The sequence below is a fragment of the Acipenser ruthenus genome, unplaced genomic scaffold (assembly GCF_902713425.1).
Source record: "Acipenser ruthenus unplaced genomic scaffold, fAciRut3.2 maternal haplotype, whole genome shotgun sequence".
In the NCBI taxonomy this organism is placed as follows: Eukaryota; Metazoa; Chordata; class Actinopteri; order Acipenseriformes; family Acipenseridae; genus Acipenser; species Acipenser ruthenus.
The window spans coordinates 1-140688 of record NW_026708138.1 but is presented as its reverse complement, the minus strand read 5'-3'; the positions used below and the strand labels follow the sequence as shown (position 1 = coordinate 140688).

General features: G+C 45.1%; 8 protein-coding genes and 7 non-coding genes across 22 annotated transcripts; 11 read left to right on the top strand and 4 right to left on the bottom strand.

Annotated features, from left to right (window-relative positions):
* The first annotated feature begins 1055 nt into the window (after positions 1 to 1055).
* On the top strand, positions 1056 to 6956 carry LOC131729762 (galactosylgalactosylxylosylprotein 3-beta-glucuronosyltransferase 3-like). Its single transcript, XM_059019975.1, has 6 exons — positions 1056 to 1244; positions 1610 to 1716; positions 3765 to 3942; positions 4402 to 4732; positions 5299 to 5589; positions 6254 to 6956. Exons 2-6 carry the CDS (start codon positions 1617 to 1619, stop codon positions 6350 to 6352), a joined length of 999 nt encoding a protein of 332 aa, XP_058875958.1. The 5' UTR covers positions 1056 to 1244; positions 1610 to 1616; the 3' UTR covers positions 6353 to 6956.
* A 41944-nt stretch (positions 6957 to 48900) lies between these two features.
* LOC117968518 (peripherin-2-like) lies at positions 48901 to 52012 on the bottom strand. The gene is made up of 3 exons (XM_059019969.1): positions 51205 to 52012; positions 50052 to 50298; positions 48901 to 49718 (listed from the first exon to the last, which is right to left on the bottom strand). The coding sequence occupies exons 1-3, from the start codon at positions 51783 to 51785 to the stop codon at positions 49506 to 49508; spliced, it is 1041 nt and encodes a 346-aa protein (XP_058875952.1). The 5' UTR covers positions 51786 to 52012; the 3' UTR covers positions 48901 to 49505.
* Positions 52013 to 53048: 1036 nt separating this feature from the next.
* LOC117398606 (neutral alpha-glucosidase AB) lies at positions 53049 to 74388 on the bottom strand. Of its 3 annotated transcripts, none has more exons than XM_059019966.1 (25): positions 74277 to 74388; positions 72434 to 72538; positions 71442 to 71550; positions 70793 to 70920; positions 69772 to 69951; positions 68572 to 68637; positions 67299 to 67386; positions 66674 to 66773; positions 66090 to 66186; positions 65122 to 65302; positions 64470 to 64623; positions 63598 to 63833; positions 62705 to 62831; positions 62135 to 62214; positions 61849 to 61992; positions 60835 to 60931; positions 59931 to 60032; positions 58869 to 59112; positions 58566 to 58630; positions 58185 to 58261; positions 57912 to 57986; positions 57434 to 57547; positions 56690 to 56802; positions 55646 to 55746; positions 53049 to 55165 (listed from the first exon to the last, which is right to left on the bottom strand). In XM_059019966.1, the coding sequence occupies exons 1-25, from the start codon at positions 74294 to 74296 to the stop codon at positions 55056 to 55058; spliced, it is 2913 nt and encodes a 970-aa protein (XP_058875949.1). In that variant the 5' UTR covers positions 74297 to 74388; the 3' UTR covers positions 53049 to 55055. The 3 variants fall into 3 exon arrangements, with proteins under 3 accessions (XP_058875949.1, XP_058875950.1, XP_058875951.1); XM_059019967.1 differs by having other exon boundaries at positions 71451 to 71550; XM_059019968.1 differs by lacking the exon at positions 68572 to 68637.
* A 3318-nt stretch (positions 74389 to 77706) lies between these two features.
* On the bottom strand, positions 77707 to 83997 carry LOC117398605 (integrator complex subunit 5). The gene is made up of 2 exons (XM_033997585.3): positions 83694 to 83997; positions 77707 to 80990 (listed from the first exon to the last, which is right to left on the bottom strand). Exons 1-2 carry the CDS (start codon positions 83753 to 83755, stop codon positions 77993 to 77995), a joined length of 3060 nt encoding a protein of 1019 aa, XP_033853476.3. The 5' UTR covers positions 83756 to 83997; the 3' UTR covers positions 77707 to 77992.
* Positions 83998 to 85428: 1431 nt separating this feature from the next.
* LOC117398631 (piggyBac transposable element-derived protein 4-like) lies at positions 85429 to 95728 on the top strand. 3 transcript variants are annotated; one of them, XM_059019971.1, is made up of 9 exons: positions 85429 to 85486; positions 86793 to 86824; positions 87444 to 87485; positions 88601 to 88632; positions 89250 to 89291; positions 90583 to 90614; positions 91232 to 91273; positions 92932 to 93353; positions 93847 to 95728. In XM_059019971.1, the coding sequence occupies exons 8-9, from the start codon at positions 93181 to 93183 to the stop codon at positions 95501 to 95503; spliced, it is 1830 nt and encodes a 609-aa protein (XP_058875954.1). In that variant the 5' UTR covers positions 85429 to 85486; positions 86793 to 86824; positions 87444 to 87485; positions 88601 to 88632; positions 89250 to 89291; positions 90583 to 90614; positions 91232 to 91273; positions 92932 to 93180; the 3' UTR covers positions 95504 to 95728. The 3 variants fall into 3 exon arrangements, with proteins under 3 accessions (XP_058875954.1, XP_058875955.1, XP_058875953.1); XM_059019970.1 differs by having other exon boundaries at positions 85459 to 85691; XM_059019972.1 differs by lacking the exon at positions 92932 to 93353 and having other exon boundaries at positions 85458 to 85691.
* Positions 86443 to 86583, top strand: LOC117398748 (small nucleolar RNA SNORA57). Its single transcript, XR_004543981.3, has one exon. It is a non-coding gene; the product is annotated as a small nucleolar RNA SNORA57 (small nucleolar RNA).
* Positions 87065 to 87205, top strand: LOC117968525 (small nucleolar RNA SNORA57). The gene has a single exon (XR_004662335.2). It is a non-coding gene; the product is annotated as a small nucleolar RNA SNORA57 (small nucleolar RNA).
* On the top strand, positions 88253 to 88393 carry LOC117968527 (small nucleolar RNA SNORA57). Its single transcript, XR_004662337.2, has one exon. It is a non-coding gene; the product is annotated as a small nucleolar RNA SNORA57 (small nucleolar RNA).
* Positions 88871 to 89011, top strand: LOC131729766 (small nucleolar RNA SNORA57). The gene has a single exon (XR_009323701.1). It is a non-coding gene; the product is annotated as a small nucleolar RNA SNORA57 (small nucleolar RNA).
* LOC131729764 (small nucleolar RNA SNORA57) lies at positions 90235 to 90375 on the top strand. The gene has a single exon (XR_009323699.1). It is a non-coding gene; the product is annotated as a small nucleolar RNA SNORA57 (small nucleolar RNA).
* Positions 90853 to 90993, top strand: LOC117398747 (small nucleolar RNA SNORA57). The gene has a single exon (XR_004543980.3). It is a non-coding gene; the product is annotated as a small nucleolar RNA SNORA57 (small nucleolar RNA).
* On the top strand, positions 92431 to 92572 carry LOC131729765 (small nucleolar RNA SNORA57). Its single transcript, XR_009323700.1, has one exon. It is a non-coding gene; the product is annotated as a small nucleolar RNA SNORA57 (small nucleolar RNA).
* A 2843-nt stretch (positions 95729 to 98571) lies between the features above and the next one.
* Positions 98572 to 101603, top strand: LOC131729761 (phospholipase A and acyltransferase 3-like). Of its 2 annotated transcripts, XM_059019974.1 has the most exons (4): positions 98595 to 98737; positions 99525 to 99639; positions 100657 to 100925; positions 101346 to 101600. In XM_059019974.1, the coding sequence occupies exons 1-4, from the start codon at positions 98723 to 98725 to the stop codon at positions 101451 to 101453; spliced, it is 507 nt and encodes a 168-aa protein (XP_058875957.1). In that variant the 5' UTR covers positions 98595 to 98722; the 3' UTR covers positions 101454 to 101600. The 2 variants fall into 2 exon arrangements, with proteins under 2 accessions (XP_058875956.1, XP_058875957.1); XM_059019973.1 differs by lacking the exon at positions 99525 to 99639 and having other exon boundaries at positions 98572 to 98737; positions 100622 to 100925; positions 101346 to 101603.
* Positions 101604 to 103449: 1846 nt separating this feature from the next.
* On the top strand, positions 103450 to 105502 carry LOC131729763 (phospholipase A and acyltransferase 2-like). Its single transcript, XM_059019979.1, has 4 exons — positions 103450 to 103618; positions 104116 to 104212; positions 104316 to 104568; positions 105381 to 105502. The coding sequence occupies exons 1-4, from the start codon at positions 103610 to 103612 to the stop codon at positions 105388 to 105390; spliced, it is 369 nt and encodes a 122-aa protein (XP_058875962.1). The 5' UTR covers positions 103450 to 103609; the 3' UTR covers positions 105391 to 105502.
* Positions 105503 to 107336: 1834 nt separating this feature from the next.
* LOC117398604 (N-terminal kinase-like protein) lies at positions 107337 to 121861 on the bottom strand. 3 transcript variants are annotated; one of them, XM_059019976.1, is made up of 18 exons: positions 121644 to 121861; positions 120443 to 120583; positions 119040 to 119162; positions 117891 to 118114; positions 117502 to 117592; positions 116703 to 116858; positions 116251 to 116409; positions 115491 to 115598; positions 115057 to 115170; positions 114603 to 114758; positions 113675 to 113863; positions 112416 to 112491; positions 111965 to 112150; positions 111503 to 111651; positions 111211 to 111309; positions 109673 to 110170; positions 109222 to 109303; positions 107337 to 108949 (listed from the first exon to the last, which is right to left on the bottom strand). In XM_059019976.1, the coding sequence occupies exons 1-18, from the start codon at positions 121749 to 121751 to the stop codon at positions 108825 to 108827; spliced, it is 2784 nt and encodes a 927-aa protein (XP_058875959.1). In that variant the 5' UTR covers positions 121752 to 121861; the 3' UTR covers positions 107337 to 108824. The 3 variants fall into 3 exon arrangements, with proteins under 3 accessions (XP_058875959.1, XP_058875960.1, XP_058875961.1); XM_059019977.1 differs by having other exon boundaries at positions 109673 to 110167; XM_059019978.1 differs by having other exon boundaries at positions 109949 to 110170; positions 121644 to 121860.
* Between the last annotated feature and the right edge of the window lie 18827 nt (positions 121862 to 140688).

The window sequence follows — 140688 nt, the reverse complement described above, 5'->3', positions numbered from 1 at the left end:
ATCCATTCTGTGAGCTTCATATTATAATAAGACTCCTATTCCATAACAGTTTGAGCCAGTCCAGGTTTTACATTCATTCTGTGAGCTTAGTAATAATACTACAACTCCCATTCCAGAACAGTTTGAGCCAGTCCAGGTTTTTCATCCATTCTGTGATCTTCATATTATAAGACTCTCATTCCAGAACAGTTTGAGACAGTCCAGGTTTTACATCCATTCTGTGATCTTCATATTATAATAAGACTCCTATTCCATAACAGTTTGAGCCAGTCCAGGTTTTACATTCATTCTGTGAGCTTAGTAATAATACTACAACTCCCATTCCAGAACAGTTTGAGCCAGTCCAGGTTTTTCATCCATTCTGTGATCTTCATATTATAAGACTCTCATTCCAGAACAGTTTGAGACAGTCCAGGTTTTACATCCATTCTGTGATCTTCATATTATAATAAGACTCCTATTCCATAACAGTTTGAGCCAGTCCAGGTTTTACATTCATTCTGTGAGCTTAGTAATAATACTACAACTCCCATTCCAGAACAGTTTGAGCCAGTCCAGGTTTTTCATCCATTCTGTGATCTTCATATTATAAGACTCCCATTCCAGAACAGTTTGAGCCAGTCCAGGTTTTTCATCCATTCTGTGATCTTCATATTATAATACAACTCCCATTCCAGAACAGTTTGAGCCAGTCCAGGTTTTTCATCCATTCTGTGATCTTCATATTATAATACAACTCCCATTCCAGAACAGTTTGAGACAGTCCAGGTTTTACATCCATTCTGTGATCTTCATTATTATTATTTATTTCTTAGCAGAATGTAATACTTGGTACAAAGTTAAGATTAGAAAAGCACATTAATTAAAGGACATTACCTGAAACTTAAAAAGATAATAAAAAAATAAAATACACCTTTAATAAAAATGGTGTTCGAAGAGACGGATGCCAACACGCTGAAGGAAACCGGAAATTACGTTAGGTGACGTAATCATGCAACTGCTCTATTGCTGCTCATGAGAGGAACGAAAGGAATCCGGAACTGAAAAAAATATATACTTCGTGTTTCCGGGGGGTGTGGGTTCTGCAGGGATAGTTGCCGGATGTGAACCCTACCGAGGCAGAATGAATGGCTCTGATTGTTTATTGACTTAAAATTAAATAATAATAATGATTTTGCAATGGACGGTTTCACTGCGGCTTGAATGTTTTGTTGTTTTATAATATTTGTTGCGTCTTAGTGCAGGTAAGTATATTTATTTATTTATTTATATATTTTTTATGCATTACGTAGGTTTTCTTTAACAAAATAATAATAATTTTTGGAAGCTACCGGTTAGCCTTAGAAAATGTTTTCTAAATGATTTAACATGTTTAACACGTTTTGCAGGCTGCGGTAATTCAATGCATTTCGGAACCTACGCGTCTTATATCATATTAATGACACTCCGCATATTGTGTGTGTGTGTGTGTGTGTGTGTGTGTGTGTGTGTGTGTGTGTGTGTGTGTGTGTGTGTGTGTGTGTGTGTGTGTGTGTGAGTGAGTGTCTGTGTGTGTGTGTGTTTTTAACCAGTTCATTCCTGTGGTTGAGCGGAGTCTCTTTTGTTGCAGGTAGTTAATGACGATGAAGATGAAGATGAAGCTGAAGCTGAAGAACGTGTTCATGTTGTATTTCCTGGTCTCAATATGCGGGCTGATGTACGCGCTCATGCAGCTGGGTAAGTCACACTGTGCCTCCATGAATCCGGGTGCTGTCTGCACACGATGCATTGCAGTGTGAAGCAGGGCTGGACCGAGTCACACTGTGCCTCCATGAATCCGGATGCTGTCTGCACACGATGCATTGCAGTCTGAAGCAGGGCTGGACCGAGTCACACTGTGTCTCCATGAATCCGGATGCTGTCTGCACACGATGCATTGCAGTGTGAAGCAGGGCTGGACCGAGTCACACTGTGCCTCCATGAATCCGGGTGCTGTCTGCACACGATGCATTGCAGTCTGAAGCAGGGCTGGACCGAGTCACACTGTGTCTCCATGAATCACGATGCTGTCTGCACACGATGCATTGCAGTGTGAAGCAGGGCTGGACCGAGTCACGCTGTGTCTCCATGAATCCGGATGCTGTCTGCACACGATGCATTGCAGTGTGAAGCAGGGCTGGACCGAGTCACACTGTGCCTCCATGAATCCGGATGCTGTCTGCACACGATGCATTGCAGTCTGAAGCAGGGCTGGACCGAGTCACACTGTGTCTCCATGAATCCGGATGCTGTCTGCACACGATGCATTGCAGTGTGAAGCAGGGCTGGACCGAGTCACACTGTGCCTCCATGAATCCGGGTGCTGTCTGCACACGATGCATTGCAGTCTGAAGCAGGGCTGGACCGAGTCACACTGTGTCTCCATGAATCACGATGCTGTCTGCACACGATGCATTGCAGTGTGAAGCAGGGCTGGACCGAGTCACGCTGTGTCTCCATGAATCCGGATGCTGTCTGCACACGATGCATTGCAGTGTGAAGCAGGGCTGGACCGAGTCACGCTGTGTCTCCATGAATCCGGATGCTGTCTGCACACGATGCATTGCAGTGTGAAGCAGGGCTGGACCGAGTCACACTGTGTCTCCATGAATCCGGATGCTGTCTGCACACGATGCATTGCAGTGTGAAGCAGGGCTGGACCGAGTCACACTGTGTCTCCATGAATCCGGGTGCTGTCTGCACACGATGCATTGCAGTGTGAAGCAGGGCTGGACCGAGTCACACTGTGTCTCCATGAATCCGGATGCTGTCTGCACACGATGCATTGCAGTGTGAAGCAGGGCTGGACCGAGTCACACTGTGTCTCCATGAATCACGATGCTGTCTGCACACGATGCATTGCAGTGTGAAGCAGGGCTGGACCGAGTCACACTGTGTCTCCATGAATCCGGGTGCTGTCTGCACACGATGCATTGCAGTGTGAAGCAGGGCTGGACCGAGTCACACTGTGTCTCCATGAATCCGGATGCTGTCTGCACACGGTGCATTGCAGTGTGAAGCAGGGCTGGACCGAGTCACACTGTGCCTCCATGAATCCGGATGCTGTCTGCACACGATGCATTGCAGTGTGAAGCAGGGCTGGACCGAGTCACACTGTGTCTCCATGAATCACGATGCTGTCTGCACACGATGCATTGCAGTGTGAAGCAGGGCTGGACCGAGTCACGCTGTGTCTCCATGAATCCGGATGCTGTCTGCACACGATGCATTGCAGTGTGAAGCAGGGCTGGACCGAGTCACGCTGTGTCTCCATGAATCACGATGCTGTCTGCACACGATGCATTGCAGTGTGAAGCAGGGCTGGACCGAGTCACACTGTGTCTCCATGAATCACGATGCTGTCTGCACACGATGCATTGCAGTGTGAAGCAGGGCTGGACCGAGTCACACTGTGTCTCCATGAATCCGGATGCTGTCTGCACACGATGCATTGCAGTGTGAAGCAGGGCTGGACCGAGTCACACTGTGTCTCCGTGAATCCGGATGCTGTCTGCACACGATGCATTGCAGTGTGAAGCAGGGCTGGACCGAGTCACACTGTGTCTCCATGAATCGTGTCACTTATTAAAAATGTGTTTTACAGTTTGTATGATGAATACATATTCTCCCTGTCCCTATTTCATTCTTGTGCTTTAAAAAAGTCATTAAAATTTTCCAGCTCTTTTTTTAAATTAAAATATTTTGTGCATTTAAAGGACTAATAGTTTTTTGTTCGCTCGTTGCAGGGCAGCCCTGTGACTGCACCCTTCACTCCAGGCAGAGCAGTGATCTGGTGCACTCTCGGGACAGAACCATCTCCAGACTGCAGGGGGAGCTCAAGAGACTGCAGGCGAGGGGGAACCCGGAGGGGCCCCCCAAACCAGCCCTGCCCACCATCTATACCATCACCCCCACCTATACCAGGTCAGGCGGGTCACCGTACACCTGGCATTGTGACGAAGCTGGCCCCTTCAAAATGTTTTAACTAAACCAATTACATTAAATAACCCCCTACCCAGACCCCTGGAGTAGTTCACTGGGGCTAATCAAGATCGCATTAAAACCTGGAATTGGTTCAAACCGCTGTGCAATAGGAGGCTGGTTTCCATCCCTGTGTGTAGATTCAAACGCATCCTAATGTGCTTGACAAATACAGAGAGAGCAAGGGCTGGGAATCAGACTCCTATTGCACAGCAGTGTGATCCAGTCCAGGTTTTACTGCTACCAGCTTGATCAGCCCCCCAGTGTGCCTAGCTAACAAGCTCAGGTGTGTCTGATTATTAAACTCCTAGCGAAACTAGTGGACGAAACTGCTGTGCGATTTCCGATCCCTGTAATACAGTACCCCCCTCCCTAACCCTGCCTCTTGCCCCCCTGCCCCAGGCTGGTGCAGAAAGCTGAGCTGACCCGCTTATCCCAGACCCTGCTTCACGTGCCCAGCCTGCACTGGGTGGTGGTGGAGGACTCTCCGGTGAAGACCAGTCTGGTCTCGGAGCTGCTGAAGCGGAGCGGGCTGCCCTACACGCACCTCTGCACGCAGACCCCCAAAGACTTCAAGCTGCAAGAGGGGGACCCCAACTGGTTGAAGCCACGGGGGGTGGAGCAGAGGAACCTCGCCCTGCAGTGGCTCCGGGAGAATCGGGGTCCCTCCGATGAAGGGGTGGTCTACTTTGCAGACGACGACAATACCTACAGCCTGAGGCTCTTCGAGGAGGTGAGGGGAGGACAGCGTGAAATGCAAGCCCAGCATTCATGTCTGGGATGGGGAATCAGACTCCTATTGCACAGCAGTGTGATCCAGTCCTGGTTTTACTGCTTCCAGCTTGATCAGCCCCCAGTGTGTCTAGCTAACAAGCTCAGGTGTGTCTGATTATTAAACTCCCAGTGAAACCAGGACCGGATCACACTGCTGTGCAGCGGGAGCCTGATTCCCATCCCATGTATTTTTTATTATTGTTTATTACTCATGATTACCAGTACAGTCTCACAGCTATATTTTCCTCTCTCTTTCTTTCTCTCTCTCTCTTTCTCTCTCTTTTTCTCTCTCTGCCTCTCTCTCGCTCTCTGCCTCTCTCTCGCTCTCTCTCTGTCCCTCTCTCTCCTCTCCCTCCCTCTCTCTCTCTCTCTCTCTCTCTCTCTCTCTCACACTCGCTCTCTCTCCCTCTCACACTCCCTCTCTCTCTCTCTCTCCCTCTCACACTCTCCCTCTCTCTCTCTCTCTCTCTCTCTCTCTCTCTCTCTCTCTCTCTCTCTCTCTCTCTCTCTCTCTCTCTCTCTCAGATGCGTTTCACGAAGCGGGTGTCTGTCTGGCCGGTGGGGCTGGTCGGGGGGGTGCGTTTCGAGCGCCCCCTGGTGGAGAGGGGGAAGGTGACCGGGTTCTACACGGCCTGGAAACCGAACCGGCCCTTCCCGATGGACATGGCGGGATTCGCGGTCTCCCTGCCCCTGCTCCTGGCAAACCCGGCCGCGCGCTTCCACCTCTCTGCCCAGCGAGGGAACCTGGAGAGCAGCCTGCTGCAGACGCTGGTGTCCATCGAGGAGCTGGAGCCCAGGGCTAGCAACTGCACCAAGGTGAGGGGAGAGGAGAAACAAGACTCCCGTTCCACAGCAGTGTGATCCGGTCCTGGTTTCACTGGGAGTTTAATAATCAGACACACCTGAGCTTGTTAGCTAGACACACTGGGGGGCTGATCAAGCTGGTAGCAGTAAAACCTGGACTGGATCACACTGCTGTGCAACAGGAGTCTGATTCCCATCCCTGGAAAAAGAAATGTGGAAACTTGAGAATTTTTTTTGGTGGTAAAAAGTGATGTCATTTTTAAAAATGTTTTTATTTATTTCTTTATTTATTTATTTTAACCAAAGCGCCTTGAACACAGACTTTTTATAAATTTATTGAATCGTATTTTGTCATATTCTTGTACTTGCTAGAACCAAAGTCATTGTATTTATCTTGCTCTTAATTGTATTGATACTTATACTGTGATTCTTGAAATGTATTTTTTGTTTACGACTGTAAGTCGCCCTGGATAAGGGCGTCTGCTAAGAAATAAATAATAATAATAATAATAATAATAATAATAATAATAATAATAATAATAATATAAATACATCAGACAGAGTGCAGTGTTTAAGTAATGCATGTAAACTGAAAGACTGAATGGCCGATTTGGCTTCGATCCCAACGCCGGCTGTGCTTGAAACGAACACACAGACTCCTCTTCTTCTCCTGCAGGTGCTGGTCTGGCACACCAGGACAGAGAAACCCAAAATGAAACAGGAAGACGCTCTGATTCTGCAGGGTCTGGGCTCCGACCCCTCTATAGAGGTGTGACCCCCCCCTCCCCCTCTCCCCCAGGGAGAAAGAGAGGGGGAGAGAGAGCTGAGATCGTATACAGAGTCCTACCCACAGGTCCGCTGGACTGCGTTCAGCTTGTTCTGTTTTCTTAGATAATTTCTGTGTTTAGCATTGTTTCAAAGACATGCCTGAGTCAAAAAGAAAATAATTTGAGGTATATATGTGTGAAGACGCAGTAAGAGCTGTAGAGACACGTCCTGGGGGGGGGGGGGGGTGCATGTCCCTGGCAGTGGGGACGGGGACGGGGACGGGGACGGGGACAGAGTCCGTCCTCACATCCAACAGCTTCGTGTCCAGCTCTTAAGATCTGCTTCTGCGATTGAAATGAGGTCAGGAATAGTATTCAAGTCAACTCTGACCTTTTTATTTATTTTAGTGTAAATAAAAAAAGGAATTTTAATTATTATTATTAATATTTTGTGCAAAATGTTAAACTTTTGTTTAAATTATTGTGTGTTTTTTTTTTTTTTTTTTAATTTTTAATATGCCAAGTCGGGCTGAGGAGGCGCGATATCCGAACGCATCTTGTTGGAAAAGACGTCCCTAAGAGTAGAGAAAATAAACTTTTAGAACAGGCTGAGCACAGCGAGTCTCCGTGTGTGTGTTGTGTGTTGTTGTGTGGTGTGTGCGTCTCATCCTTCTAAACAGAATTGGGGTCAGTTCTTGTTTTTCAAATCCATTTCCGACTCAGTCAGTCGTTCTTGACTGAGTCGGCACGCTGATGCAGGTGTAAGAGGGGCAGTTAGTCACACTGCTGTGTAATTATTAATCATTGTTATTAATTAATTAGTCATTTAGCAGAGGCTTTTTATCCAAAGCAACTTGCAGAGACTAAGGGGGTGAACTCTGCTTCATCAACAACTGCTGCTGCTGCTGCAGAGTCACTTCCAATAGGAGCTCGTTTGTTTTACGTCTCATCCGAAGAACGGAGCACAAGGAGGTGAAGTGACTTGCTCAGGGTCACACACACACACACGCACACACACACACACACACAGGGAGTCAGTGGCTGAGCCGGGATTTGAACCTCCTGGTATCGAGACCCCCTTTTTCTCTAGCCGCTCGACCTCCTTGTGAGCTCTCGGTTCTTGTTTCAGAAGTGAATGCTGATTCGCTGTTGGTTTGTGTCCGTCACGTTTCAGTCTGTACAGAATTGCGATGCCTTCGTTTCCCGCTTGCTCCTCCCCTTTTTGCGTGTCCTCGGCTCACCAGCGCCCCCTGTGGTCTGTCCGGGCGTCTGCGGGCTTGCCTGTAAGCTGCGTTGTCCTCCGACGCTGTAGCTCCGAGGCGGCTGCACGGTGAGTCTGCAGCGTGTAAAGAAGCAGGCGGCTGACGGCACACGCTTCGGAGGACAGCGTGGGTCCATCTTGGCCCCTCCCGAGTCAGCGCTTGGGGGGGGGGGGGGGGTGGCTGCGGTGAACCGAGCTTTAAATAATTGGATATTCTAACTTGGGAGAAAAATCATAAAAAAAAAATAACTGGCGACTACTAAATTTTATAAAATAAAAAAAATGGTACGACATTTTCTGCTGTGGGGCGACATTAGGAAAAAGCCTATTGCCCAATCCTAGTTTACTTATTTTTAATTTTAAAACCATGCAGATTAGGTTTGTATCCTGGCTGTGCTCAGAGTTGCCAGTTATTTTCCGGACATTTGGCACAGCGTTATTATTATTATTTATTTCTTAGCATTCCTTATCCTGGGCGACTTACAATTGTTACAAGATATCACATTATTTTTACATACAATTCCCCATTTATACAGTTGGGGTTTTACTGGAGCAATCTAGGTAAAGTACCTTGCTCAAGGGTACAGCAGCAGTGTCCCCCCCACCTGGGATTGAACCCACGACCCTCCGGTCAAGAGTCCAGAGCCCTGACCACTACTCCACAGTATAATCCTAACCCTTTTCTGATTGTATGCTTACATATAGACTTTACATTGAGCGTCTCTGATTACTGTGTATTCACTTAGTAAATGCACGTTGCATCAGATTGATTGTGCAAGCGAACGATTCTCCTCGCCGTGCAACAGCGGCCCCTACTGGCCAGCTCAAACACCGTCAGGGCTTGTCCTCCAGGGGGCAGTAGCTCACCTCCGCTGCGGAGCTCCAGGGTGCAAAGAGGAGATCGGTTTGGGGATCGGAGATCGCCCGTTGACCTTCAGCTCTCCTGAGCTGTTGTGAGGAGTCGCTGGCTGTAGAGGTTAGTAATTCAATTCATCAGAGGTGTATGTATATATATATAATGTTGGGAAGAATTTCCAAAAGAGAAAGGAACAACAGTACAATTCAAAATAAAATACAAACATCTAATTCAGGGATTTAAAAAAAATATATCATTTATTTATTTATTTTATTTTTTATTTTTAAATTCTCAGGATCACGTCTCTGTCCAGACTGATAGGGTCTGGACAGTGTATAGGGTTACACATAAAAAAATAAAAAAAAAACATTGAAACAAAAATGTCTTGGCCCACACAACATACCAGAATATTACTGTTTTTGAACCTAGTACTGAGTTCTCTATACTAGACTGTATTGAATTAGCTGGCTCTCAGATCCACAGCACTGAGTTCTCTATACTAGACTGTATTGAATTAGCTGGCTCTCAGATCCCCAGTACAGCACTGAGTTCTCTACACTAGACTGTATTGAATTAGCTGGCTCTCAGATCTCCAGTACAGCACTGAGTTCTCTATACTAGACGGTATTGAATTAGCTGGCTCTCAGATCTCCAGTACAGCACTGAGTTCTCTATACTAGACTGTATTGAATTAGCTGGCTCTCAGATCCCCAGTACAGCACTGAGTTCTCTATACTAGACTGTATTGAATTAGCTGCTCTCAGATCCCCAGTACAGCACTGAGTTCTCTATACTAGACTGTATTGAATTAGCTGCTCTCAGATCTCCAGTACAGCACTGAGTTCTCTATACTAGACTGTATTGAATTAGCTGGCTCTCAGATCCACAGCACTGAGTTCTCTATACTAGACTGTATTGAATTAGCTGGCTCTCAGATCCCCAGTACAGCACTGAGTTCTCTATACTAGACTGTATTGAATTAGCTGCTCTCAGATCTCCAGTACAGCACTGAGTTCTCTATACTAGACTGTATTGAATTAGCTGCTCTCAGATCCACAGCACTGAGTTCTCTATACTAGACTGTATTGAATTAGCTGGCTCTCAGATCTCCAGTACAGCAGTGAGTTCTCTATACTAGACTGTATTGAATTAGCTGCTCTCAGATCCCCAGCACTGAGTTCTCTACACTAGACTGTATTGAATTAGCTGCTCTCAGATCCACAGCACTGAGTTCTCTATACTAGACTGTATTGAATTAGCTGGCTCTCAGATCCCCAGTACAGCACTGAGTTCTCTATACTAGACTGTATTGAATTAGCTGCTCTCAGATCTCCAGTACAGCACTGAGTTCTCTATACTAGACTGTATTGAATTAGCTGGCTCTCAGATCCACAGCACTGAGTTCTCTATACTAGACTGTATTGAATTAGCTGGCTCTCAGATCTCCAGTACAGCAGTGAGTTCTCTATACTAGACTGTATTGAATTAGCTGCTCTCAGATCCCCAGCACTGAGTTCTCTACACTAGACTGTATTGAATTAGCTGCTCTCAGATCCACAGCACTGAGTTCTCTATACTAGACTGTATTGAATTAGCTGGCTCTCAGATCCCCAGTACAGCACTGAGTTCTCTATACTAGACTGTATTGAATTAGCTGCTCTCAGATCCCCAGCACTGAGTTCTCTACACTAGACTGTATTGAATTAGCTGCTCTCAGATCCCCAGTACAGCACTGAGTTCTCTATACTAGACTGTATTGAATTAGCTGCTCTCAGATCTCCAGTACAGCACTGAGTTCTCTATACTAGACTGTATTGAATTAGCTGGCTCTCAGATCCACAGCACTGAGTTCTCTATACTAGACTGTATTGAATTAGCTGGCTCTCAGATCCCCAGTACAGCACTGAGTTCTCTATACTAGACTGTATTGAATTAGCTGCTCTCAGATCTCCAGTACAGCACTGAGTTCTCTATACTAGACTGTATTGAATTAGCTGCTCTCAGATCCACAGCACTGAGTTCTCTATACTAGACTGTATTGAATTAGCTGGCTCTCAGATCTCCAGTACAGCAGTGAGTTCTCTATACTAGACTGTATTGAATTAGCTGCTCTCAGATCCCCAGCACTGAGTTCTCTACACTAGACTGTATTGAATTAGCTGCTCTCAGATCCACAGCACTGAGTTCTCTATACTAGACTGTATTGAATTAGCTGGCTCTCAGATCCCCAGTACAGCACTGAGTTCTCTATACTAGACTGTATTGAATTAGCTGCTCTCAGATCTCCAGTACAGCACTGAGTTCTCTATACTAGACTGTATTGAATTAGCTGGCTCTCAGATCCACAGCACTGAGTTCTCTATACTAGACTGTATTGAATTAGCTGGCTCTCAGATCTCCAGTACAGCAGTGAGTTCTCTATACTAGACTGTATTGAATTAGCTGCTCTCAGATCCCCAGCACTGAGTTCTCTACACTAGACTGTATTGAATTAGCTGCTCTCAGATCCACAGCACTGAGTTCTCTATACTAGACTGTATTGAATTAGCTGGCTCTCAGATCCCCAGTACAGCACTGAGTTCTCTATACTAGACTGTATTGAATTAGCTGCTCTCAGATCCCCAGCACTGAGTTCTCTACACTAGACTGTATTGAATTAGCTGCTCTCAGATCCACAGCACTGAGTTCTCTATACTAGACTGTATTGAATTAGCTGGCTCTCAGATCTCCAGTACAGCACTGAGTTCTCTATACTAGACTGTATTGAATTAGCTGCTCTCAGATCTCCAGTACATCACTGAGTTCTCTATACTAGACTGTATTGAATTAGCTGGCTCTCAGATCCACAGCACTGAGTTCTCTATGCTAGACTGTATTGAATTAGCTGGCTCTCAGATCCCCGGCACTGAGTTCTCTATACTAGACTGTATTGAATTAGCTGCTCTCAGATCTCCAGTACAGCACTGAGTTATCTATACTAGACTGTATTGAATTAGCTGGCTCTCAGATCTCCAGTACAGCACTGAGTTCTCTATACTAGACTGTATTGAATTAGCTGCTCTCAGATCCACAGCACTGAGTTCTCTATACTAGACTGTATTGAATTAGCTGCTCTCAGATCTCCAGTACAGCACTGAGTTCTCTATACTAGACTGTATTGAATTAGCTGCTCTCAGATCTCCAGTACAGCACTGAGTTCTCTATACTAGACTGTATTGAATTAGCTGCTCTCAGATCCACAGCACTGAGTTCTCTACACTAGACTGTATTGAATTAGCTGCTCTCAGGTCTCCAGTACAGCACTGAGTTCTCTACACTAGACTGTATTGAATTAGCTGGCTCTCAGATCTCCAGTACAGCACTGAGTTCTCTATACTAGACTGTATTGAATTAGCTGCTCTCAGGTCCCCAGTACAGCACTGAGTTCTCTATACTAGACTGTATTGAATTAGCTGCTCTCAGATCTCCAGTACAGCACTGAGTTCTCTATACTAGACTGTATTGAATTAGCTGCTCTCAGGTCCCCAGTACAGCACTGAGTTCTCTATACTAGACTGTATTGAATTAGCTGCTCTCAGGTCCCCAGTACAGCACTGAGTTCTCTATACTAGACTGTATTGAATTAGCTGCTCTCAGGTCCCCAGTACAGCACTGAGTTCTCTATACTAGACTGTATTGAATTAGCTGCTCTCAGATCCCCAGTACAGCACTGAGTTCTCTACACTAGACTGTATTGAATTAGCTGCTCTCAGATCCACAGCACTGAGTTCTCTATACTAGACTGTATTGAATTAGCTGGCTCTCAGATCTCCAGTACAGCACTGAGTTCTCTACACTAGACTGTATTGAATTAGCTGCTCTCAGATCCACAGCACTGAGTTCTCTACACTAGACTGTATTGAATTAGCTGCTCTCAGATCTAGCACTGGTAAGTTAGAATGTAAGTATTAGTCCATATATATATATATATATATATATATATATATATATATATATATATATATATATATATATATATATATATATATATATATATATATATAATATATTAATAAAGCTGCGTTTACAAATTAAGTAAAATATAAATCTCAGTTTCATGTAACTGTACCCCACCTCCTCATTTTCACTGTAAAGAGAATGCTAACAATGCTACAGTTTTGTTTTAAGCAAAAGTGTTCAATAGTTTGCTTGTTTTTTGGTTTTGGTTTTGTTTTTTGTAAAAGCCAAATAGTTAATGCATGTACGGAACTAGATAAAAAAAAAATAAAAAAATACAACAGCATAAAAACCCCGCCATAACACTGTCAACAAGCCAGGATTATATACACACACACACACACACACACTGCTGTGCAAAAGTCTTAGTCCTGCTGTCAATTCAAGGCTTGTCTTCTTGCTATTCCTGAAGGAGATTCATCTTCAAGTGTCGCTCGTCCTTGTTAGACAGCTTGTTGGGTCTTCCAGTCCTGGGTTTGTCGATGACAGGTGATGTTTCTCTGTGCTTGTTGCTTCTGCTTGAAAATCGAGCGACGCGAGCGATTTCACTCAACGAGTTTCCTTCTGTATGCGAGTCAAGGCTGTTATAATAGCAGAAATGAGCGGAGGCTTTGAGGAAAGAAAAGAAGATATGAAGCTGTCACATTTGTATCTCAGAGAAACGGATAACGACGCTGAACGTCTGTACAGCGCTGAAACACGACGTTTAAAAAAAAAACTGTACTGCTGAACCTCGTCTTCTTGAATATCAGCATCACAGGGGTATCCGTGGATTATGAAAAATAAGAGACGGGCCTCTTCAGCGAGTCGCAGGAAAACAATTCCATCTCGGGGTTCTGTGACAGTTTAGAAACTCCGCCTTCGCTCTCGTAGTTTATGACGTCACAGAAACCCTTGATGGAATTATTATCCTGTAACTCACTGAAGCCCATCTATTATTATTATATATATATATATATATATATATATATATATATATATATATATATATATATATATATATATATATATATATATATATTATGCACCTTTACACAATAGAAAAAATAATCATATCTTCAAGTATTGCTCATCCTTGTTAGACATTAAAAAAGAATTTTTTTTTTATATAAAAATACATTGATGCCGCATTTGTATAAATTTAGCGGTTTTGAAAAAAAAAAGGCACATGCTGCATATTTTCAAAATATCTTTTAACACTCCTATTTTTTTAAAAGTTACACAGTAATGGTTAGACTTGGTCTAGTGGAAACGTTTCCCTTGGGGTTCAGAAAATTACAGCGGGACGCGTCCCCCGCGTGTGGCTACACCTGTTTAAATAACGCACCTGTCGTTTTTTCTTTTCATTCTTCACTTCCTGACAGCTTTTTACGCTTATAACCTTAAAGTCTGTTTCAAAGCTCTTTTCAAAATGTCCGCTCTGGTGCACTGGGGTTTGAGATCTGTCCTCGAAATCGCTGCAGGTAGAAAACCAAAACCAAAAGCCCATAACAGGAAGTGCTCTTTTCTGTTCTGCACCGCATCGTGGATCATTATCGAGGTGTTATCTGTTTGACAGGGTGAGCAATAATCCTGACTCTATCAGTGCACCGGAGCGGACATTTTAAAAAGAGCTTTGAAACAGACTTTAAAGTTATAAGATGTCAGGACGTTAACAGTGAAAAGAGAAACTACGGGCACAGTTGTAGCAACGCGTGGGGACGCGTCGCGCTATATTTTTTCAGAACCCTGTGACTTTTTTGTAAGCTGCTGTCAATATTTGCCCCCAGTCCTGGCTCGCAGGAAGGCGTTGGCGTTTGGCGTTGGCTCCCCTAGCGTTGCCCTCCTCGCCCGCCATGAGTTTGGGGGGGGCAGGCTGGTACAGGTCAAGGGGTCGGCCCACCCAGGTCAAAAGACTCCAGGACCTCCCGGCTGTCCCACAGGGTGGAGTAGAGAGCCAGGGGGCCAGCCGCCCGGCCCAGGAAGGACTCGACGGTGGGGATGCTGGGGATGCTGGGAACGCTGCTGTCTCCCGCTCGCTCTCTCCAGTCCTCCTGCTGGCGGTGGATCTTCATGTGGGCGTTTCGGCTCTTGATCTTGTAGAACATCCTGAGAGAGGAGGAGGAGATCCCAGATTATTATTATTATTATTATTATTATTATTATTATTATTATTATTAAGAAAAGGGCTTGTAACCAGGAGGTCCCCGGTTCAAATCCCACCTCAGCCACTGACTCATTGTGAGACCCTGAGCAAGTCACTTCACCTCCTTGTGCTCCGTCTTTCGGTTGAGACGTAGTTGTAAGTGACTCTGCAGCTGATGCATAGTTCACACACCCTAGTCTCTGTAAGTCGCCTTGGATAAAGGCGTCTGCTAAATAAACTAATAATAATAATAATAAATAATAAAGAGGGGTGTGTTGCCTTGCTTCTGTCTCAAACTGCTCATCCTTATTGTGATGAAACTTGGTGAGGACATTCTTTAACCTCTGTATTTCCAGCAGTGTTGGGAGTTTCATATGCGTTGCTAGTCTGTGGAGAGATCGCTCAAGCCGCTGGTTAGTCTCATCTGCACTCACTTGCCACACTGCTTGCAGGGGAAGTTGCTGGCCACTGGGGGGCTAGGCTCCACCCCTTCCACCGCAGGCTGGATTTTCATTGGCTGAGAGCAGGGGAACACCTGGAAAGACATACCAATCGCACGCGTTCAAAAAAAGGAAAAAAAATTCTAGCGTGTGTGAGTGTGTGTGTCTCAGTGTGTGTCTCAGTGTGTGTCTGTGTGTGTGTGTCTCAGTGTGTGTCTCAGTGTGTGTGTTTGTGTCTCTCTGTGCGACTGTGTGTGTGTCTCAGTGTGTGTTTGTATCTGTTTGTCTGCACCCGTGTGTATCTCAATGTGTCTGTGTCTGTCTTGTGAATTTCTCAACAGCGATTGTGTCTGCGTCTCTCTCTCTCTCTCTCTCACCATGCTCTCCCCAGCCTCCTGTTTGAACCCCTGTCCGCTCCACCCCTCCTCTCTCTCCAGCGTTCCTCTCAGTTTCTTCTGGTGCTCCAGCCCTTTCCTGGAGAGATAATAAAACTCCACGCACTGCGACACTCGCTTTGACTTCACCTGCAGGGGAGAGAAACCGAACCACGTCTAAAACAAAGCAGAGCCCAGAACAGGAATGTATTTATACAGAGGAAACACTGAATCCACTGAGCAAACATGAGGACAAAGGCATTACAAATACAACAAGGGGAGATGTCTGTATAATATACAGCGCTAGACCCTGATAGTGATACGATCCAGCCCTCTGAAATGTCTTTATAATATACAGCGCTAGACCCTGATATTGATGCGATCCAGCCCTCTGAAATGTCTTTATAATATACAGCGCTAGACCCTGATAGTGATACGATCCAGCCCTCTGAAATGTCTTTATAATATACAGCGCTAGACCCTGATATTGATGCGATCCAGCCCTCTGAAATGTCTTTATAATATACAGCGCTAGACCCTGATAGTGATACGATCCAGCCCTCTGAAATGTCTTTATAATATACAGTGCTAGACCCTGATATTGATGCGATCCAGCCCTCTGAAATGTCTTTATAATATACAGCGCTAGACCCTGATATTGATGCGATCCAGCCTTCTGAAATGTCTTTATAATATACAGCACTAGACCCTGATATTGATGCGATCCAGCCCTCTGAAATGTCTTTATAATATACAGCACTAGACCCTGATAGTGGTGCGATCCAGCCCTCTGAAATGTCTTTATAATATACAGCACTAGACCCTGATATTGATGCGATCCAGCCCTCTGAAATGTCTTTCTAATATACAGCGCTAGACCCTGATATTGATGCGATCCAGCCCTCTGAAATGTCTTTATAATATACAGCGCTAGACCCTGATATTGATGCGATCCAGCCCTCTGAAATGTCTTTATAATATACAACGCTAGACCCTGATATTGATGCGATCCAGCCCTCTGAAATGTCTTTCTAATATACAGCGCTAGACCCTGATATTGATGCGATCCAGCCCTCTGAAATGTCTTTATAATATACAGCACTAGACCCTGATATTGATGCAATCCAGCCCTCTGAAATGTCTTTATAATGTACAGCATTAGACCCTGATATTGATGTGATCCAGCCCTCTGAAATGTCTTTATAATATACAGCGCTAGACCCTGATATTGATGCGATCCAGCCCTCTGAAATGTCTTTATAATATACAGCGCTAGACCCTGATATTGATGCGATCCAGCCCTCTGAAATGTCTTTATAATATACAGCGCTAGACCCTGATATTGATGCGATCCAGCCCTCTGAAATGTCTTTATAATATACAGCACTAGACCCTGATATTGATGCGATCCAGCCCTCTGAAATGTCTTTATAATATACAGCACTAGACACTGATATTGATGCGATCCAGCCCGCTGAAATGTCTTTATAATATACAGCGCTAGACCCTGATATTGATGCGATCCAGCCCTCTGAAATGTCTTTATAATATACAGCGCTAGACCCTGATATTGATGCGATCCAGCCCTCTGAAATGTCTTTCTAATATACAGCACTAGACCCTGATATTGATGCGATCCAGCCCTCTGAAATGTCTTTATAATATACAGCGCTAGACCCTGATATTGATGCGATCCAGCCCTCTGAAATGTCTTTCTAATATAATGCATTACTGTTTTCTGGATCATGCTGAAGTTCTTGCTGTGTGTTGAGAAAGCCTTGTTGAAAAGCCGGCGCTCGTTCGCTGTCCAAACATCACTGCCTGCAGAAGGAAAAAGAAAAGGATCCATTGAAGAACAATTACATTATATATAAACAGAGGACCTGATAATGATACAACCGCATTACATTTCCTCTCTCTCCCCTCTCCCATGGTAAAAGCACAGCAACGTGTAATACAGCACAGAGGTGTCTGGTGAAGCATAGGGAAGCACAGAGAGGTCTGGTAAAGCATAGGGAAGCATTGTAAAGCACAGAGAGGTCTGGTAAAGCATAGGGAAGCATTGTAAAGCACAGAGAGGTCTGGTAAAGCATAGGGAAGCATTGTAAAGCACAGAGAGGTCTGGTAAAGCATAGGGAAGCATTGTAAAGCACAGAGAGGTCTGGTAAAGCATAGGGAAGCATTGTAAAGCACAGAGAGGTCTGGTAAAGCATAGGGAAGCATTGTAAAGCACAGAGAGGTCTGGTAAAGCATAGGGAAGCATTGTAAAGCACAGAGAGGTCTGGTAAAGCATAGGGAAGCATTGTAAAGCACAGAGAGGTCTGGTAAAGCATAGGGAAGCATTGTAAAGCACAGAGAGGTCTGGTAAAGCATAGGGAAGCATTGTAAAGCACAGAGAGGTCTGGTAAAGCATAGGGAAGCATTGTAAAGCACAGAGAGGTCTGGTAAAGCATAGGGAAGCATTGTAAAGCACAGAGAGGTCTGGTAAAGCATAGGGAAGCATTGTAAAGCACAGAGAGGTCTGGTAAAGCATAGGGAAGCATTGTAAAGCACAGAGAGGTGTGGTAAAGCATAGGGAAGCATTGTAAAGCACAGAGAGGTCTGGTAAAGCATAGGGAAGCATTGTAAAGCACAGAGAGGTCTGGTAAAGCATAGGGAAGCATTGTAAAGCACAGAGAGGTCTGGTAAAGCATGGGGAAGCATTGTAAAGCACAGAGAGGTCTGATAAAGCATGGGGAAGCATTGTAAAGCACAGAGAGGTCTGGTAAAGCATAGGGAAGCATTGTAAAGCACAGAGAGGTCTGATAAAGCATAGGGAAGCATTGTAAAGCACAGAGAGGTCTGGGAAAGCATAGGGAAGCATTGTAAAGCACAGAGAGGTCTGATAAAGCATAGGGAAGCATTGTAAAGCACAGAGAGGTCTGTTAAAAGTGCAACAATACCTTGCACCCCCCCCTCCTCTCCCCCCCTCACCTGTGTAATGATAGTCCGTCAGCGAGGGTGGTCTCTGTGTGAAAGGGGTCCCCAGGAGGATCACCTCCAGTGCAGCCTGGGAGGAGTTCAGAGAGAGAAGCATGGAGACCAGATTGAGACAGCGCAGGAGAACACTGGGAGCTCCCAACAGGTCTGAGATATAGATACATACATATGTATATATACACTAATCTTGGACTATATAATGATACCAGCTGCTCCTGGACAAGGAAATAACCCCTTCAATTATTATTATTATTATTATTATTATTATTATTATTATTATTATTATTATTTATGTCTTTGGCAGACGTCTGCTTTATCCCAGGCGACTCACACAGATGTTACAGGGCAGCGCAGGGTTACAATGGGGGGAGGGGGGAGGGGAGAGGGGGAGGGGGGTCTTGCACTCACCAGGACGTCCCCCCTGGTTTGGGACAGGCAGTGCAGGGCTAGCTCTCGGTTCGTCCCCCCTCCAGGCAGACAGCCGGAGCAGGCGAGATTGAGGAGGTCTTCAACTGCGGAGGAATCAAAATTAAAAAATTTAAGAAAATAAAACGCAGAATCGTTCGCTTGCACAATCAATCCGATAGACTGAAGCCGTCACTTTGGAGTTATGCAACGTGCATTTACTAAGTGAATACACAGTAATCAGAGACGCTCAATGTAAAGTCTATATGTAAGCATACAATCAGAAAAGGGTTAGGATTATACTGTGGAGTAGTGGTCAGGGCTCTGGACTCTTGACCGGAGGGTCGTGGGTTCAATCCCAGGTGGGGGGACACTGCTGCTGTACCCTTGAGCAAGGTACTTTACCTAGATTGCTCCAGTAAAAACCCAACTGTATAAATGGGTAATTGTATGTGAAAATAATGTGATATCTTGTAACAATTGTAAGTCGCCCTGGATAAGGGCGTCTGCTAAGAAATAAATAATAATAATAATAATAATAATAATACTGTGCAAAAATATTTCAAAGGCCTGTGGACTCGCACATAACTCCACAGTTATCATGCATAGTTACAGTGAAGCACAGGCGTGTGCTGGTCAGTGGTCAGGAGAGGACTGGCCTGCTTCTCTGACGCGCCTCTGAGCGCCTGCTGTCTTATACAGTCGCTTCACCCCTTTGCAAAGCTTAGCCGCTGGCTTATCGTGTGACCTGCTTCTACCAGGTCAGCTTGTGGTCAGTCCTGTCCATTTTACAATCCTTTTTCCCAGGCAATAAAACCTTGTCCACTGCCCACATAGAAGCAACGCAGCCGCATCTCAGTCATAGTCCTTTGTCCTACCTCGTGTCTGCTCCCTGGCGCTGTCCTGCAGCTCTGTCCAGGGCTGCCACACCAGCTCCGCCCTGTCTGGCTCCGCCTCCTCCTCCTCGTGCCACGCCTGCTCCGCCCTGTCTGGCTCCTCCTCCTCGTGCCACGCCCACTCTGCCCTGTCTGGCTCCGCCTCCTCCCCTCTCAAGGATCCCTGACCCTCCCTCAGCTCCGGGAGAGAGGCTTGGAACTGTGGACCAATGTTGATCTGCCTGCGGAACACAAACACCCAACCCTTACAAAAGTTAACGAGCAAATTTAGCAGTTTTTTTCAGTTTTCCCCCCATGCTATCATAGTTTACCCTGGTTTGCCATGTTTATTGAAATGCTTTACCAGACCTCTCTGTGCTTTACAATGCTTCCCTATGCTTTACCAGACCTCTCTGTGCTTTACAATGCTTCCCTATGCTTTACCAGACCTCTCTGTGCTTTACAATGCTTGCCTATGCTTTACCAGACCTCCCTGTGCTTTACAATGCTTCCCTATGCTTTACCAGACCTCTCTGTGCTTTACAATGCTTCCCTATGCTTTACCAGACCTCTCTGTGCTTTACAATGCTTCCCTATGCTTTACCAGACCTCTTTGTGCTTTACATTTACATACGTGGTTGTAGAAATAATAATTGCCCAAATCCAAACCTCTACGCAACAGCTTGATCTGAGAGCAGTACTCACGGGAGCCTGATGGGGGCAGTGTGGAGAGAGGGGTCCTCATCAAACATGCAGTCCTGGGGATCTGGAACAAACCAAAGGGAAAATCGGGCAGAAAATCAGTCCATTTAGACATCAGGTTTGGCTGTTAACCCATTCACTCCTCTATGAAGGAAAACTACAGGAAACGTAGGGTTTGAGTTGATCAGCCAGCAACCTGATCATTCACATCTGAGTCAAGCAGACCAGCGTTTGGGCTCCAGTGCCTTCATCAGTGTGATTATTGAAACTAGAAGAGACCGAGTCAAGCAGACCAGCGTTTGGGTTCCAGTGCCTTCATCAGTGTTATTATTGAAACTAGAAGAGACCGAGTCAAGCAGACCAGCGTTTGGGCTCCAGTGCCTTCATCAGTGTGATTATTGAAACTAGAAGAGACCGAGTCAAGCAGACCAGCGTTTGGGCTCCAGTGCCTTCATCAGTGTGATTATTGAAACTAGAAGAGACCGAGTCAAGCAGACCAGCGTTTGGGCTCCAGTGCCTTCATCAGTGTGATTATTGAAAACTAGAAGAGACCGAGTCAAGCAGACCAGCGTTTGGGCTCCAGTGCCTTCATCAGTGTGATTATTGAAACTAGAAGAGACCGAGTCAAGCAGACCAGCGTTTGGGCTCCAGTGCCTTCATCAGTGTGATTATTGAAACTAGAAGAGACCGAGTCAAGCAGACCAGCGTTTGGGCTCCAGTGCCTTCATCAGTGTGATTATTGAAACTAGAAGAGACCGAGTCAAGCAGACCAGCGTTTGGGCATTGTGTACTCACGATATGGGTTCAGAGGGTCCTGCCTCGTGGAGGGGAGTGGCGCGAGGTTCGCAAACAGCCCGGTCCCTCTGCGCAGGGGGTTGAGCATGGGGGGAGGTGTGTAATGGGAGGACTGGGAGGCACTGGGAGCGAACCGGTCCTCCAGAACGGCCGTGTCCTGACGGAGGTGACTGGGGTACGGGGCGCCGTTGTAGACGGGGGTCTGGGGGCTGCCGGTGGATTCCTGGAGGGAGAGTAAGAACAGGATCCAGCATGATTTTATTCATAGATTTTATTGTTCAGTGGAATGGGTGATTGAGTCGCTCCCACCTCCTGTTTGATCTCCAGTCCCAGGGGTGTCTGGACGGACGCACGGCCGGTCTGGCTGCCCTGCCTGGGGGGCCCCTGAGCCAGCCTGTAGGGTCCCAGGAAGGGGCTGAAGGGGGCAGGATGCAGGTAGGAGGCCGTGGCAGTCCTCTCTCCATCCTCCTGAGAGAGAGAGAGAGAGAGAGAGAGAGAGAAGAGAAGAGAAGAGATTCTGAGAGTCTTACCCTTTTTTTTACCCATGGGAGTTTTATTTGCAGTCTCATGCCCACAGCAGTGCATTGTTGTGCAAGTCTGCCCCCTATCTGTCAGCATCAGTATTGCACCCACCTGTTGCCAATACAGACCCTGGCTGCAGGGGTCGCCCGGGTCGGAAGGGAGGAGCTCCTCTTCAGTCTCGAAGGAGGTCTGGTGCCCGACCACACAGGATCGTGGGTAATGGATGGAGGAGGAGCCAGTGATGGACTGAAGACAGTGTTGATCTACTGTATATTATAAAGACATTTCAGAGGGCTGGATCGCATCAATATCAGGGTCTAGTGCTGTATATTATAAAGACATTTCAGAGGGCTGGATCGCATCAATATCAGGGTCTAGTGCTATATATTATAAAGACATTTCAGAGGGCTGGATCTCATCAATACCAGGGTCTAGCGCTGTATATTATAAAGACATTTCAGAGGGCTGGATCGCATCAATATCAGGGTCTAGTGCTGTATATTATAAAGACATTTCAGAGGGCTGGATCGCATCAATATCAGGGTCTAGTGCTGTATATTATAAAGACATTTCAGAGGGCTGGATCGCATCAATATCAGGGTCTAGCGCTGTATATTATAAAGACATTTCAGAGGGCTGGATCGCATCAATATCAGGGTCTAGTGCTGTATATTAGAAAGACATTTACTTTTAAATTGCATTGAAGTCAACCCCCCCACCAATCAGATATCAAATAAAGTGATCGATTTATATAACGAAACAGCGATACTAATGAGAACGTCGCCCCGTCGCTCCTCCTCCTCCTCCAAGGCGGTACCTGTGGTCCTGAAGCCCTCATGCTCCGCTCTCTCCCTCCTCGTCTCCTGCTGGGGATAGCCGGGCTCCTGGGAGTACAGGAGCTGCCCGGCTGCAGCACTGCCTGCCCCGGGGCTGCAGTAGACCGCAGACACCTTCCCTTGAATCTGGGCTGGATAGACAGTCCTGCAGCCCTGCTCCCCTGCGTGGCCATGGGAGGCTTGCGTGGCTCTCCCGCAGTAATGTGACCACTGCTCCTGCAGCTGGTAATGCACGGCTGCAGGCTGCGGGAATGCGCGGGGCTGCGTCTGGTGCAGGACTGGCTGTTGCAGGTAGCTGTACTGCATCCCCTGTGCTTGCTGCTGCTGCTGCTGCTGCTGCTGCTGCTGCTGCTGGGGGGGGTACGCCAATGCTTGTTGCCCCCCGAACTGCCCCCTCTTCTGAACGCAACCCGGTTGCCTCAAGCCGCAGTTCCCCGCTAAGCCTGCGGGGGGCGACGCCAGCTGGGCGGCCAAACGGCTGCCGGCGAACGCCTCGGAAAAGGAGTCCAGTTTCTGAAAGCCCCCGGAACCGAACCCGTTCCGGGACCCCGTCGCTGGATCCTCCTCTCCCGCCGGGCTGGTGCTCAAGGAGAGGCCCCAGGAGAACGGCCTGTCTTTGGCGCCGGGGCTGCTGGTTTCCAGCGTGTACTGGGAGGAAGGGGAGCTGGCCCCGGGGTCCCGCTCCAGGCCCGTTCCCAGTTGCCCGTAGCCCTGGTTGGGAAGCCCGCTGGGCGCGCCGCCGTGCTGGTAGTAAAAAGAGAAAGAGTTCGGGGTGTGCCCGATCCCGGAGTCGGGTCTTGCCAGGGCGGCTTGGTCCCCCATTGCCGGATCGGAGCGCAGAGACAACGCCGGCCCGAGCTAAGGGCCTGGGAGCTGGGGCATCGGCCGTCCGAGCTGGGGAGAGAACCACAGAGACACTCTTACAAGAGATTCCCATCGGAAAAGCACTGCACAGTGTGATACAGCACAGTGTAAGCATGGTAAAGCATAGGGAAGCATTGTAAAGCACAGAGAGGTCTGGTAAAGCATAGGGAAGCATTGTAAAGCACAGAGAGGTCTGGTAAAGCATAGGGAAGCATTGTAAAGCACAGAGAGGTCTGGTAAAGCATAGGGAAGCATTGTAAAGCACAGAGAGGTCTGGTAAAGCACAGGGAAGCATTGTAAAGCACAGAGAGGTCTGGTAAAGCATAGGGAAGCATTGTAAAGCACAGAGAGGTCTGGTAAAGCATAGGGAAGCATTGTAAAGCACAGAGAGGTCTGGTAAAGCATAGGGAAGCATTGTAAAGCACAGAGAGGTCTGGTAAAGCATAGGGAAGCATTGTAAAGCACAGAGAGGTCTGGTAAAGCATAGGGAAGCATTGTAAAGCACAGAGAAGTCTGATAAAGCATAGGGAAGCATTGTAAAGCACAGATAGGTGTGGTAAAGCACAGGGAAGCATTGTAAAGCACAGAGAGGTCTGGTAAAGCACAGGGAAGCATTGTAAAGCACAGAGAGGTCTGGTAAAGCATAGGGAAGCATTGTAAAGCACAGAGAAGTCTGATAAAGCATAGGGAAGCATTGTAAAGCACAGATAGGTGTGGTAAAGCACAGGGAAGCATTGTAAAGCACAGATAGGTGTGGTAAAGCACAGGGAAGCATTGTAAAGCACAGATAGGTGTGGTAAAGCACAGGGAAGCATTGTAAAGCACAGAGAGGTCTGGTAAAGCATAGGGAAGCATTGTAAAGCACAGAGAGGTCTGGTAAAGCATAGGGAAGCATTCTAAAGCACAGAGAGGTCTGGTAAAGCATAGGGAAGCATTGTAAAGCTCAGAGAGGTCTGGTAAAGCATAGGGAAGCATTGTAAAGCACAGAGAGGTCTGGTAAAGCATAGGCAAGCATTGTAAAGCACAGAGAGGTCTGGTAAAGCATAGGGAAGCATTGTAAAGCACAGAGAGGTCTGGTAAAGCATAGGGAAGCATTGTAAAGCACAGAGAGGTCTGGTAAAGCATATTTAAAAACAGGATAAACTAACCCTGAAAAAAAGCACAGCAAAGTGTAATAAAGTATGGTGTTGTGTTCATTGTAGATAAAGGTGTCTTGCCACTACTACTAATAATAATATTAGAGATACCAGGGAAGACGTTGCAGTGTAAAACTGAAGTTGGGATCCTGTTACAGTAAGGGAATGCAAAGGGTTAACATGTATATTCTGTACGATTAAGGAGAAGAAAAAAAAAACTTGATAAAGGTGAAGGCGTGACCCCAAAGCAACAGCTGACACCTGGTGTATACCACACACACACACACACACACACACACACACACACACTGAGACACACACACACACCCACGCGCACACACACACACACTGAGACACACACACACACACACCCACGCGCACACACACACACACCCACGCGCACACACCCACGCACACACACACACACACACCCATGCGCACACACACACACTGAGACACACACACACCCACGCGCACACACCCACGCACACACACACACACACACACACACACACACACCCACACACATACACAGGCACACACACTCACACATATAGACATATACACAGGCAAACGCACACATACACACACACACAGACACATACACAGACAAACGCACACATACACACACACACACACAGACACATACACAGACAAACGAACACACACACACACAGACACACACACACACACACAGACGCAGAGACACACACAGACATACGCACATACATGTTTGACTTCAATATAGTGTAGATTTCCAATTCTAAACTCTATATAAATATATCCACTCACTCACACTTTGCATACAGTACATAACAAGTGCCTCTATATATATATAGAGAGAGAGAGAGAGAGTTAACTATCCAGCCCTGATATATAAACTGGTACAGCCCTTGCAATAACGCAATAATACATACATACCAAACACACTTCACTTGAACTATTGCAAATGACTGTAATTATAATCATAACCAGCTTCACAATACCTGCTGCTGCCCTACATGCTTCCCCAGTCCAGTCCCAGTAAACACCAGTACCAATTCACTCCCGCTGTCTCTCGAATCCCAGTCAGCCGTGCCTGTGCTATCGGCTTTACCACTTCATTCCAGTAGCCTTCCAGTCCGGCACGGGCACACCAAAACCAGTTTGCCCAGCAAGAAGAACCAGTCAGAGTTATTTTGTTTGTTTGTACCTCTCTCTCTCTCTCTCTCTCTCTCTCTCTCTCTCTCTCTCTCTCTCTCTCTCTCTCTCTCTCTCTCTCTCTCTCTCTCTTTTTTATCAGTTTAATTTTTTTCTTACTTCTTCTGTCGCCATTTGAGAAGCTTGTGAACTCAGGAAGGCGTTTTTATGTCATCGCTGCTCAGTGTTTGGCTTTGATGTTTTTCACCCTAACAAGATGTTTTTTGAAGTGCTAGTGTGTGAACTGGGTGCTTTTTAACAGTTTGTTTGCTGGTTTTAAGAACATAAGAACATAAGAAAGTTTCCAAACAAGGAGGAGGCTCCATTCAGCCCATCTTGCTCGTTTGGTTGTTAGTAGCTTATTGATCCCAGAATCTCATCAAGCAGCTTCTTGAAGGATCCCAGGGTGTCAGCTTCAACAACATTACTGGGGAGTTGGTTCTAGACCCTCACAATTCTCTGTGTAAAAAAGCGCCTCCTATTTTCTGTTCTGAGCCCCTTTATCTCCATTTGTGACCCCTGGTCCTTGTTTCTTTTTTCAGGTCCCCTGGGTTGTCTATACCTTTTAGGATTTTGAATGCTTGAATCAGATCGCCGCGTAGTCTTCTTTGTTCAAGACTGAATAGATTCAATTCTTTTAGCCTGTCTGCATACGACTTTTAAACCCGGGATAATTCTGGTCGCTCTTCTTTGCACTCTTTCTAGAGCAGCAATATCCTTTTTGTAACCAGAACTGAACACAATATTCTAGGTGAGGTCTTACTAATGCATTGTAAAGTTTTAACATTACTTCCTTTGATTTAAATTCAACACTTCTCACAATATATCCGAGCATCTTGTTGGCCTTTTTCATAGCTTCCCCACATTGTCTAGATGAAGACATTTCTGAGTCAACATAAACCCCTAGATCTTTATCATAGATTCCTTCTTCAATTTCAGTATCTCCCATATGATATTTATAAAGCACATTTTTATTGCCTGCATGCAGTACTTTACACTTTTCTCTGTTAAATGTAATTTGGCACGTGTCTGTCCAGTTTTTTGGCGGCATGTCTTAGCAAACGCACCAGTGCAAAAACACAGCTCATTAAACTCAATGTCAAAACGTTTCCTCTAGAAGTCTGACCCCACCCTGGCCACGGGGTCAATTGTAAAAAAGGACGCCTTACATTTCAAGCGCTCTTGCAATATGCATATCAGCTCTTAAAACGGGATAACTATGGGGATTGATAGAGGACAGATACAAGTCGTTTGTAGCAAAATCTGGTCTGACTAGCTCAGATCATCCGTGCGCAACGGAGAGAAAGGTTTTAAAAAAACGTTACAACTCTCCCCGGTCTTTTTTGTTTTTGCCAAACTCAATCTAACACCTACAGTTCACTTTATCTCGCTCGGAGGAGGTGAAAGATAACAAATTTTACAACGACGCCTGTGCCGAGTGATCGTTTACTAAGAAACTTGAAAAAAAAAAGCCCATTGAACGTGTTTTTTTTTTTGTTTTGCGGCGTTAACATGAAATAATTTGAAGACGCTAAGAAAGAAAAAAAAACGTTTGTTAGAGACGGTCCGTGGGAAAAAAAAAATAAGACTTTGCAACTCTTCGTTTCTGAGTGTTTAATTAACACGCAATTAACCATTCGCTGGCGTTTAGATCCTTGTAATTGTCTGAGCAGAAGTAGCATGTTTGTGTGTGTGTGTCTTTCATTAACATTTTCCATTGTGTGTCTCTATAGACTGTGTATTTACATTGTAGTTAGTGAATGCTTACACACAATCGCAACGTTATTCTGCACAGTAACAGTGTATTGAAATTGTTAGTATTATTTGTTTATTTAGCAGACGCTTTTATCCAAGGCTTACAGAGACTAGGGTGTGTGAACTATGCATCAGCTGCAGAGTCACTTACAACTATGTCTCACCCGAAAGACGGAGCACAAGGAGGTGAAGTGACTTGCTCAGGGTCAATGAGTCAGTGGCTGAGGTGAACCGGGGACCTCCTGATTACAAGCCCTTTTCTTTAACCACTGGACCACACACCCTCCTTAATCTTTATGCACCCCTAACCCTAACCCGGACCCTTTGCTGATACAATTCTGCGCTTACATATATCATGCAAAACATATTTCTACATACAGTACAGTGTAACTATGCAGAACAACGCTGTGATTGTGTGTAAGCCAACAGAGGCTCCTAGAGCATGCAACTTTTCAAAAAAAATAAATAAATAGCGTTACAATATAATAATGTGCTATAAAATAAAATAAAACTATTGGCTAAAACGTAAGAAAAAAAAAAATATATTGTATTAAAATTCCTAAAGCAACTCCGGCTGCTGAGAGGCACGCGCTTACTGCAGCAGGAGCGGCGTTCTTTTTCGCGTCAGCGCTGGCAGACCGCGTGATCTGAGCGCGGGTTTTAATTGGAGGAGCGATCCACATCTTCCCGCCCACCGCCTTTAAATGTACGAGCGAGGATTTGAAATGGCTTCGTTTCGCTTTTCATTCGTGGTAAGAAACACAGTACGTGTTTTTATTTGATTTCGCATTTCATTTGAGGTGACATGTTTGAAGGGAAAAATTGTGAAAATTTAAATTGTCACGCACGCGTACAGGGCAAGGGGGTCTTGTTTTGTTTTAAAAAATAATGACGTTGCTGGCTGTTGCTATGGTAACATTTAACGGCTGTGTTTATTTTTTGTTCACTCGCTAATGCAGTAACAGGATTTTACACAACGAAAAAAAAAATCCTCAGTTAAAAAGGATTTTAAATTAAAAACTAAGTTTAAAGTTCCAAATAAGTCAGTTAGTTAACTGTTGTATTTTATTTATTATTATTATTATTTTTTTTTTACTGACGACGAATACCAAGAAACACAAATAAATAAATAAATAAATAAATAAATAAACAAACCAAAAAATATATATTTGTTTTGTTGGAGTGGAAAACCGAATGGGGAAAAAAAATAGTAGCCTGAGGATTCACGGTTTTGTGTTTCTCGCTGCGCCAGCGGTGAACAAACGTTCAATTAAAACGAGCGAATTACCGAATTAAAACGGTAAAAAAAACTGACATCAGAAAATAATAAAAACCGATTTCATAGGGCCCTAAATGTAATTTCTGAACCTTTTTTTTTAAACTTTAACTCACTGTCAATGTTAACGTGTGATGTAAAAGCTGAAAACCATGTTAGAAATCGCGTTTAAAAAAAAAAATCCTGTTTCTGTAATGCTAATAATACTGAAAAAAATACTGTGTTTAAATGCTCGATATTATTGGTTACTGATAGGGTTACTGATGACCTTAGAAAGCTATGGATAAGGCAACCCCCCAAAAATACAGATATTAAATGAGTCAAAGGTCAGCAGACGCCACTGGTCAGCGCCCACGCATTTACTAAGTAACTACAATGTAAATACACAGTTATGACAGACGCTTCACGTAAAGTGTTTGTGATTTGATTGCCACTGGAGTTCACATTTCATATGTATGTTGAGTGTTTGTTTTTTTTGAGACTTGCTAGTTTCCTCCCCCAGTAAACCAAGGAGACAGAGACTGGTAGGCAGCGTGGCTGGTAATCTTCTAGAAGAGACACCACGTGACTGCCATTCACACTCGTGTTTTCAGATTGCGAGGATCGCGTGAATTGGGTATGGGTAGCTTTGCGTGGGATTACAGTATAGTGGAGCTTTCAGCTTTCATTTTCTCTCTCTGTTCTTTTTTTTCGTGTGTTTTCGGTAAACTGATCCCCCGACCACTGAGGTGTTAATTTTCCCCTCTGTCACCCACATCCCCGCCCCCCCCCCCCTCCCTTAACCCTGATCGGAAAGCAGGTGCATTGTGAAGTGGCAATTCTTTAAAACTCCCAGTCCCGGCTCATTTTGACTGTTTCAAAGAACGCACCCTGTCCTGGGAGAAGGGATAGGCTGGGGGGTCCCAGTGGTTAAAGAGAAGGGGTCTCGATAGCAGGAGGTTCAAATCCCGGCTCAACCAGTGACTCCCTGTGTGTGTGTGTGTGTGTGTGTAGCCCTGTGAGTGTGTGTGTGAGTGTGTAGCCCTGTGAGTGTGTGTGTGAGTGTGTATGTGTGTGCCTGTGGGTGTGAGTGTCACTGTGTGTGTGTAGCCCTGTGAGTGTGTGTGAGTGTGTATGGGTGTGAGTGTCACTGTGTGTGTGTGTGTGTGTGTGTGAGAGAGAGAGCTATCTGACGTGCTGTGTGATCACACGGGGGGGGTAGGTTCTGTTTTACGAGAGCGAGAGCCTCGCCACTTCCTGCTGGTAGCCGGGCCTGACAATGGGAGGCAGGAAGTGAGGCGGTCGGGGGAAACCTCCAGCAGCTTCTCTTTCACGCCTGGAAGCCGAGACACACCCCCTCCAAACCCTGCAAACCGACACACACCCCCAAACCCTCCAACCCGAGACACACCCCCAAACCCTGCAACCCAAGACATACCCCCAAACCTGAGACACACCCCCAAACCCTCCAACCCGTGACACACCCCCAAACCCTGCAACCCGAGTCACACTGCCAGTCCCACCAGCGCTCCCAAAACTATTGGGGTTCCAAGCATAAAACAATGATACAAACGCGACACCCCTGTTTGTCAAACTCATACATCCCATAATAATAAGAGGGCCCTGGTATACCAGCAGAACATCACGCACACACACACGCGCACACACACGCGCGCACACACTACTGCAGCCCCAGCTAACCAGAGATTTCCGTTGTCGTGTTTTTTTTTTTTTTTGATAGTGTTTGGCTTCCTGACGTCTGTTATGTATTCTGTATTCTCTATCAGCAGCACACAATACCGGGGGAGATTTCAGCCAGCCACAGCCTGAGCGAGCGAGCGAGCGAGCGAGCGACACGAACAGCCCAGAGGAAGAGATCGGTCTGCGTCACACTGTGGTGAGATTGTGAGTTTCTCAACAACGACTGTGTCTGTGCCTGCGTCTCTCTCTCTCTCTGTCTCCACTCCTCTCTCTCTCGCTCTCCCCCTCCTCTCTCTCTCACACTCTCCACCTCCTCTTTATCTCCTCTCTCCCCCTCCTCTCTATCTCCTCTCTCCCCTTCTCTCTCTTTCTCTCACACTCTCCCCCTCCTCTCTTTCCCCTCCTCCCTCTCGCTCTCCCCCTCCTCCCTCTCTTCTCTCACTCTCCCCCTCCTCTCTCTATCTTCTCTCTCTCTCTCCCCCTCCTCTCTCTCTCCCCCCTCTCTCTCTCTCCCCCTCTCTCTCTCCCTCCCCTCCCTCTCTCTCCCCCCTCTCGCCCTCCTCTCTCTCTCCCCCTCTCTCTCTCTCTCCCCCTCCTCTCTCTCTCTCTCCCTCCCTCTCTCTCTCTCTCTCCCCCTCCTCTCTCTATCTTCTCTCTCTCTCTCCCCCTCCTCTCTCTCTCCCCCCTCTCTCTCTCTCCCCCTCTCTCTCTCTCTCCCCCTCTCTCTCTTCCCCTCCTCTCTCTCTCTCTCCGCCTCTCTCTCTCTCTCTCTCCCCTCCTCTCTCTCTCTCTCTCTCCCCCTCCTCTCTCTCTCCCCCTCTCTCTCTCTCTCCCCCTCCTCCCTCTCTCTCTCCCCCCTCTCTCCCTCCTCTCTCTCTCCCCCTCTCTCTCTCTCTCCCCCTCCTCTCTCTCTCTCTCTCTCTCTCTCTCTCTCCCTCCTCTCTCTCTCTCTCTCTCTCCCCCTCCTCTCTCTCTCCCCCTCTCTCTCTCTCTCCCCCTCCTCCCTCTCTCTCTCCCCCCTCTCTCCCTCCTCTCTCTCTCCCCCTCTCTCTCTCCCCCTCTCCCCCTCCTCTCTCTCTCCCCCTCCTCTCTCTCTCTCTCTCTCTCTCTCTCTCCCCCTCCTCTCTCTCTCCCCCTCTCTCTCTCTCTCTCTCTCTTAAGTAAACGATATCCGGATGGCACGGCCGCAAAGAACCAAACCCACAGACGGTCTTTTTTTTTTTTTGTTTCATTTCATTTTTCATTTACATTTTTTTGTTTTTGTTAAATGAACGAGGTGTGTTCTCAGAAACTCCCGCTGCTGCTAACCCCGGAATTTGCATGTACAGTTAATGTGAGCGCTCGGTTTCGTTAGAGATTACTGTACGAGAGCCAGCAGGCAGCTTCAATAACACCGAGGCAGCTTCACCGGGGTTTCATTCCAGTTAGAGAAAATCGCTGGAGTGCAGTGCGGAGGGCAGTGGCTCAGTGGTTAGAGCACACAGGGCTGCAGTGTGGAGGGCTGTGGCTCAGCGGTCAGAGCACACAGGGCTGCAGTGCGGAGGGCTGTGGCTCAGCGGTTAGAGCACACAGGGCTGCAGTGCGGAGGGCAGTGGCTTAGCGGTCAGAGCACACAGGGCTGCAGTGCGGAGGGCAGTGGCTCAGCGGTCAGAGCACACAGGGCTGCAGTGCGGAGGGCAGTGGCTCAGCGGTTAGAGCACACAGGGCTGCAGTGCGGAGGGCAGTGGCTCAGCGGTTAGAGCACACAGGGCTGCAGTGCGGAGGGCAGCGGCTCAGCGGTCAGAGCACACAGGACTCACTCCCATCCTCCTCTCACTCCCCTCCTGTCACTCCCCTGCCCCTCTCACTCCCCTCCCCTCACTCCCATCCTCCTCTCACTCCCTGCCCCTCCTCACTCCCCTCCCCTCACTCCTCCCCTCCTCTCTCCTGCTTCCTCAGATTAGTCACATTTCCATGAGAGAGGCGCTCGCCTTTAACCCACATGCTTTTGAAGCTGCTGAGCCGAAGCCAGCGCGGTTTCACTGTGACTGTCCCGGGCTGCTGAGGAGCTGGGGGGGGGAGAGGGACGGGGGGGGCGGGGGGGGGGAGGGACGGGGGGTGGGGGGGTGGAGCTTGGCTGTGGATTTTGAGCATACTTTATTAATAGTCAAATATACTTTTTTAACAGGATACTATAATTTAATAACACAGTTTAATCTAGTATGCTATGCTAACAGTGTACTATACTGTACTCACAGAATACTCTTTTATATTGATAGTCTATTAATGGTATATTTTATTAAAAGTATACTATTAAATACCTGCGTACTACAACACAGCGATGGTCAGAGAAACTACAAAATGATCTCGCAGAAGTCTGCCGGCAGCCCGAACAGTCGTACAGTAGTATTTCATGTTAGATTTTGACATGTCACGTTTTTACAATTTTCTATTTATTGTCAGTTATCTAGAAAACTACAAAGCGCTGGGTGTGTAATTCAATATGTTAACAAGGGAACATTATTCAGCAGCTTTCATTGGACTCTATGAAGCTGAGGGAGTTCATTCTATATAGAGGGTGTGGAATTCAATATGTTAACAAGGGAAACATTAAAGCTGCTGAATAATGTTCCCTTGTTAACATATTGAATTCCACACCCTCTATATAGAATGAACTCCCTCAGCTTCATAGAGTCCAATGAAAGCTGCTGAATAATGTTCCCTTGTTAACATATTGAATTCCACCCCCTCTATATAGAATGAACTCCCTCAGCTTCATAGAGTCCAATGAAAGCTGCTGAATAATGTTCCCTTGTTAACATATTGAATTCCACCCCCTCTATATAGAATGAACTCCCTCAGCTTCATAGAGTCCAGTGAAAGCTGCTGAATAATGTTCCCTTGTTAACATATTGAATTCCACCCCCTCTATATAGAATGAACTCCCTCAGCTTCATAGAGTCCAGTGAAAGCTGCTGAATAATGTTCCCTTGTTAACATATTGAATTCCACACCCAGCGCTTTGTAGTTTTCCCTGTATAACTGAAAAACTGAATTGAAAAATGTGACATTCTCTAAGTTGACTGAGTCAGCTATTTTATTGCAGGTCATGGTTATGCAAATCCACACAAACCCAAGCAGCTCCAATAACTAAAAACACAAACGTGAATACCTTCTCCTCTTCTCAATCTAGCTGTAATGTAAAAACTGACATCCTGAAGCTTACACTTTCTCTGCAAAAGGATCTCAGCTGGCTTTGTGTTACTGTCTGTCTGCCTTGTGACTTTCGTTACAGAAAAGCGAAACTAATCCGACCTGTTATCGTTTTACTGTTTCAATTAAAACACCAAACGCAGACAGAGCGGTGATATTTAAAGAACAGTTCTATAATAATTTATATCCCCCATAATAACCCATTCACAGCCCCCCCCCCTGCTTGTATATAAGACCAAAGTTTGTGTTACAAAAACCAAACCTGTAAACTCAACTGCTAAAGACCTCAATACAGTAAGACTCGACACTAACAACGTATAAAGACGACCTCCTATATTACAGTCTCGATTTTGTTCCTGTTGATGGGAATTTACTGTAAAACCAGCTTTAATATTAAGCCTGCCCCTGGCTGTCTTTAGCATCAAGGCCTTCGTCCGCAGCCCTCAAACTCGGATCCACGAACAAGCTGTGAAACTACCAACGCTCATTAAAAAAATAAATACAAAATGTAATCTTAAAACTGAAACCGTTTTTCTCTTAGAAAACTCACGTAGCGGGTAAAGTAATTGTTCGATTGACCTCGATTGATCATATGTTTTTTTATAGGCCATTGCTGCACTATCTGCTGTCATTGTTATAGTTCCACCTTAAGCTGTTTTTAACTGCAGGAGTTTTGAAAAATTCCCAAAATTTCCACGAGATCCAATATGGCTGTCGAACCATGTGACTTTTTCATTCGGGACGCCAGTCTGGTTGTCCAGCCATAGGCATCTACTTACGTATGAGTTTTCATAACTCTGCGATGATGTTTGGGAATAATAATAATAATAATAATAATAATAATAATAATAATAATAATAATAATAATAATAATAATAATAAACTCAGCAATAACAATAGGCTTCCGCAGCCTTTGGCTTGGAAGCCTAATAATAATAATAATAATATAAATATTATATATATATTATTATATATAGAAATATTGTATAAATATACGCACACACAGATATGACCAAAAGTTTTGTGTTACCCTAAAGTTGAATGAAAGCTGCTGAATAATGTTCCCTTGTTAACATATTGAATTCCACCCCCTCTATATAGAATGAACTCCCTCAGCTTCATAGAGTCCAGTGAAAGCTGCTGAATAATGTTCCCTTGTTAACATATTGAATTCCACCCCCTCTATATAGAATGAACTCCCTCAGCTTCATAGAGTCCAATGAAAGCTGCTGAATAATGTTCCCTTGTTAACATATTGAATTCCACCCCCTCTATATAGAATGAACTCCCTCAGCTTCATAGAGTCCAATGAAAGCTGCTGAATAATGTTCCCTTGTTAACATATTGAATTCCACCCCCTCTATATAGAATGAACTCCCTCAGCTTCATAGAGTCCAGTGAAAGCTGCTGAATAATGTTCCCTTGTTAACATATTGAATTCCACACCCAGCGCTTTGTAGTTTTCCCAGATACTTTTTAACTGCTAAAGTGACAAATTAAAAAATGTGACAGTTTCAAAATCTAACATGAAATACTTACCGGATTACCATTATGGCTTCCGGTAGACTTTTGCGATATTATTTCGTAGTTTATTTGATTGCATGATGTTTGTCTCAATCCTAAAATTCTAGGTGATGCAACACTTTTGAACATAACTGTATAAATCTGTGTAATAATTGAAATATAAGTGAGTGTGGTTGCCATGGCATCAAAAGCCAATAATAAGTGCATCCAGTGTTTGTTTTCTTTTGAGCAAAAAAGCTTTTTAGCAAACTGAGATGAACCACATCTCGGATGCTTAGATGGTTTTATAAATAAAGCTAAATAAATAAGAAAAAACAAAAAACCTTAGATCGTGAATATCCTATTTGTTACAAAATGTAAATAAATAATGAAATAAATTACTCTACTTAAAATATCAAGTTTTTTAAAATAGTTCTTATAAAAATGTCCCACAGTAAAAGCACAACACAGTGTAATAAAGCACAGGGAAGCATTGTAAAGCACAGAGAGGTGTGGTAAAGCACAGGGAAGCATTGTAAAGCACAGAGAGGTGTGGTAAAGCATAGGGAAGCATTGAAAAGCACAGAGAGGTCTGGTAAAGCATAGGGAAGCATTGTAAAGCACAGAGAGGTGTGGTAAAGCATAGGGAAGCATTGTAAAGCACAGAGAGGTCTGGTAAAGCATAGGGAAGCATTGTAAAGCACAGAGAGGTCTGGTAAAGCATAGGGAAGCATTGTAAAGCACAGAGAGGTCTGGGAAAGCATAGGGAAGCATTGTAAAGCACAGAGAGGTCTGGTAAAGCATAGGGAAGCATTGTAAAGCACAGAGAGGTGTGGTAAAGCATAGGGAAGCATTGTAAAGCACAGAGAGGTGTGGTAAAGCATATTAAAAAAACAGGGCAAACTAACCCTTATAAAAATGTCCCACAAGCACAGTGTTATAAAACCTGGTACAGCACAGCTGAGTTTACAACAAAACGGTGTTTGATTGAAGCCTGGGTATAGCTGGGAGGCATCCTGTCTCAAACGGCCAGTTGCTCTCCACTCTGCACTCCCCCTGTGCGAGAGTGAGGATGGGGGGTGAAGCGTCTGAACTGCCCTTTCGTTTGAACGGCCCTGTCTGTGTTTGTTAATTGGTATCCCTACAGCATGCGGGACGCTGGGACGTGTTTCCTGGTTCTAGACCAGCGGGAGTTTTCGGAAACTTTTCTGGAAAAAAAAAAAGGGGGCCCCCGGGTTTTGCGAAGGTAATTTTTTCCATGAAAACAAAACAAAAAAAACCCGCCATCGAACAAGCGTGAAATAAATCCACCTCGGATCCGCCACATTTCGGCGCCTCCTTAAGACTCACCTCTTCAGACAGCACCTGTAGAACTCCTCTGTTTGTATCCTGGGACACTATCACCCTTCATTTAAATGTGCTTTATTTTGCTCTTATCTGCCCCCTATTTTACTGCATTTAATCCTGTACTTCAGAATACTGTAATCTGCCAAGTGTTTAACCTGTAGTACTTTGTATTTAATCACATCCTGATGTAACTATCACTATTTAATCATATCCTGATGTAACTATCACTATTACCTGCTGTATTATTGAATTGTGGTTTGTCACACTTGTACTTTGCTTGAACAAAAGTTATTGTATTTCTTGCTCTTATTGTATTACTTGTATTGTAACACTTGAAATGTATTTGCTTACGATTGTAAGTCGCCCTGGATAAGGGCGTCTGCTAAGAAATAAATAATAATAATAATAATAATAATAATAATAATAATAATAATAATAATAATAATAATCATTACGTTTAAAAAAATAAAATAAAACAAAAGATTTTACTGTGAAAACGCTGCTTTTTTTGCAATGCATCGTTTCCATACGTTTGTTAAGGCTTTAGGGTGAGGAGATACTCTTTTAAAAAGCAGCGCCAGGCTGTAAAAAAAAAAAAAAAAAAAAAAGAAAACCCGATTTACAAATCTTCCTCCGCAGGTCCCACCCCAGTTTATATAACTTTGATGAATAGCCGTGTTAACTGGTTTAACATCCCTAACGATGGCAGTATCCTAATCTTGAACTTCTGTGCTTTAATGATAACGACACGGCTGCAGTAATTCTATCGCCGTTGTGATAATTTTCACATTAATCTACTTTAATTATAATCGGCTCTTTAAATAATACTGACACTGCTAGAATAGTTATCGCATGTGTAATAATACCCTGTTTAATAATCTAAATTGAATTGTGCAGCAGTGTGGAGTAGCGGTCAGGGCTCTGGACTCTTGTCCGGAGGGTCGTGGGTTCAATCCCAGGTGGGGGACACTGCTGCTGTACCCTTGAGCAAGGAACTTTACCTAGATTGCTCCAGTAAAAACCTGTATAAATGGGTAAAATAATGTGTAAAAAATAATGTAATTGTATGTAAAAATAATGTGATATATTGTAACAATTGTAAGTCGCCCTGGATAAGGGTGTCTGCTAAGAAATAAATAATTATTATTTTCCCTGCATAATCTAAGCTTTGAAAGCTTTTTATGGGTCCGTGTATGATTTCCTATAACCCTCTCTTGGTTTATGCCATCTAATCCCCCTTGATGGAATTACAGCCTTATTATATATTCTGGGCTAACTGATTAATGTATAATATATAATATAACATGAATATTCAAGCCTGCCTATCTCCACGGGGAGCATAATTCCAACCACTCAATAATAATAGTTTATTAAATAGCTTATAGTAATAAACTATAATAAACAGTTTTATTGATGTATTTAATACGAGAGCGGGATACTGGTAGAGGCAGACAGACAGGCAGAAGGCGGCGAAAAATAATATGATAAAAATCATCCTTAAATAAAATCATACAAACACTTAAAACAATGCTAAAAAAAAAAATACAAAAATAAAGACAGTTTTTTGCTGCTCTCGCAGACAGGATTTGCAAGCCTGTGTCAGAGTTCAGATATTTCGGAGAGAGATTTTTAAAAAAGTTTTGTGAAGAAGAGTTTTTAAATCGGGAGGCCAGGAGTTCCTAAGATGAGATGTTTGGTGACACACAGAGGCACGCTGGCCTGGATGAGATCTCGATTTAGGGATTTTAAAAGCAGGCACTTTGTTTGATGTTTGTTGCACGGGTCGATTTTCACATCTCTGACAGAGATATAAGGTAACGTGGAGCATTTGTAAAATACACCTTCGCGCAATCTGCATGTTAGATCTTTTATTTAACATCGTGCAATCGACAGAAACGAAATGATATCGCAAAAAAAGTCTTCCGGAAGCCTGACTGTAGTACAGTAAGTATTTCATGTTGGATTTCATAGACAAAGAGAAGGCAAGGTGATGCCTTTTATTGAACTAACCAAAACACAAATTCATCACAAGCTTTCAAGACTCTTCTTCGGGTGAAAGTAGGGACGAGAGATCGCCGTTACATTCCGAAAATGATTTTCAAGTCAGACTTGCAGTTCAGTATCTGGAAAACTACAAAGCGCTGGTTTGTGCAATTCAGTACGTTCGCTTAACATTGTCCCGCGGCTTTCGTTCGACTTTATGAAGCAAAAATTAGCTCATTCTCTATAGAGATCTTCAGCCACAGCTGTGTAGAGCTGAACCGATCACACAGATTCATCCTCGGGCTTCAGAAAACAGAAACAAGAGTTTGTTGAAAGCGTTGAACCAATAAAAAAAAAATACTTGCACACACGGCTTTCACAGATTTTCTTTTCACATGTTTTTTTTAATAAAGTGTAATTAAACACGTTGCCTTACCTTTGCTGTTTGCTTTTGGCAGAGTGGGTGGCCGGGGAGTGCTGCTGCAGCTGCTGTTAACGGTATGGCGCTGTCTAGAGAACACATCCTAGTTAAATCTTAAAACACCCAGTGAGCTTGTAAAAGGTCGCGTGGCTTATTGCTATGACTGTGCAGCTGAGCTGATCAGAAACTGCTGGTTTATTTCTCTCCCGTTCAGAGCTACACCGAGGCGTACGCGTCTTTCAGTTTTACAAGCGGGCGAACATCTCTGAATTTTTTTTTTTTTGACACCTTATCTGTCTGGCAAACTGAATTCTTTTTTTTTTTGAAGATGAAATAGTTTATAACAGAACTGTCCCGTCCCCTTCTCTCCCACTCTCTTGTGGGATCAAAATGAACATCGTGGCCCAGATTTGTTTTTTTTTTTGTTTTGTTTTTCTAAAATGATTTCGATGTTGGCCAGTGGCTGTGATGTGACTCGAGCAATGCAAAGATGAGGGAGCAGCACGACTGCAAACAGCCTACCACTGTCGCAATGCTTATACAAGATCACCATGGTTATACTCTGCATTTACCAGAGTTATAGCCTGGTTTGCCATGTTTATTGATATGCCTTACTCTGCCCTTCTGTGCTTTACAATACTTCCCTATGCTTTACCAGACCTCTCTGTGCTTTACAATGCTTCCCTATGCTTTACCAGACCTCTCTGTGCTTTACAATGCTTCCCTATGCTTTACCAGACCTCTCTGTGCTTTACAATGCTTCCCTATGCTTTACCAGACCTCTCTGTGCTTTACAATGCTTCCCTATGCTTTACCAGACCTCTCTGTGCTTTACAATGCTTCCCTATGCTTTACCACACCTCTCTGTGCTTTACCAGACCTCTCTGCGCTTTACAATGCTTCCCTGTGCTTTACCAGACCTCTCTGTGCTTTACAATGCTTCCCTATGCTTTACCAGACTTCTCTGTGCTTTACAATGCTTGCCTATGCTTTACCAGACCTCTCTGTGCTTTACAATGCTTCCCTATGCTTTACCAGACTTCTCTGTGCTTTACAATGCTTCCCTATGCTTTACCACACCTCTCTGTGCTTTACAATGCTTCCCTATGCTTTACCAGACCACTCTGTGCTTTACAATGCTTCCCTATGCTTTACCAGACCTCTCTGTGCTTTACAATGCTTCCCTGTGCTTTACCAGACCTCTCTGTGCTTTACAATGCTTCCCTATGCTTTACCAGACCTCTCTGTGCTTTACAATGCTTCCCTATGCTTTACCAGACTTCTCTGTGCTTTACAATGCTTGCCTATGCTTTACCAGACCTCTGTGCTGTATATATTAAGGATTGCATACCATAGTATGTATGTATTAATGATTCAATGGGTTCCTACACTCCTAACACCTTGTGGAGTCTGTACCGCGTCAAAGCTGTGATCAGGTCAAAAAGGCGGCCTAATCTGATATTATTATTATTATTATTATTATTTATTTCTTAGCAGACGCCCTTATCCAGGGCGACTTACAGTCGTAAACAAAAATACATTTCAAGAATCACAGTATAAGTATCAATACAATTAAGAGCAAGATAAATACAGTGACTTTGGTTCTGGCGAGTACAAGTATGACAAAATCCGATTCAATAACGGAGCAGATAACAGTGATAGTACAGTATATACTGTAACTGTTACGCAAGAACTGGAGTTGGGTTTTTTTTAGATAGTTTTTTTTTACACTCAGCCTATGAGTTCGTACAGTAATACCGAACTCAAGGCTTGATAACCCGATGAAGCGGGTTCGGTAAATCGAGGCGGTGGGTTAGATCGAATTTACTCATCAAAATTGACAGGCTTGTCAGATCAAGCAGTAAGTTCAGGGAAAGGGTTATCGAGGGACAGCGAGCCACGCTGTCGAGGCTGAATCACTGGGATCCTTTCAGAACCGACATGACAGAGTTCAGAGGTCAGTCAGCTGCTGAATCACTGGGATCCTTTCAGAACCGACATGACAGAGTTCAGAGGTCAGTCAGCTGCTGAATCACTGGGATCCTTTCAGAACCGACATGACAGAGTTCAGAGGTCAGTCAGCTGCTGAATCACTGGGATCCTTTCAGAACCGACATGACAGAGTTCAGAGGTCAGTCAGCTGCTGAATCACTGGGATCCTTTCAGAACCGACATGACAGAGTTCAGAGGTCAGTCAGCTGCTGAATCACTGGGATCCTTTCAGAACCGACATGACAGAGTTCAGAGGTCAGTCAGCTGCTGAATCACTGGGATCCTTTCAGAACCGACATGACAGAGTTCAGAGGTCAGTCAGCTGCTGAATCACTGGGATCCTTTCAGAACCGACATGACAGAGTTCAGAGGTCAGTCAGCTGCTCGGAACCGGACCAGCTCCGAGGTGTGAACGGGCCTCCTCTCCTTCGACATCTCAAAATATTTTCAAATAGACAGCAATACCATTCTTTCCCATGACACAGTTAAAAAAAGGTTTATTTATATATATATATATATATATAAAAACCCCGAAATATTCCATGAAGGCGGTGTTTTGTCCGACTGTTCAGCCTACCAGCAGGGCTAAGGAGAGGAGGGGAGTTTTTGTGTGTGTGTGTGTGTGTTAAAACCGAGAGAGAGAGTGAGACGGGACCTAAAACTGCACAAACATGACTGATTTCTTGACAAAGGTAGGTTGCAAGGCGGCGTTTTAACGACGTTAGAATACTAATTTTTTTAAAAAAAATACGTTAAACAGAAAACAACGCAGACGCAGCCACGCAGACGTAAACGCAGACACACGCACGAAAAAACAAACAAACGAATATAGCCAAGGGGGTTCAGTTTCAGTTTGAAATACTCTAGAAGCCGTTTTTAATTGTCTTTCAAGCGTTTCAAAGGACAAAAAAAAAAAAAATGAACCGCAAATTTGCTGTATCATTTCTCCAAAGCACGACACAATCACCTACGGAGGGAAATTCATACTGAAACTTCACCTTCGACCCTCGCTTGAAACGCCACCGAGCACCGTAATACCGAGACTGCTTATGCAAATTATACATTGAACGTATAACTTCAGGCTATTGAATATCGGCGCTGGGTTTTTCAATGTGTGTGTGTTTTTTTTAACTCCTTCATAATGACCCATAATAATGTGTGCGTGTGTGTGTGTGATTTATTTATTAATTTATTTATTTATTTATTTATTTATTTATTTATTTATTTATTTATTTTTTTTACCATGGGGATAAATCGTCGCATTGTGATTCAGGTATGTTTTTTCTACGTTTTTATAATTCTATGTATTTAATATATGTTAATATGTATATATCTACTCGCAAAACGCATGCAGAAAACGAAGCGGACAAACGTTTTGCACACTGCGGGGACGGCGCTAGCTGAAACGTTTCTCTGCTCGACTCAATTTAATTTTAATTTTGATTCCGTTTTGAAGTTGTGGAATAACCCATCGAAGATAAACGAACAATATTTATAATTTTGAGGTCCTAATTATTATTATTATTATTATTATTATTATTATTATTATTATTATTATTATTATTATTATTATTATGTTGATGCATTAATTATCAGCGGTTATCAAATACTTTCCTAACAAGTTAACCCACATTGCAAATTCCTGGGTGATAGTTTAGTTAACCCTTTCATGCACGAATTATTCAAAATAGCTGCTGGGCAGCATCGTAAGTGTATTTTATTGACGTTTTCTATTGCTTTATAAAGTGGATTGCATCCTCCCGGCTCACACAAGGCTGTCATGTGTTTTCCACATGTCCCCCGATATCTAGAAAGACTAGAAGCGAGAGTTGTTTTTTTTCTTAACCCGGCCCCATATGAGGTCTCCGTGCAGGAAAGGGTTAATACAGGCTCCCCTCGTTACCCCAGGATTTCTTATTAAATGATCCCCGGTATATCAATTTTATAGCCCGGTGTTGCTATCAGGTGTTTGTTTTCCTGGCTGTGAGGCCGGTAGCTGCACAGCATTGTATCTCTCAATCACAATCACAGCGATTCACAGCGATTCCAGTTCCAACCCTATTCAATTCAGTGCCAGTCAAATTAATTTCAATCATATAAATCAACATGAAGCAGCTGTGCAGGTTAAGATTTTCACTCTTGTTTATTCTGAATAACTCGCAGGTACCAATACAGAAACAGCCTTTTTTTTTGTTTCAATCAAAGGGGGTAGGGGGTAGGGGGTAGGGGGTAGGGGGTAGGGGGTAGGGGGGGGGGGGGGCTCACCAAAAGTGATTGATAATTCAAAGACTAACGATCGAATGACACACACACAAAAAAAAAGTGGAACCCGAACTGTAGTGGATCAATCACAGGGCTAGGATCACAGCGTCAATTCTGCAGGGTCAACTGTAATCAATCAATCAATCAATATTTATTTATTATTATTATTATTTATTTCTTAGCGGACGCCCTTATCCAGGGCGACTTATAATCGCAAGCAAATACATTTCAAGTGTTACAATACAAGTAATACAATAAGAGCAAGAAATACAATATTTATTTATTTTATATATTATTATTAATTTCTTAGCAGACGCACTTATCCAGGGCGACTTACAATTGTTACAAGATATCACATTATTTTTACATACAATTCCCCATTTATACAGTTGGGTTTTTACTGGAGCAATCTAGGTAAAGTACCTTGCTCAAGGGTACAGCAGCCGTGTCCCCCCACCTGAGATTGAACCCACGACCCTCCGGTCAAGAGTCCAGAGCCCTCACCGCAGATACATTAAATACAGGGATATTACAATACAGATACATTAAATACAGGGATATGACAATGCAGATACATTAAATACAGGGATATTACAATGCAGATACATTAAATACAGGGATATTACAATACAGATACATTAAATACAGGGATATTACAATGCAGATACATTAAATACAGGGATATTACAATGCAGATACATTAAATACAGGGATATGACAATGCAGATACATTAAATACAGGGATATGACAATGCAGATACATTAAATACAGGGATATTACAATGCAGATACATTAAATACAGGGATATTACAATACAGATACATTAAATACAGGGATATTACAATGCAGATACATTAAATACAGGCATATGACAATGCAGATACATTAAATACAGGGATATTACAATGCAGATACATTAAATACAGGGATATTACAATGCAGATACATTAAATACAGGGATATTACAATGCAGATACATTAAATACAGGGATATGACAATGCAGATACATTAAATACAGGGATATTACAATGCAGATACATTAAATACAGGGATATGACAATGCAGATACATTAAATACAGGGATATTACAATGCAGATACATTAAATACAGGGATATGACAATGCAGATACATTAAATACAGGGATATTACAATGCAGATACATTAAATACAGGCATATTACAATGCAGATACATTAAATACAGGGATATGACAATGCAGATACATTAAATACAGGGATATGACAATGCAGATACATTAAATACAGGGATATTACAATGCAGATACATTAAATACAGGGATATTACAATACAGATACATTAAATACAGGGATATTACAATGCAGATACATTAAATACAGGCATATGACAATGCAGATACATTAAATACAGGGATATTACAATGCAGATACATTAAATACAGGGATATTACAATGCAGATACATTAAATACAGGGATATTACAATGCAGATACATTAAATACAGGGATATGACAATGCAGATACATTAAATACAGGGATATTACAATGCAGATACATTAAATACAGGGATATGACAATGCAGATACATTAAATACAGGGATATTACAATACAGATACATTAAATACAGGCATATTACAATGCAGATACATTAAATACAGGGATATTACAATACAGATACATTAAATACAGGGATATTACAATGCAGATACATTAAATACATTCATATTACATTAAATACAGGCTAGGATGTGAATCCTAAACATTGTGGATGCGTGTGTCACACAGAATCACATGAATAAGACCCTGAAATAGCAGCTAATTACAGAGATCAGGCTTGAAGAAGCATGAAGAGCGAGAGAGAACAAGCGGGTCTTGAGAGTGGATTTGAAGCAAGCGATGGGGGAGCTGTAATTTCAAATTCCAGTTGTTAGCGTACCCGTGTCCCCTCTCTCTCGCTCATCGCCAAACAACTGGCTGCGTCTTTTTGTTTTTGGAGGGGGGGGGGAGTTCGTACTGGTAATAGAGTTTATACTGGTACCCCCCCCCCCACCCCAGTTTTTCATTTAATGCTTACCCTTTATTTAAACTGCAAAGTGTCGCTGAATCTACAGCTGTGGCCAGACGTTTAGCGTCACCTAGAATTTTAGGATTGAGACATAATTAAAAAAATAAAATAAAAAATGATATATGTTTTAGTTAACATCATGTAATCAAAGAAACTACAAAATGATCTTGCAAATAAAGTCTACCGGAAGCCATAACAGTCGTACAGTAAGTATTTCATGTTAGATTTCTGAAATGACACATTTTTCAATTCAGTTTTACAGTTAATTATACAGGGGAAAACTATACAAAGCGCTGGGTGTGTAATTCAATATATTAACATTTTTTCAGCAGGTTTCATTCGAATCTGTGCAGCAAAATGAATTCATGCTATATAGAGGGAGGTGCAACACTTTTGGCCAGAGCTGTAGACTGCAAACTTCAGATCTCTGCTTCGAGATTATCCACTTCCTAAAGTTTATCAAGACCATTTAACTGCACAACGGTACCAATTAGAGTTTTGTTTCCCAGCGAATTTAAAATGACAGACTTTCGCATCCCAGGCTTGCCCCAGCATTAGAATGGGTTCATGTTTAGTAACAAGGTCAAAGATGGAAGTCAAGTTTTGCAAATGAAGTCGGCTGTTTTGTAACGAGACCTTTATGTCATTCTGTGAGTCGGTTATTAATTTGAATAAAACCAACAAACATTTATTATCATGTTAGTTAACTCACTGTTATCAGTTTTAAAAACTATCAAATTAAACCTGACTTTTAATAAACTGTAGTTTACTGAAGCTAAAAAGATGATTACAATACTCCCTGGTCGGTCACACATTTTTAAATTAAATTATTAGACGTTTAAATATTGTGTAAATTCTGTGGGAACTGAGAAGTAAGCAAAACTGTATGCATTATAAAATAGGAAACTTAACATGGTCCGATTATACACACAGTGACTGAATGGGAAATCGGAGAAAATATTCATTTTAATAAAAAGATGATGTTTTTGGATAATCGGTTTTTAAAGCTGTTCAAAATTGATCAATTAGAAAAATAGATTCAGGTTTTTTTTTTTTTTTTTTTTTAATAACAGTTCTTCGGTGAAATCTAATGTATTTTTTATAATTCAGCAGCTTTTAGATTTATATAATGAACAAGAATTGATAAAGTAAAAAAAAAACCTCGCTATTTTAATAGTTGGGGGCAGCGTTTTGGGTCGACGGTTTTCAGATGTTCTCTCCAGTCTGAAATGTACAGCCCTTGTTGAATTATATTACGTAGAGTTTTTTTGTTTTTCGTTTTTGTTCTAAGTTTGAAAAATGTTTTGAATTGTTTTCTGCCTCTTGTAAACGCAAAGATCAAAACAATGTCGTTTGTTTTTTGTGGGCTCCTACAGTATCAGTTCATCTCTCTACCTGTCTCGTTCTTTTTCTTTCTCTCTCTCTCTTCATCTATCTCTCCATCGAAAGGAAATCCATGTATTTTCTGAGAAAGAATTATTTGTTTTTTCCCCACCCAGAAAAGGGGTCAAACGCATTCAGATTTTCCTTCTGTCAAACTGAGAAAAACAAAAAACAAAAAAACATTTTTAAAAAGATGCAGAGGTTCAAAGGGCAATTTCTATCAGGGTTTGGTTCCAGACCCTTTTCAACCTGTTAATAGTACCCTGCATCCCACATCAGGGCTGGGAATCAGACTCCTATTGCACAGCAGTGTGATCCAGTCCAGGTTTTACTGCTACCAGCTTGATCAGCCCCCCAGTGTGTCTAGCTAACAAGCTCAGGTGTGTCTGATTATTAAACTCCCAGTGAAACCAGGACTGGATCACACTGCTGTGCAGCGGGAGTCTCATTCCCATCCCTGACATGACTAGTTCAGAACTCTGGCGCCTCGTCGCCACGGCATCTGGTCGCCGGGGGTGACGGAACAGGAAGCGGGAGCTGACTCCGCCCACGCGTCCGAGCTGGGAAACTTTCTGAAGCTCTGGTTGAGTCACCAGCCAGCCAGGCAGCGTTCAGACTCCAGCACAGCCACGTCAGAACAGGTGTGTGTGTGTGTGTGTGGAGGGGGCCAGGTCGGGCCACAGAAACCACGCTAACTATTGTCATGCAAATTTGATTTTTTTTTTTAATTTACAGTTTATCTAAGAACCCCCAACACCTTGAAACAGACAAATCAAAAGTCAATTAACTACCTCCCCCCCATCCCAGGACAATGCGTGTCTGTGAAAAAGAAAACAGCATGAGAAAAACAAAGCGAGGTAAAACCGTGGTAAACTACGGTAAATGCAGAGTATTGCTGTTGGTAAAGCATGGAGAGGAAAACTACAAAAGGAGCTGTAGTGTAATGTTTATATCGGGGGGAGTCTCGGGTGTAACGTGCCCCTGTTACTGGAGAATGTTTTTTTTTTTTTCTAATCTGGTGTGACTGTGAGACGGGTTGGATAATGCATCCGAACACACTGCTGATCCTGTGAACTCAACGTAAACTACTTACTGCTAATCCAGGGTCTCTTAACCTGGAAACAGAGAACCCCCTATGCTTTACCAGACCTCTCTGTGCTTTACAATGCTTCCCTATGCTTTACCAGACCTCTCTGTGCTTTACAATGCTTCCCTATGCTTTACCAGACCTCTCTGTGCTTTACAATGCTTCCCTATGCTTTACCAGACCTCTCTGTGCTTTACAATGCTTCCCTATGCTTTACCAGACCTCTCTGTGCTTTGCAATGCTTTACCATGCTTTCACTGTGCTGTGCTTTGACTATGGGGGACACTTTTGTAAGGGAAAGGTGTGATTTGCTGTGTTTTGTGAGTCTCCCCATTGAAGTGCATTGTAAACCGCAGCTGTGACGGATCAGGTCCCGAAACTGGGCCAATCCCAGCTGAGAATCTGTTGCGCTGGGGCAGCGCTGAGGGCATTAGCATCAGGACAGAGACCCAGGACACCCAGGCAGAGAGCTATAATGAGATCACAGCGTAATCCCCCATCATCGCATCATTACCAGCTCACACAGCAGAGCGCAGGGCTGGGCTGGGCTGCACTTCAGTGAAGGAGCCCAGATCAGATCTGTGTGTTTGTTGCCTGTTGGATGTTGCTCTATGTATATAAAAATGTATGAATGTATGTTTGTGTGTACATATTGCGTGCGTGCGTGCGTGCGTGTGTGTGTGTGCAGAAAACGAACAAACAAAACAAAATTAAATGACAAAAATGTGTCTCCAAAAAGTCTGCATTGATGAGTCTCATAGTTTCTTTCAGCATTGCTAAATTTAGTGTCTGTCTGTCTGTCATCAACACTGATAATCAGACCCTCTGCAAAGACACAGGATAAATAAATTGAAGCCCAAAGCAGATTTATACATGCAAAACTGATCAAAGAGATTATCCAAACTAATCGACTTTTTAAAAACGTACTTCTATCAGTTATAATAATAACAATAATAATAATAATAATTCTCTAATTCAGGGCAGCAGTGTGGAGTAGTGGTCAGGGCTCTGGACTCTTGAGCGGAGGGTTGTGGGTTGAATCCCAGGTGGGGGACACTGCTGCTGTACCCTTGAGCAAGGCACTTTACCTAGATTGCTCCAGTAAAAACCCAACTGTATAAATGGGGAATTGTATGTGAAAATAATAATCTGTAAAAAAATAAAAATAATGTGATATCTTGTATGATAATAATGTGATATCTTGCAAGTCGCCCTAATAATAATAATTAATACCAGGTGCCAAAGAATGAACAAAAAGCAAACAGAACGACAAGAGTCTCGGAAGCAGTTCAAAACTTTCCGACTTTAATACAGTGTTCTCTGTGTCTGTTTTATTTTAACATGTGCGTATATACCGTGCAACAGCGCCCAACTTTTAAACACGCAATTTCTAGACAGCACTCAGCGAAAAAAAGCCAGCAGGAGAAAAAGCAGGTTGGGGCGCAACGCCAGCGGGACGCGACGTGGAACAGGAGACGCGGACTCGACATGCCAGTGAACGATCGAGACGCGAGCCCCTGGGATTTGTGAAGCAATTCCACCGAGGGTCTCTGCGCTGTGATGATCTAAGAGAGCCTGATGGGGGATGGTCCGAAATGTTTCCCATTCGTACCAGCGACAGCCTCATGTTTAATACCTGCGTTCGCTACCCCCCCCAGGCTGTTGAGATGAAAGGTATTTTTTTGGGGGGGTGGGGGGCTCACTCAGGCAGTAAAGCGTTCAAGCGTGGATCTGCCACACCAGACAGAGGAGAAGCAGAGGCTGGAGATGGGGGGTCAGAGCTGAGGGGAGTCAGGGGTCAGGGGTGAAGGAGTTGTGAGACGGTCAAGAGTGGGTCATCGTTGGTGTCGAGGGTTTGGGTTCCTGTCGGGGGCTCGGGGGGGTGGGGTTAGGGGGTGACAGCAGCGTCTCCCCCCTCTCCGCCCCCCGCCTCCACCTGGTTGACTCGGAACACCTGGGCCAGGCTCTCGAAGCTGCTCTTCAGGGTCTCCTTCACTCCCTTCTCCAGCAGGTACCCCTCCGTCTCGCACGCCGCGTCCTCCTGCCCCACAGCGCCCTCCGCGGCCGTCTGGAGGTAGCGCAGGCTGACGAGCACCAGCACCTGAGAGAGAGAGAGAGAGCTCATTACCTAGACACACTGGGGCTAATCAAGCTCAGGGATGGAAATGAGACCCGTTGCACAGCAGTGTGATCCAGTCCTGGATTCACTGGGAGTTTAATAATCAGACACACCTGAGCTTGTTAGCTAGACACACTGGGGGCTGATCAAGCTGGTTGCAGTAAAACCTGGAATGGGCAACACTGCTGTGCAACGGGAGTCTTATTTCCAGTCCTGGTTTCACTGGGAGTTTAATAATAACACACCTGAGCTTGTGAGCTAGACACACTGCCAGTAAAACCTGGATCTGGGCTCTCGATGCGTAGGGTGTCTGACCTGCAGCAGGAAGACGAGCAGCACTCCGACCCCGATCGTGTTCATGAGCCCCATGTAGTAGCTCACTAGCGCCGCCCTGCAGCCGCGGGTGAAGAGGTTCAGCTCCTCGGTCTGGTAGTCGTAGCTGTAGTGCGCGGAGTTGTTGCTGATCTGCTGCTGGATGCAGGGCCGAGGGGAGGTGGGGTTACAGCAGCTGAAGGGGACCCCGTCCACCAGGTACCGTCCGTCCACGTTGCTCTTGATGCGGCTGGAGAAGGAAACGAAGAGAGGGGGCTTTGAACAGTCAAATTATTAAAAAAAACCACTGCATGAGGCGCTCCAGTAAAGGCGCTCTGCGTGGAGTGCAGGAGGCTCCCTATAGCCTGGAGATCGCAGGTTCGAATCTAGGCTATGTCACTAGCCGCCCGTGACCTGGGGTTCCTTGGGGGGGGTAGGGGGTAGGGAGGGCACACCAGCGACCCCTGTGGCTGACAGAGAGCCTGCTGGTCTGCAGTGGAGCCATTCAGATCTGTGTTGTCCTCCGGCACTGTAGGTCTGGTGGCTTCGCTGTGGATCCGCAGTGCGAAAAAATGACGGATTGCCAGGAGCACGTTTTTGAGGACGTGGGCCCCCCCCCCATTGGGCATTCCAAATTGGGGAGAAAACTGGGGTAACCATCAGGGTTAGGGTGATTTAAATCTTAAAGACTCTGTGTTTGAATTCTCTCAGCTGACCTCGTCTTTCAGTCGCTCACCTTGTACTGTACAGCTGTGGCCAAAGGTTTTCCCTCTAGAGTGAACTCATTTAGTTTCGCCGCTGCTTTCTAGTTTTTCCCCCCCATATACTGAACTGAAAAACTGACAATTGTGAAATCTAACAAAATACTACTGTTATGGCTTCCAGGTAAGACTTTGTGCGATATCATTTTTTTTCGTTTGTTTGTAGTTAAATACTCCGTTACCTTACCTCTGTCAGAGACACGTAACCCAAACTGTGAGCTTTTTTATTTATTTTTTTATCATTTTACGATGTTAAATAAAATCTTAAAAAAAAAAACAAACCGATGTTTTATTTCCCGTCTCAATCCTCTAATTCTAGACGGCTATGCAAATCTTTTTTTTTTTTTTTTTAGCCACAGCAATACAAAAGCTACCCAGTCCTGGTCGATACTCACTCCTTCACCTCCTTGGAGCTGAAGTCCAGGTAGCGGTTGCTGATCCACTGCACCTCAAACCAGTCCTTGAAGTTGCTGTTCCCGCAGCACTTGAACTCGATCTGCAGGAGATCGATGGTCTGCTTCTGGAAGCAGCGCCCGGGCGTATCCGTATCCTTGTAGAAACGGATTCCGTTCTTCAGCCCGATCTTCAGGGACTCCTCCAGGTTCCCTTTCATGGCGTAACTCATAATCACGGCTACCAGCAGGAGGAAGCAGAAGAAACCGGAGCCCACGAAGTAAGGGGTCACGAAACCTTTCCAGCGGGGGAAGCGAGCCACGTCCAGGGAGTCCTGGCAGATCCGTCCGGCAAAGAAGTTCACCCCCAGGGAGGCCAGGCCCACCAGGATGAGGGTGTTGGGCACGGCGTGGATCTCCGTGTTGTCCATCACCTCGCTCCTCTTTCGGAGCTCCGTCTTCAGGAAGATGCCCACGGAGAAGGTGAGGGCACCGGCGATGGTGGCCAGCCAGGAGAGGAGCCACAGCCCCTGGGCGAGTTTCACCCTTTTCTCCAAGGGGAACTGCATCTTAAACAAGACCATTATAATTTTTTTTTCAGACGGTTCTACCTAAAATGATCAGCAGTGAAATCCTTTTGGTGTAAACTGGCAACCGGTTTCTCATACAAGACACTAAAACAAAACAAAAAAAAGTGTATATATATATATATATATTTATTTATATGTTGTAGTATGCTGACACTTCCTTCCACAGACTCCCTATACTCCCTGGTCCGTCCTGGACGTACCTCACTTCTTCCAAGGCAGAGTCTCTCCCCCCCCCCCCACCCCCACCCCCACCCCCGTAGAGCTCCTCAGCACTAATCCAGCAGCCTCATTATCCTATTAAACCAACCCGCGTCCCTCCAATAGGAAAGGGGGCCAGGTGTCCGAGTCAACAGGCTTTTATTTTAAGTCAAGGAGGAAAAGGGATCGGACGCGATTTAAAGTGACGGGGGGGGGGGAAGGCAGTTAGAGTGACCCCCCCAAATCAATCATCTACATATTCGACAGCAGCATTTCTTTAAGCGTCACTTAAACGTGAATGCAAAAGCAGTCTCACTTCAATATTACGACTTTGCTGTCTTAGTAAATACAGCAGGGGCTGGATTTTTATAAGAGCTCCTCAAGATGTGTCATCGATGTTCTTCATAGACCTGCCTGCATGAAAACACCTCTGGGTGTGAGAATTTCCGCTCAGTAATCTCTAGAAACAACAGCCGCTCCTGTGTGAAAATGCGTCAGACCGCTTTGTCCTTTTAAATTAGGTAAACAGCTTCTGAAAAGTCTCCTGCGTTTCATCGGGTGTGGCTCTGTGTTCCTTTTCTCGGTTTTAAATGAACTGCATTTGTGTGTCCTATTAAAGTCATCAATTAAATTACACAATCAGTACTTTGACAATGATCCAAGATCTTCAGTTGCAGTGGTTTGGATTTCATCGGCACATCATCAAAACTACAGCAGCAGGGAGTTTTATAGATTTGCACGCTGCTGTAGTTCCAGTATCTCTTTCCATTCTGCAGCTCCTGAAACTGGGTTTAAAACCAAGTACTTGCAGAGTTCAAGTCACTTCTAAAATGTTTTAGCTAACTTGAAATCTGCAGCTGTTTTAAGCGCTGAAAACTATTTAAAAAAAAAGGCCTAATTAAACCAGCGATCAGTTCTGTGAAGAGTGATTCAGTTGAGAGATCAGTTGGAATGGAAACCAGCAGACACAGCAGAGGGGGCACGGGACCGGGTCTGGGAAGCGGTTCTGTAGCCCCCAGGAATAATAATAATAATAAAAAAAAAAAGACACTTGTACACTTAATGTTTTATTTTTTATTTTATTAGTTTCATTTTATTGGATAGTCTCTTGCTTTATTTATCAAAAGGTCCCAAAATTTGACTTTAAATTGATCCAAAAAAAAAAAAATTAAATCCAGTACACTTTTCCAAGTTTTTTTTTTTTTTTAAATTGCAATTATAAAATCAGGACACACATTTTTTCAAAAGAGGGGGCATGTACTCTGGACACTGAGTTTCAAAGTCATTATCATACAAACAGACCATCAGAACCATGGCAGGTATCGTGACATTAGTGCAATGCGACACCCCTAAGAACAAACACTAAAAACTTGTTTTTTTTTAGCTCAGAGTGCGTGACTGTTTTGGCCAGAAGGGGGCAGTGAAGGTCTATCACATAAACCACAATACAGCAACCATTGGAATGTACATTACATGAAGGGGAAACAAACATATTTTGTAAGTGCTAGATACCAACCCTCAGCTGCACGTTAAATACAAGTTATAAAATGTATTCAAAAACAAACATTACTATTAGAAGTATTAAAAAAAAAACACACATTTGTCACTGAATTTAATTCTTTTGGGATATCTATTGATGCTGAGAAAGACTTCTAGTGGAAACGTTTGCCATTGAATTTACACTGAAGACGCTGAGAGAGACTTCTAGTGGAAACGCTTGCCATTGAATTTACACTGAAGACACAGAGAGACTTCTAGTGGAAACGTTTGCCATTGAATTTACACTGAAGACACAGAGAGACTTCTAGTGGAAACGTTTGCCATTGAATTTACACTGAAGACGCTGAAAGAGACTTCTAGTGGAAACGTTTGCCATTGAATTTACACTGAAGATGCTGAGAAAGACTTCTAGTGGAAACGTTTGCCATTGAATTTACACTGAAGACGCTGAGAAAGACTTCTAGTGGAAACGTTTGCCATTGAATTTACACTGAAGATGCTGAGAAAGGTTTCTAATTAGTGTCCAGAGTACAATAACAGAAGAAACATGCCTCTCCGAACAGGTAAAAATTACAGGACAAGACAAAAAACAAACAAAATGGTCTAAGTTAGAAAAAAACAATCAAATCGCCATGAAGGATGGAAAAATAAACAAAAACCGTTTGGGCTTCACAGTCATTAATATGCAACAACGTAAACTGACTAATTTTATCCATGATGTAAAAAAAAAAAAAGAAATCTGACATTTTTTAAAACACACAACTGTAGAACGCATCGACAGGGTTTATCGTCCAATTATTTATTTATTTATCTTTTAAACAAAATGTTACTTAAAAAAAAAAATCTAATCCCAAACCATCTGGAACACAAATCAGAACTGCAATAGAAACTCAACCCGCCCCGTTCTGAATATTTTAAAACATTCAGAAAACGAGAGATCTGTCTTTCACAGCCACCTGGAAATCATTGTGAAGAGAGAAGCTGCTGTGAGAGAGTTCTCTCTGCCTCTCAAAGGTCGCTGGAAGTGCATATTCAAATCCTGACAAACTATTCATCCCGATTTTCATGCAGCTCCTGTTCCCTCCCCTCCGCGGAAAACAGCCCAGTGCTGGAGTCAGGAAACAAGACTCCTATTGCACAGCAGTGTCGCCACTACCAGCTTGATCAGTCCCCAGTGTGTCTAGCTAACAAGCTCAGGTGTGTCTGATTATTAAACTCCCAGTGAAACCAGGACTGGATCACACTGCTGTGCAACAGGAGTCTTGATTAATGCTGGCTAACCACTGTGTCAACTAATAACCCTTTTGCAAGCGGAGATCAATGATACATTTATTTAAATTTATTTATTAAAAAGCACCTGCCTCAGGATTGCCAGTTTTTATTTTGGTTATTATTATTATTATCATAGTTTAGTTTCTCTCTCTCAGTTCTGATTTGTTCCAGCGCTCAAGCGGATGTGCTCAGGCTTTCCTCCTCCTCCTCCTCCTCCTCCCTGCTCGTTGCTCCCCAGACTCCTCCCCTCGGTCAGCGCCCCGCCCAGCCACAGCGGAGAGGGGAGGGGCTTCATTACCGCAGGACCAGGCTCCAGTCCGAGCCCACGCTGACCGCCGGCTTGCGAAGGGTTAACACAGACGTCTCCGAGTCGAACTCAAACTCCAGATCCGTCTGGCTGCCCTCTGGGGAGGGGGGGGAAAGAGAGAGAGAGAGAGAGAGAGCATGAATAAAAACAGGAGGAGGTGGTGAAAACTACAAGGAGTGAGAGTTTGGGCTCCAGTGCCTTCATCAGTTATTATTGAGGTGAAACTCAGAGCCCAAACGCTGGTCTGCTTGACTCGGTCTCTTCTAGTTTCAATAATCACACTGATGAAGGCACTGGAGCCCAAACGCTGGTCTGCTTGACTCGGTCTCTTCTAGTTTCAATAATCACACTGATGAAGGCACTGGAGCCCAAACGCTGGTCTGCTTGACTCGGTCTCTTCTAGTTTCAATAATAACACTGATGAAGGCACTGGAGCCCAAACGCTGGTCTGCTTGACTCGGTCTCTTCTAGTTTCCCCTCAGTCAGGTGGATGAAGGAGAGTGTGAGGTTCCTCTGTATCCTGCAGTAGTTTTTTAAAGACTCTAGATGTATGGAGTCAGCTGTGTGTTTCTCTCACCTGGTCCCTGGAGCTGCACGCCGCTGGGTCTCTGTGCCCCCATGATCACCACACGCTCAATCCAGGCTGCACTTGTGAACTCACCCCTGGGGTCTGCGTTGCTGTGGGAGGGGGAGAGAGACAGAGAGAGGGGAGGGGGAGGGTGAGGGATCTGCTTGAGCTGGCCTGGTCAAGCATGAAATACTGAAAACAGCTGAATAAATGTCTGTCACACACACACACACAGCTTTACTGCTACCAGCTTGATCAGCCCCAGTGTGTCTAGGCAACAAGCTCAGGTGTGTCTTGTGTCTTAGAATTGCCCTGTAGTGTTATTATTATACATAGCATCCTAGTTCATATTGGATTCTAGTAGTGTTATTATTATACACAGCATCCTAGTTCATATTGGATTCTAGTAGTGTTATTATTATACACAGCATCCTAGTTCATATTGGATTCTAGTAGTGTTATTATTATACACAGCATCCTAGTTCATATTGGATTCTAGTAGTGTTATTATTATACATAGCATCCTAGTTCATATTGGATTCTAGTAGTGTTATTATTATACACAGCATCCTAGTTCATATTGGATTCTAGTAGTGTTATTATTATACACAGCATCCTAGTTCATATTGGATTCTAGTAGTGTTATTATTATACACAGCATCCTAGTTCATATTGGATTCTAGTAGTGTTATTATTATACACAGCATCCTAGTTCATATTGGATTCTAGTAGTGTTATTATTATACATAGCATCCTAGTTCATATTGGATTCTAGTAGTGTTATTATTATACATAGCATCCTAGTTCATATTGGATTCTAGTAGTGTTATTATTATACACAGCATCCTAGTTCATATTGGATTCTAGTAGTGTTATTATTATACAGAGCATCCTAGTTCATATTGGATTCTAGTAGTGTTATTATTTGCACTTGCTGTAAACTACACTGTGTTTCAATATGAAGCTTGCATTGTAACCCTGCGCTGCCCTGTAACACCTGTGTGAGTCGCCTGGGATAAAGGAGTCTGCCACATACATAATGAATAATATTACCTGGAAGTCAGGGAGTTGTTTGCGAAGGTGAACTTGCGGTGGATGTATTGATTCTTGGTCTTGAAGCTGAACGTGTGTCCGTCGTCCACAAACAGCTCCCCGCTGGCAGCGTTCTGGAAAACAAAACAGGATTTCAATTAATAAAGATCCCAAAAACAAGGAGGCTCGCTGGTCCAGCGGTTAGAGAAAAGGGGGTCTCGATACCAGGAGGTTCAAATCCCAGCTCAGCCACTGACTCCCTGTGTCTGTGTGTGTGTGTGTGTGTGTGTGTGTGTGTGTGTGTGTGGGACCCTGAGCAAGTCACTTCACCTCCTTGTGCTCCGTCCTTCGGATGAGACGTCACACAAACGAGCTCCTATTGGAAGTGACTCTGCAGCAGCAGCAGCAGCAGCAGTTGTTGATGATGCAGAGTTCACCCCCCCTAGTCTCTGCGAGTCGCTTTGGATAAAAGCATCTGCTGAACGATAATAACCTGAAGCAAATATTTCACTCAGGGTCCACCGAACAGGAAAGCTATTTGATGCCAGATCACAAAACCTTTTCCAGATCTCCTTCCTTCGGACGTGATTTATTTTTTTAATTTTATTTTTTTAAAAATCAGAAGTTCAAGTTTTTGAGAAAAAAAAATCAGGAACACCTACATGCGTTCTAAAATAGATACAGATATAAACTTAACCTGGTACAATCTCACACACACACACACAGTGGAGTTAAGGGGGTCTAAACACGATCTCCGGTGTGTACCTGCGGGCTCAGAGCCACGTAGAGAGTGTAGGGGTCTCCTGCCATGCACTCGGAGGAGCGGCGGACTCGATCCTTGCGTGGGATAATTGTGCCGCCACGCTGGAACACAGGGATCTGGAAGAAAAATAAATACACACACACTTGTTTTTATCTATTGAACTGCGTAAACATTTTTCTAAATTAAAAACATCCAACGTCGCGATTTATTTTAACAAGGTAGAAGTTAAAATCGGAGAGGATTGATACTCAATTGCAAAGGCGAGGGAAGGACGGCTTTTCTCGTTTTTGAAAGCCACGGTTGGCACAGATTTATTGAATACCCGTCGATAAAGTACGAGTTTCTGCACACCCCTATTAGATACAGAGCCCTATACGGGGGTGTGTGTTAGGAGCACAGGGCTGGTTTAGATACAGAGCCCTATACGGGGGTATGTGTTAGGAGGACAGGGCTGGTTTATAAAAGGATCGCTTTACTCACTGAGCTCATGGTGACTGGGATGTAGAGATTCTGGGGAGCAGTGTGCTTCTGGTAAGTGTGGACATCGTACCAGACCTGAGAGAGAGAGAGAGAGAGAGTATAAAGTGTCTGCATCTGAAAACACACCTGTGCCCATCATCATCACCACCACCACCACCACCACCATCATCATCATCATCCATTCTAGAATTGCCAAAGACTCTCTGCTTGACGATGCAGACCCGACTCCACTGTGCTCCGCTGCCCCCCTCCCCCGGGGAGACAGACACTCACCTCTCCTTTCCCAGGCAGGTAGGCTGTGACCCCCCTGGCTCCCTCCTCAGTGACTGGATGCACCAGCAACGCTCCCCCTGCAGGGATCCGGAGAGACAGACACAGAGAGGCAGGGCATTACACCCACAACCAATTCTGAATAACATGCCATTGTATGTATTTGCTCTCTGTCCACCGCGGCGACTTCGCGAGACGGCAGCAGGCACACGCGTCCCCCGAAACGCGTCCCTGCTTCGCACTGAAGGTCCACAGCGAAGCCATCAGACTGCCGGATCTGAATGGCTCCACAGCTGACCAGCAGGGGTCGCTGGTGAACCGAGGGACTACCCTACCCTACCCGGGCAGCGCTCAGCCAATTGGTGAGAGTCTTTCAATACATACCCAGCATGTACTCGTCATCGATGGCAAACGTGGAGACGTCCGTTGGGTACTCCACCCAGAGGGGTCTGGAAAACAGGAGGAGGAGTCTGAATCATTTCACAAGCTCACAAAAATAAAATTCTAAGCAGACAAGGTACAGCGTGCTTATGGACAAGTGAGCCAGACAGACCGACACAAACAAACAGTGCTTAGAGATGGGGAACAAGCCAGACACACAGTGTCTATCGTTAGTGAGCCACGCCCCCACCCCACCCTCCAGCCACGCCCCCACCCCCTCCAGCCACGCCCCCCCACCCCCCTCACCTCATGACGGGCTCCCCGGTGCGGTAGGCCTGGTAGAACAGGGTATACCAGAAGGGAAGCAGCGCGTATCTCTGGCGCACGGCCTCGCGGATCAGCCGGGTGTTCTCGTCCCCGAACAGCCAGGGCTCGCGCCGGGGCGTGTCCAGGTGGGCGTGGCTGCGGAAGAAAGGCTGGTAGGCGCCGGTCTGGAACCAGCGGACCAGGAGCGACGCGTCGGGGGACTTGAAGAAACCACCCACGTCCGCTGAGGAGCCACGAGAACAGAACATCAAAAAATAATAATAATTCAATGAAACCGTGTTCAAAAATAATTCGTAATGTGTCACGTTAAATATTCTTGGTTTTTAAACTCATGCGTTTGCGTCTTCCAGATTATAAACAGGGCTTCCAGTTTTCTGGTTTTATTTTCCGTCTCTCTCTCCCTCCCTTGATTAACAGTTGTTAAGCCTTCACTCGGTGCCAGACTGTTTAAATTATCGACACGCTGCTAGAAACCAACGCCGTGGAAATTACTAAGATGAATTCGGCGATTAGAGCCAGAACGAAATACAGGTTTGAACAGAATCAAGTGGAGATCAAGGCAAGTCGTTTGTGAACTCAGTCAAGATATGAGGGTAAAACGAAACAAACTTCCTTTGGGAATTAGTGTTTGATTAAGAAAGTGAATCGTCTCAGAATGTGTTTAAAAAGGGACATCAAGTGATCACAAATAAAAACCCGAACACTAGAAGCCCTAATTACATATAAAGACTAGAGTTTTTTTTTTTTTTTTAGCTGTCCCTATTTGAATTTGTTTAAAAACTATTACAAAATGCAATATTAGAGCCGCACAAAAAACGTATTTCGATTTGGGTCAAGCTCAGCAGAAACACGCACACTAAAAAATAAGAAATCAAATAAAAAATGATTTCGCATTCAGAATGAAGCAACAGCTGCTGAGGGGTTTGCGTGGATCGCGTGGACCGCTGTTCTCCACAGAGTCCAGTAAATAATATGAGGGGAGGGTCGCTGCTGTTGATCGGGCCGATCCCCCATTGAGGAGTGAAAGCAGGTGACACTCACCCCCAGTGAAGGAGATCCCAGCCAGACCCAGGCTCAGGCACATCGGGATGGAGATCCGCAGATGGTCCCACTCCGCTGCGTTGTCTCCTGTCCACACCGCGCCTGGGGGGGGGGGCAAGAGAATTAAAAACCTGCCGAGCCACGCAAGGCAGTGCGGCACAGCCAGGGGAAAGCAGCACAGAGATGAGGGGCAGCCCTGCCCTTCATTCAAATGCTTCACTTAAACCAATTATCCTCAGCGTGCAAACACAGCTCTGCATCCCCCTCTATATAGAATGAACTCCCTCAGCTTCATAGAGTCCAATGAAAGCTGCTGAATAATGTTCCCTTGTTAACATATTGAATTCCACCCCCTCTATATAGAATGAACTCCCTCAGCTTCATAGAGTCCAATGAAAGCTGCTGAATAATGTTCCCTTGTTAACATATTGAATTCCACACCCAGCGCTTTGTAGTTTCCCCCCCCCCACAGTGAGCTGAAAAACTGACCAATTCAAAATGTGACATTTCAAAATCCAACATGAAATACTACTGTACTACAATTATGACCTTATTTTGTAGCGTTTTCACACTTAGTGAAATGCAAACTTGCATGGCTTTGCATACAACCACAGGGCTGGGAATCAGACTCCTGTTGCACAGCAGTGTGATCCAGTCCTGGTTTCACTGGGAGTTTAATAATCAGACACACCTGAGCTTGTTAGCTAGACACACTGGGGGCTGATCAAGCTGGTAGCAGTAAAACCTGGACTGGATCACACTGCTGTGCAATAGGAGTCTGATTCCCAGCCCTGGAGTTACTACAGTCACCGCTGCACCACAAATAAAAATCATGCAAAAAAAAAAAAATCTACAGAACGCCTGCGTTTCCGCCGCGTGTTTAACGGCAGAGCGCGGTGCTCACCGTATCGCTGCGACCCCGCAAAAAACGCTCTGGTCAACACGAAGGGACGCTCCGTGCCTCCAGACCGATGAACCTGCCCTTCCGCGGTGGCCATTTGCTGCATTGAAAAAAAGAAAACACGTAAAACAGCAACCACAAGTCATGAACGACGCAGAATTAATACAAAACAAGACTTCAGTGGTGGAGTGTTTTGATGCTGGATGTTGGACCGTGTCTTAATTTGTGTGCAGAAACAAGCCCTCCGTTGCACAGCAGTGTGATCCAGTCCTGGTTTCACTGGGAGTTTAATAATCAGACACACCCTGAGCTTGTTAGCTAGACACACTGGGGGCTGATCAAGCTGGTAGCAGTAAAACCTGGACTGGATCACACTGCTGTGCAATAGGAGTCTTGCTTCCATCCCTATTATCGGTTCTCAGTTATTTATCCCATTCATTTTAAAAATGCAGCTTTGGTTTGTTTTCCTTGTCACCTCTCCTCAGACATTTGATCCAGGCTGCAGCGTCACTTTAAGAAGGAGCCTCTTCTTTAAAACACAACCCCCACCCCTCCTCTCCCCTCTCCATACACCCTGCTCTCCCCACCCCCCACCAGACACCCCCTCTCCCACCCCCACCCCCCCACCCCTCCAGTCTCCCCCTCTCTTCCCCCCACCCCTCCAGTCTCCCCCTCTCCCCCCCTCTTCCCCCCACCTCACCACGTAGAAGCCATAGAGGTTGTGCAGGTCGCGGTTCTCCCCCCCCCCACCTCTCCCCACCCCCTCCTCACCACGTAGAAGCCGTAGAGGTTGTGCAGGTCGCGGTTCTCCCCCCCCCCCCCCCCACCTCTCCCCACCCCCTCCTCACCACGTAGAAGCCGTAGAGGTTGTGCAGGTCGCGGTTCTCCCCCCTCCTCCTCCTCCTCCTCCCCCCCCCCACCTCTCCCCACCCCCTCCTCACCACGTAGAAGCCGTAGAGGTTGTGCAGGTCGCGGTTCTCCCCCCCCCCCCCCCACCTCTCCCCACCCCCTCCTCACCACGTAGAAGCCGTAGAGGTTGTGCAGGTCTCGGTTCTCCCAGCCCCCCTTGTGCACGGCGTCTTTGTGCATGGTCACCTCCGGCCCGTTGAACACGGACGGTTCGTTCATGTCGTTCCAGATGTAGAGGTTCTCCGTCGAGCCCTGAGGAGCAGGAGGAGAGCGAATGCACACACACACAGGCAGGGTCAGGTGCGACCTACGCAGCGGAGTCTCCAAAATCACATCAAACCAATCAAGGACTAGCCCACCCCTCCACCCCCCACCTCCCTGGGGGTCCCCTCACCTCGTACTGATCGTAGGAGAACATGCTGGCCCACCAGGAGCGCATCTCGGGGTCCGTGAAGTCGGGGTACCCTGCGGTCCCTGGGGAAAGGAAAACAAAAACACACACACAGGAAGCAAAATAAATTCAGTTAGCTCCTCAAAATATGAGATCTTCATAGTTTTTGTATATGGAGTCAATGTTTGAGGTTTGGAACGGGAGAGAGAGAGAGAGAGAGAGAGAGAGAGAGAAGACACCATGCACACAGACAGACAGGAGAGACAGAGAGGAGAGAGAGATACAGAGACAGACAATTACACACACAGAGAAAGAAAGGAGACACACACACAGAGGAGAGACAGATATACAGACAGAGAAACCGACAGTTACACACAGAGAGACAGAGAAAGTAAGAAAGAAAGAAAGAAAGAAAGAAAGAAAGAAAGAAAGAGACAGACAGACACATGCACAGACCGAGAAAGACAAACAGTTACAGAGAGAGAGAGAAAGAGAGAGAGAGAGAGAGAGAGAGAGAGACAGACAGAGCACTGTCTCTGTGCTCGGTGGAGGAGCAGTGAAAGCGTGCCGTACCTGGCCAGCACCAGCCCTCGTAGTCGCTGCCGTCTTTGGTCTTGGTGTAGTAGCCGTGGGAGCGGACTTCCTTGTGGATTTTGTAGTCGCTGTCCACCTTGATGTGGGGGTCCACGATAGTGACCATCTGAAGAGAGACGGGGGGCAGAGATTAGGGAGCTGGAAATTAAAGTCAGAAGCTTCAAAACAAATTATTTGAATGCATCGTTCAGCAGTGCTGGAATTTCTCAAGACTAAAAAGAAACTAACGAAATTAAAACGACAAAACGTTGAGCAGAAGTCTTTGGTGACGTCCCTTTAACTTCAGCTCTCTCAGACCCCCCTCTCCCAGCCCCCTGCTCTCTCAGACCCCCCTCTCCCAGCCCCCTGCTCTCTCGGACCCCCCTCTCCCAGCCCCCTGCTCTCTCGGACCCCCCTCTCTCAGCCCCCTGCTCTCAGACCCCCCTCTCCCAGCCCCCTGCTCTCTCCGACACCCCCTCTCCCAGCCCCCTGCTCCCAGCCCCCTGCTCTCTCAGACCCCCCTCTCCCAGCCCCCTGCTCTCTCGGACCCCCCTATCCCAGCCCCCTGCTCTCTTGGGCCCCCCTCTCCCAGCCCCCTGCTCCCAGCCCCCTGCTCTCTCAGACCCCCCTCTCCCAGCCCCCTGCTCTCTCCGACACCCCCTCTCCCAGCCCCCTGCTCTCTCGGGCCCCCTCTCTCTCAGACCCCCCTCTCCCAGCCCCCTGCTCTCTCAGACCCCTCTCCCAGCCCCCTGCTCTCTCGGACCCCCCTATCCCAGCCCCCTGCTCTCTTGGGCCCCCTCTCTCTCAGACCCCCCTCTCCCAGCCCCCTGCTCTCTCAGACCCCCCTCTCCCAGCCCCCTGCTCTCTCTCGGACCCCTCTCCCAGCCCCAGACCTTGCGTTTCTTGGCCTGCAGCCCCTGCAGCATGTCCCGGGGCGAGGGGAACTTGTTGGGGTCCCAGGTGAAGTATCGCTTGCCGTCTGTGTGCTCGATGTCCAGCCAGATCACGTCGCAGGGGATGTCGTGCAGGTCGAACCCGGAGTCCACCGAGCGGACGTCCTCCTCGTCGTTGTAGTTCCAGCGGCACTGGTGATAGGCCAGAGAGAAGAGGGGCGGGAACGCCTGCGTGCCTGAGAGGGCGGAGGAACGATGGAATTAGGAGAGGCAGCAAAAAGAAAAAAAAAAAAAAAACAGACCCATTGTTCGATTAGCCGGATTGAGCTCCTTGCACAAGGGGCTGATGCTGCTGAGGAGGAGTTAGTGGTGGAGTAGTGGTTAGGGCTCTGGACTCTTGACCGGAGGGTCGTGGGTTCAATCCCAGGTGGGGGGGACACTGCTGCTGTACCCTTGAGCAAGGTACTTTACCTAGATTGCTCCAGTAAAAACCCAACTGTATAAATGGGGAATTGTATGTAAAAATAATGTGTAAAAAATAATGTAATTGTATGTAAAAATAATGTGATATCTTGTAACAATTGTAAGTCGCCCTGGATAAGGGCGTCTAAGAAAAATAATAATAATAATAATAATAATAATAATAATAATAATAATAATAATAATAATAATAATAATAATAATAATAACAATAAATAATAATAATAATTAATATATTTCATAGCATTTATACTAGGAAATATAACTACCAAAAAGTTCAGCATTTCGCTGGTCTCAAGGCGCGACTCGGAGCAGAAAGGGGTTCCAACACGAAGGGCCAAAACCTGGCCAGGTCCTGTTTCAATGCGACTCGCTGCGATGCTAGACAGTACCTGTGAGGGAGGCGTACTGGTGGAAGATGTCGGTGGGTCTGGGTCCCAGCAGAATGAAGGCGTCGATGATCCCGCTCTCCGAGATCCAGCGCACGTCTGTCTGCGGCTCCTCGCTGGAGCCCTGCACGTAATCCAGCACCTTACCCAGCACCGTCTGAGAAAACAGGGAGGAGAGAGAGAGGGAGAAAGAGAGAGAGCACAGCTAGCTATTAACAGCTCAAATTCATGGCTCCTGATCATTGCAATATTAATAATCATCCTAGACTTCATTGAGGGGAGCTCTGAACCCCAGGACTGGGTGCAGCAGCAGCAGCAGCAGGGCTAGTGTGAGTTTCTAACCCTGCTCAAACTCCTGGCTCCTGATCATTTCAATAATAATAATAATAATAATAATAATATTAGACTTCATTGACGGGAGCTCTGAACCCCAGGACTGGGTGCAGCAGCAGCAGCAGCAGCAGGGCTAGTGTGAGTTTCTAACCCTGCTCAAACTCCTGGCTCCTGATCATTTCAATAATAATAATAATAATAATAATAATAATAATAATACTAGACTTCATTGAGGGGAGCTCTGAACCCCAGGACTGGGTGCAGCAGCAGCAGCAGCAGGGTTAGTGTGAGTTTCTAACCCCTCTCCCCCTCCCAGCCTCACCTTGCCAGCTGTATTGGAGCTGATATCCACCCAGGTCTCGGCTGCGTTCAGCCAGAAGATGCCCAGGGTGCGGCGAGGGCTGTGGGCCAGCAGGAGAGGCACGGCCCCATACAGAGCCATGGGGTTGTGGAGCTCATACTGAAACACATCCAGATTGAAGAGTCGGTACGGATCCCCGCTGCTGCAGAGGGAGACAGCGGGAGCGCGGGTTAAACACTGAACAAGCCACCAGCAGCGCAACAACACAGCGTGCTGTAATCCGAACTTATTGCATCCTAGTTCATATTGTATTCTAGTAGTGTTATTATTATACAGAGCATCCTAGTTCATATTGGATTCTAGTAGTGTTATTATTATACATAGCATCCTAGTTCATATTGGATTCTAGTAGTGTTATTATTATACATAGCATCCTAGTTCATATTGTATTCTAGTAGTGTTATTATTATACAGAGCATCCTAGTTCATATTGGATTCTAGTAGTGTTATTATTATACACAGCATCCTAGTTCATATTGTATTCTAGTAGTGTTATTATTATACAGAGCATCCTAGTTCATATTGGATTCTAGTAGTGTTATTATTATACATAGCATCCTAGTTCATATTGGATTCTAGTAGTGTTATTATTATACATAGCATCCTAGTTCATATTGGATTCTAGTAGTGTTATTATTTGCACTTGCTGTAAACTACACTGTGTTTAAATCTGAAGCTTGCATTGTAACCCTGCGCTGCCCTGTAACACCTGTGTGAGTCGCCTGGGATAAAGCAGGAGTCTGCCAAATAAATATTCTTATCAATGTAATTACGAGACAAAACCTTAAACAGTTAAGATTTTAAAAAAGTACAACTTATTTTAAAGAATTAAGCTATTTTCATGAAACATCCTTTTTAAAAATGATGCCAATAATAAACACTCTCTCTCTCTCTCTGCGCTGGGGTAAGCCACGCTCAGCTACGCTTACTCTGTGGTCTTGAGTTTGAGGGAGTCTGCATGTTCGGGGATCCCGTAGACGTTCTCAACTCCAGGCAGCGAGAAATCCAGACTGATGGAGGTGGGACCTGAGACACAGAGAGAGAGAGAGAGAGAGAGAGAGAGAATTCAACAATCTGGGAAAATCAGACAGGGACCTGCGGGCTAATCTCACACCTCATACGAGATAAAAAAATAAATAAATACACAAAAAAGATGCTTATATTAAAAACACTTCGAGATCTTTATTGGAAACCAACAAAATGGCTAATCTAGTAAATTTATAACCCCCTTAGGGATAAACTGTATGTCTCTGTGAGGATTATTGCTGGGTTATTTAGAAGACAGTAAAATATAATTAATTACTGCAGCATAATCCTATCTAATTGTAATTGATAGCATTGTAATTGAGAATGTAATTGAACAGCATTGTAATTGAGATTGTAATTAAACAGCATTGTAATTGAGATTATAATTAAATAGCATTGTAATTGAGAATGTAATTGAGATTGTAATTGAATAGCACTGTAATTGAATAGCATTGTAATTGTAATTGAGCCCAGCTCCGGGGCGTACCGTTGGGCTTGCTGTCCGTGTGCGTCTTGAATGTCTCCTCCCACATCCCTTCTTCATTCTCCTCCTCCTCCTTCACTTTCTCAGCCTCTCCATCCTCTGCCTGTGAAGACAGAACACCAGGGATGGAAATAAGCTCAGGTGTGTCTTATTATTAAACTCACAGAGGAATGGGAATCAGACTCCTATCGCACAGCAGTGTGATCCAGTCCAGGTTTTACTGCTACCAGCTTGATCAGCCCCCAGTGTGTCTAGCTAACAAGCTCAGGTGTGTCTGATTATTAAACTCCCAGTGAAACCAGGACTGGATCACACTGCTGTGCAGCGGGAGTCTTCAGCAGTTCGTCGCACAGCAGTTTCACCCGTTCCAGGTGGCGTGTGAATTGTATGAAATTTATGAATACTGTGTGTGTGTGTGTGTGTGTGTGTGTGTGTGTGTGTGTGTGTGTGTGTGTGTGTGTGTGTGTAGGGGGTCTCTTGTTGTATAAGAGGGGTCATCTCTTGCAGTTTGAGGGGGGCGGGGGGGAGAGGAATTCAAAGCAGAGTCGAGCAACCGTTTACTAAAAACTATACAAGCACCCCCCCCTCCCCACGGACTGCAGCGAAAACTGGCCCGTCACAAAGTTACCTTGTTGTCGTCCGTTTGCTCTGCTGTGGGGTCGGTATCGTCTGCCTTCTCCTCTCCCTCTTCCGAGGACTCTTCTTTTTTGCTCGCGCTGGTTTTAAAAACAAAAAAGAAACAAATTAAAATAAATAACTAATCTTTTTTTTAAAATAACACACACTAAACAAAGGAATTAAAAAGGAGCAGATCCGACTGAAAGCGTTCAAGTCCCTATAGGTGGCTGATTAGCTTCGAAAGGAGGGGGTGTCCGTTCTAAACCAGCGGTGTCAGACCCCCCCCCGCCCCGCCCCGGGGTCACCGCGGGGTCTGCTGGTTTCCATCCCAGCTTGAGCTCCTCAGTTAAACATCATCGATCGCATCATTTGTTCAATTGGACGTGTTTCAAGATCTTTTACAGCTGATGAGGATTTTTAAAAAAGCGCTTGATTCGAGGCGTCTGTGAAACATTGCGAGGACCGGAGAGAAGCGTTGAGTCCCAATTAATCAAATAATTAGAGCAGGTAAGCGATTGAGAGCTCGGAGGGGGGGGGGGGGATGGAAGCCACAAGACCCTGCGGGGGGCCCCCCCCCCCTCCGGGAGCTGAGCTTGACCCCCCCGTTAAACTATTAAAAGTAAAACAAAAAATAGTCACTACAGCTGTAATGCAGCACGGAGCTCGGCTTCTATACAATCTGATGAAGTACTAGAAAGCTCAAAGCCAACGAATCTTATTTATTAAGAAGGAAAAAAAAAGATTTGCACCAGAAGCCGTCTACAGTAGACAGCAGGGTTAGAAACACAGCCGACACATTGGCGAGTATTTGAACTAAGAACAGGGCTAACAAGTGGAATAAACCGTGTATCTGACCAGGTCTGTTTATCGGTTTTAAATACAGTGCATTCATACGGTATCTATATCATGCACTGTCCTTTTTTTTCAACTGTCTGGGGCAGAACTTTCTTTCCACAGCAGAGAGAGAGAGAAAGCAGCAAGCTGGGACAGCCGTAGCGGTTCCTTTGAGTTTCATGCAGGTTTCCTTGCTTAAGGAGAGCCAATAACTCCTCTATGTTAAATCTCTAGCTAGACTATCGCTAAAGGGTGGGGGGGGGAGCAATCAAAAAAGTTCACTGGGTTGCAACAATATATGTATTCGTACGCCACCCAAACAGAATTAAATACAATTTTTTTTTTTTTTTTAATTTTATTAAAAACAGATACTGTTGCAACTCCGCCAAGCTATTCATTATAACTTTAAAAATTCACAAACAGAACCAGAACGCAGCCAGCAAATTTACCTAGAGAACACGTTCCTGATTGTGTCCCACATGCTACCCACTGCGCTACTAACTTTAGCCGTGAAACTGAAGATAGGGAGGGAGGGAGAAAGGAGGGGGGAGGGGAGGGGGGAGAGGGAGGGTGCAGGGGCACAAACGAAACAAAAAAAAACACATGAGAGAGATGAGCATCAGTCTGCATTTCAGGAGACAATGAGATTTAGAGACAGCAAGTTACAGGGCGTGTTGGGTCCGTCTCCTGGCACAGCTGCTGTGTGGAAGGAGAGAAAGGCCAACAGAAGCACTGTAGTGTTTACACAAGGCACAGCTGTTTCAAAGGATCAGCTACCGCCAATGTAATTACACAACTAAACAAAACTAGACACACCCATTTCAAACAATCCTGGACTAGGGGGAACTTGCATTTAAAAACAGGCAGAGTGTGGACTTTTTTCTTCTTTTGTCTGTAAACCAGGGAATAGCAGTGTGATCCAGTCCTGGTTTTACTGGGAGTTTAATAATCAGACACACCCTGAGCTTGTTAGCTAGACACACTGGGGGCTGATCAAGCTGGTAGCAGTAAAACCTGGACTGGATCACACTGCTGTGGGAATTGATTTTGAAATGGAATTATATAAATAGAATGTGACCCCCCCCCCCCCAACCCTGAGGGTGTCACTTTTGGGGGTGGAGGGGTGCAGTTTTATCAAACAAGAGAACTTCGGGGAGCATTTGAAAGCAGTTCCGAGCCTCAACTCCCTGGTGCGTGTGTGGTTGTATCTGTGTCTGTATCTTTGTGCATCAGTGTGTGTATTTGTGTGTGTGTGTCAGTGTGCACGTGGTTGTATCCGTGTGTGTCTATGCATCGGTGTGTGTGTGTGTGTCAGTGTGCACGTGGTTGTATTTGTGTGTGTCTGTGCATCTGTGTGTGTATCTGTGTGTGTGTATCACTGTGCACGTGCTTGTATCTGTGTGTGTATCACTGTGTGTGTGCGTGCGTGTATCACTGTGCACATCACTGTATCTGTTTGTGCATCAGCGTGCGCCCGTGTGTACGTGGTTGTATCTGCGTGTGTAACAGTGCGTGTATCAGTGTGTGTGCGTGTGTATCGCTGCGTGTATTAGTGTATCTGTGCGTGTGTCAGTGCGTGTGCGTGTGTATCGCTGCGTGTATTAGTGTATCCGTGTGCGTGTGTCAGTGCGTGTGCGTGCTGCACTCACGTGTCCTTGCGTTGCCTCAGATGCTCGAAGACCAGCAGCCCGCGGGAGTTGACGCTCAGGATCAGCTCCCTCCCCGCCAGCACGTCCAGACGGAAGGGCTCGGCTGTCAGGACCAGCCGGTGATCCGGGCTGCTGAGAGACACCTCCACACTGCCCTCGTCCCGGGACACCACCGCCAGGCTGCAGGGACAGACACAGCCAGCACGAGTGAGCACACAGCACGAGGGAGCACACAGCACGAGGGAGCACACAGCACGAGGGAGCACACAGCACGAGGGAGCACACAGCACGAGGGAGCACACAGCACGAGGGAGCACACAGCACGAGGGAGTACACAGCCACCAACACTAATAACGGGGCAGCAGTGTGGAGTAGCGGTCAGGGCTCTGGACTCCTCACCGAAGGGGCGTGGGTTCAATCCCAGGTGGGGGGGCACTGCTGCTGTACCCTTGAGCAAGGTACTTTACCTAGATTGCTCCAGTAAAAACCCAACTGTATAAATGGGGAATTGTATGTAAAAATAATGTGATATCTTGTAACAATTGTAAGTCGCCCTGGATAAGGGCGTTTGCTAAGAAATAAATAATAATAATAATAATAATAATAATAATAATAATAATAATAATAATAATAATAAATAATAGCAAAAGAGAATTCATGAAGCCAAATAATCACAGAACAGAAAAAAAAATTAATAATGACAGAGCAGGGAGAGAGAAATAATTCATAAAGATACATAAAGAATAAATGATTTAGTCACACAGCACGAAAAATAATTACTGAATAATTCACAAAGCCAAATAAATAAAATCACACAGCAAATCATGCCAAAAATACATTTGAATCATTTGATCTAAAAAAATAAAAAGTCAGTCAAAAGAGAAATGTGTATATATATATATATATATATATATATATATATATATATATATATAATATTTTTTTTTTTTTAAAAACCAGGGAAAAAACAGAACAAAAAATATATATCTAAATAAAATGAATGAATGCTCCTGGCTCTTACGGGACGGTGCGCGGCTCTTTGACGAGGACGTCCGGAACCTCATATCGGGGCTTCAGCGGTTTGAGCTCGTTGATTCGGAGCCGGACCATGTTCCCCTCCAGCCCGGACACCTCGAGGAGCAGAGGAACCTGGGAAGAGAGCAGCAGCCACACTCCCATCATCATCATCATCATCATCATCATCACAAACCCAAGCAGCTGTTTCTGAATTCACACCAGCGCCCCTCGCCTGTGCAGAACTCCATCCAAATCGAATTATCTGTTTGTGCAGCTATAATATTATTATTATTATTATTATTATTATTTATTTCTTAGCAGACACCCTTATCCAGGGCGACTTACAATTGTCACAAGATAACACATTTCTTACATACAATTCCCCATTTATACAGTTGGGTTTTTTACTGGAGCAATCTAGGTAAAGTACCTTGCTCAAGGGTACAGCAGCAGTGTCCCCCCACCTGGGATTGAACCCACGACCCTCCGGTCAAGAGTCCAGAGCCCTGACCGCTACTCCACACTGCTGCCCTAATTAGAGCAAAAGACGCTAAAACTTGAAGCTAAACTAGTTAATGCTATAACAGGGGATGCAGAACTATCATCCATAGCTGTACTGTGGAGGGAGGGAGGGAGGGGTGGAGGGTGCTTACCTTATTCACCTTGTTCAGGAGCTGCAGTTTCATGCTGTTTTCATTCAGCTCCAGGGTGTCGAGCAGAGCTCTGTAGGGAGAGTTTCCCGGAGTCACGCTCCTCTGGCGTCTGAAAAACAAGGACGGGAGCAAGAGTCAGGAAAACCAAGCAGAAAAAATAATAATTAACTTTAAAAAATAAAAAAACCACCAACAGGGATGGAGACTCCCTCCCGTTACACAGCGGTCTGACCCGTTCCTGGTTTCAAAGACTATTGGGCTGATCAAGCTGGTAGCAGTAAAACCTGGAATGGGTGAAACTGCTGTGCAATAGGAGTCTGATTCCCATCCCTGCCGCAAGGGGTCTTCAGACCTCTCTACTTATGTATTCGACAAACGCCTTTATCCCAGGCGACTCACACAGGTGTTGCAGGGCAGCGCAGGGTTACAATGCAAGCTTCATATTTAAACACAGTGTAGTTTACAGCAAGTGCAAATAATAACACTACTAGAATCCAATATGAACTAGGATGCTATGTATAATAATAACACTACTAGAATCCAATATGAACTAGGATGCTATGTATAATAATAACACTACTAGAATCCAATATGAACTAGGATGCTATGTATAATAATAACACTACTACAATCCAATATGAACTAGGATGCTATGTATAATAATAACACTACTAGAATCCAATATGAACTAGGATGCTATGTATAATAATAACACTACTAGAATCCAATATGAACTAGGATGCTATGTATAATAATAACACTACTAGAATCCAATATGAACTAGGATGCTCTGTATAATAATAACACTACTAGAATACAATATGAACCAGGAGACAAGTTAGGATCACAGCGAGTTGTATCCACAGTGACATGTTAGCAGTGTGATAGTGCAAGGATAGCGCATCAGCTGAGGATCCAGTAACGTGGTGCTGAGGTCAGACAAGTCCAGAGCAGAGCAGGAGGGGTAACAGAGATCTACAGAACACACGTACTTGCAGAACGCACTCTGGTTGCAGGTCTTGAAGTTGCTTCTGTCCACACACTGTGTGGTCGTGATGCACATGGATATAATCCATGCTAGAAACAACCACCGCAGCCTTCAAAAACAAAAAGGGATATTAAATAAAACACTGATCATTTCAATACTAGACTTCATTGAGGAGAGCTCTGAACCCCAGGACTGGGTGCAGCAGCAGCAGCAGCAGGGCTAGTGTGAGTTTCTAACCCTGCTCAAACTCCTGACTCCTGATCATTTCAATATTAATAATAATAATACTAGACTTCATTGAGTGGAGCTCTGAACCCCAGGACTGGGTGCAGCAGCAGCAGGGCTAGTGTGAGTTTCTAACCCTGCTCAAACTCCTGACTCCTGATCATTTCAATATTAATAATAATAATACTAGACTTCATTGAGGGGAGCTCTGAACCCCAGGACTGGGTGCAGCAGCAGCAGCAGCAGGGCTAGTGTGAGTTTCTAACCCTGCTCAAACTCCTGACTCCTGATCATTTCAATATTAATAATAATAATACTAGACTTCATTGAGTGGAGCTCTGAACCCCAGGACTGGGTGCAGCAGCAGCAGCAGGGCTAGTGTGAGTTTCTAACCCTGCTCAAACTCCTGGCTCCTGATCATTTCAATATTAATAATAATAATACTAGACTTCATTGAGGGGAGCTCTGAACCCCAGGACTGGGTGCAGCAGCAGCAGCAGCAGCAGGGCTAGTGTGAGTTTGTAACCCTGCTCAAACTCCTGGCTCCTGATCATTTCAATATTAAATAATTTGACTCAAAAAGATTAAGTTTCTTAGTTCTTTTCATTTAAGTTTTCCAAATAAAAAAAATATGCATATTATATACGTTTATACATATTAGTAAATACGCAAATCCGGCTCAGGAGATCACAGCTCACGTTAGTCAAAGAGAACAATCTCGAACGCCAGACGCTAGCAAAATCTGTATAAGACCCGATCCCATGTCGGAGTCTCCCGGCGGAGTTACAAGCTAAACTCGACATCTCTAGAGATGTCGAGAACCGATATTTTAACTGCTCATCCTCGTCTGTGCGTGTGGTGATGCAAGTTTAATGCAATTCGACTTTTTTTTTTTAACACAACGAGAAAAAGGGCCTCACTAGTGCAAGTGTGGCGACACAATGCACGTCACGAAATATTATTGCTCGAGAATATTATTCGACAAAAAAAAAACTGAAAAACATATTCATCGGAATCACGTTAAATTTTAAACAAACACGACAAAAATCATAAACTCACAACACACATCTAGGCATCTAGACATTAAGAATTATTAATAACGACTGCAAGACACACGGACACTTCAAATCAGATGACGTTTTGCAAATCTTATCTTCCGATTATCGACTGTATATCGATATCGAGAAAGCTGTCCCCTTTTTTGCTAGACGGAAAACCGCGGACAAAGTTTACATAATTTTAACTCAAACCACCCCCCCGAAAAAAACACGAGAGAGTCACCTTTAGGGTATTTTTTATTCGCTAAAGAGAAACGTGTGCGGATTCTCACCTCGCCGGCTGGCGTTTTTAAATGTAACATTATTAAATCACGTTAATAACCGTTTCTGTTTTAATTTCAACCCCCCAAAAAATATTAACAATAATACTAAATAAATAAATAACAGCCTGGCAAATTCGATATAATATTTAATACACCTTTCTCTCGTCTGCAGTCGCGTCTCTGTCATTGTACGGCGGAGCAACTTTACAGCTCGCTTTTCTTAGTAGAGAGGTTTTAAAAAAAAGCACAATATTTAAATCTTAATACAAAAACGGATTCAGCTTTATTTTATTTTTTTTACCTCTCCGAGACAGGCGCCATCTTCGTTCAGCTCTACCCTCTGACCTCGCGCCCACCCGTCCCCTGGTCTTGTCGTTGCTCGCGCGGACACGTCAGCCTCTTCTCATTGGTCCGCGGCCCCCCTCCTCTCATTAATATTAATGAGACGCATAAGCCCATCAGAAAGTTTCCAAACGAGAGGAGGCTCCATTCAGCCCATCTTGCTCGTTTGGTTGTTAGTAGCTTATTGATCCCAGAATCTCATCAAGCAGCTTCTTGAAGGATCCCAGGGTGTCAGCTTCAACAACATTACTGGGGAGTTGGTTCCAGACCCTCACAATTCTCTGTGTAAAAAAGCGCCTCCTATTTTCTGTTCTGAATGCCCCTTTATCTCCATTTGTGACCCCTGGTCCTGGTTTCTTTTTTCAGGTCCCCTGGGTTGTCAATACCTTTTAGGATTTTGAATGCTTGAATCAGATCGCCGCGTAGTCTTCTTTGTTCAAGACTGAACAGATTCAATTCTTTGAGACTGTCTGCATACGATATGCCTTTTAAACCCGGGATAATTCTGATCGCACCTTTGCACTCTTTCTAGAGCAGCAATATCCTTTTTGTAATGAGGTGACCAGAACTGAACACAATATTCTAGATGAGGTCTTCCTAATGCAATGATGTCGCATCGGTTCGGTTTGCGAATGGAAGGCTTTGATTTAACAACAGACTGTAGAAGATCGATAGGTATATTATTATTATTATTATTATTATTATTATTATTAATTTCTTAGCAGACGCCCTTATCCAGGGCAACTTACAATTGTTACAAGATATCACATTATTTTCACATACAATTCCCCATTTATACAGTTGGGTTTTTACTGGAGCAATCTAGGTAAAGTTCCTTGCTCAAGGGTACAGCAGCAGTGTCCCTGACCGGGGATTGAACCCACGACCCTCCGGTCAAGAGTCCAGAGCCCCTAACCACTACTCCACACTGCTGCCCAATAATATTATTATTATTATGATGATGATGATGATGATGATGATGATGATGATGATGATGATGATGATGATGTGTTGGAATAGTGGACGAATTATCTCATTTTAAAAAAAGCATAGCAAAAGTCTAATAATAATAATATGATAATATAGAACACCATTACATCATGTAAGAATAAATCATGGATTTGAATAGGAGGCTGTGTGGTCCAGTGGTTAAAGAAAAGGGCTTGTAACCAGGAGGTCCCCGGTTCAAATCCCACCTCAACTCATTGTGTGACCCTGAGCAAGTCACTTCACCTCCTTGTGCTCCGTCTTTCGGGTGAGACGTAGTTGTAAGTGACTCTGCAGCTGATGCATAGTTCACACACCCTAGTCTCTGTAAGCCTTGGATAAAGGCGTCTGCTAAATAAACTAATAATAATAATACAATGTAGGGTCAATTGCAGCGTACCAGTGAATTAATCTAGGTTATTTGAACCCTGATTGCATCGTACCAAGCAGCTGATCCCGGTGATCGATTTAACTGATCGGAACACGTGGAACAAGTTAGCTCGATAATGGGGACTTAACCTACACAGCTACGGCCAAAACGTTTGCATCGCCCTGTAGAATTCACAAATGTTGCTTCACAAAATCAGATGAAACCTGCTGAATATTTTTTACGCTAACATTATTGAATTACACACCGGCGCTTTGTAGTTTTCCCAGACACTTAACCAAAATAAAACGACAACTCTAACATGAAATACTACTGCACTACCATTATGGCTTCCGGTTAGACTTTTTTTTTTTTTTTTGTGACGTCGTTTTGTAGTTTCTTTGATTTCATCACATTATTTATTTATTTTAATTGTCTCAATCCTAAAATTCTAGGTGATGCAAAACTTTTAAGTGAATAGCAAGTGCTTAGGACAAGCGTACTGGGTTCGTCATCTCGTTCACAGTACTGAATTACTCCACCTGAATAGGATCATCGCGGATCTGATTTGGTAGGACGCTGCGATCGGGGGTCTTGTTTAATCTCATTGATCTGATGATCTACCTGTGATTTCACTACTTCTGCGCTGCAAACGGGATTAGCAGGTGTACTAACTTCAGTCCAATCAAGCGGACTAACCCTGCTAAATGTGGTACACTGCAAATTACCTTGTTTTTATATGCTTTACCAGACCGCTCTGTGCTTTACAATGCTTCCCTATGCTTTACCACACCTCTCTGTGCTTTACAATGCTTCCCTATGCTTTACCAGACCTCTCTGTGCTTTACAATGCTTCCCTATGCTTTACCAGACCGCTCTGTGCTTTACAATGCTTCCCTATGCTTTACCAGACCTCTCTGTGCTTTACAATGCTTCCCTATGCTTTACCAGACCTCTCTGTGCTTTACAATGCTTCCCTATGCTTTACCAGACCTCCCTGTGCTTTACAATGCTTCCCTATGCTATACAAGACCTCTCTGTGCTTTACAATGCTTCCCTATGCTTTACCAGACCTCTCTGTGCTTTACAATGCTTCCCTATGCTTTACCACACCTCTCTGTGCTTTACAATGCTTCCCTATGCTTTACCAGACCTCTCTGTGCTTTACAATGCTTCCCTATGCTTTACCAGACCTCTCTGTGCTTTACAATGCTTCCCTATGCTTTACCAGACCTCTCTGTGCTTTACAATGCTTCCATGTGCTTTACCAGACCTCTCTGTGCTTTACAATGCTTCCATGTGCTTTACCAGACCTCTCTGTACTTTGCAATGCTTCCCTATGCTTTACCAGACCTCTCTGTGCTTTACAATGCTTCCCCATGCTTTACCAGACCTCTCTGTGCTTTACAATGCTTCCCTATGCTTTACCAGACCTCTCTGTGCTTTACAATGCTTCCCTATGCTTTACCAGACCTCTCTGTGCTTCACAATGCTTCCCTGTGCTTTACCAGACCTCTCTGTGCTTTACAATGCTTCCCTATGCTTTACCACACCTCTCTGTGCTTTACAATGCTTCCCTATGCTTTACCAGACCTCTCTGTGCTTTACAATGCTTCCCTATGCTTTACCAGACCTCTCTGTGCTTTACAATGCTTCCCTATGCTTTACCAGACCTCTCTGTGCTTTACAATGCTTCCCTATGCTTTACCAGACCTCTCTGTGCTTTACAATGCTTCCCTATGCTTTACCAGACCTCTCTGTGCTTTACAATGCTTCCCTATGCTTTACCAGACCTCTCTGTGCTTTACAATGCTTTCACTGTGCTTTATTACACTTTGCTGTGTTTTTACTATGGGACACTTTGATAAGGGTTAGTGCACCGTGTAGTTTTCCTTCAAACCTGCAAATTTGATACCTGTGTAGCCGAGTGCAAAAGGGGTGTGCTTTGTAGAATGATTGTGTTAGCTGCTTCGAAATGCCAAATAAATATACTCTGTATAAATAAATAAATAAATAAATAAGAGAGCCACAGACCTACACGCACGAAAAGTCTTTACTGAAATTCCAATGTAAGAAAAAACAAAACAACAACAAACAATATGAACAATTAAGAAACGCAAAGACAGACAGACACAGACAGACAGACAGACAGACAGACACAGACAGACAGACAGACAGACAGACAGACAGACACAGACAGACAGACAGACAGACAGACAGACAGACAGACATTTCAAAAAGCTGCTTTAGCGGTATCGCCGTCTCATCCCTTATCTCGTCTCGCCTCGTCTTTTTTTTTGTTTTTGTCCCCCGGACGTCCCTCAGAGCTGAAAGCGCCCGCACAGGTGTCCCAGCCTGTCCACGTTCTTGTGCAGGACGCTGTAGAGGACGCTCAGGTACTTGGACATGTCCCCGTCCTTGGCAAAGTCCCGGTAGAACAGCCCCGTCTCCGCGTTGAAGCTGAATCTCTGCGGCAGGGGGCTGTTGTCCCGCATGTAATCCCACACGCTGAGCAGCAGGAGGCGCACTTCGAAGGGGGCGAGGAAGGGGAACGCCTCGTGCATGTTGCCGAGCACGGGGGGCAGCAGCTGGGCCTCCCCCATGCAGGCCACGAGGACGGAGGAGGCGCGCAGGTGCCAGGGCGAGGCTAGGGCCGTGGCCTCCCGGGAGCCCTCCCAGTGGGCCAGGAGGGTGGCCAGCAGGCCACGAAGGACCACGGAGCAGTAGCAGAGGGCCGGCCGGCCGGCAGCCACCAGCCGGAGCAGCTGGAAGAGCAGGGGGTTCTCCTCGAAGCGCCGGCGAATGCGGATGTCGCGCTCCACCGTGGTCCGGGCGTGGTCCTCGGGGGGCCAGGGGAGCTCTCCGTTCGCCACGTCCGGGCAGACGCTTTCCGCCAGCGCCATGGCCACCAGTTTGGCCGCCTCGGGGCTGACGGGAGAAGCCTGGGGCTCCTCCAGGCCGCTGCCCGTGCCGGCGTGGTACTTGCTGCTGCAGCAGCAGCGGGCGACCGCGTCCACGAAGAGGTGCTGGTTCAGAAGCACCTCCTCCGGAGCCGGGCTGGGGGCTGCCGTTGCCGACGGAGGAGGAGGGGAGGGCTTGAGGCCGCGCCCCACGATTCCCGCGTGGAACACGGACCACACGCCGCCGCCACCCCCCCCGCCGGAGAAGTTGACAGCCGTGCCGAACTTGCGGTTGACCTCCAGCAGGGGCGCCCTCGTGTCTCCCGGGCAGGCGCCTTCCGCGGGGGCCGCGGCCCCGGAGAGGGGTACCCTTTTCCCGCCGAACATCTCCGCGTTGCCCCCCCACAGCAGGGCCCCCTCCACCAGCAGCTGCAGCACGGCCTTGAGGCTCAGCGAGGACACGGAGCTCAGCCGGGCCAGGAGCCGGGCCGAATCGGCCGTCACCACCCCCCCGCCTCCGCGGCGACGCAGGGAGAGGAAGAAGTGCGCCACGGCCGCCCGCGCCACGCTGAGGAGCCGCGCGGGCTGCAGGGACCCGGGGAAGCGGGTGGAGGACAGGAGGGAGGCTGCGGCATCCGAAACCAGGGGGCTGTCATGAAGCAGCAGGGGGCTGAAGTCGTGGAGGTGGGAGGCCGAGACGATCCGGGCAACCTGGGCGCTCATGATGGAGCTGGCGCTGCTTCCGCTGCCTTCTTCCTTAGTAGTAGTAGTAGTAGTATTCTGCTGGTCCCACTGCGCCATCAGCGCCAGGTTGCTGAGCAGCTGTGCCAGCTGCTGATCCGTCAGTCCCCCGGCGTGGATTTGAGCCACGCACCTCTGCACCGTGGCAGGCAGCAGCCCGGCCGCGCAGGAGGAGCTGGAGGAGACAAGCACGGCGGCGTGGAGCTGCGCGGCCAGGCCCAGCTCCTCCTGGGTGCGGGCCAGGGTGAGCATGTGGCACAGGGCCTCCGTGGCGCAGCTGGGGCCCCCGTGGACGGCCAGCAGGGCCAGCAGCTGGTGCAGCCACAGGTGGCGCTTCCTCTCCAGCCGCAGGGTCTCAACGCACAGCTCCCGCACGTGGGCCCTCAGCCCGTCCAGGAAGGGGATCGCCGGCCTGGCTGAGCCGGGAGACTCCCCTCCCAGGCTGAAGACCAGGTTCTGGAGGCTGAGCAGCAGCAGCTGCACCACGCGCTCGCAGGCCTCCCGCGCGCCCTCGTGGACCGCCAGCCCGGGCGCGGCGATGATCACGGAGGCGGGCATGGCCGTGTCGACCAGGAAGCGCAGGAGCCGGAAGGCCCCGGTGGAGGTCTGTCCCAGGAGGTGGACGGCCAGGCTGACCATGTTCTCTTGCTCCTCCCTGGGCAGGGAACCCAGGAGCTGCTGGAGCTGGTTCAGCACGGGGGGCTTGAGGGAATCCACGAGCTCCGCGGACACGGCGCCCAGGAGGGCCGGAGACATGACCGCCAGCTGCAGGAGGAAAGGGACCGTGGCGGCTTTCTGCTGGGTCCCGGCGGCCCCCAGGCTCTCGTGAAACATCCCCAGCAGCTCCTGCTTGATGCTGTCGGCGTGGTGGCAGGTGAGGTGGCCCAGGATCCCCACCACCGAGGCGATTTTGGGGACGCGCGTGTCCGGGAAGGACTGGGGGGGAGGAGAGCCGTCGACAGCCCCGGTCCCACCCCCACCCCCTCCTCCTCCTCCTCCTCCTCCTCCTCCGTGGGCGCAGAAGTCCTTGAGCCCGCAGGAGAGGACCCGGCTGATGATGGTGTTAGGGAAGGAGGAGCCAATGTGGGCCACCACCCAGTCGAAGTGGGGGGAGTGCCGCACAGAAGTGTCCAGGAGATCGTCCACGCAGGCGTCCGGGCAGCTGCTGATCATGGCGGTCAAGCACTGGCTGTAGAGCTCCATCAGGGTCCTGGTGGCCTTGCAGGACATCCACAGCTGCAGGAGCTCGTTGAGGCTCCCGGCGTGGGGGGTGCACTGCCGGCCGGAGTACTTGCTGCTCAGGCGACCCATCAGCTCGATGGACCAGCCCGACACGAGGGGGGCCCAGGCTTTGGGGTTGAGGCGGACGAACTCCGACAGGACCCCGTGGATTTCTTGGACGATGTCGTCCAGGTTTCTAGAACCAGATCCTCCCGTACCTCCTCCTCCTCCTCCACTACCTCCCGCCCCGAGGTCGCAGTCCAGCTCCAGCACGTACCCCCCCACGTACTCGTCGAAAACGCCGCACAGGTGCTCCAGCGCGGCGCCCCGGCACGCCGGCACGGTCCGCAGCAGGAGGACGGCGCACTTGGCGTGGTCCTTCAAGGTCAGTTTGTGGCCCTTCACTGGATCCACGCCGCTGATGAAGGCTTTGATCTTCTGGGCAAGCTCCTGAGGGCTGGAGAGGAAAAAAAATTATATGTAAATCTCTGGCCAAATGTTCTGCATCACTCCCCTATAGAATGAACTCCCTCAGCTTCACAGAGTCCAATGAAAGCTGCTGAATAATGTTCCCTTGTTAACATATTGAATTCCACCCCCTCTATATAGAATGAACTCCCTCAGCTTCATAGAGTCCAGTGAAAGCTGCTGAATAATGTTCCTTTGTTAACATATTGAATTGCACCCCCTCTATATAGAATGAACTCCCTCAGCTTCATAGAGTCCAATGAAAGCTGCTGAATAATGTTCCCTTGTTAACATATTGAATTCCACCCCCTCTATATAGAATGAACTCCCTCAGCTTCATAGAGTCCAATGAAAGCTGCTGAATAATGTTCCCTTGTTAACATATTGAATTCCACACCCTCTATATAGAATGAACTCCCTCAGCTTCATAGAGTCCAATGAAAGCTGCTGAATAATGTTCCCTTGTTAACATATTGAATTCCACCCCCTCTATATAGAATGAACTCCCTCAGCTTCATAGAGTCCAATGAAAGCTGCTGAATAATGTTCCCTTGTTAACATATTGAATTCCACCCCCTCTATATAGAATGAACTCCCTCAGCTTCATAGAGTCCAATGAAAGCTGCTGAATAATGTTCCCTTGTTAACATATTGAATTCCACCCCCTCTATATAGAATGAACTCCCTCAGCTTCATAGAGTCCAATGAAAGCTGCTGAATAATGTTCCCTTGTTAACATATTGAATTCCACCCCCTCTATATAGAATGAACTCCCTCAGCTTCATAGAGTCCAATGAAAGCTGCTGAATAATGTTCCCTTGTTAACATATTGAATTCCACCCCCTCTATATAGAATGAACTCCCTCAGCTTCATAGAGTCCAATGAAAGCTGCTGAATAATGTTCCCTTGTTAACATATTGAATTCCACCCCCTCTATATAGAATGAACTCCCTCAGCTTCATAGAGTCCAATGAAAGCTGCTGAATAATGTTCCCTTGTTAACATATTGAATTCCACACCCTCTATATAGAATGAACTCCCTCAGCTTCATAGAGTCCAATGAAAGCTGCTGAATAATGTTCCCTTGTTAACATATTGAATTCCACCCCCTCTATATAGAATGAACTCCCTCAGCTTCATAGAGTCCAATGAAAGCTGCTGAATAATGTTCCCTTGTTAACATATTGAATTCCACCCCCTCTATATAGAATGAACTCCCTCAGCTTCATAGAGTCCAATGAAAGCTGCTGAATAATGTTCCCTTGTTAACATATTGAATTCCACCCCCTCTATATAGAATGAACTCCCTCAGCTTCATAGAGTCCAATGAAAGCTGCTGAATAATGTTCCCTTGTTAACATATTGAATTCCACCCCCTCTATATAGAATGAACTCCCTCAGCTTCATAGAGTCCAATGAAAGCTGCTGAATAATGTTCCCTTGTTAACATATTGAATTCCACCCCCTCTATATAGAATGAACTCCCTCAGCTTCATAGAGTCCAATGAAAGCTGCTGAATAATGTTCCCTTGTTAACATATTGAATTCCACCCCCTCTATATAGAATGAACTCCCTCAGCTTCATAGAGTCCAATGAAAGCTGCTGAATAATGTTCCCTTGTTAACATATTGAATTCCACCCCCTCTATATAGAATGAACTCCCTCAGCTTCATAGAGTCCAATGAAAGCTGCTGAATAATGTTCCCTTGTTAACATATTGAATTCCACCCCCTCTATATAGAATGAACTCCCTCAGCTTCATAGAGTCCAGTGAAAGCTGCTGAATAATGTTCCCTTGTTAACATATTGAATTCCACCCCCTCTATATAGAATGAACTCCCTCAGCTTCATAGAGTCCAATGAAAGCTGCTGAATAATGTTCCCTTGTTAACATATTGAATTCCACCCCCTCTATATAGAATGAACTCCCTCAGCTTCATAGAGTCCAATGAAAGCTGCTGAATAATGTTCCCTTGTTAACATATTGAATTCCACCCCCTCTATATAGAATGAACTCCCTCAGCTTCATAGAGTCCAATGAAAGCTGCTGAATAATGTTCCCTTGTTGACATATTGAATTCCACCCCCTCTATATAGAATGAACTCCCTCAGCTTCATAGAGTCCAGTGAAAGCTGCTGAATAATGTTCCCTTGTTAACATATTGAATTCCACCCCCTCTATATAGAATGAACTCCCTCAGCTTCATAGAGTCCAATGAAAGCTGCTGAATAATGTTCCCTTGTTAACATATTGAATTCCACACTTTGCAGTTTTTTCCCATAAAGGAAAAGCTGACTGGAAAAATGTGACATTTCGAAATCTATTTATTATTTTTTTTATTACACGATGTTAAATAAAATATCTAAATTATCTTTGGGGAGAATATAAACAAACTGGTCTGTCAACGTCTGACGAAGCAAGGCGTAAAACAAACGACAACTGCAACTTTTAAAGAAAAAAATAAATCTTACAGCCTTCGTGCTAAAACAATTGAGGCAACTCAAAACAAACTATTCATCAGTGTTTCATTTTAAAACGATTCGAGACAAATGAAAGCTTTAAATTATACACAACGGGGATTGAAACCGCTCAGAAACTGCGAGACAGGCAACAGAGGAAACGTATTAAAACAGACAGCTTTTAGCGATGATAAATAACTAGATAAATAAATAAATATTGATATATTTACCTGGTGGCGCCGACGTGCAGCTGCTGCACCGAAACGGAACCGCATTCAAATACAGCAGACATAGCCGAGGATTATTTTAAAAAATAAACCCTCGGAAAAAATAGAGATATTAATATTAAGAGGGGTTTTATATTCCTAAATGCAACTCCTCCACAGACACGGGCCGCCGGGTTTGTTAAAAGCGTTACTGGATGAAGTTTTAAGATTTAAATCGACTTTATTTTCGACTTTCTTGTTGTTGTTGCGCGGTCGGATTGCAACGCTGTAATCCTTCCCTCCAGGAAACATCGTCTCCCGTGCAAAACTCGGCCGCTATACTAATTATTATTATTATTATTATTATTATTATTATTATTATTATTATTATTATTATTTATTTCTTAGCAGACGCCCTTATCCAGGGCGACTTACAATCGTAAGCAAATACATTTCAAGAATCACAGTACAAGTAATAATACAATTAAGAGCAAGATAAATACAACGACTTTGGTTCAAGCAAGTACAAGTGTGACAAAATACGATTCAATAACACAGCAGATAACAGTGTCAGTTACATCAGGATATGATTAAATACAAAATACTACAGATTAAACACTTGGCAGATTACAGTACTCTGAAGTACAGGATTACATGCAGTAAAATAGGGGGCAGATAAGAGCAAGTAAAGCGCATTTAAGGAAGGGTGATAAGTGTCCCAGGTGAAAAACAGAGGAGTTTCTACAGGTGCTGTCTGAAGAGGTGAGTCTTGAGGAGGCGCTGGAAGGTGGTCAGGGACTGGTCAGGGACTGGGCATCTGTAGGAAGGTCATTCCTCCACTGCGGGGTGAGGGTGGAGAAGGAGCGGGCTCTGGAGGCAGGGGAGCGTAGCGGAGGTAGAGCCAGTCTTCTAATACTGTAGGTCTATACCACACAGTCTAGATTGGTTTTATTTTTACAGTTTAAAAGTCAAAATTGAAAGTGTGGATAAGGGAGATGACTTTTCTACAGCCGGATAATATTTTGCAGTGTGTATATTATTATTATTATTATTATTATTATTATTATTATTATTATTATTATTATTATTATTATTAGCCGTTAAAAAATACTAATATTTGGTGAAATTATCACTTTAAAAATGCCTTATATAGATAGTAAGGCAACAGTGAAATTTTTGATAATGCAATTTTGACGTTATTATGTTGGTTGTACTGAAGCTGTATATTAACAATAATAATAATAATAATAATAATAATAATAATAATAATAATAATAATAATAATAATAATAATAATAATAATAATAATAATAATAATGGGCAGCAGTGTGGAGTAGTGGTTAGGGCTCTGGACTCTGGACCCGAGGGTCGTGGGTTCAATCCCAGGTGGGGGGGACACTGCTGCTGTACCCTTGAGCAAGGTACTTTACCTAGATTGCTCCAGTAAAAACCCAACTGTATAAATGGGGAATTGTATGTAAAATAATGTGATATCTTGTAACAATTGTAAGTCGCCCTGGATAAGGGCGTCTGCTAAGAAATAAATAATAATAATAATAATAATAATAATAATAATAATAATAATAATAATAATAATAAATGCGTCGAGTTTGTGGTCAGAACAAAATTTCACAGAGGGTGCAGTGCGTTCCACCGTCCGGCAGGTGTCGCGCTGTAGCGTGCTGTGTGTTTTGTGCCGCCTCGGTTATTTTGTTTCTTTCCCTGACCAATCGTGACACATTTTTCGGGGTCTCTATAAAAACTCAGGACTCGCACGTCAGTTCCTCTTTCAACGTTCCATGAGCTGCAGAGAGGAGGTGGGTGGATGCGCTGCGCTTATTAAAATATTGCATTAAATAACGCAATAAACCCATGCACGCTTAAAGATGAGCTGCTGACCATACCGGGAAGATCCAGCGCTGCAATGTGCATGTTGTGTTTGGAAGCGCGGGTCCAAAATCTACTTTAGGTTTGGATGCGACAGAGACATACGCACGTGTCTGCCTCATAAATAATGCAAAGGTATTTCATTGCTTAGCAAATGCAGTATATATGTTTTTCAACTCGCTTGCAAATAGACGCAGTTTATTTTCGGTGTGTAATGTGTAAATCTCAGTGCTGTGGGTTTCATTGCATTAATTCCAGCATCGCGCATGTGTTTTAGTTGTTTAGATAAATGGGCCTGTCTGCTGTGTTGCGACACGTATTTTGAATGCAAGTTTATCTATCTATCTCTATCTCTATCTATCTATCTATCTAACTTAAAATGTGTTTTTAATGTTTCTTAAATTGTGTAAAGTCAATTGTTTATATAGTATATTGTTTTATAATACGTCTTGTTAATAATAATAATAATAATATATTATTATTATTATTATTATTATTATTATTATTATTATTATTATTATTAATTTCTTAGCAGACGCCCTTATCCAGGGCGACTTACAATTGTTACAAGATATCACATTATACATTATTTAACATTATACAGATATCTCATTATTTTACATATAATTACCCATTTATACAGTTGGGTTTTTACTGGAGCAATCTAGGTAAAGTACCTTGCTCAAGGGTACAGCAGCAGTGTCTCCCACTGGGGATTGAACCCACGACCCTCCGGGCAAGAGTCCAGAGCCCTAACCACTACTCCACACTGCTGCCCCAATGCGATTAAGAGAACGCACATTATTTTGATATATATATATATATATATATATATATATATATATATATATATATATATATTTTAATATGAATTAATTTTCCCACGCCTCCATTTCTTGGCACACGTGTTTGGTTGCTCGGTACCCGCGTGTGATTGTTCAGAGGCAGAGTGATTTGTCGGCGCAATGTCTTCGGTACCAGCGACCTTTCCCGTGTCCTGGTTCTATCCTCAATCGCCGGCACAGTTCGAGTCAATATTCCTCGTTCTTCACAAACCCCGATTTTAAAATTGCATTTTTTTTAAAGACATTAAGCGATTTGCTTGCGAACTCTAGAGTCTGGAACCGTATATAGAAAACTCAACACTTTTAAAAGTGATCCACGCAGTGACGGGAGAGGCAGTTTTTAAAAGATTGACAATACTTTTAACGCTTGCAAATACTTTTCTTCCCATAGGTTTGCACGGAGCCAGGACTTGAGAGACCCAGGTAACGTATAATTTAGTCTTTAAGAAGATTAATTTATGTCAGAAGGATCCCTTTGGTGTGGGCGTGGAGTCGAGAATTGACGTAATATTTAATTTTGCATTCAAATGAGGTGTATAGGTGGTCTAAGATTATTAGCAGTTTTGTAACTTGGTTTGAGAACTGCCCGGATTTCAATTAGCTGTCTTTTTTTTTTACGCGCTGAAATGAGTATAGCGGTGTCGCAGTGTGGAAGTCCCCACGCCTCCATTTCTTGGCACACGTGTTTGGTTGCTCGGTACCCGCGTGTGATTGTTCAGAGGCAGAGTGATTTGTCGGCGCAATGTCTTCGGTACCAGCGACCTTTCCCGTGTCCTGGTTCTATCCTCAATCGCCGACACAGTTCGGGTCCTCGGCTCTGTATCCCTCATCTACTTCATATCCCCTTCAGGTCACGATTTTTAAAATGAAGACACTTGTAAACGGTTTGCATGGGAACCGAATTCGAAGTCGCCAGAAAATGCATTATAAAATACATTCTAGTAAACTTATGGTGCAATTCTACACTCGGTGACTGAAGGGGGCTGTAAATAGATTATCAATGTTTTTGACTCTTGTCTTCATACACCTTCCTCACCTGTAGGTTTGTGTGCACAAGGACTGCATTGTGACTCCGCAGAGCCAGGTAATGTATAATTAATTTAAATTTTATTTATATACAGCTGTACCCAACAGCTTTGCATCCCCTCCTCTATATAGAATGAACTCCCTCAGCTTCATAGAGTCCAATGAAAGCTGCTGAATAATGTTCCCTTGTTAACATATTGAATTCCACCCCCTCTATATAGAATGAACTCCCTCAGCTTCATAGAGTCCAGTGAAAGCTGCTGAATAATGTTCCCTTGTTAACATATTGAATTCCACCCCCTCTATATAGAATGAACTCCCTCAGCTTCATAGAGTCCAATGAAAGCTGCTGAATAATGTTCCCTTGTTAACATATTGAATTCCACCCCCTCTATATAGAATGAACTCCCTCAGCTTCATAGAGTCCAATGAAAGCTGCTGAATAATGTTCCCTTGTTAACATATTGAATTCCACCCCCTCTATATAGAATGAACTCCCTCAGCTTCATACTTTCCAGTGAAAGCTGCTGAATAATGTTCCCTTGTTAACATATTGAATTCCACACCCTCTATATAGAATGAACTCCCTCAGCTTCATAGAGTCCAATGAAAGCTGCTGAATAATGTTCCCTTGTTAACATATTGAATTCCACCCCCTCTATATAGAATGAACTCCCTCAGCTTCATACTTTCCAGTGAAAGCTGCTGAATAATGTTCCCTTAACATATTGGGGGATGTTCTGGTCTCTACCCTAAAATGACAGGGGATGCAACCCTTTGACCATAGCTGTACTTCCTGTGTGTCACAGTGTCAAAGTCCCCACGCCTCCATTTCTTGGCACACGTGTTTGGTTGCTCGGTACCCGCGTGTGATTGTTCGGAGGCAGAGTGATTTGTCGGCGCAATGTCTTCGGTACCAGCGACCTTTCCCGTGTCCTGGTTCTATCCTCAATCGCCGACACAATTCGAGTCTATATTCCTCGTTCTTCACAAACCCCGATTTTAAAATTGCATTTTTTTAAAGACATTAAGCGATTTGCTTGCGAACTCTAGAGTCTGGAACCGTATATAGAAAACTCAACACTTTTAAAAGTGATCCACGCAGTGACGGGAGAGGCAGTTTTTAAAGATTGACAATGCTTTTAACGCTTGCAAATACTTTTCTTCCCATAGGTTTGCACGGAGCCAGGACTTGAGAGACCCAGGTAACGTATAATTTAGTCTTTAAGAAGATTAATTTATGTCAGAAGGATCCCTTTGGTGTGGGCGTGGAGTCGAGAATTGACGTAATATTTAATTTTGCATTCAAATGAGGTGTATAGGTGGTCTAAGATTATTAGCAGTTTTGTAACTTGGTTTGAGAACTGCCCGGATTTCAATTAGCTGCCCTTTTTTTACACGCTGAAATGAGTATAGCGGTGTCGCAGTGTGGAAGTCCCCACGCCTCCATTTCTTGGCACACGTGTTTGGTTGCTCGGTACCCGCGTGTGATTGTTCGGAGGCAGAGTGATTTGTCGGCGCAATGTCTTCGGTACCAGCGTCCTTTCCCGTGTCCTGGTTCTATCCTCAATCGCCGACACAGTTCGGGTCCTCGGCTCTGTATCCCTCATCTACTTCATATCCCCTTCAGGTCACGATTTTTAAAATGAAGACACTTGTAAACGGTTTGCATGGGAACCGAATTCGAAGTCGCCAGAAAATGCATTATAAAATACATTCTAGTAAACTTATGGTGCAATTCTACACTCGGTGACTGAAGGGGGCTGTAAATAGATTATCAATGTTTTTGACTCTTGTCTTCATACACCTTCCTCACCTGTAGGTTTGTGTGCACAAGGACTGCATTGTGACTCCGCAGAGCCAGGTAATGTATAATTAATTTAAATTTTATTTATATACAGCTGTACCCAACAGTTCTGCATCCCCTCCTCTATATAGAATGAACTCCCTCAGCTTCATAGTCCAATGAAAGCTGCTGAATAATGTTCCCTTGTTAACATATTGAATTCCACCCCCTCTATATAGAATGAACTCCCTCAGCTTCATAGAGTCCAATGAAAGCTGCTGAATAATGTTCCCTTGTTAACATATTGAATTCCACCCCCTCTATATAGAATGAACTCCCTCAGCTTCATAGAGTCCAATGAAAGCTGCTGAATAATGTTCCCTTGTTAACATATTGAATTCCACCCCCTCTATATAGAATGAACTCCCTCAGCTTCATAGAGTCCAGTGAAAGCTGCTGAATAATGTTCCCTTGTTAACATATTGAATTCCACCCCCTCTATATAGAATGAACTCCCTCAGCTTCATAGAGTCCAATGAAAGCTGCTGAATAATGTTCCCTTGTTAACATATTGAATTCCACCCCCTCTATATAGAATGAACTCCCTCAGCTTCATAGAGTCCAATGAAAGCTGCTGAATAATGTTCCCTTGTTAACATATTGAATTCCACCCCCTCTATATAGAATGAACTCCCTCAGCTTCATACTTTCCAGTGAAAGCTGCTGAATAATGTTCCCTTGTTAACATATTGAATTCCACACCCTCTATATAGAATGAACTCCCTCAGCTTCATAGAGTCCAATGAAAGCTGCTGAATAATGTTCCCTTGTTAACATATTGAATTCCACCCCCTCTATATAGAATGAACTCCCTCAGCTTCATACTTTCCAGTGAAAGCTGCTGAATAATGTTCCCTTAACATATTGGGGGATGTTCTGGTCTCTACCCTAAAATGACAGGGGATGCAACCCTTTGACCATAGCTGTACTTCCTGTGTGTCACAGTGTCAAAGTCCCCACGCCTCCATTTCTTGGCACACGTGTTTGGTTGCTCGGTACCCGCGTGTGATTGTTCGGAGGCAGAGTGATTTGTCGGCGCAATGTCTTCGGTACCAGCGACCTTTCCCGTGTCCTGGTTCTATCCTCAATCGCCGACACAATTCGAGTCTATATTCCTCGTTCTTCACAAACCCCGATTTTAAAATTGCATTTTTTTAAAGACATTAAGCGATTTGCTTGCGAACTCTAGAGTCTGGAACCGTATATAGAAAACTCAACACTTTTAAAAGTGATCCACGCAGTGACGGGAGAGGCAGTTTTTAAAGATTGACAATGCTTTTAACGCTTGCAAATACTTTTCTTCCCATAGGTTTGCACGGAGCCAGGACTTGAGAGACCCAGGTAACGTATAATTTAGTCTTTAAGAAGATTAATTTATGTCAGAAGGATCCCTTTGGTGTGGGCGTGGAGTCGAGAATTGACGTAATATTTAATTTTGCATTCAAATGAGGTGTATAGGTGGTCTAAGATTATTAGCAGTTTTGTAACTTGGTTTGAGAACTGCCCGGATTTCAATTAGCTGCCCTTTTTTTACACGCTGAAATGAGTATAGCGGTGTCGCAGTGTGGAAGTCCCCACGCCTCCATTTCTTGGCACACGTGTTTGGTTGCTCGGTACCCGCGTGTGATTGTTCGGAGGCAGAGTGATTTGTCGGCGCAATGTCTTCGGTACCAGCGTCCTTTCCCGTGTCCTGGTTCTATCCTCAATCGCCGACACAGTTCGGGTCCTCGGCTCTGTATCCCTCATCTACTTCATATCCCCTTCAGGTCACGATTTTTAAAATGAAGACACTTGTAAACGGTTTGCATGGGAACCGAATTCGAAGTCGCCAGAAAATGCATTATAAAATACATTCTAGTAAACTTATGGTGCAATTCTACACTCGGTGACTGAAGGGGGCTGTAAATAGATTATCAATGTTTTTGACTCTTGTCTTCATACACCTTCCTCACCTGTAGGTTTGTGTGCACAAGGACTGCATTGTGACTCCGCAGAGCCAGGTAATGTATAATTCATTTAAATTTTATTTATATACAGCTGTACCCAACAGTTCTGCATCCCCTCCTCTATATAGAATGAACTCCCTCAGCTTCATAGAGTCCAATGAAAGCTGCTGAATAATGTTCCCTTGTTAACATATTGAATTCCACCCCCTCTATATAGAATGAACTCCCTCAGCTTCATAGAGTCCAATGAAAGCTGCTGAATAATGTTCCCTTGTTAACATATTGAATTCCACCCCCTCTATATAGAATGAACTCCCTCAGCTTCATAGAGTCCAATGAAAGCTGCTGAATAATGTTCCCTTGTTAACATATTGAATTCCACCCCCTCTATATAGAATGAACTCCCTCAGCTTCATAGAGTCCAATGAAAGCTGCTGAATAATGTTCCCTTGTTAACATATTGAATTCCACCCCCTCTATATAGAATGAACTCCCTCAGCTTCATAGAGTCCAATGAAAGCTGCTGAATAATGTTCCCTTGTTAACATATTGAATTCCACCCCCTCTATATAGAATGAACTCCCTCAGCTTCATAGAGTCCAATGAAAGCTGCTGAATAATGTTCCCTTGTTAACATATTGAATTCCACCCCCTCTATATAGAATGAACTCCCTCAGCTTCATAGAGTCCAATGAAAGCTGCTGAATAATGTTCCCTTGTTAACATATTGAATTCCACCCCCTCTATATAGAATGAACTCCCTCAGCTTCATAGAGTCCAATGAAAGCTGCTGAATAATGTTCCCTTGTTAACATATTGAATCACACCCCCTCTATATAGAATGAACTCCCTCAGCTTCATAGAGTCCAATGAAAGCTGCTGAATAATGTTCCCTTGTTAACATATTGAATTCCACCCCCTCTATATAGAATGAACTCCCTCAGCTTCATAGAGTCCAATGAAAGCTGCTGAATAATGTTCCCTTGTTAACATATTGAATTCCACCCCCTCTATATAGAATGAACTCCCTCAGCTTCATAGAGTCCAATGATTCCGTAGACCTTTTTAAATATAATTTAGTAGTTTTTTTTCTTTTGATTTTTAATTTGATATCTAAAATGATGTTCTGGTCTCTACCCTAAAATGACAGGGGATGCAACTCTTTGACCATAGCTGTACTTCCTGTGTGTCACAGTGTCAAAGTCCCCACGCCTCCATTTCTTGGCACACGTGTTTGGTTGCTCGGTACCCGCGTGTGATTGTTCGGAGGCAGAGTGATTATGTCGGCGCAATGTCTTCGGTACCAGCGACCTTTCCCGTGTCCTGGTTCTATCCTCAATCACCGACACAAATCCAGAACTACAAACCACACTTTTTGTAATGAGGCTCGTCGTGGGTTTGCAGGAACCATTGACTCAATGACTGATCAATCGATTGACTGCATGCATTGTATTGATCTCAAAGTTCTGTGATCAATCAGCTCCACGGACCCAGACGAGCCGAACTGGGTCAGACTACCTCCCCCTGGTTCTGCAGGTTTTCCAATGCTTGCGGTTTTGCACAAAGTGCTCGCTGTGTCATGTAGCTGACTGACTCTAGGGGGCAGTGCTGTGCAGTTAAGCACAGATCTAAAAGCTGTATGGATATATACGGAGGTGGTATATATTTCTCTTGAGAAAAAAAAATGGAGTTGTTTTTCTTTGTCTTAACAGGCCATTCTCCCTCTACTGGAATGAAATCTGCAGAAAAAACATTTCTCCTTCATAGGTTAACCCTTTACAACCCCCCTCGGGGCAGGAACGTGGGGAATTCGACAGCTCAAGTCCTGTTTTGAAAGATGAGGCGTCTCTCTCCATCAGGCTGATCGGTCGCTGTATAAGGAGCGGTCAGGCAGGTGACCCACGGATTCAGAGAGAGGCTGGGGGTCAGCAACGAGGGGGAACTTGGCGGTTATTTTAAACATGTCTTCGGTCCGAGCCCAGAACACGCGGACTGACCGTTCAGGACAGCAGCGTGCCGTGGGGGAGTCGGACAGGCACGCTGACCTCTCGGACAGTGACAGTTCTGACAACTATTTGCTGTCTTCTGATGAAGAGGAGGCGATTTCTCAGGGGATTGATGCCTCATTAGAGTCGTAAGCACCGCAATAGAGCTACATGACCATAGCCACAAATAGTCCTTTTTTTAAAATTCTATTTTTATAACTTTCTAATTTTTTTTAGCACTTATTTGCCAAAGTTTAATGATTTATGACTTGCACGTTGAAAAAACGTCAGGATCTCAATTAAAAAATGTCAGGAGAGCAAATTTATATTTATATATAATATATACAAAGTTTATATATATATTTTTTTTACAGTCTACACAAGGATTAAAACTTATTTTCATGTTTGGCAAAAGCCTTTCAGCTGTTTAAAAGGAAACCAAATGTTTTCCTGAAACGTCTTGGAAAAATAACCTATTTTTCATCTTTTAAAACCCTTCCTGCACATTTAATTAAAATAAATCATTCATAGACCTTCAGCTTTGTACACTGCAGTTTTCTTTATGAATCCCTCTCTGTTTCAGCACCAATTGATTTGTAATGAGTTATCTAAATTAGGTTTCTCTTGCGTGTGTAATTACAGGGACCCAGAGGGGGGGCTGCCCTGTCCCTCTGTGAAACGCGGGAGGGTATCCGTGACCCCAGCCTCGCTACAGGACGGAGACCCAAACCGATGGAGAGATGCGGGAGAGAACGACTCGGCTCCTGTCCCCCCGCGGTTCGCCCCCCGTCGCGTCCCAGGACCCCAGCTGGACGCGATGAGGAACTACAGCCACTCAGACTTGTTTCTCTTGTTCTTTTCCAGAGCAGGCATTCAAAAAATCTGCAGCCACACCAACAAGCAGGCTGGAAAACGGCGAGCGAAGGGGAGCAAGGCTCGCCCCTGGAATGCGGTCGGCAAGGAGCAGTTCTGTGTTTTTTTGGCCCTCGTTCTTTACATGGGGCTGGTCAGGTTGCCCGCCCTGGCAGATTACTGGTCGGAGGATTCGTTTTTCGGCGCGCCGTTCTGCGGGCAGCTGATGAGCCGAAATGCTTTTTTGGGCGTTCTGTGGAACCTGCGCCTCAGTGACCCCGAGGCAGACGAGGAGAACGAGCGGAAAAGGGGCACCCCTGATTACGACCCCCTCTGGAAGCTGCAGCCGTTTCTGAAGGACCTCCAGGCTTCGTGCAAGGCGCAGTACCACCCCAACCAAAACCTCTCCCTAGATGAGAGAACGGTTGCCGCAAAAGCCTCGATTGGACCGAACCAATCCCCCGGGGACGAACCCGCAAAGTGGGGCTACAAACTGTTTGTTCTTGCAGACTCCCTCAGTGGCTACACCTGGAACTTTGAGGTGTATGCTGGGAAACGGAGGCAAGCCTCCGGAAAGGGTCTGAGTTATGACATCGCCACGTCGTTGATGGATTGCTCTTTGGGCTCGGGCTACAGACTGTACTGCGGTAGCTTCTTCACCAGCCCCGTGCTGTTCCGGGACCTCCTGTCCAAGGAGACGGGGGCGTGCGGGACGATCCGAGAGTGCAGGAGAGGGTACCCAGCCACGAAACCGAACGGGCTGGACAGGAAGTCGCCGAGGGGAACGATCAAGTGGCTGCGCCAGGAGGAAGTCCTCTTCCTGAAGTGGAGAGACGTCTCTCTGTGCACGACGTTTCACAAAGCCCAGGACGGGCGACGCGTAAGGCGGAAAATCAAATCCCGGGACGGGACGGGGCGAAACGCGTCTCCCCCAGGGCCGATCCAAGACTACAATCGACGCACGAGGGGGGGCGACCAATCGGATCAGCTCCTCGATGGCTGCAGCGTGCCGCGCGAAACAAACCGCTGGTACAAGACTCTGTTTTTCCAGTTCGTCAATATTGCGACGGCCAACAGCTTCATCCTACACAGGGAGATCTGCGAGCAATTTGGGCAACAGCCAGACACCCAGAAGATGTTCCTCAGAGCTTTGGTTTTTGAACTGGCGGGGGAGCTGTACCCCTTACAGACGACGTCGCTGGCATCGCCCTATGCCATGCAGCACCTGCCAGAGCCGCTTGCCCGGGCAGACGCGACCGCGCGGCGTTCCAAGACGACGCGAGGGCGGCAGAGCTGCGTTTACTGCAGGAGAACTGAAGGGAAGCAGATCAAAACGCCCTGGCAGTGCAGGAGCTGCGACGTGCCTCTGTGTGCCATTGTGGATCGGAACTGCTTCTCTAAGTGGCACAGAAGGTTTCTGCCCTCGCAAACGCATGCGTGTGTGTAGTAGTTTTGCTGTTTCTTTTTGTAAGATGTTTATTTTGTTGCTTGTGTTCTGAAAAGGACTCTTTTTGGTAAAGAAATCTGGAAAATATTAAGTGTTCTCACTCCTGTTTTGTTCTGTTGGGCTGAAATTTTGTATGTTGCTTCCTGGTGTATCAGACTTCTGTTTCAAATTGGCAGGAGCCTTTGTTTTATATGTTTCTAATCCAATAAAGAGTTATTTTATTTATTTATTTATTTATTTATTTATTTATTTATTTATATAAATGCATATTTTTATTTGCCTGGTAACTTCATACTATGAAAGAAAACTGTTTTTTTGGGGGGGGGGTTTAATAATCATACTGCTAGGATATAGGAAAATATGATTTTTTTTAATATTTTTATTTATTGTTCTATAGGTTAAATTCAATTTCTGTAAAAGTTGACCAATTGCTGGGGAAAAAAAAAAACAGGGTCTCGCTTCTTAGATAAAGTTAAGAGCTGTGCAAATTTATCAGAGCTCCTCCAGATGCGTCATCGATCTCCTTTATAGACCCGCCTGCATGAAAACACCTCTGGGTGTGAGAATCTCAATCTCCGCTCAGTAATCTATAGAAACAACAGCCGCTCCTGTGTGAAAATGCGTCGGACCACTTTGGGCTTTTAAATTAGGTAAACAGCTTCTGAAAAGTCTCCTGCGTTTCACCGTGTGTGGCTCTGTGTTCCTTTTCTCTCTTCCTGTTTTTAAATGAATTGCAGGTGTGGTCTGTTAAAGTCAGCAATTAAATTAGACCACCTCTCATTTTTCCTATTAACAATTTTCCCCAGATTTCCAGTCCCAGCGCTCAGATTTCATCCGCACAGCAATTCAAAACTACAGAAGCAATGGGGTGCTCTGATAAACCTGCACGCTGCTGGGTGTGTTACTGTAACTTGTATAGGAATAGAATTAAGGGCGGGGCCAGAGGATTTAAACCAATGAGATTCCACCTCTGCTGTCAGACAGTGGCTGTGTGATACAGTGGGATATAAAACTGAATTTATTATAGTAATGACTTCTGCATAATAACGACCTCATTTACTTTCTGTATGTAACATTTCCACAAAAATAAACTTATTTTCACAAAAACAAGGTGTGTTTTTAATTTTATTCACATGTTTTTTTTTTTATAACCAAAGTGTTACACCTGCGCTGAAAGTGATGTGTTCGACATTAAGGAACCATATCAAAGATGTACGTCTTTAAAATAAATTTTAAAAATAATAATAACGCATTGACGATGCCCCTATCTGCATCATACATATTCATATGGCTTGATACGAAATAACTTAACAGTACGGTAAACTTACGTCACAAAGAAAGCACGTCATTCATAGCAACAGCATCCTGTTGCTAGGCTACGACTGTATAAAGAAGGATAGGAAAATGATGTCACAAGTGGACGGAGTTAGTAAACAGTGGAGCCATTTCTGGAGCCCGTAGAGCACTTTCACAATGCTTTTGACTTATTCACGCTCGCCCTGGCAAAATGTTTCTTGACACACTCGAGCATTAATTCGCGTAAATAACAGCCAGTCACTTTAAATTAACGATATTTCGTGTTGTTATTTAAAAATTACCCGATATATCCTGGCGCTGGAGCGCAGCACCGCCGCAATGTATTCAGTACGGACTGGGCTCCACAAATGGCGCCTGTTCTTGAGTACCGAACTGCATCACGGGATTGACTGTCCTATCCTCTTTATACAGTCCTAGTTGCTAGAGAGGATGCTGAAACATTCAGATTAAATTAACCCACTTTATATTCTTATTATTATTTAAAAAAGTAAGCCCTTTTAAAAGGAGTGAAGCCCTCACATTCTCGTCGTAATTAACATCTGTAATAGACATTATCGTCAAAGGAGTGCGAGCTGTCTTTCAAATTCATTCTCTCGCTTGTTATTCAACAGTATCGCTGTCCCTCCCTTTATTTAGTGTGTTTACGCTGGTGTGCCATGTTTTTTTTTTATATATATATAACACTAATTTTGTTGTACACTCCTGTAGTTCACGCAAATATGACCTTTTTTCTGAATGGTGACGTCATTGATAATAATACCGTAAAACATCCGGGGCTTTTTAAACTTTATTGCGTAGTTCACGCTGCTGACTGGCGCTTGGGAAGCTAAGGGTGACGTAATAGAGGACGCTCCCGCAATAGATGTGCGGTCAAAGGCTAGCTGGGTGAAAAGCAGACGCTTTAATATATATATATTAGCTGTTGCTGTTTAATGTGTTCAAAATACAAATTAAAAAAACAAGTTTAAGTTTTTTAAACACTGAAGTAATCAAAGGAAACCCCACTTTTCAAAAAAAAAAAAAAAGGTCGGTAAACGTTTTATTCAAGTGTTCTGAACTAAACAAATCATAAGAAAGTTTCCAAACGAGAGGAGGCCCCCATTCAGCCCATCTTGCTGGTTTGGTTGTTAGTAGCTTATTGATCCCAGAATCTCATCAAGCAGCTTCTTGAAGGATCCCAGGGTGTCAGCTTCAACAACATTACTGCAGAGTTGGTTCCAGACCCTCACGATTCTCTGTGTAAAAATTAAACAAATCCTATAATAAGCACAGACGTGCAGCAAAATAAAATCTAAACGAAAAAAAACGGTCATAGGTACACAACAATTTGAATAACTGATATGTAAATTCAATTCAAATCAGGACGTCCGGCTGGTGGATTGAGAAACCAGTCCTGTAAATACTCTATACTATATCCACTGGTCAAAGCTAGTAAATATAACGTCATTCTCTATACAATACACATCTGATGACATCACTCTAGTATGGGGCTACGGTGTGTGCCGGTAAGGAGCGAGGCGTGACGTGCCGACCGGCCTCGTAATTAAACAAACGTGCGGTTTCGTGTTCTTTGGCGTGGCTCGAATCGCGTGCAGAGTGACTAAGCTAGCCTGGCGTTGTGTTTACTTGACACGGGTGGGACTGGGCTATCTGCACAGAAATGGAATCCGAAACTGAAACAGGTTTGAAGATCTGCACATTGAAGGGTCGTATGACTAAGTGGTCAGGACGCGGGGGGGGGGGGGGGTCATTCTGCGCAGAATCTGCACAGAACCGGAGCAAGTATCCAATGAATTTGCAGAACCTTTGCAGAATCTGGGCAGACCTAGCAAAGCCTGCGTATCGTGAACGCAGCCAAAACAACAGGAAGGACACGGAACCCGGAGCGAAAGGCAACGAAAGATGGCCCCCGTACTTGTAAGTCATTTTAAACTACTTTAATTAATTTAGTTAATTGCATTTCTAAAATTAACACAAGCGATATTATCATTGGTTTCCCCTTATTAAAAGGATCGCTGTCCACCTTTAAAATCAATTCTCTTACCTCTTGCTAGCTTTATTAACAGTATCACAGGCCCCTAACTTTATTTAAAGGAGTGCATTTGCCATAGTTTACCCTGCTTCCCATGTTAATTAATATGCTTTACCAGACCGCTCTGTGCTTTACAATGCTTCCCTATGCTTTACCAGACCTCCCTGTGCTTTACAATGCTTCCCTATGCTTTACCAGAACCCTCTGTGCTTTACAATGCTTCCCTATGCTTTACCACACCTCTCTGTGCTTTACAATGCTTCCCTGTGCTTTACCACACCTCTCTGTGCTTTACAATGCTTCCCTATGTTTTACCAGACCTCTCTGTGCTTTACAATGCTTCCCTGTGCTTTACCACACCTCTCTGTGCTTTACAATGCTTCCCTATGCTTTACCAGACCTCTCTGCGCTTTACAATGCTTCCCTATGCTTTACCAGACCTCTCTGTGCTTTACAATGCTTCCCTGTGCTTTACCACACCTCTCTGTGCTTTACAATGCTTCCCTACGTTTTACCAGACCCCCCTGTGCTTTACAATGCTTCCCTATGCTTTACCAGACCTCTCTGTGCTGTATTACACTTTGCTGTGCTTGTACTATGGGTCAGTTTATCAGTCTCTGTGTATGGCTCCGATCCATCGGAGTGTGTTAATCCGCACTCCGTGTTTTGCAGTGGAAAGACGACGATGAGCCTGAACTAGGAGACCTGATCGAGATTTTCAGGACGGGTTATAAACACTGGGCTGTCTACGTGGGCAGTGGATACATCATCCACGTAGCCCCTCCCTGTAAGTGTCCCACAGTGTGATAAAACACAGGGAAGCATTGTAAAGCACAGAGAGGTCTGATAAAGCATAGGGAAGCATTGTAAAGCACAGAGAGGTCTGGTAAAGCATAGGGAAGCATTGTAAAGCACAGAGAGGTCTGGTAAAGCACAGGGAAGCATTGTAAAGCACAGAGAGGTCTGGTAAAGCATAGGGAAGCATTGTAAAGCACAGAGAGGTCTGGTAAAGCATAGGGAAGCATTATAAAGCACAGAGAGGTCTGGTAAAGCATAGGGAAGCATTGTAAAGCACAGAGAGGTCTGGTAAAGCATAGGGAAGCATTGTAAAGCACAGAGAGGTGTGGTAAAGCATAGGGAAGCATTGTAAAGCACAGAGAGGTCTGGTAAAGCATAGGGAAGCATTGTAAAGCACAGAGAGGTCTGGTAAAGCATAGGGAAGCATTGTAAAGCACAGAGAGGTCTGGTAAAGCATAGGGAAGCATTGTAAAGCACAGAGAGGTCTGGTAAAGCATAGGGAAGCATTGTAAAGCACAAAGAGGTCTGGTAAAGCATAGGGAAGCATTGTAAAGCACAGAGAGGTCTGGTAAAGCATAGGGAAGCATTGTAAAGCACAGAGAGGTCTGGTAAAGCATAGGCAAGCATTGTAAAGCACAGAGAGGTCTGGTAAAGCATAGGGAAGCATTGTAAAGCACAGAGAGGTCTGGTAAAGCATAGGGAAGCATTGTAAAGCACAGAGAGGTCTGGTAAAGCATAGGGAAGCATTGTAAAGCACAGAGAGGTCTGGTACAGCATAGGGAAGCATTGTAAAGCACAGAGAGGTCTGGTAAAGCATAGGGAAGCATTGTAAAGCATAGAGAGGTCTGGCAAAGCATAGGCAAGCATTGTACTAATTTCCAAAAGAAAAGGGGCTAAGATTTTAAACAGATTATTATTATTATTATTATTATTATTATTATTATTATTATATTTCTCTCCTCTGAACTCAGCCCTGGTTGGTTCTGTTTTGCTGCGTTTCCTCCAGGTGAGCTGTCCCAGCCCAGCGGCTCCAGTCTCATGTCAGTGGTTTGTGAGAAAGCCGTGATCCGGAAGGACCTCCTGCGGGAGGTGGCGGGGGGGGACCGCTACCGCGTCAACAACAAACTGGACAGCAAGTACAGCCCGCGACCCGTCAACAAGATCGTGCGGGAGGCGGAGCAGCAGGTGGGCAAGGAGGTCCCCTACAGCCTGGCAACCAAGAACTGCGAGCACTTCGTCACAGAGCTGCGATACGGGTGCGGGGAGTCCCAGCAGGTGAGCACAGCGCTCAGAAACAAAGCTGAGAAACACAAGGGTCTGGTAAAGCATAGGGAAGCATTGTAAAGCACAGAGAGGTCTGGTAAAGCATAGGGAAGCATTGTAAAGCACAGAGAGGTGTGGTAAAGCATAGGGAAGCATTGTAAAGCACAGAGAGGTGTGGTAAAGCATAGGGAAGCATTGTAAAGCACAGAGAGGTGTGGTAAAGCATAGGGAAGCATTGTAAAGCACAGAGAGGTCTGGTAAAGCATAGGGAAGCATTGTAAAGCACAGGGAGGTCTGGCAAAATTACTGTGCAGAAATCCCATGACAAACTCTAATGTTAAGTAAATATATTTTTGAGTATATTCAAATGGATTGAGGTTGAAGGTTACCTGCTGTTTTATGTGAGGGCTCCTCTGTGTTCTGTCTCTGCAGGTGAGGGAGGCTGTCGGGGCTGTGGGAGCAGGAGTGGTGCTCTTCGGAGTGCTCGCTGGCATCGGATACTTCATGTCCCGGAATCGGCAGGAGAGGAACAACCAGTGATTCGAACCCAGCCCCCCAGTCTCTCAGCCCACAGCCCCCCAGCCTCTCAGCCCCCCAGCCTCTCAGCCCCCCAGCCTCTCAGCCCCCAACCTCCAAGCCCCCCAGCCTCTCAGCCCCCAGCCTCTCAGCCCCCAGCCCCCAGCCTCTCAGCCCCCCAGCCCCCAAGCCTCTCAGCCCCCCAGCCCCCCAGCCTCGCAGCCCCCAAGCCTCTCAGCCCCCCAGCCCCCAGCCCCCAGCCCCCAGCCTCTCAGCCCCCCAGCCCCCAGCCTCCCAGCCCCCAAGCCTCTCAGCCCCCCAGCCCCCCAGCCTCGCAGCCCCCCAGCCTCTCAGCCCCCCAGCCCCCAGCCTCCCAGCCCCCAAGCCTCTCAGCCCCCCAGCCCCCCAGCCTCGCAGCCCCCCAGCCTCTCAGCCCCCCAGCCCCCAGCCCCCAGCCCCCAGCCTCTCAGCCCCCCAGCCTCTCAGCGCTATATAAATAAACTTTTTAAAATGGTGTTTTCTGTTTTTCATTCTTATGTTAAAAATTAAGAAAATGTTTAAAAATGTGCATTTAAAAAAAGCTGTTAAAGGGTTCTGTATAATGAGAACGCTTTCCCGGAGCAGGACAGTGGTCAGTTTCGTTTTCAAATACACCACGTGACGAGCCTCAACATTCCAGTTCTGGAATAAGCGGGTCTGTTTCTGGACAGGCACAATAATTATAAACTAACACCAGCTAAGATGGGAGATCTAGAAATAGATACATTTATTTTTTGCGCACCTTAGAGTCCAAGTGCTGAGATCTTAAACAAAGACCTCGGTTCCACGGACCATCTTGGACTGCCAAATGTAGGGTCGGGTAATCGAATCGGATAATCAGCGCTTAACAGAGAGATTACCAACGCCAGCACTGCTGGAATAGAAGACACACGGTCTGCTATTACTGTATTTGTAAGGTAAATTCACGTTACTGTAAAAACAGACAAACAAGACGCAAGTGGACACACCCACACCCACATCCACAAGAAAAGAAAGTGAAAATACATTCTTAGCCACCCAAGTTGAGATTTTGCTCGCTGAGATTTTATCAGATCAAACTGTTCTTTTCGGCAAAACAAAGAAGTCAAAAAAAAAAATACAGTTGTTGATGAAGCATAGTTCACCCCCCCCCCCCCTCTTCCCCCCCCCCCTCACCCTCCCCCCCCCCTGTAAATCACTTTGGATAAAAGCTGATTATTATTATTATTATTATTATTATTATTAATAATAATAATAATAATAATAATAATAATAATAATAATAATAATAATAATAATAATAATAATAATACAGCGTGCCTATATATAAAACAACCAATCCTTCATTTATTTTAATATCAATGTATTCTATGATGCAATATTATATTCATATTCTTTAGTACATTATCTGAATGTTTCTGCATGTTTGTGGAAAATCAGAATACAAATTGTAAGCATTAATCCGTGGTTCTTGCAAACGCCGTCTGTACCGAGCAGGGTTCAGGAGCCAGGGGTCCTGTGTCCGGCATGCATTCAGTGCGCGAGGCACGTACACCTACTTGACCATCTACCAGGTGCTTCGCGTGCGCAGCCCTCCTTGTTGACAAAGGCAACTGCAGATCAAGAATGTTACATATGCAGGTATCTTTACATGTTATTTACAGATTTGCAGAAGTAATTGCATGTTCCCAGACTCGCACACTGCAAACTATTCTGCAGGAAAGTCTAAAAGCCACACAAATAGTGGAGCCTACAACTCCAGCACAATAAGAGACACGGGGCTGAGATAGAACTGGATTGCGAAGCATGGCGTGGTTGTTTTTTTCTGTTTGATATTTTCCCTTTTTTTAAAAGCATAGGTGGTGTTCCCTTCAATTCAGGCCACTAAGATTTTAGTTTACAAAAAAGCTCCCTTATTTTGAAAACTCAATGTTGGCATGATGGAACTTGAGCACCAACATTCCAGTTTAATTGTTTATCAAATAGACACGCAAGCAGGTTCATGCATACAGGTACACTTTTAAATCTCTATAGATCAAACTTTGAAGGTAATTTCCTGGAAGACACCGCCTACAGAGGCATGGCACAACAAAGACCTGCTAACAGTGATCAAATATACAGACCATCCCGCAAGAGGAACCAGAGAACACCGCCTCGGTCACAATGGAACAGGTAAAGCGATCAGCGAGTCAACGGTCTGTGTGTGTTTAGTTTTTTGTGTTCAGCTGAAGTCGTTCGACAAAGGATAACACAAGTAAATCTGGGTATAGCTTTCGTGTTTTTTCTGTTCTCTCCTTTGTATTTGTCTTATAACTTCTCTTCTGTAATCCGGCACTTCTCAGTTAATATCATTTTTTCACAATTCAGTAAATCTTTGTGACCATAACTGAGGAACAAAGTGGGTTGTCTAAAATTGTGAAGACGCACGGTGTTGTGGCTGATCGTTTGAACAAACTGAAGATCTGCCGAAACTATGATTATTTTCTATTCCATTTGCCAGTGACGTGATTCATTTGGAGATGGAGATGTTATCCACATTAACCCCATTTATCCTGTAAAACAATATGAACAGAACCTCTGGTCACAAGCCATGTTATTGATGGATTACTGTCACTAGGAAAGGGCTCTTCTTGCTAACTTGCTTTCTCTTGGTTTGTTTTACTCCTCAGCCAAAGTTAGGAGATCTGATTGAAATTTCCCATAAAGATTTTCAACACTGGGCTGTTTATGTCGGCAATGGTAAAGTGGTGCACCTCACTACTTCAGGTAACGCCTCGCTTCCAAATTTAAACACTGCAAATCGGCAAGGGAGGGGGAGGGGGAGGGGGGTGAAATTTGCCCTGACAGAGGGACTTGTTTTCTCTTACAGATGGGATCTGCAATTCACCGGGCACCCGGAGAGGAGAGGTTAAGAAGGAGTCTCTCACAGAGGTGGTTGGAGATTGCCAATTCAAAGTGTGCAACCTGCAGGATGCCTGGGCAACTCCGTACCAGCCTGAGCAAATCGCGAAGAGAGCGTGGGCCTGCGTCGGCAAGACGATGACTTACAGCTGCGATAAATACACTTGCGAGCACTTTGCAATACAGATGCGCTACGGAAAAATGTTACTCCGCGACTGCCGGTTAGTGCTTTAATTAATTAATTAATTAAAAGTATCTTGTAGCCGACACATCAAAGTAAAAAACAACAACACTGAAATCAGATAAATAGGGGCAGCAGTGTGGAGTAGTGGTCAGGGCTCTGGACTCTTGACGTGGGTCGTGGGTTCAATCCCAGGTGGGGGACACTGCTGCTGTACCCTTGAGCAAGGTACTTTACCTAGATTACTCCAGTAAAAACCCAACTGTATAAATGGGGAATTGTATGTAAAAATAATGTGATATCTTGTAACCATTGTAAGTCGCCCTAAGAAATAATAATAATAATAATAATAATAATAATAAGCCACTAAATTGATTCAATGAGTTTTAGTATTAATTTCATTATTCAGGGATGGGAATCAGACTCCTATTCCACAGCAGTGTGATCCAGTCCTGGTTTCACTGGGAGTTTAATAATCAGACACACCTGAGCTTGTTAGCTAGACACACTGGGGGGCTGATCAAGCTGGTAGCAGTGAAACCTGGACTGGATCACACTGCTGTGCGATAGGAGTCTGATTCCCATCCGTTTGCTGTGTTGGTCAAGTGGTCATAGATGCTGTAGGGCAGGAAAAATTCAGTTTCACAACCAATAATAATGTCAGCTGTCTTCCTAGAAGCAGGACTCGCTCTAGTATTAGGGCTAGAGCCGCACAAGCAAGAGAGAACACACAATCTTAAAAGTTTGTTTGTAAGGTTTGCGAATGCTGGCAACTTCTCTAAATCTGTAATGTAAGAACCGAACAAAAACTAAAACAGCAATGTTTCTTTTTTCTTTTTCTTTTTTCTACAGCCTCATTTGAGCGTCTTCACAGCTGTAACTCTGGCAGTGGTTTGGTTGATAAAAAAATAAAAAAATAATAAGCGACGCTTTCCACTCGGATGACGATCGCAAAATAAACTTGATTCAACTTCTCTCTGCAATGCCTGTGTCTTTATTGCTGAAACTCCTGTTGGGATGGAAATCATGATTGAGACGCAGCTAAAATGATCTGATATTTTAACTGGTAGATGTTTTATTTTATACCAGACCTCTCTGTGCTTTACAATGCTTCCCTGTGCTTTACCACACCTCTCTGTGCTTTACAATGCTTCCCTATGCTTTACCAGACCTCTCTGTGCTTTACAATGCTTCCCTGTGCTTTACCACACCTCTCTGTGCTTTACAATGCTTCCCTGTGCTTTACCACACCTCTCTGTGCTTTACAATGCTTCCCTATGCTTTACCAGACCTCTCTGTGCTTTACAATGCTTCCCTATGCTTTACCAGACCTCTCTGTGCTTTACAATGCTTCCCTATGCTTTACCACACCTCTCTGTGCTTTACAATGCTTCCCTATGCTTTACCAGACCTCTCTGTGCTTTACAATGCTTCCCTATGCTTTACCAGACCTCTCTGTGCTTTACAATGCTTCCCTGTGCTTTACCAGACCTCTCTGTGCTTTACAATGCTTCCCTATGCTTTACCAGACCTCTCTGTGCTTTACAATGCTTCCCTATGCGTTACCAGACCTCTCTGTGCTTTACAATGCTTCCCTATGCTTTACCAGACCTCTCTGTGCTTTACAATGCTTCCCTATGCTTTACCAGACCTCTCTGTGCTTTACAATGCTCCCCTATGCTTTACCAGACCTCTCTGTGCTTTACAATGCTTCCCTATGCTTTACCAGACCTCTCTGTGCTTTACAATGCTTCCCTATGCTTTATCAGACCTCTCTGTGCTTTACAATGCTTCCCTATGCTTTACCAGACCTCTCTGTGCTTTACAATGCTTCCCTGTGCTTTACCAGACCTCTCTGTGCTTTACAATGCCTCCCTATGCTTTACCAGACCTCTCTGTGCTTTACAATGCTTCCCTGTGCTTTACCAGACCTCTCTGTGCTTTACAATGCTTCCCTATGCTTTACCACACCTCTCTGTGCTTTACAATGCTTCCCTATGCTTTACCATACCTCTCTGTGCTTTACAATGCTTCCCTATGCTTTACCAGACCTCTCTGTGCTTTACAATGCTTCCCTATGCTTTACCAGACCTCTCTGTGCTTTACAATGCTTCCCTATGCTTTACCAGACCTCTCTGTGCTTTACAATGCTCCCCTATGCTTTACCAGACCTCTCTGTGCTTTACAATGCTTCCCTATGCTTTACCAGACCTCTCTGTGCTTTACAATGCTTCCCTATGCTTTATCAGACCTCTCTGTGCTTTACAATGCTTCCCTATGCTTTACCAGACCTCTCTGTGCTTTACAATGCTTCCCTGTGCTTTACCAGACCTCTCTGTGCTTTACAATGCCTCCCTATGCTTTACCAGACCTCTCTGTGCTTTACAATGCTTCCCTGTGCTTTACCAGACCTCTCTGTGCTTTACAATGCTTCCCTATGCTTTACCACACCTCTCTGTGCTTTACAATGCTTCCCTATGCTTTACCATACCTCTCTGTGCTTTACAATGCTTCCCTATGCTTTACCAGACCTCTCTGTGCTTTACAATGCTTCCCTATGCTTTACCAGACCTCTCTGTGCTTTACAATGCTTCCCTATGCTTTACCAGACCTCTCTGTGCTTTACAATGCTTCCCTATGCTTTACCAGACCTCTCTGTGCTTTACAATGCTTCCCTATGCTTTACCAGACCTCTCTGTGCTTTACAATGCTTCCCTATGCTTTACCACACCTCTCTGTGCTTTACAATGCTTCCCTATGCTTTACCAGACCATAGCTTCAATAAATAAAAACGGTAATCAGATGGAGTCGATTCTCAAATACTTTATTATTATTATTGCACTGATTATATACAGCAGGAATCTCCGCGGGTGTGGGGGGGGGCGTGTGATGGATCTGTCAGAGCAGTGAAGGTACTCCCTCCCTCCTTCTCCATCCCCTCATCCTCTTACAGACCGGGAACTCCACACTAAAAATCCATCAAGTGAAACTCCAGGGAATCCTCTCTCTCTCTCTCTCTCTCTCTCTCTCTCTCTCTCTCTCTCTCGTTAAAACAATACCAAAAAAAAAAAAAAAAATTTGTAAAAACTTAAGGCTCCCGAATAATAAAACGAACACAATTCATCTTGGTGTTTAAAAAACAAAACAAAGAACGCACACCGCAGCTAGGGTTGGGTTTGTGATTTTTTTTTTTTTTAAAACAAAGAAAAAAACAAAATCAGCCGTGCCGATGTCTCCTAGCAGCGTGTGTGTGTGTGCGTGCATGTCAGCGTGTGTGTGTGTGCGTGCATGTCAGCGTGCGTGTGTGTGTGTGCGTGCATGTCAGCGTGTGTGTGTGTGTGCATGTCAGCGTGTGTGTGTGTGTGTGCGTGCATGTCAGCGTGTGTGTGTGTGTGCATGTCAGCGTGTGTGTGTGTGTGTGCGTGCATGTCAGCGTGTGTGTGCGTGCATGTCAGCGTGTGTGTGTGTGTGTGCGTGCGTGCATGTCAGCGTGTGTGTGTGTGTGCGTGCATGTCAGTGTGTGTGTGTGCGTGCATGTCAGCGTGTGTGTGTGCGTGCATGTCAGCGTGTGTGTGTGCGTGCATGTCAGCGTGTGTGTGTGTGTGTGCGTGCGTGCATGTCAGCGTGTGTGTGTGTGTGTGCGTGCGTGCATGTCAGCGTGTGTGTGTGTGCGTGCATGTCAGCGTGTGTGTGTGCATGTCAGCGTGTGTGTGTGTGCGTGCATGTCAGCGTGTGTGTGTGTGCGTGCATGTGTGTGCGTGCGTGTCAGCGTGTGTGTATCAGTCAGTGTGTGTGTGTCAGAGTGTGCGTGTGTATCAGTGTGTGTGAGTCACTGTGTGTGTGCGTGTGTGTGTGTGTGTGTGCGTGCATGTCAGTGTGTGTGTGTCACTGTGTGTGTGTCAGAGTGTGTGTGTGTGTGTGCGTGCATGTCAGCGCGTGTGTATCAGTCAGTGTGTGTGAGTCACTGTGTGTGTATCAGTCAGTGTGTGTGTGTGTGTGTGTAAGGATCAGTGACTCTGCTTCAGTGCTGCTCATGCTGTATTGAAGGAGTCAGCAGTCTCGGTTTGGGGTTCTATATTTGCTTCTGAGCAAAAACAATATTTGAATGATTCGTTCACCGTCTAAAAAAAATCCCGTTACTGTAAAAACAAAAACCAAGGACCCAAGCGAACGGCGACCGCGTCGCAGACCGTCTCAAACACTCGGTGCGATGGGAAAGGGTCCGGGAACGCGGGTTGGAATGTCTTTGCCGCGGCTCGCTGGTCTGGGGCCGGGACCGGGGTGTGGGATCGGGGTTCAGTCCAGTTTGCGCGCCCCCAGTTTCAGAGGCCCCTTGGCTGCCTTGCGCTCGGCTCGCTTGGCTTCCAGCTCCTTCTTCCTCTCCTCCCGCTTCTTCCTGGAGCGCTCCGCTCTGCCGTGCCCTGGAGGAGGAGAAGCAGGAGAGCACGCTGACAGAGAGGCAGAGGCACACGCGCACGCACACGCAGCGCGCACACGCAGCACGCACACGCACACGCACACGCAGCACGCACACGCAGCACGCAGCACGCAGCACGCACATGCAATGCTTGTTTAGTTTTCTAAATCAACTTTCTTTTGTTTGTTACTGTTGTACAGATACACATCACACTGTGTTAATAATAATAATAATAATAATAATAATAATAATAATAATAATAATAATAATACTGACCCTGATCTGCGTCCAGAGCCTCCCAGTTCTCGTCTCCCCCCCAGTCTCCTCCTGCATCCCCCCCCCACGAGTCCTCAACCCTCTGAGAGAGAGAGAGAGAGAGAGAGGAGAGAGGGGGGAGAGAGAGAGAGAGAGAGAGAGAGAGAGAGAGAGGGGGGGAGAGAGAGACAGACGGAGAGGAAGAGGGGGAGAGAGAGCGAGAGAGATACAAATCAAAAATTGGCAAAATTCAGTGCAGTTTATCAACAGCCATCAAACCCAACCCCCCCCCCCCATTATCAATTTCCAGATAGTGAAGTTGACCTACACCACAGGAAGTAAGTGGTTAGGTGCCAAGAAAAACAGCTCCTTAAACTTTGATATAACCCCCCCTCTCCTCACCGTGTTTGGGGTGCTGGCTCTCTGGGACAGCCCTGTAAAGAGGTCCTCCTGCACCCCCCCCTCTCCTCACCGTGTTTGGGGCGCTGGCTCTCTGGGACAGCCCTGTAAAGAGGTCCTCCTGCACCCCCCCTCTCCTCACCGTGTTTGGGGCGCTGGCTCTCTGGGACAGCCCTGTAAAGAGGCCCTCCTGCACCCCCCCTCTCCTCACCGTGTTTGGGGCGCTGGCTCTCTGGGACAGCCCTGTAAAGAGGTCCTCCTGCACCCCCCCTCTCCTCACCGTGTTTGGGGTGCTGGCTCTCTGGGACAGCCCTGTAAAGAGGTCCTCCTGCACCCCCCCTCTCCTCACCGTGTTTGGGGCGCTGGCTCTCTGGGACAGCCCTGTAAAGAGGTCCTCCTGCACGCCTCCCCCCCCCGCACTGTCCCAGTCGTACTCGCTGGCCAGCTTGGTTCCCTCGGGCGGGGGGTCCGAGGCCGCTGTCTCCTTCCCACTGGACCAGCTGCTGTCCCCGCCCCACCCGGAGCCGCTCCAATCAGAGCTCGGCTTCCTCGTCGACGCTCCGCCCACCTGCTTAAATAAAAAAAAAAGGCCAATGAAAAATATTTATAAAACTTTCCTGCGGTATTTTTGCATTTTTTTCTCCTCCCATGATTTTACTACGCATTTACCATGGTTTGTAATGTTTTTACCACACCTCTGTGCTTTACAATGCTTCCCTATGCTTTACCAGACCTCTCTGTGCTTTACAATGCTTCCCTATGCTTTACCACACCTCTCTGTGCTTTACAATGCTTCCCTATGCTTTACCAGACCTCTCTGTGCTTTACAATGCTTCCCTATGCTTTACCAGACCTCTCTGTGCTTTACAATGCTTCCCTATGCTTTACCAGACCTCTCTGTGCTTTGCAATGCTTCCCTATGCTTTACCAGACCTCTGTGCTTTACAATGCTTCCCTATGCTTTACCAGACCTCTCTGTGCTTTACAATGCTTCCCTATGCTTTACCAGACCTCCCTGTGCTTTACAATGCTTCCCTGTGCTTTACCAGACCTCTCTGTGCTTTACAATGCTTCCCTATGCTTTACCAGACCTCTCTGTGCTTTACAATGCTTCCCTATGCTTTACCAGACCTCTCTGTGCTTTACAATGCTTCCCTATGCTTTACCACACCTCTCTGTGCTTTACAATGCTTCCCTGTGCTTTACCAGACCTCTCTGTGCTTTACAATGCTTCCCTATGCTTTACCAGACCTCTCTGTGCTTTACAATGCTTCCCTATGCTTTACCAGACCTCTCTGTGCTTTACAATGCTTCCCTATGCTTTACCAGACCTCTCTGTGCTTTACAATGCTTCCCTATGCTTTACCAGACCTCTCTGTGCTTTACAATGCATCCCTGTGCTTTACCAGACCTCTCTGTGCTGTGGTTTTACTATGTGCAAGATAATGAAACTCTCTCAACATGATTTGAGGCAACTACTCAACACTTAGAAACACACACACACACACACACACACACACACACACTATAAATACAAAATCATGCCTCCTCTTATTTTAAAACGTGCGAGGCGGGTAAAACAGTAAAATCCAGGTCACACGGCAGGCTTACCGCTTTGTCATTGGCCTTCTTCGCGATTGACGGGACCGCGGACCAATCAGAGGAGTTCCAGTCATATTGGTCCGGCTGCCCTTTCGATTGGTCAGGTTCCTGTTACAAAAACAAATAAATTAAACAGATAAAAGCTGACCTTACGGGACTCCTCGTGTGTGTTTCTCAGAGGGAGACACTTAGAAACACATTATAAAGTCATTACATCTAAAATAAAACACAAACAGACTGATACTAACGTATCTGACTGATCCACAAAAGATACAAGGAAAAAATAAAATTGACACCTGACCTCCAGACTGCCCCAATCTTCCTCCTCCCAGCGGTCACTCACAGGCTCCTCCTCTTCCTCTTCCTCCTCACCCCTGCCTTCGTCCCATTGGTCAGCGAGAGCCGCAGGGGCGGGGCGAGGTGGGGAGTCCGCTTTACTGACCTCTGAACCTGAAAACTCACACACAGGAGAGGAAAGATAAACGATGTTTAGACGGGTCAAATATCACAACTCTGGGATGGGACCGAGACTCCCATTGCAAAGCAATCTGAAAGCCAGTCCAGGTTTTACTGCAGCCTTATAACCCGATACACAACATAGAGGACTGCTTTCTCACTCGAGAGCATTGTAATAATAATAATAATAATAATAATAATAATAATAATAATAATAATAATAATAATGACTCCCATTGCAGATCAGTTTAAGCCAGTCCAGGTTTATATTAATACAATTAGAATCCCCCCCCCCCATTCTCTCTACCTGCATTAGTGTCGGTGTGCTCTGCGGGGGACGCTGGGGTCTCTGCTGGTGTCGGGGCGCCTCCCTCCCCCCCCGGGGCGGTGCGGATCAGTTTGGAGGTGAGGGAGGAGACCCCCGTCACTGCCCAGCCTGCCCAGCTCGCTGCAGCCCCGCCAGGGGAGGAAGCAGAGGACAGGACGTCCTTCTCTGAGAAACAGAACACACACACACGTTACACACACACACACACACACACACACACACATTACACTGGAGACACACACACACACACACAGACAGACTCACAGACACAGACAGACAGAGTCACAGAGACAGATAGACACACACACAGATAGATAGACAGACAGACACACAGATAGATAGACAGACAGACACAGACAGTCTACACTCATGACTCTCACTCTCCGGTTCTCTCAGTTCAGCTCCCCCGACCCCCCTGTTATCCCCTCACCAATTTCTGCCTGTTTGGAGGGATCTTCGGACACCATCTCCAGCTTACTGAGGAAACTCTTGATAGCTTTAAACGCCTGCAGAGAGGAGGAGAGGAGAGGAGAGGAGAGATGAACGCACAGGGCAATACAACCATTTCTATCGAAACTGAACGCTGGTCTGCTTGACTCGGTTTCTTCTAGTTTCAATAATCACACTGATGAAGGCACTGGAGCCCAAACGCTGGTCTGCTTGACTCGGTCTCTTCTAGTTTCAATAATAACACTGATGAAGGCACTGGAGCCCAAACGCTGGTCTGCTTGACTCGGTCTCTTCTAGTCTCAGTAATCACACTGATGAAGGCGCTGGAGCCCAAACGCTGGTCTGCTTGACTCGGTTTCTTCTAGTTTCAATAATCACACTGATGAAGGCACTGGAGCCCAAACGCTGGTCTGCTTGACTCGGTCTCTTCTAGTTTCAATAATCACACTGATGAAGGCACTGGAGCCCAAACGCTGGTCTGCTTGACTCGGTCTCTTCTAGTCTCAATAATCACACTGATGAAGGCGCTGGAGCCCAAACGCTGGTCTGCTTGACTCGGTCTCTTCTAGTTTCAATAATAACCCTGATGAAGGCACTGGAGCCCAAACGCTGGTCTGCTTGACTCGGTCTCTTCTAGTTTCAATAATCACACTGATGAAGGCACTGGAGCCCAAACGCTGGTCTGCTTGACTCGGTCTCTTCTAGTCTCAGTAATCACACTGATGAAGGCACTGGAGCCCAGACGCTGGTCTGCTTGACTCGGTCTCTTCTAGTTTCAATAATCACACTGATGAAGGCACTGGAGCCCAAACGCTGGTCTGCTTGACTCGGTCTCTTCTAGTCTCAATAATCACACTGATGAAGGCGCTGGAGCCCAAACGCTGGTCTGCTTGACTCGGTCTCTTCTAGTTTCAATAATAACCCTGATGAAGGCACTGGAGCCCAAACGCTGGTCTGCTTGACTCGGTCTCTTCTAGTTTCAATAATCACACTGATGAAGGCACTGGAGCCCAAACGCTGGTCTGCTTGACTCGGTCTCTTCTAGTTTCAATAATCACACTGATGAAGGCACTGGAGCCCAGACGCTGGTCTGCTTGACTCGGTCTCTTCTAGTTTCAATAATCACACTGATGAAGGCGCTGGAGCCCAGACGCTGGTCTGCTTGACTCGGTCTCTTCTAGTCTCAGTAATCACACTGATGAAGGCGCTGGAGCCCAGACGCTGGCCTGCGTGACTCACCTGGTCTCGGACGCTCCGGTCCGGGTCGATGGTCAGGGTGCTCAGGACAGGGAGGATGCGTCCGGCGCTCTCGTTCAGCGAGTAGTAGTGATGCGTCGCGGCGAAGCCCAGCACCCCGGCCGCCCGCGAGGGGCTGAACGGGTCTTTGGTGGCGCGGGCGAACGCGGAGGTCAACACCCGCTGCCGAGTCTGAGAGAGAGAGAGAGAGAGAGACGGGGGACGGGGGACGGGGGACGGACACACAGATCGTTTTTTCTCTCTTTCATGTTAAAAACACATTAAAGTCCATGGAAATTCACGATCACGCCAGCGTGTACTCTAATAACCGCTAACAAAATAAGCATGAAATATTCACAGGTTGACAGCTGCTGCGGAAGTTTCCTGTTTTGTAGATTTTGAGTGTAAAGCTGAGGGAACATGAAGCCAGGGTTTCAGGAACAGCTGCTTCAAAACCTGGTTCCAGGAGACCTAGTTTGAGGTCGCTGTATCAAACCCCCCCCCCCCCCCCCCCCCCCCCCAAGTCTCCCTCCCAGCCTCCTGAAACACAGTCCCACCAAGCAGCTCTGTGTTCCCTCAGCTTTACGTTCAAAATCCACAAAACAGGAAACTTCCGCAGCAGCGATCAACCTGTGAATATTCCATGCTTATTTTGTTAGCGTTTATTAGAATACATCCCGGCGTGCTCGTTTACGTCTATGGCCTTCAAAAAGTTTAAAAAAAAAAAGGAGTAAGACAAATCTATCTAAAAAGTAAAGAATGAGACAGACAGACAGAGAGAGAGAGAGACAGAAAAGGGACAAAGACCAGAAAGAGACAGAGATTGAGACAGACAAAAAGAGACAGACAGTGTGAGAGACAGAGAGGAGAGAGACACAAAGAGAGAGAGAGAGAGACACAGACACACACAGAGAGCAGTAGGTGTAGTTACCCCTGCGTTGAGGTAGGGGGCGATCTTGCCCAGGCACACCGTGGTGTTGCACCGGATTGGACCCTGCTCATCCTTGGCTTGCAGCCGGGCAAAGTGCTTCATCAGCTCCACGTTGAGGTTGTGCTCGTTCAGCTTGGGGGCCAGGAGCAGCATGGACTGGGGGAGAGGAGGAGGAGGAGAGGGGGGGGACGGGGGAGAGAGAGGGAGAGAGAGAAGGAGGCAGACTTTTCAAATAGTCTTCTTTCCATTCCTGCTTAATAATTCATAAACACACAATTGACAGTCTCTGTGTGTCTATGTCTGTATCTGTATGTCCGTCGGTCTCTCTGTGTCGGTCTCCGTCTCGGTCTCTCTGTGCCCGTCCGTCTCGGTCTCTCTGTGCCCGTCCGTCTCGGTCTCTCTGTGCCCGTCCGTCTCGGTCTCTCTGTGCCCGTCTCCGTCTCGGTCCTCCTACCTTGACTGTCTGCTCCCGGATGGCTGGATTGGAGTCCAGGAAGCCGTGCACCACATGGGGGAAGACCTGCAAGTTTACAGCTGACTCGTTCAGATACTGGATGAACTGCTCCATCTGAGAGAGGAGAGAGGAGAGGAGGGGAGAAGAGAGGGGGAGAGAGAGATTGATTGATTAACCAGGGATGGAAATAAGACTCCTATCGCACAGCAGTGTGATCCAGTCCAGGTTTTACTGCTACCAGCTTGATCAGCCCCCAGTGTGTCTAGCTAACAAGCTCAGGAGTGTCTGATTATTAAACTCCCAGTGAAACCAGGACTGGATCACACTCTTAAATCCGAAAACCAAGTCTTGTATTTTTTGTAATACAGCCCACGCAGGTTAGTGAACGACTGACCTCACCCTCACCCCCTCACCCACCCCTTCACCCCCCTCACCTGCTGCAGCAGCCGGATCCTCATGGCCCGGTCCGGGGACGAGAACATCTTCACAATGACAGGAATGATCTTCTGCTGGTACTCCTCCACACTGAGGAACTTACCCACCTGCAGCACGGGAGAGAGGAGAGGAGAGGAGAGAGGGGAGTGGGGGAGAGGAGAGGGGGGGAGAGGATGAGAGAGGGGGAGGGGAGAGGAGAGAGGGAGAGAGGTGAGGAGAGGAGAAAAAATAAATGTCTTTATAATATACAGTGCTAGACCCTGATATCGATGCGATCCAGTCCTCTGAAATGTCTTTATAATATACAGCACTAGACCCTGATATCGATGCGATCCAGCCCTCTGAAATGTCTTTATAATATACAGCACTAGACCCTGATATTGATGCGATCCAGCCCTCTGAAATGTCTTTATAATATACAGCGCTAGACCCTGATGTTGATGCGATCCAGCCCTCTGAAATGTCTTTATAATATACAGCACTAGACCCTGATATTGATGCGATCCAGCCCTCTGAAATGTCTTTATAATATACAGCACTAAACCCTGATATTGATGCGATCCAGTCCTCTGAAATGTCTTTATAATATACAGCACTAGACCCTGATATTGATGCAATCCAGCCCTCTGAAATGTCTTTATAATATACAGCACTAGACCCTCATATTGATGCGATCCAGCCCTCTGAAATGTCTTTATAATATATAGCGCAATCCAGCCCTCTGAAATGTCTTTGAACCCGAGTCCGGGCACCTTGTACCTTGAACAGCGGCGTGAGGATGACCGCGCCGGCGTTCCCGAATTCGAAGGCCGTGAGGAGCTGCGGCAGGACCTTGTGCCGGCAGAAATCCTCCGGGAACGAGTCGAGATCCTCGCTCAACTCCTGGAAAAACTTCTGCTTCTCTGAGGGGTCCTTGATCTGAGAGAGAGAGAGAGAGAGAGAGAGAGAACCAGGGCTGGGAATCAGACTCCTATCGCACAGCAGAGTGATCCAGTCCAGGTTTCACTGCTACCAGCTTGATCAGCCCCCCAGTGTGTCTAGCTAACAAGCTCAGGTGTGTCTGATTATTAAACTCCTAGCGATTGCATTGCTGGTCTGCACAACATCACAATGCAACACCCTGCTGATTCTGCTCCTGCTCCTGCTCCTGCTCGGTGGAGCGACAGTGCCCCCCGCTGGTGGCTGGCGGTACCGCAGCCCCGTCCCGTTACCTGGATCTCCTCCAGGAAGAGGTTCGTCTCCACAAAGCTGTTGCTCATGAAGCCGCCCGGACCGCGGCAGCTCAGCAGGAAGCGGGCCGGGTTGGGCCGCAGCTTCGGGTTCGCTCCGACCAGCTCGCAGTAATGAGGGACCAGCGGCTTCGGGATCTGGATCAACCCAAGACAGGCAGAACCGGAATGAAACGCAAATTAAACAATAAGTTTATTTTTTTTTTATTTCCAAATGGTATTACATTTTAGTATCAGAACATTTTTTAATGGTTCTAGTTCTACAGACTAGCTTTTTATCTTCGTTTTTTTCTCTTTCTAATTTCACAATTATTTATTTATTTTTTTAATTACTGTTTTGAATTCTGTATAAGGCCGTTTTTAAATTCTGTAGAAGACCCGTTTTTTAATTTAACAGTTTAATTGTTCATTTATGTGTCTCTGTGTGTATAACTGTGTGTGAGTGTGTGTGTGTGTGTGAGCTACCACACACAAACACAGCTCTCACACACACACACCTCCGACACACACACACAGCTCCGACACACACACACACACACAGCTCCGACACACACACACACAGCTCCGACACACACGCAGCTCCGACACACACACACAGCTCAGACACACACACAGCTCCGACACACACACACGCAGCTCCGACACACACACACAGCTCAGACACACACACACACACGCACACACAGCTCCGACACACACACACCTCCGACACACACACACACACACAGCTCCGACACACACACACACACAGCTCCGACACACACACACACACACACTTTACCTTGCCCAGGGTCCGAAGGGAGGAAGCGCGAGGCAGTGTCCCATTAAACACCTCCCAGATCAGGCAGCCCAGCCGCCACACATCAGCCGCCCTGGAACCAGAACCACAGGCTCAGAACCTCTGCACAGAGACAGCTCCAACAACCAGAACCACAGGCTCAGAACCTCTGCACAGAGGCAGCTCCAACAACCAGAACCACAGGCTCAGAACCTCTGCACAGAGGCAGCTCCAACAACCAGAACCACACCCAGTTATATAGCAAAGACCCCAGCACAGAGTCCTGCTCCTTCCCAAGATCCATCACTCGCAGCTCCATCCAGGAGGCATCCAACGCGAGTGTCGTTCTCGTAAACAGCGCGGCCGTCGCAGTGAGGGTCCGGTCTGCTTACCATTTCTCCCCTGTGTTTTTACTTCGCTCCGAGTTCTCCGGGGGCTCGTACTTCTCCAGTTCTGGGGCTCCCTTGCGTTGCGGGGGTCCCCCGTCCCCCTCTGCGGAGAACATGTACTCGAGCCCCCCCAGCTTCCACTCCCCCGCCCGGTCCACGAACACGGACCACAGCCCCACGTCGCCGTGGATCAGGCGACAGTCGTTGATCACGAAACTCAGAGCTTTCTGAGAGAGAGAGGGAGAGAGGGGGAGAAAGAGAGAGGGGGGGAGAGAGAGAGGGAGAGAGAGAGAGGGGGGGGAGAGAGGGGGGAGAGAGAGAGAGAGAGAGAGAGGGAGGGGGGAGAGAGAGAGAGAGAGGGAGAAAGGGGGAGAGAGAGAGAGAGACAGAGAGGGGGAGACAGAGGGGGGAGAGAGGGGTGGAGAGAGATAGAGAAAGAGAGGGGGGAGAGAGGGAGAGAGGGGTGGAGGGAGAAAGGGGTGGAGAGAGACAGAGGGAGAGAGAGACAGAGAGGGGGAGACAGAGGGGGGAGAGAGGGGTGGAGAGAGATGGAGAAAGAGAGGGGGGAGAGAGAGAGACAGAGGGGGAGAGAGGGGTGGAGAGAGATAGAGAAAGAGAGGGGGGAGAGAGGGATGGAGGGAGAAAGGGGTGGAGAGAGAGTGAGGGAGAGAGAGAGACAGAGGGAGAGAGAGGGGAAAGGGGGGAGAGAGCAACAGATTTATTTTCTTTGATTATTATTTATTTATTTTATAATTAACAGTACTATTTTCCCATCAATTTTATCATTTTTTTTTACTGTACTTTATAAATCAGTTTGTTCATATATATATATATATATATATGTATGTATTTATGCTGCTTTGTATACATGTCTGTATTGTATAATTGCTTTGAAAACACCTGCTATTGTAAGTCATGCCAATAAAGCACCATCGAATTGAAATGAATTGAGAGAGGAGGCGAGTCAGAGTTCCCCTCCTCCCACTGCACCATACAAACCACAGCTATATCACAACAACAGGGCTGGGAACAAGACTCCCGATGCACAGCACTGTGATCCGTGCCAGGTTTTACCACACCCATACCCACAACCTAGTTTCAAATCCCTTTTTTTTTTTTTGGGAGGGGTGTACCCCTCTCCCGATTCCTCACCACAATCTGGTGCAGCCCCCAGGAGATCTGCAGCTCGCTGCGCCCCCCCGCCTCCGAGAGTGAGTTCAGGTGTGTGCCGAGGGGGGTGACGGGCTCCGTCACGATGTACAGGGCCTTGTCTGTCTGCGGAAACGAGAAACATCAGGACAGGGAGAGAGAGAGAGAGAGAGAGAGAGAGAGACACACACATACAGACAGACAAAGACTCACAGGCAGAGACAGACAGACACACACTCAAACAGAGAGAGAGAGAGACAGACCAGACAGACAGACAGAGAGACACAGACAGACAGACAGACAGACAGACAGACTCACACACACAGACAGACTCGCACACAGACACAGACAGACTCGCACACAGACACAGACAGACTCGCACACAGACACAGACAGACTCGCACACAGACACAGACAGACTCGCACACAGACACAGACAGACTCGCACACAGACAGACTCGCACACAGACACAGACAGACCCGCACACAGACAGACTCGCACACAGACACAGACAGACTCGCACACAGACACAGACAGACCCGCACACAGACAGACTCGCACACAGACACAGACAGACCCGCACACAGACACAGACAGACTCGCACACAGACACACTCGCACACAGACACAGACAGACCCGCACACAGACAGACTCGCACACAGACACAGACAGACCCGCACACAGACAGACTCGCACACAGACACAGACAGACTCGCACACAGACACACTCGCACACAGACACAGACAGACCCGCACACAGACAGACTCGCACACAGACACAGACAGACCCGCACACAGACAGACTCGCACACAGACACAGACAGACTCGCACACAGACACACTCGCACACAGACACAGACAGACCCGCACACAGACAGACCCGCACACAGACAGACTCGCACACAGACAGACTCGCACACAGACACAGACAGACCCGCACACAGGCAGACTCGCACACAGACACAGACAGACCCGCACACAGACAGACTCGCACACAGACACAGACAGACCCGCACACAGACAGACCCGCACACAGACAGACCCGCACACAGACACAGACAGACCCGCACACAGACAGACCCGCACACAGACACAGACAGACAGACAGACTCGCACACAGACACAGACAGACTCGCACACAGACACAGACAGACTCGCACACAGACAGACTCGCACACAGACACAGACAGACCCGCACACAGACACACAGACAGACCCGCACACAGACAGACAGACGGACTCGCACAGACACAGACAGACTCGCACACAGACACACACACAGACAGACAGACAGACACACACACAGACAGACAGACAGACAGACACACACACAGACAGACGGACTCGCACACAGACACACACACAGACAGACAGACACACACACAGCGTCAGGTGCCGCGGTACCTCCAGCCCGTCCACGTATGACAGGATGTTCGGGTGCCGAAGTGTCTTCAGCCTCTTGAGCGCCGCCTTCGCCACCGGAGTGTGCTCCTCCGAGCCGGGCTTCACCTCGAACACAAACACCGAGACGGGCTCTCCCGAGACCTGGGGGAGCGAGCGAGTCACCGGACACGGGAATCAGACTCCTACCGCACAGCAGTGTGATCCAGTCCAGGTTTTACTGCTACCAGCTTGATCAGCCCCCAGTGTGTCTAGCTAACAAGCTCAGGTGTGTCTGATTATTAAACTCCTAGCGAAACCAGGGATGGGAATCAGACTCCTATTGCACAGCAGTGTGATACAGTCCAGGTTTTACTGCTACCAGCTTGATCAGCCCCCAGTGTGTCTAGCTAACAAGCTCAGGTGTGTCTGATTATTAAACTCCTAGTGAAACCAGGACTGGATCACACTGCTGTGCAGCGGGAGTCTCATTCCCATCTCTGCCAGAGTCTAGAAAATCTACAAGCGAGCACCTTTGCACGACTTCTTATTAAATTATCACCGGTATGAACTTGTGGCCGAATCTGAACGCTAGTCCCCATTATCTGTCTAAATTGTTCCGATTATTTCAACCAGTCACCGCGATCGTGCGCTGGAATCAGCGTCAGGTTAATTATTATTATTATTTATTTATTTATTTCTTAGCAGACTTACAATTGTTACAAGATATCACATTATTTTTTTAACACATTATTTTTAATTGGATTAAATCACAGGTCCGCTGCAACCGACGAAAGAAACGTACCGTTAAAAATTCAAATAGACCGGGCAATACAATAAAAGCATTTTTTAATTTTAATTTTTCTCCCGTTTGTATATTCAAATGAATCGATTTAAATACAACGACGTCATCGTGAAACACGGGGGTGTCTCTCAACAAAACAAAACGACGAGTCTCACAACAACTTCACACAACAACATTAGATTCGGTTCACGGTTTGTTTGTTTTTTTTTAAAACGTTTTATTTACGTACTTGTTTGTTCATTTAATGTGTATTTTATATATTTTTATTTATTTATTTTATCACTCACCCCCCCACAAACACGGCCACGTCATTGAAACAAACGCCACCTCGAATCCGGCCGCCGCTCTCTACTCCAGCCCGGGGCCTCGGCTCTTTCTCCGGGGAACCCCGCCTTGTGTTTCCCTTCTCCCCCGCCTTACCTTTCTCTTCCCCCGGTGAAGGCTCCATATCCCGGACGTCTCCTGGCCATCCGGCAGGATCTCGTACTGGAAATCTTTAACGGGATCCCGGGAAAAGAAGGACCACATCTTGCCTTCTTTTGTGAACCAGCGGCATCAAAACACGGAGAGGCTGGATTGCAGCGCCGCAGCCGCGCCGCTAGGAGGCGATGACGAGTCCGGTGTGTAATTCTGTATCTGACCGCTAGATGGAGACATATCGCAATGTTTTGTCCAACGCAATGCAATGTACAGTAATGCAATGCAATGTACAGTAATGCAATGCAATGTACAGTAATGCAATGCAATGTACAGTAATGTAATGCAATGTACAGTAATGCAATGTACAGTAATGCAATGCAACGCACAGTAATGCAATGCAATGTATAGTAATGCAATGCAATGTACAGTAATGCAATGCAACGTACAGTAATGCAATGCAATGTACAGTAATGCAATGCAACGTACAGTAATGCAATGCAATGTACAGTAATGCAATGTACAGTAATGCAATGCAATGTACAGTAATGCAATGTACAGTAATGCAATGTAATGTACAGTAATGCAATGCAATATTTCATTTTATGCTTAAATTACTTTTTGTTGTTGTTGCTAAATTAATTTTGCCACTCGTTTGTCTGCCGACCAAATAACTTTGAATTGGAACAGACTTTTTTATTCTATTTATTTTTAATGAATCCACTGCTTCATTGTTATAGAATGCACGGATATTATTACACGTGTTAGTTTAACAGGAAATTAAAAGTCAAACTAACGAACGTGTTTACTTCTTAAAGCACGGGGGGGTTTTGTATTCAGCCGATGAAGGACTTGTAGTCCGAAACGTCCTGATAATTGATTTGTAATCAATTATTTTACCTTTTTAAGTACCTGAAATATCCTTTTCTTGTGATCGAGCGTTTTGAAGTTACGAGTTTGATATATTTAATTGAATCGTCGTATACCTTTGGGGAGACGTATTGTAAATTCTGTGATACGTTTCGTGTCCGCTAGAGGGCGCTAGAACTCCACACACACATACTGCAGTGGAGGAGTTTATATAGACAGGTGAGACTCACACAGTAAGTTTGTTGAAGTGGTACACGGTTATACAAGCCCCGCCTTGAACACACACTACAATATTTACAGCGGTGGCAGCAACACACACACACACAAAATTACAATGAAGGTGCGGTCCGGTGAAAATTAATTCTGTGCGTCCGGGTGTGTATACCTGTTCATACTTAGGTCAAAGTCCAAGGAGATTGTAAAATAAATATTTAAAAAAAAAATAGGTTTGGTACCCGAATCGAGAGAAATATATTGTATATATTTAATACAATAATAACTACGCGAGGATGGGTTGGCATTGTTAAACAGGATGAGGAACTTAATTGTACAGTTCTCCTTGTTTCCACCCGGAGCGGATTTCTTCGGGGACCAGGTCTTGCAGGAATAGAAGTACGTGTAACGCAGCGAGCGGATCATTTATTATTAATATTATTATTATTATTATTCATTATACAGTGTTTTCGTGTTTATCACACTGAACATATAAAACGTGGGTCGTGTATGTAACTCGGTAACACACACCTTTGTAGCAAATAGCAAGACTTCGCGGTGTCTTTAGCGCTTGTAAATCAGACTGTAAATTAAACCCGAGATAAATTCTCACCTGTTATTTTCTTCCCCCGAAAACAAAGTCTTTACCTGCTCTGAAAACACGCTCGTTTGTGATCACTTGTACTTCAGACCCCCACTTGCATTGCCCCAACCCCACTAAATAACTTGAAAAACAGAGCAAAAGCAGATTAGCAATGATCTGCTTAACCTGTTGTTCTCGTTAACAGCAGAAAGGAATAATCGCTAGAAACTGTTCTCAGGGTATATTAACCCACCCTGACCCTAACCCAACCCCTGCCCTAAAACCTCACCCTGACCCTAACCCAACCCCTGCCCTAAAACCTCACCCTGACCCTAATCCAACCCCTGCCCTAAAACCTCACCCTGACCCAACCCCTGCCCTAAAACCTCACCCTGACCCAGACCCAACCCCTGCCCTAAACCTCACCCTGACCCTAATCCCTAACCCGCTATATAGCCTTTTAAAATCATCGGATTCCCCTGAGGAGTGTCCTTTCCTTTGTGCTGCTTCCCGTTGCTGTGAAGGAGCAGGCAGCTCGTATGACTGTACTGGTTGGAGCATGCTGTAGTATTATTGGTACTGGTATTGAGTTTCTCCTCAGGAAACTGAAACATGACGTCAGCATGTTCAAATGTAGACATACTGGGTCGAGCCAATCTACCCCCAACACCTTATCAGAGACATTCACCCTTCGAGTGTTACCATATGAAGCAGCCTCTTCAGAAATCCTTTGGGTATCTAATAACGCGACTGCAGCGCTCATGTATTTATAGCACGACAAAACCATTTTTAATGTGTTTTATTTAAACAAATGTGAAATACACAACCACAACTTATTTCAGGTCACTATTTATCAATACAAAATCATATTTAAATATAAAACAAGCACACAGAGTGGACATCTCCACAACATCTGGAAGTCTTCTGAAGTTCATGCCTTCACTCAGTCAACTCTTCCAGTCCAGTATCTGCTCCAGTCGTACATCCAAGTCCAGCTCCAACAGGATTTTATTTCAGTGCCAGTACAGTATTTCAAAGTCATCGCATTACACACATTTCAGCCTAGTTACTGGCGCTCCCACACAGATCACTCAACCTTCATGCTGAACACTTTGGGGCTGCTTCTGTAACACTGCATACAGCATCTCTAAAGCTGGGTTAAAAAAGGACTTTAAGCAAAGACACTGCAGGGATTTGAACCCTGACCCTGGAGGAGACCAGGGGGTGCCAGCCACCAGCATCTTTTGCTTTTTTTTTTTTTTTTGGTTCCCTACTTGAGGTGAAAAGCAAAACCTGGAGGAACAAAAGAGGATTTGTTCCCCCAGGAAAAGAAAAACCCTTTAAAAGCTGTTCACGGGAGACGCCGCTTCACCTATTCCGACTCTGGGAAACTCCTCGCCTGGGGCTGGAAAAACTAGAGAGGTTGTGCATCACCCTCCCCCAGACACCCCCATGTAAATAAACATTTAAACTTCTATTACACACTTCACAAACCCTTGCGCAACACTGAAGCTCAGTTTTTCATCCAGTCTTGTCTTGTTAATTCTGCGAGATCCTGAAAGAACTACAGAGAAGTTGCGTTTCCCCCCCAAAAACACCCAAATTTAAATATTTAAAATTGTAATATTAAAACAAACCCTTACACACTTGAAGCAGTTTTCCCCTCCAGTCCTGGTGTCTTTGTATTCTGTTGTTTCAGACCCAAAGGTCCTGGAAGAACTACATAGAGAGGTTGTGCATTCCCCTTGCCCCAAACCCCAATATATCAAACAAATATTTGAATATTAAATAAAACGCTTGATCAAGCCTTACGCAGTATTGTAGGCGACAGGATTTCCTCCACGCCTCGTCGTTTCAGAGCGTACACCTGGAAGAGCTACGCAGAAAAGTTGTGTACCCCCTCCCTCCCCAAAACCACCCAAAATTTTAAAATTTAGAAGTGCAATAAACGCTTAAGAAAGCCTTACGCAACACAAGCGGCGAGCATGTCATCCACGTCCGTTTGTCGTTTCGGATTCCTCAAAATAAAAAGATCAGAAAGCACACACACAACGTTCTCCGATACAAACAAGACATTCAACAGTCCTTTACAACACAAGAGCTATATGGAAAGTTTCCCATACAAGCTTAATTTTAATTTAAAAGGATTGCCGTCAGAAATGAACCAGCACTGCACGGTTCAGCGACGTCTTTAGACTATTTTATAATCAAAATAAAATGTTGCAAAACGTGCAAGTTTGAAAAGTTACCACGATAGTTAAAGTTAATCTTTCAAACCGGTGGTCCTGTTGGGACACTTTGAGCCCATACTGGATTCCCTTGCAGTTGGAGTGTATATTTGGGGGCCTCTTTCTGCGTAGATTCTTTTCACAGAAGCTGTTGGAAGAAATCTAAGAAATGGTTTTGCACCCCTCCCTCCCCTACACCTTAAAAAGGCTCCCCCCCCCCACAAAAATCTACCCGTTACACAAGACAATGCAAGCTGTTGTTTAAAAACCATTTGATTCATTCAAAAGCATCCGAATGAAAACCCACTTACAGTATGCAGAACAGTAAAGTTACTTCAGCTTCAGATCTAGTTTATTCCACTTTGTGTTGGACATGTACTAGCAAGATCATGTAAAAATCAAACCTGGTGTACACCAATGAATTAGGAGAGGCACACGATAGCCGTTATTCGGGAGAGACGCGAGGAAGGATTTCCTTTTCAGTGTGTTGGTTTGGCGTCGCTGGGAGCAAATCTGAAAAATCAAACCTACAATACCCCCGTTGCTCCCTCCCAAAGCCCCAATACAATAAACCCCAGTTACTTTCCTCCTCCTCCCCCCCCCCAGTCCTGGAAAACTAAATTTTACATTGTGTGTATATATATATAAAATGTTTTCAATTTCAGTATTTTACATGCGTATTGGGAGACAAAAAGTCATCCCAAACACTTAATATAAAATTTACAATGGGTGTTTAATTAAATTCACTTGAAAAACATAGTTTAAAACGTAGCTCAAGAACAGACAGCAAACTTACATCCGTTTACTTTATCCCCACAAAAATCAGTCCTTTGCAAACTTGTTTCATTGCAGCAATACAGGGGGAGATGAGATTCAGGCCTTTAAGCATCGGAAAGGGAAATCTGTAAAAAGCAACCCGGACAAGAACAGAGAGAGACGCTCCCCGCCAGCTCCAGCAACGAAGAACTCCACTCAGACAACGCAGTCTTGGACAGAGAGGCTCAGCTTTACTCCTAGAATTAAAACTAGCGACCCATAGGATTGGATTTCTTTCGACCTGTTAACTGAACACAGCAAAACAGAGAGATCGCCACCAGGGGTACTCCCGATACACCTCTTCCTGGCCGGGGAAAGACTGGCTTATAACTTGGTACTCTTGTGTTCACGGACTCGCATCTGTGAAAAAGTATAGAGAGTGTTGCTTTCCCACCTGCCCCCCCACCCAGAACAATATAAGTTTGAACTATTATAAAAGCATGTGTTAAGATAAAATAAAACCTCCTTCAAGCTATTTTAAAAGCTCACATTTTTAGTAGTGTTTCTTTCTCCTTACAGATTTGCTTTCTGCAAACCCTGTGCTACCCACACAGTAAATAACAGCATTAATCTCGTGGGCGTGTTACATGGAACATGCAGAGGTGTTTCATTAGACAGAAGCTTTGGTTTACACATTTAGCCAAATTTTAAATACATGGCACATTAGCAAGACACATTGCTGGGGGTTTGAGTGTACTTAGCTGCATAGAACGAGCGACTGCAGAGAATGCCTTTAGGAGATGCAGAGAGGGGCGAGTTTGTGAAGACGTCTGGAATAAAAATAAACTGGGAGAGGTTTTCCCCCCCCACACCCCCCATTCAAGATCCATCACCATTCACAGGAATTTGTTGAAGTTTGAGAGAATAAGATTCTTACTGTCTTCTCATGTTGAAGAGGGGTTAAAAATCACTAACAACCAAGCGTTTCGATTTTAAAGCTTTGTTCATTTGTTTCTTTCCACCTGTTAAACCAAATCAAGAACAAAAAAAACACACACACAACCAGAGACAGATGCATGAAGCGTGAAGGGGAGAGATTTCTCTTGCGAAGGGGTTTCCGCTGGACACAGCAGCACACTAGCGGTGGATCGTTAGCCCAAGAGCTTCCAAGTATTAGATCTGCACGCAAAAGCAACCGAGGGTGGATGGAGAGGAATCTGAAAGAGCACAAGAGAGCTGTTCCATACATACAACCCCCCCCCCCCCCCCCCCAAACCCTCCACTCTACACCATGGGGTTTTATGCAAAGTGTTTAAATAGGCATAAAGCCACGGGATTTCCATCAGGAGGCATAAAGCCACGGGATTTCCATCAGGAGGCATAAAGCCACAGGATTTCCATCAGGAGGCATAAAGCCACGGGATTTCCATCAGGAGGCATAAAGCCACGGGATTTCTATCAATGATTAACTACAGGAGCTCAGACTTTCCACGTTGATTCACAATTTCTTTACAATGAGCTATATGGAAAGTTTCCCATACAAGCCAATTTCTTTCAACTTTCACACTTACTTGAGGACACTTGTCAAGTACTTATCCAAGCCTCGCAATTTGTAGTTTGGAGCAACATTCTGACCAAGACACACTTTAAAACAGGAATCTCCTAGGATTAAAAGCTCAAGGGTGTTTGGATCCTAAAAGCCAAAAAGAAAAAAAGGAGCAAGAACACACAGCAGCAGGAACCTGGAGGCTGCCTCTAACACTGTCCAGTACTTCGCTTGCCAGGCACACAGACCTTGGGGATCTCACTGGTGTAGAAACACATACTTGTGGTGTTCAGGAGACTTGGGCAAAGAGGTTTCTGTAAAAAAAGAGAATCTGGAGACAAGTCACCCCCACTCAACCCTCCCTCAACCTCACTCTGCTTCACTGAACCCAGGTCACACAGTTGCGCAACAGGTCAGTATCGCACACTCCCAACAGACTATACAAGCCGCACATTTGCACAGCTTCCAGTTAACGAATCCTATCCATGCCCCAACACAGAGGCTGCACATTTGCACAGCCGTTCAGTGCCAGTCTACTCTTAACACAGGTTGTACATTTGCACAACAATCTTGTCAATTTAAGGCTTTAGTCATAAAAACAAGCTACACAACAGATGCGCATTTGCACAACTGGATCAGCAACTCCGCTTTTGCACACACCCGCTCACATTAAAACAAGACTTTAGGATTACAAAAACTTTACTGCTGTACTTTATATAAAAGAAAGTTCTGTCACCAAGTTGAGTGCTGCCTTTGCTACGCGCTCTGCCTCAAAACCACTCAATGCACACGGGCTGAAAACAAAACAGAAAGACAGAAAGAAAGAAAGCCGCCAAGATGGAGCAGGACCAGGACTGATGCTTTCCTTTGCCAAGATCCAACTTGACTCTCTGCTGGTGGCGGTGTGCAGAACGGTTCCTCGTGAAGACCCTTTTAAAAAGATTCTGCAGAACAAGCAAAATATATCCCCCCCCCAAAAACATACCCCTACAACACTACTCCTAAACCACCGCTACAAATCCATACCCCTCCCATCCAGACACACTGCAGGTCAACCACACTGTGGATGCCTGATCAAGTTAGTCAAATTGACAAACTCTACCCATCCCCTACTACTGCATTGCTACAAACTTTTGTACCCCATATAAAGTTACGTATAGTAACTGCAGACACACAGTGAAATGACCGACTTATCTGTAGTAAAAGTTTAGGCGTGTTTTTTCTCCCTTACACAGGACTCCTTGGTATTGTGAAGATGCAGAACGCTCTGCTCCAGTTTGAACTGTAGAGAGAACCAGTTTGAAGGGACAAGACACAGCAAAGACTTCAACACATCACTCCAAGGACTCTACTTCAGAAACATCCAGGGAGCTTTCTCTTTCACAGCTGCATCTGCCATCATGTAAACTTCTTTATATGCCAGACAAACCATTTTCATTTTTGGAAATATGAAGCTTTGTATTACAGCACTTGCATCACTTTCAGCTCTTGGTTATTCTCATTTCTTGTATACTTCTATTTCTTTGCAAACTGGGTTTATTTCTTCTAGAAGACATTTCAGTTGATGAACTTATCTGACTTTTTCCACCTCTCTCTCCACCTTCGGAGTTGCTACAGTGACAAGTCCAGGTTCTACAAACTTTACCTGCAGAAATTGCAAAGACACACAAGCCCTTCCCCTCCTCCAAAGAAAACACAATGCATACCAAAAAAATAACACATTTCAAATAATGTATTTATTTAGAATAAGATTTTTGAAAGTTTAATTTTGCAATTTTAAAAAGTGACAATAAACTAAACTGACTTTACAAGCCAACACAAATTACAGTTTTATTCATGGTACAGAATTCTACATACTCTTTCATACTCACTTTGTGATATTCTTTATCAGTTCTCCAGTTAAACCAAAATGGTCAATTCAAAACAGTCACCAAACTTAAAAATAGTGATTTTTTACAGTATACCTTTGACTTGAGAGGAAATCGCTGGACACACACAGCAGAGGACTCTAACACTCGCAATCTTTACATTCGTTAATTGTGGACACGGCTTCAGCCTCGCCAGTCGTGGGTATTTACTTGTGCAAATCAATCCGAACTCTGCATACTGGAAAAAGCAAAAGACACACCCCCCCCCCCCCCAAACTTTATTACAGCCCCCCACTCCCAGTCTGTCAATACCAGTAACCAACCCTCCACATTTCAGAGAACATGAAAATCACAAGCCACTTCATTGCTAGACACATTCCAATTCAAGACTCAATTTAACTGTACAGGGTTTAAACAATTATCAAACTCCAATCCTCAGAAAGAAACACCACGTGCCTGAAAGTGTTGAAATGAGACGAGGAGGCACATCAAAAAAACGATCCTCATCCTGGGGTGGCAGCGGCTCAGAGAATCTGTCCTTTTGCGCTGTTAAAACCGTGCCTACGCACCTGGAAGAGTCTTACAGTTAAGTGACCCTCCCACCCCACACCCCAATATTTATATATTAATTGGAAGTAACAATTTCACATGGATCGTTACCATTAACTGCCTTCGCTCGGGACAAAAATCAGACGGTCCTGGATCCAAGCCACTGGGGTTCAAGACACTAAGGGAACCGGCAGACACAGAACTAGATAGCAGGGTAAACTGCCTGAAGGAAGCCTTTCAACTGGAGGAAGCCATCTGTAGCCCTTGGCCCTCCTGGGAACCTCACGCTGCAGGCTTGCCAATGCTAGCGCAGGGCTGACACATCAATGGGGGGTGGCTTATAGCACCGCTTTATAGGAGAGCTGCAAAAAAAGTCTAGGAAAGATTCCAGTTATACTGCCCCCCCCCCCCTTCAAAACAACTAAACACACAGCCACAATAAAAAAATGCTTCTCCAGCAACACATTTAAAACTGAATCCAAACATCATCCATCACACGGTCACTCTATAGAAAATCATTCAATATTCAAGTTATTTATTGGGTAGCCCTTATGAAAGGCGTCTATATGCAGGTTTCTCATCTGTTTGGCGTTTATTTTCACCTGTTGCTCTCTCCTGGGTCTCCCAACTGCTTTGCCTCTGTTTAAAAGGGTTCAGCCATTTTAAAATGCGTTGGTGCTACACAGAAAGGGATGAGCTGTCACAAGGGGGCGTCGCGATCCTCTATCTTCATTCCAACCATTAGGTTTGAGACTACACTTTTTTGGGAGAGGACCTGGGAAAAAAAAACTAAAAGATCCATTTTCATCCCACCCCACCCACATTAACCCAACCAAGGGTGTGACCAACTGCAAATATTAAACTAAAACCACCAATTCTGACCAAATTATAGCAAGAAACTCCACTTCAGTATCAAAACAAGGGAATAGTTACTCCCTCGAGTTTGAATATAAAATAACACATGCACAGAATACAGCTCAAGATGACACTTAGCTGGTGATTTCGGGGTCACACTTTTGAAGCGGTCCCCCCCCCCATATAAAGTCCAAGAAGCAGGGTTCTGGGATCTGATAAAGACTGCGCACAAACAGAGAGAGGCACCCATCCTACATCACAGGGACAGCCAGCTAGAACCGACACGGTTTGGTCTGCAGGACTACCAGCGATGCACCACACCGAGATCAGAGATCAAAAACCGCTCCTCACACCTGTGTAGGAAAGAGAAAGAAAGCTACAAGTACCATTGCCCCAGAGGTGTACTATATAAAATAAATGTTATAATATTGAGTATACCAGTTAACCTCTTCACAACATACAAACCCAACCATGAAATCGTTCCCTCAACAGCTCCCTTGTGAAATAAGCACTCCGCCACACACCAGGAGTCCCCATTCATCCTGGTTTACAGCACACCCGACACCCTGGCTGGCTGCTGCCGGTTCCTCCCTGCTCTCCCTCCCTTCTTAAGGCGTCCTTTCCTCCCAGCTGTCCTCTAAAAGGCGTGCCAGCACAAAATCTTCTACTAGAGAGACATCCTTCCTGGTCCTCGCTTCCCCTTGATCTTCCATCAACGATTTCAAAAGACACCCAACCCGCTAGAGACTAAGTCCATAAAACTGACTATTTGAAAGCCAAATTAACACAGTCCTCTTCCACGATTAAATAAATCTTCACTACTAAAAATAGCAAACACTTCATAACAAGGTCCATAATTAAACTCAGTCCATTATATATTAAGCTAGCTGGCATTTTCTTGAAAATTAACCACACTAGCAGCACTTTTACAAATAAAATTGCTTATAATAATGTGCTAAAGTAAAAAAAAAACGTTATAAAAAGGATGTGGTCTTGTCCTTGAGCTGCAATTCTCTGCAATTCCGCGCACCTGGGGGGGCGCTGTCCACCAGCCCAACCCTGCTGCTCTGGTCTATCCTGGGGGAGGGGGGGCATGCAATGGCCGACTGCAAACATAAAACTGGTTTCTCTGCATTGAAACGACTTCTTTACATTTTAGGAGGAAAAAACAACAACTTCTTTACTTCATATCAAATATAATCTTCCGCTACGTTACAATGCACTTCGGTTAGCCAGCTTAACCCGTCGTGTAAAAGCTACAAACTCCCGTTACCGCGAGACGCATTCTTTATACATCATCTTCTCTTTAGCTTCTTTCTTCGGCTAGGGTTAATTATTTTTTCTTTCTTGTAAAACCTAGACTTATTTTGCACGTTCAAAATGTTACGTTTTTCTATGCTCGACGCTACACGCCGTGCGAGACTTTCAGTTTTCGCTTTTTGTTACTAAAAGACACGTGTTTTCATAATCTTCAAACTATTTTATGATAGATACCGTTTTGTTTTTATTTTTTTAAAGACTTCTGTTGCATTTTATTCATTATATCTTCGTTATCTCGCGTCGATATAAAGATACGCGGCCGCTTGTTTACCAAAACGGCCGCCATTTTGTCACGCCCTTCACGCATTTAAAAAAATAAATTCACATTATTTTTAATATTCTCCTACTTCCAAATATATATAAGACTACTCATCTTGAACAAATATCTTAAAATCTTTCTTCGTTTTTAAAATTTGGTCTTTTCTCGGAAAATCTTGTCATTTTTTTTTCCTACGACGTCGAGGCATTCCACTACGTCACAATCCTAATAAACGGTCACTAATATTTAAATACAAATAAAATTATAGAATTAATACGTCTTACCGCAAAATTGAAGTGGATTTTTTTTCTCCGAATTGGTTTTAAAAGGGTTTGGAGCCTCGGCGTTTTTTGTTGCGTCTTCAAAATAAACAGTTTTTAGAAATAAACCGGGCCTAGCCGCTAACAAAAACAAACTCAATTAACACTAAAACACCTTCCTTATTTCTGTTAATATAGTTAGACTAACAATTTCTATTTTACATCGACTACTAAAAAAAAAAAAAAAAAAAAAAACTAACAAAGAAAACATTTCTTTTAAATTAAAATAAAAAGAAAACTGCACCGCGCCACTCTGCTCTGTCTTGAATCTTCTCAGCAACTGGCCAAACCGTGGCAGCGGCAGCTGCTTTTATACTCTATGACACACCGCAGCACTCCCTACGTCACAAGATCCTTACGCCTTGGGCTAGAGCGAACTAGTTCCACATCTACTGCGAAAAAAAAAAGCAGTTATATTCAGAATGTCGGTTTAATAATTTGAAAACGTAGAAGTTTACATTTATTAAGCTAATCGTTTTTTGGGGGGCACAATTAAACACTTTTTTTGGGGGGGTGGTCCGTTTTCAAACCAAGTTAGTTTCACACACCGCTCACAAGCAGATTGAATGGTCGAGGGAGACGAGTCTGAAGCGAGGTGATGAGAGAGGAGGCGGACAAAATGGCTCCGAAAAAAAAAAAACAGGAGTTTGAACACGAAACCCGGGTTAAAATGGTAACTCTTATTAAAGAAAACGGGTTTGACAAACTGCCGAACCGTTCGGCGTCTCACCCGGCGCCCCTCAGTAAAGCTGAACAAACCGGTTCGGTCAAAAACAAAAGCAGGACGAGAGAGACATCAAACACTTTCATGACAGATTATATATATATATATGAATTATAAAATGAAGGTTTTTTATCATAATATCCAGAAAGAGGTGAACAAAGAGTTGGGAAGGAAAGAGCGTTGGATAGGTTAAGGATTGGGCAGATTTCTTTAAATTAACATCTTTCAAGACTGGGGGAAACACTGAAGGTGGAAAAAATTGTAAATTAGCTGAAACAGGAGAAAATTATTATTAAAGTGTGAGAAATAGAAGGAGCAGAGAAGGAAAATGGAGAGGAGGCTGAGAGAAATGGAGGTATATGAAGGTCAATATAAAGAACTTGCTGGGAAATAGAGAGAGAGGAAGGGAGACTGAATAGAGAAAGGAAATATTATTATTATTATTATTATTTATTTCTTAGCAGACGCCCTTATCCAGGGCGACTTACAATTGTTACAAGATATCACATTATACATTATTTCACATTATACAGATATCACATTATTTTTTTTACATACAGTTATCCATTTATACAGTTGGGTTTTTACTGGAGCAATCTAGGTAAAGTACCTTGCTCAAGGGTACAGCCGCAGTGTCCCCCACCTGGGATTGAACCCACGACCCTCCGGTCAAGAGTCCAGAGCCCTGACCACTACTCCACACTGCAATATATAAAGGAAAAGAAAGGGAAAGTTATAATAAATAAAGATGACAGAAAAAATAAAGACAAAGACAAAGGACTGACAGATAATCATTTAAAATAACAGGTGGGATTGCGCCCTATAGATTAACCAGAAGTAGAAGAAGATGATTTGACCGCCTTTATTATAATAATGTTCAGAATAACACTCGGATTTGTCTCACGAAGCTGGCGAAGTTGCTCGGAGAACATACTGGGAAAAATAACTGGGAGAGCCCGGCTGCTCCCGACCATGGTCTGTTGGGAATATGGCAAGGTTTTTGGGGCTTCATGAAAAATAATAAACTTGTATTATTTAATTTGTTTACGACGGATCTAACTTCAGATTGTGTAAATAAAAATACATTTTAAAAAGTGACTGAAAAGGAGTGAAGGATCTACAATCCAAAGAAAGAAAATAATATTATTTATTTTGGCAAATGGGGCCTGTGTGTGTGTTTTCTTTTTGTTTATTTATTTATAAACAGCTTCAAAGTATTTATCATCGACACAAACCATCATGTGTTTAACCCGGATAAATACAAATGCATGTGAAATGTAAAACAGTGAAACGAAGGGAAATCAAAATTCATATTCCAGTAAATAAACAGTCTGGACGCGGCAGAGATTCAGAGGCTCAGCGGGATCCAGGACTAAACTGGGGAGTTGTTGAGATATTTATATGTATATATAGAGAGAGATATCGATAGATATTATTTTTCTTTTTTTTCGGGTCACATCCATTCATTTTTAAAAAATATTACAGCATATTTTGGTCATAAAATGGCCCAGTTTCATTTATTACAAAAACACCATCGCGGTATTATTCTGTTCATTGTATATATATATATATATATATAGACATAAAGACAATTAAAATGGCTTCTGTTACACAGTTTACCGTTTAAAGCAATACATTGTTGTTATTTTAGCGTGTTTTGTATTTATTTTCCAAGCTGTGTACTGGAAATGCCGTCACCATTCCCCACACCCGGAGAAGATTTTACAGTCACCTAGTTTTCCGTTTAAATGTTTTACAAGTAAATGTTGTATAATTTTCTTTCTCTTCTTCAGATAATGTATATTAAACTTGTAATATGAAATCTACGTTTAATAGAAAAAATAAAACGACATTACTTTTGGCTAGATGTAAAACAGGACGCACAATGTTATTCAAACAGTTGGCTTTAATCAATTTTACTCAAGCTAGCTCATTAGATTTGTAGATTGTATTGTTCAACACTAACTAATTAAATCATAGATGTCTGGCCAACGTTACTTTGTAGTTTGACTTCCATTAACACAATAATTCGGGCTAGAAATGTATTTGTCTCGTTGTTAATTTGGTTTTGTGGCAACTGTTTTAAAAAATAAAAGTTATCTTTCTACTTGGGTTTTAACCAAAAAAGGGGGACTGGGGCGACATATTCTGCACTCGGCGGGTAAGAAAAGCGACACATTTTATTAACATTTTAAAACGGTTTTGTAAAAAAAAATATGTTTATATAACGTTTGCCAATTTAAAAAAAAAAACAACATACCGTGACGTCACGCGTAGGGATATCTGAACAGCGGTGATGAGGTCGCGAATCCGGTTATAACCGGTTTCGTCTGACCCGCTTGCCCGCCCTCCTTTCCAGACGCTGCAGTGCCAAACTGCGCATGCGTTACAATCCCAGCCCCCCCCCCAAAAAAAGTTTTGCAAAATGTTTGGGACGTGACTGGATTTAAAATGAGTATGGAAGTCTGCAGATCTAGATAGTAAATAGTAAGCTAAATGACTAATTAATGAATTAATTAATTAATTAAATATACATAACATGTTTTTTTTAGCTTTAAATTATTATTATTATTATTATTATTATTATTATTATTATTATTATTATTATTATTATTATACAGTCAAGGATTGCATGATTGTGTAAGGTGTGTGTGTGTGTGTGAATATTTAAACGTTGCAGTCCTGTTCATGTGAAGACGCGACCGTCCCTTTTTGTAAAACATGTCCAGGCTTGGATTTTTCTGAGCATACTGTAGATTTAAACCCACGTCTCAAAGTTATATATATTGTGCTTTTGAAATATTTCCATCTCGATTTTCATTTAAAGTATCGTGTGTGTGTGTGTGTGTCGTGCATATTGTAACACCGAGCGTGCTGTTAGTTCTGCAGGGCGGCGTTGAAATAATGATGCAAGACAACGTCTGAGGTTGAAAGTTACTAAAACGAACTATACCCCCACCCAAACCCAGCTTTACACAGTCTGCACCCACGCACTAATCATACCTCACTAATATACTGCACAATACAAAGACATCTCTGTGTGTGTTTATCCATCCCCCCCCCCCCCGAGTCAGTGACAGCCGCCCCACCGCTGCAGTGTTTCTTAAGGTCAAATCATTGACGAGTTTGTAAAGTGCCTACGATTAAACATTATTATTATTATTATTATTATTATTATTATTATTATTATTATTATTATTATTATTATTATTATTATTATTATTATACAGTCGAGGATTGCAGGATTGTGTAAGGTGTGTGTGTGAATATTTAAACGTTGCAGTCCTGTTCATGTGAAGACGGGACCGTCTCTTTTTGTAAAACATGCCCAGGCTTGGATTCCGCTGTCCTGAAAAAATATGCTGGAATTTTCCCAGAACTTTCTGGCCGCATCCGCTGGCTGTCACTTGCTGACGTCAGACCTCTGAGTCGTGCGCTGTTCTTTCTAGATCATTCCGATTGGTCGAGTGCGATTCCTCTGACGTCATTTGCATTCTATGACGGCCGAATGAGAAATCCCCGCCCCCTTTCTCTTTCTCTTTCTCTTTCTCTTTCTCTTTCTCTATCTCTATCTCTTTCTCTATCTCTTTCTTTTTTTCACCCATTTGCGATTCTGGTTGTTATGGAAACAATTCCAATTTTCCCCACACCCGCCGACCCCCCCCCCTTCAGTGCGGGGCGGGGTGACGTGTAGTGTTATCGCGTTGATTATGACGTCATCGAGTCTTTTTTTTTTTTTTTTTTAATCGACGAAAGTTTAACTCTTTGAATAACGAAAGAAAGACAGACGGAGCCGTCTGTGTCGCAGTGCATGGAGCCTGAGCTCGGAAGAACGCGTGATCGGATTAACTGTTTCTTATCAGCGGTCAACTTTACATTTATATTAAAAAAACAAAAAAAACACACCTCTCAAGTGCGGGCGATCACTTGAGTGCGCTCTCTCCATACGCACAGCCGTTATAACCTGGCCCACTCGAGTGCCGTCTCTGAATACGGCTCTAAAGCACTCGCTTTGATCGTTAAAAATTATAATAATAACCTTGCAGAATCGTCACATGTTTTGCAGGGAGATTAGCACCGGCGATGTCAAAGCTAAATAAATAAATAAAAACCCCTTTTATATAACGCTCTGCTTGCTTGGTCGGCTGTGATTTTTAGCTGCGTGAAACACAATCCACAACTCCCGCATTCCACGCATAGCTGCAGGATGAGAGAGCGCGGGGCGGTGGTGAGTCAGCGAGGACAAAAACAAGATGCAAAAAACAAACACACACACGCACACGCACACGCACACGCACACACACACGCACACACACCCGCACACGCACACGCACACGCACACGCACACACACGGCTGACTGCTTTAGACAGCGCTCTCAAACACACGGCAGAATATCTTTGGCAGGGGTGTGACGATTCATAATGCTGAGATGGGAATCAGACTCCTATCGCACAGCAGTGTGATCCAGTCCAGGTTTTACTGCTACCAGCTTGATCAGCACCCAGTGTGTCTAGCTAACAAGCTCAGGTGTGTCTGATTATTAAACTCCTAGTAAAAGCATAGCAACGTGCAATAAAACACAGGGAGGTCTGGTAAAGCATAGGGAAGCATTGTAAAGCACAGAGAGGTCTGGTAAAGCATAGGGAAGCATTGTAAAGCACAGAGAGGTCTGGTAAAGCATAGGGAAGCATTGTAAAGCACAGAGAGGTCTGGTAAAGCATAGGGAAGCATTGTAAAGCACAGAGAGGTCTGGTAAAGCATAGGGAAGCATTGTAAAGCACAGAGAGGTCTGGTAAAGCACAGGGAAGCATTGTAAAGCACAGAGAGGTCTGGTAAAGCATAGGGAAGCATTGTAAAGCACAGAGAGGTGTGGTAAAGCATAGGGAAGCATTGTAAAGCACAGAGAGGTCTGGTAAAGCATAGGGAAGCATTGTAAAGCACAGAGAGGTCTGGTAAAGCATAGGGAAGCATTGTAAAGCACAGAGAGGTCTGGTAAAGCACAGGGAAGCATTGTAAAGCACAGAGAGGTCTGGTAAAGCATAGGGAAGCATTGTAAAGCACAGAGAGGTCTGGTAAAGCATAGGGAAGCATTGTAAAGCACAGAGAGGTCTGGTAAAGCATAGGGAAGCATTGTAAAGCACAGAGAGGTCTGGTAAAGCATAGGGAAGCATTGTAAAGCACAGAGAGGTCTGGTAAAGCATAGGGAAGCATTGTAAAGCACAGAGAGGTCTGGTAAAGCATCACACAAGAAGAATACCACGGTGTCTTTTTGTGATAAAACATGTATTTTATTACAATGGAAGCTCTTTATTAAATCTCTGTAAAAAAAAAAAAAAAAAAAAGTTCTACAATATTTAAGATATTTAAGAAACACAGCGAAGCATTTTTTCAATGTAAATTATTATTATTATTATTATTATTATTATTATTATTTAGCGATATCTTTCCATAGAATCAGCTGAGAGTGTAAAATACCGCTGCCAATTATTAATAATTAAGAAATGATTTGGAGCAACGAGACTAGAGGTGGCGATGGCGTTGTTAGAAAAGGAATCATATTCAGGGAAGCACTGAACTCGTGAGGCGAAGGCGGACTGCTCAATTATTTTGGGGGTGAGGGTGCAGGGTTTGGGGGGGGGGGAGCGGGGGGGTCCCATTCTGCTCCAGAGAGCTCTGGCTCATTAAAATCCTTTTTAAAGAGGCGACGATGCTCTGTTCAGAGACGCCCTGGTGTAAGTGACGGGTCCCGCAAGCCTCGCCTCCCAGTCTGGATGGAATGAATTTGCTGTTGCAGTAATTCGTGCCCGAGCGGCACATTAAAACAGGCTTCGGGTTCGAGAAAGGGAACCACACACCGTCACGAGCTTCAGTGGAAGACGGAATCAAAGAGAGGCACTGAAAAACGTTTCATCCTCGTCAGCTTAAAACAAATCTATTTGCACAGCGAATACCTTTTTTTTTAATGTAAATAATAATAATAATAATAATAATAATAATAATAATAATAATAATAATAATAATGATATATATTTATGTCTCCAGGAAAGAATCTGGCAAGTTACTTGCTAATTGTCAGCATTCACTTCAGCAGAAAAGACCAAATCGGCTTCTAGTTCAAACGTTACAGTGAAAAAGAAATATTGTTAAGATAAATCATATCCTCTGCTTGTTAGTCAGACGTGAAGTGTGTGTGTGTGCGTCTGTTTGTGTGTCTGTCTGTCTCTGTGTGTGTGTCTGTGTGTGTCTCTCTCTCTCTCTCTCTCTCTCTGTGTCTGTGTGTGTGTGTGCGCGCGTCTCTCTCTCTCTCTGTGTCCCTGTGTGTGTGTGTCTCTCTCTCTCTCTCTGTGTGTGCGTCCCGTGTGTGTGTGTGTCTCTGTGTGTGTGTGTGTGTGTCTCTCTCTCTCTCTCTCTGTGTGCGTCCCTGTGTGTGTGTGTGTCTCTGTGTGTGTGTCTGTGTGTGTGTCTCTCTCTCTCTCTCTCTCTCTCTCTCTCTGTGTGTGTGTGTGTGCGTTTCTCTCTCTCTGTGTCCCTGTGTGTGTGTGTCTCTCTCTCTCTCTCTGTGTGTGTGTGTGTGTGTGTGTGTGTGTGTGTGTGTGTGTGTGTGTGTGTGTGTGCGCGCGCGCGTCTCTCTCTCTGTGTCCGTGTGTGTGTGTCTCTCTCTCTGTGTGTGTGTGTGTGTGTGTGTATAGTTCAGTTCTCTTCATTCACTTTGGTCCCAGTTCTCAGGTCCTCTGCCAGTTTCTGAATGTGTTTGTGTTTTGGTCCTCCCTCCAGCAGGGGGCCCCCCTCTCTCCCTCAGCCCTGCTCCAGGCTGTCAGTCACCTGCACAGACGTGTAGGAGGCAGAGCCGGAGGGGGGCTGTCGTGAGAAGAACGAGGCGGCCCGCTTCGGCTTCACCCTCTTGATCTTTTCACCTGCGGAGGAGAGGAATATCCAGCAGCTTTACAACACACAGC

Excerpts from the sequence above, each read along its gene's own strand:
- LOC131729763 (XM_059019979.1), top strand. Across the intron at positions 104,213-104,315 it reads GGTGCACCTCACTACTTCAG|ATGGGATCTGCAATTCACCG; the intron begins GTAACGCCTCGC and ends TTTCTCTTACAG.
- LOC117398606 (XM_059019966.1), bottom strand. The coding sequence starts at position 74,296 with ATGGCGCCTGTCTCGGAGAG. Across the intron at positions 69,952-70,792 it reads AAAGAGCCGCGCACCGTCCC|CCTGGCGGTGGTGTCCCGGG; the intron begins GTAAGAGCCAGG and ends CTGTCCCTGCAG. Across the intron at positions 64,624-65,121 it reads GCTCCAATACAGCTGGCAAG|ACGGTGCTGGGTAAGGTGCT; the intron begins GTGAGGCTGGGA and ends CTGTTTTCTCAG.
- LOC117968518 (XM_059019969.1), bottom strand. The coding sequence starts at position 51,785 with ATGGTCTTGTTTAAGATGCAGTTCCCCTTGGAGAAAAGGGTGAAACTC. Across the intron at positions 50,299-51,204 it reads AGCTCCAAGGAGGTGAAGGA|CCGCATCAAGAGCAACGTGG; the intron begins GTGAGTATCGAC and ends TTCCTTCTCCAG. Across the intron at positions 49,719-50,051 it reads TGCTCGTCTTCCTGCTGCAG|GTGCTGGTGCTCGTCAGCCT; the intron begins GTCAGACACCCT and ends TCTCTCTCTCAG.
- LOC117398605 (XM_033997585.3), bottom strand. The coding sequence starts at position 83,755 with ATGTCTGCTGTATTTGAATGCGGTTCCGTTTCGGTGCAGCAGCTGCAC. Across the intron at positions 80,991-83,693 it reads CTGCACGTCGGCGCCACCAG|CCCTCAGGAGCTTGCCCAGA; the intron begins GTAAATATATCA and ends TTTCCTCTCCAG.
- LOC117398631 (XM_059019971.1), top strand. The coding sequence starts at position 93,181 with ATGTCTTCGGTCCGAGCCCAGAACACGCGGACTGACCGTTCAGGACAG. Across the intron at positions 93,354-93,846 it reads ATTGATGCCTCATTAGAGTC|GGACCCAGAGGGGGGGCTGC; the intron begins GTAAGCACCGCA and ends GTGTAATTACAG.
- LOC131729762 (XM_059019975.1), top strand. The coding sequence starts at position 1,617 with ATGACGATGAAGATGAAGATGAAGCTGAAGCTGAAGAACGTGTTCATG. Across the intron at positions 4,733-5,298 it reads GCCTGAGGCTCTTCGAGGAG|ATGCGTTTCACGAAGCGGGT; the intron begins GTGAGGGGAGGA and ends TCTCTCTCTCAG. Across the intron at positions 5,590-6,253 it reads GGGCTAGCAACTGCACCAAG|GTGCTGGTCTGGCACACCAG; the intron begins GTGAGGGGAGAG and ends CTTCTCCTGCAG.
- LOC131729761 (XM_059019973.1), top strand. The coding sequence starts at position 98,610 with ATGAATTTGCAGAACCTTTGCAGAATCTGGGCAGACCTAGCAAAGCCT. Across the intron at positions 98,738-100,621 it reads GAAAGATGGCCCCCGTACTT|CCCTGGTTGGTTCTGTTTTG; the intron begins GTAAGTCATTTT and ends CTCTGAACTCAG. Across the intron at positions 100,926-101,345 it reads GGTGCGGGGAGTCCCAGCAG|GTGAGGGAGGCTGTCGGGGC; the intron begins GTGAGCACAGCG and ends CTGTCTCTGCAG.
- LOC117398604 (XM_059019976.1), bottom strand. The coding sequence starts at position 121,751 with ATGTGGTCCTTCTTTTCCCGGGATCCCGTTAAAGATTTCCAGTACGAG. Across the intron at positions 114,759-115,056 it reads TCCGGGAGCAGACAGTCAAG|TCCATGCTGCTCCTGGCCCC; the intron begins GTAGGAGGACCG and ends CCTCTCCCCCAG. Across the intron at positions 111,652-111,964 it reads GCACACCGACACTAATGCAG|GTTCAGAGGTCAGTAAAGCG; the intron begins GTAGAGAGAATG and ends GTGAGTTTTCAG.